Source organism: Lytechinus pictus, chromosome 9 (assembly GCF_037042905.1).
Source record: "Lytechinus pictus isolate F3 Inbred chromosome 9, Lp3.0, whole genome shotgun sequence".
Taxonomy (NCBI): Eukaryota; Metazoa; Echinodermata; class Echinoidea; order Temnopleuroida; family Toxopneustidae; genus Lytechinus; species Lytechinus pictus.
In genome coordinates this window covers 19,336,286-19,462,556 of record NC_087253.1, presented here as the reverse complement: position 1 = coordinate 19,462,556, position 126,271 = coordinate 19,336,286, and the positions used below count along the sequence as shown (strand labels likewise).

The window sequence follows — 126,271 nt, the reverse complement described above, 5'->3', positions numbered from 1 at the left end:
AAATTGCAAATATTATACTTCACAGGAATTTATATCAGCCTTTGAATTAAACGACAATAACGATGGCAATGTTGATGTTAATAATAACTTCAGTTTACTACATTTTAATTCCAGAAGTATCTGCAAAAACTTTGACTCTGTCGAAACTTTTTTAACTTCTCTAAACAATTATTCTTTTTCAGTCATTGGTATTTCGGAAACCTGGTTGAAGTCAAATTCTCCAAATATCTATAATTTACCAAGTTATCACATGATACACATTGATAGGAGGAAAAGAAGAGGAGGAGGGGTGGCAATGTATATTAATTCAAATATCAAATATAAACTTAGAACAGATATTCATTTTGAAGATATAGAAAGTTTATTCATTGAAATAGATAATAAAGTTGGAAAAAATGTAGTCATAGGAACATTATACAGACCCCCAGGTAGCAATATTAACAACTTTCTTGAAAACTTAGATAGTGAATTGGATAAAATTTCACGAGAAAAGAAACATATCTACATAATGGGCGATTTCAATATTGACTTGTCAAATCATATACAAAGCACGTCACATTTAATCGGAAATCATGATGCCAGTGAGAATATCATAAATACATTTTTGAATACACTATTTTCATATGACTTTTATCCATGTATAAATATACCTACTAGGATAACTCCAATGTCAGCGACAATAATTGATAACATATTTTCCAATTCTTTTAATGATAATAATCATAGTGGTGTTTTTACTTATGATATTACGGATCACTTACCAATATTTTTTATTTCTCCACTTCTGAAGCTTAATGATAATAAAAAGCCGAATAAAAGAAAATATAGAAAAGAAAATATGAATACTATTTCGGCCTTAATTGAAGACTTAGAAAGAGAAGACTGGCATGAAATTATGGTTCAGCATGGTGTTAATAGAGCTTACAAATACTTTATTGACAAACTAACTCATTATTATAATAAAAATATACCACTTGTTCAAAGAAAACAACCAAAAATGATAAAAGAAACCTATGGATCACTCGAGGAATTATACGTTCAATTAAAAAACGCAATAAACTTTATAAATCGTATATTTCTAAACCGTCTGAACAAAGTCTTAAGAAGTATAAAAAAATATCGCAATACTCTTAACAGTGTAATCCGCTCATCCAAAAAAGATTATTATTGTAAGGAATTAAAAGATGCAGAAGGAAATTTAAATGCCACGTGGAAAGTTATAAACAAATTGATTAACAAAAGCAAACCACATAGCAACAGGGACAGTCTTAAGATAGACAATGAAAAAATATCTCAACCGGCTGAAATCGCACAATCATTCAACCGTTTCTTTACAAACATCGGTCCCAATTTAGCTTCCAAGATAGTTAGTGACAATACGAATTTTAAAGAATATCTTTCCCAGCCAAATCAAAATACAATGTTTTTTACTCCCACAGACCGACATGAAATAATTAAAATAGTACAAGCTTTAACATCAATGAAGTCAACAGGCTATGATGGTATTAGTACAAAACTGTTAAAGCAAATTGTAACATGTATTGTTTCTCCATTGGAACATATTTTTAACTTAACACTCTCAACTGGATGCTTTCCTGAGCTATTGAAAATAGCCAAAGTAGTCCCGATTTATAAAAAAGATGATCCTACTCAAGTTACAAATTATCGGCCTATTTCTCTTTTACCATGCATATCAAAAATATTAGAAAGAATTGTTTACAAAAGATTGGATTCCTTTTTGTCATTTAATAAGATTATTACACCAGCCCAGTTTGGATTTAGAAAAAAATTCTCTACCGATTTCGCAATAACCAAATTGCTGGACAAAGTTGTAAACTCACTTTCAGAAAAAAATCACACAATTGCTTTATTTATGGACCTAAGTAAAGCTTTCGATACCATTGACCATGGTATTTTACTTCATAAGTTGTATAATTACGGGATAAGGGGCATTGCTTGGTCATGGATTAAGAGTTATCTTTCCAATAGGCAACAATACGTTTTTATCAATGATGTTAAGTCTCCTTTATCGTTTATCAATTGCGGCGTCCCGCAGGGTTCTATTCTGGGACCTTTGTTATTTTTAATATACATTAATGATATAGTAAATTCATCTTCCATTCTTTCTTTCATCTTATTCGCCGATGATACTAAAATTTTGTTATCTCACAAGAACTTACCAGAATTAATAAATATAATGAATTTAGAATTAAATAAAGTTTCATCATGGTTTAAATGTAATAAGTTATCTCTTAACATAAGTAAAACTCATATTATGCATTTTCAATCATCTCATAGAAATAAAAATTTTATACAAGATATAAAAATTGATAATGTGCCTTTAGATAAAAAAGAATACGTAAAATTTCTTGGTATAACAATAGACAATCATTTATCATGGACTCCGCACATAAGCAACGTGTCTTCCTCTGTAGCTAAAGGAATTGGAATACTATGTAGACTAAAACAAATCTTACCAGAGAAATCTCTTGTTATGATATATAATACATTGATTTTACCATATATTCACTACTGTAACCTCATTTGGGGGAATAGCTGCAAAACAAGGCTTAATCATATACTTTTATTGCAAAAGAAAGCGGTTAGAATGTGTTCCAAATCGGCATATCTTTCACATACAGACCCTCTTTTTTATCGTCTGAAAATATTTAAGATAAATGATATTAATACTTTACAAATAGCACTTTTTATGTATAGATATAATTACGACATGCTTCCTCCGGTATTCACGGATTTATTTTCATATAATAACAATTTACACTCATATCCAACAAGAACATGCAATAATATTCACTTAAACAATCCCAGGACACTATTTGCACATAAAACACTAAGACATCATGGACCTGATATTTGGAATGCATTGCCAGATTCACTCAAGCTGACAAGATCATTTTATTCCTTTAAACGAACTATAAAAGAAATGCAATTAAACCAATACCTAACACATTAAAAAAGAAAATCATTACAATTGTTATCATTATTTTAATTAGACATTGACTTTTATCTAGAACATGTATAAATTAAAATCAAACAACAAAACGTGTTATTTTCTAAAATTCCATGCTAAGGACCAAGCATCTCCCCCCCCCCCCAGTCCCTCATGCACCTGCACGTTTAAATGACAATAATAGATATTAATTATTTTGGCTATATTCCAGGGTTGTTACGTTTTCAAGCTTTGCTTTTGTGACGACCCTTGCAACCATCCTATTTTTTATTGTGAAACAGAAAATACCACTTAATGATTTTCATTTATGTAAGATATATTTGATGATTTATATACAAAACTATTGTTCATTATCTTGATGTCAAGTTTCAGATATGTATTTTCTTGTCCAGAATTTTGTTATGAAAAATGTTGCAAAAACCAATAAATGAAATGAATGAAAAAAAATGAAAATAAAAAAGCAGATATTGAACTTTTTAGGCATGTGATTTTCTTTTTGAAATTCAAATACCCCCGCCAAATGAGTTTTTGGTATTCTTTCTTCGAATTGTTTTTGCTCACTCATGCGTGAATGGGGAATAATCTAAGTAATATCAGATGAAAGAGGAGATTCTAAGCTTTACATTGGTAGGTCATTTGTCTATTGTATTTGTGATTAAGTTATGATAAATTATCGCTTAATCTCGGTTTCGTTTTTTTCTGGGACGCACTGTATAGAGGCCTTTATACATTCCTCTATTAAATTTGACTTCATTATGTATGCCGATGATAACACTTTTAATATACAACCAACATTATAATCTTAATTTACAAAATGATATCAATGTTGAATTATATAAAGTAACAAAATGGTTCAAATCAAATAGGTTGTTTATAAATTCTAGTAAAACTAATCATATTACTTTTTCCATAGGCAGTCTTGCATTTCTAATTCACTCAATGATTTATTGCTTGAAATAGACAAAGTTCCAACTAAAAAGGTGAATAGTGTTGATTTTCTAGGTGTTTATAATATGCAATGGGACACTCATGTTCAAAGAGTCACCCAAAAAGTATCTAAATGCATTGATATCCTGTATAGGTTAAAATACTCCCTTCCAACTTCTGCATTATTACTTTATACAATTCTTTCATGTAATCATGCCTATGATCTATGACCATCCCTTTTATTTGAGAGAATTATGCATACGTAAACGCCCCTGGTAACGATATATCAGCCCCTTCCCACAGGGGCAGTGAAAGCGGGGGGGGGGGGAGCAGGGAGGCAGGGGGCACTTGCACCCCCAAAAATCCCCGTAGGAACAAAATACTATTTTTCCTAAGTGGAACATTTCCTTGGGTTTTTTCCAAAATGAAATGTGCCTTTTTTTAATGAAATACCCTTTTAAAGTTTATATTTTAGATTAGAAAATCCCAAAATTTTGGGTTATTGTAACATTATTGTTTAGTAAGATGCTCACCGTTTCTGGTTGTAAAAGGCTTAGAATCTCCAGTTTTCAGGCCGGAATATCTCTTTAGCTCGCGCTTTGTACTCGCATAATTCGATGTATCTTATCCATGGGCCACTAAACGCAGTTCTTAACAGATTCCCTTTTTGGTCAGTATATTTCAACTCACACTTAGCACTCGTGTTAATTCTTCAGTTAGATACATGGGCGGAAATCCCAAGGGGGACAGGGGGACGTGTCCCCCCTACTCAAAATAGTAGGGGGGGGGGGACACAATATCAAATGTCCCCCCTACTATTCGTGGTCTTTTATGATGGTAAGAAATACATCATTCAAAATCGAAATAAAACATGTATTTTAGGACGAGATGACCTTACTTTTGGGATGATAAGCTTTTTTTTTTGCTTGTCAAACTTATTTTCGTCAAAATGACCTTAGATTTGGGGTGATAACTTTTTTTTCATTTTTTATTTTATTATTATCATTTTTTTGTTGCTTGTCAAAATGTCCTGCCCCTTGGCCCCCTTAACTTTTGGGAGAGATTTCCGCCCCTGGTTAGATACACATTACTATTGCAAAAACTGCTCTGAATGTTTTATTTTCATTTCTTATTGATATGTCCAAAACCTTGAGCTTACGATTTACGTTCGCAACACCTCCCAAGGATGCCCTTTTATCAGTAATTGACCCCAAAACGAGTTTTACAACATCAACTTTGAATTTTTTTTCTCGTTATACTCTCTGGCGAAAAATAAAGCCTTTAAATATATATTTTACCATAAACAGAAATCACTTCAAAATGGCTTTGCTCTACTTTTCTCTACCTTGCTCCGCCGCCCTTCTTTTATCCTCTCCATCTTCATAAAAATTGAACAGCAACGGTGATTCTCCCCCCCCCCCCCTCCACCACGTTTACCCAGCGGCGTAACAGGGGTCGGTGGCCAGGGGGGGGGGCAAGAGCCAAAAATTTCCCGATCATATCATGGTATGAACAGGCGTAATGGTGTAATGAGGCGACTATTTTGAGAGGGCCAGATATTGCGTATCGGGCAGAATTTATCTTTAAAAAAAAGTTGCGAGCAAACGAAGCGAGCGAGCAAAAATTTTGACCTTTTTAATACATAAAAATCCAATTTTTGTGATAGATTTTGAAATGATCGATATCCAGAAAATAATATATTTCACTTTTCTCTCTTCCATTCCTGTTTTGTGGTCTGAACGCCACTGTGAACAGGATTCTTTGCGGCTGTAGCGTGAAGAGTAAAAAAAACGAGGGGCGCAGTATGACACATGTGCTAAAAAGCTGCTTAATATAAGTCCCGAGCGAGCGAAGCGAGCGAGAAAAAAATACCTTTTTCATGAGAATCTACCTTTGAGATATTTTTGAAATTATATTCAGTAAATAAAATGATATCCTACACTTTTCCTTTGCTTTTCTTTCCTCCTTCTTTTTTGTTTCTTGTTTGTAGAACTGTTGGGGGCCAATGGCTTAACCCTTCCATACTCATATATGGCAGTGCTGTGCGGTTGGGGTCCGGGGCGCCGGGGCGGAGCCCCCCGGAACTTCTTGATATCAAAGCCACTTAAACCTCGCAGATTGCCGCTATTTTAATCAAATCGCGAGTATATACAGAATATAGTTTTTACACAACACATTTATTCAACCCAGTTGCGTAATGAACCAAATTCGAGGTGGTAAAACGTAGCATTGTGGGAAAATTTACATCCTACATCCACTGCATGTTGGTTCTACTCTTTCTATTTGTCATTATATTGATTTTTATGTATTGTTTTTTATTGTTCATATAATATTGTATATTGTACCTTTTTAATGGATGTGAGTAAAGTGAATTGAATTGAATTTGTTAAAAGTCGCCAGCATGCAAAGCGAGCTTGAAAATTACTTATTGAAATTGAATTCTAATTATGTGATAGATTTTTCCATTATATTCAGCAATGCTGACAGCAAATAACACATTTCATCGTTTCCATTCATTTTATTATACGTTGTCTCCTGTATAATTTATTTTATTTCCTCTTGGGTGTGGAACCAAGACCCCCCCCCCCCCCTCCCCGCGCCTGTACGCCAGTGATTGAACGTGATTGAACGGGGGCGTTATAGAGCCATTTGATGGTTATAGATGAAGAGCCCCTACTGCTTTGCATAAAATTTAGCAAGCTTATAGCACAATGTTGCGTGCAGTTCATTTTTCTTCCCGCTCTTAATTTTCAATCCTCGGCAGCCCGGTCGTGTTATTATTTTTTTTTCTTGTCCCTTTTGTTTGTTTTCTAATTTAGCTTTTGACTAATTCCATTTTACCTTCGTTTCCCGCTATTGTTTGTCATTCTGTCATAATTTAATTTATTTCCTATCAAGCTACTGCATTACATAAGCCTATTACGGAATGATTTGTTCTTTGTCTAATGTTCTTCTTTCGTACATTTTCCCGCTTTTTTTCCTTTTCCATTAAAAAAAAAAAAAAATCTTCGTTTTCTTTTTCCCTTTCCTCTTTTCCTTTTCTCCTTTCCTCCCCCTTTCCCTTTCTTTCTCCCTCCCTTTTTTTCTTTTTCCCTTTTTTTTATTTTCCCGGTGAAATCCGCCAGGGGGGCAGCTTGCCCCCCCCCCTGCCCCCCCCCCCCCGTCTGTTACGCCAATGCGTTTACCCTTCCGGATTTCCCGGCTTCGCCGGCGATTATTTCATTTTCGGATTAACGAACCTTCGGAATAAAGAACCTTATTTTGTTTTCGGATCAACGAACCTTATTTCGTTTTCGGATTATCGAACCTTCGGACCGAGGAACCTCATTACTTATTTGGATTATCGAACCTTTGGAACAACGAACCTTTTTTTCATTTTCGGACAGACGAACCTTCGGAATAACGCCACAAATGTTCGGATTAACGAACCCTTTTTCGTTTTCGGATTAACGAACATCGAGGTACAGGCAATTTACGTGTTTCGGAATTACGAACCTTCGGAATAACGAACCTTTGGAATAACGAATCACTTGCGTACCTACGGGGGGGGGGGGGGCAGGGGTGCAGTCTGCCCCCCTGACGAGCCACAACCCATGCAAAGGACGTATCCCTACCCCCCCTGACGAGCTTGAAAGACCTTTTTTGCCCCCCCCCCCCTGAAGAGCTTGAAGACCATCCTTTATTTGTGACTTTTTTTTTGTTGTTTTTTTGTTGCTTGTCCATTTGTGATTGAAGACCTTTTTTTTTTTTTGCTTGTCAATTTTTTTGGCGGACGGTTTTGCCCCCCCCCCCCCCCCTGTGGAAAATCCTAGGTACGCCACTGGTCCCGGTTACTCGTACTCTCGACCGGGACTAAACATAGACATTTCCGTGGCTTTTCCGGTGGCTTTTCCTGGGGATTCTTATAAGTATTTGGGAATTTTTTATCAGAAACAGACCCATTATAGGAGGATTCATGTCTAAGGATATTTTTCGCCAAAAACGACCCACTGGAGCGGGACATCCCCGTTTGCGATATACACGCGAGTACCCCCCCCCCCCCCCATGGCCCGGGTGCACGCGGGAACCCCCAATTTCCAACTCGACTAATACACAGAGATACGAACAGGTCTGGCGTTAGTGAGTGCGTTCTAATAGGGTCTTTTTTTGGGGGGGTGGGGGACAAAATTTTTCACAACTGTATAAATCATCGTGTTGTATTTCAACAAGATGCCGTTTTTCAACAAATCTCCGTCAGTGACTTTTTTAACGTTAAAACTAATTATCGAAGACAGTGTTGGCTCACTTGATTCGCACCCTTGCAATCAAAAGGAAGACAAAGTTTCATTTTTATAAGCCCATTTAACCACTTAACACATTTGGCCTGATTATTTAAGTGATTATGTCATTGCACGTTAAAATAAAAAACAAAAACATATTTTTCATCTGAGAAACGTTGGTATACAACTATTCATGATTTTGATGATGCAATATTATACACTCTAAAAAAAAATTATGGGTAAAAATGCTCTATGAGGGTAATTATGTGTCCAGCAACCAACATTGGACAATTCTTTTTGGGCATTTTTATTTATCCAGTGTGATGAAAATTTTGCCCATGATTCTAAAGTAATTGCTGATAATATGCTTCACTCCACATTGGGTAAAATACTGCCCAAAATAATGATTGGACAGTGGACACAGTCACAATAGCTGGTTGAAATTTTACCCAGTATTTTTTTTTACAGTGTATGTGCATGAGATTATTAAGGGAGCCTCTATTGATCCGTGCACACGCTTTACCCTATGGAATTGAGCATTTTTTTTTCTACTACGGTACCCCTATGAACAGAATGATTCTAATCACTGTCATGTCCTTTCCTTTACTTTGTGACTTTTCAATTGGTAATTAAACCCCCGTCCGTCGTGTCTGCATTTAACGTGGTCCTTCCATAATGTGTAATATTCAAAGCACCACTTAATGTAAACAATACAGAATTTATTAAAGGGCTGATCCCTTTAGTTTAGACAAAGTTTATCACCATGGGGGTATTTCGGGGGGGGGGGCAAATTCTGACTATAGGCGGGTACAATGTTGCCCGATAGTCTAAACCAAGGTCAAGGTAAATCCAATGCTAAAAAATAGTGATTTGCTAGTATTTGTAAGTTTAATGTCTTTATAAAGTCTATAGATGTTTTTTATTTTTGCACTCTAGATTTTTCTTAACCTGTCCACCGGTCTACAAGAAATCCCAATTAATAGGGCTGCTGTGTTAATGTAAAGTAGATAAAAGCCGAGTCTATAAGAATAAACTGTAGCCTGTGTCCACCCTTCATTGTTCTGGTTTGAATAGCTTAATCAAGATCATTATTGTCTGTCGTTATTCAGGACATGGTCAGTAAGCTATGGGCCTACCAGCATGACCAGTAACTCCAAATGGGAAACAACAAACATAGAGAATAATCTTACATGTATTTGGCCCATGCATGCTTTATACAGATAGAAATGCTGTCACTCAGCTATCAGTTTTATCAAAGTTCTCAGAGAGTTGGTCAGAATGCAGAGATAGAAATCCTAAACTTGGGCATTTGACAAATTTTTATTCTATATTGTATGCGTAATAAGGTGTAGCCTGCGCCGCTTATTTAAGCCTCCAATAAAATTGGTAAGTTAATTGTAACTATCATTCAATTTCAGTATTTTAAGCTATTATAAGTCAATATGAAATAACTATATATGATAGCATTGTGATGGATCGTTGCACCTCAAAATTATAAGAATTTCATTTTGTTATAGTGTTATAAAACTTCTTGGAAGGTATAATTGTGAAGTTGTTTCTCTATAGAGCTTTCTAGTGATTAGGACTACAAAATTTTATTGGTACTTTAATTGCCCGGTTATTTTGAAGTATTTCATCTCGATCTTGGTACGTCTGGGATGATGAAATAATAAAGCACCGGCCATTTGAAATAAACCAACGTTACTTTCGTGAATACATATATTGTTTGGGGTGTGTAAGTGTATACTGATCTTGAAAATCCAAGAATTCCAAGAAAAATCGTGTGATACCATGATTGAAGAGCGCCATCTACGGTACTTAAAACATTAACTTAGTAAAATTACATCAACAACAATTAGCAACAATGCAAGCTGAGCGCGAGCCAGCTGAGATTGAATGCGATATTGCATGATACGCTGCTTATTCCTTTGAAGTTAGAATTTGATGCAGCACCGAAGTAAACCAGCATCACTTGGAGTTGGAATATTGTTTTTACAAACGCTAGACGATGTTTGTTGCATGTGAGTATGTCATATTTGCGCTGAGTATACTGCCTGGGCCGTAATAGTTTACTGCCAGAAAACGCCCCCAATTTAGCAGCACACCGCGCCCGTTACCTTGCCCGAGCCGAGGGCGAGGCGAGGCCGAGGCCTAGGATGCGGGTGTTGCCCGCTTGCTTGTGCCTCAATCGCGGTGGCTAGCTTGTCATCCCATCTATCTTGTTAGCTAGGCTAGGTACTGGATCAAAATCTCAGACGTAGACTCTAATTTAATTAATTGATGATATGAACATAAGTCTAACATGGCTAAATCTGGAAAGCAGCTCTGTTTTGAAAAAGAATTGAGGGGCATTAACCATTTAATTTTCATTTTATATACTTTGCTGGCCTGGGTCGGGCCAGAGCAGAGCCATTTTCAGTTTTTGAGAGCCATTCTTTTTTTTTTTTCATGATTCAACGCATGGTTTAGCATCGCAGTTTGTCCTGGTTGTTTACAAATAATGTTTAACATTGTTTATTTATTTGACATTTATTTTTTCTTCATTGCTAATGCTATTAATTGTTACATGATCATTCGGTCTAATTTATAATATTATCAGTACTTAACAGACAGAGGCGCATGGCCAATATTGGAGACTGTCTCCAATGTGGGAGATTATCTCCAATATCAGACAATTCAGAGACTTTTGTAAAGAATTTGGGTATCCGATTTCAGAGACAGTCTCCAGTTTTGGAGACCAATTTCCTTTATTTACATTTGCTGCAAAAGGATTACCTTGGCGGCAAATAAAAATGTGATAAGCAGATTCCTCGTGCAAAATTACCCCTTTTCACCGTCTACATGTACTTTAAAAATTCACTGTCTACTTTTATTTTGATAAGGATTTTTGTTGTCAATCACTCAGTATATAATGCATGGTTGGTATGTACATCGGAGGGTACCCTCATTTTTACACTCAAATTTCCGTTCCAGGCAAGGCATAGCATTTTTATCTTATTGAGAAAAAGAACAAAGGAAGCCGCTCCAAAGCATAGCATTTTCTTCTTATTCAACAAAAAAGAAGAAAGAAATTTGCTCCAAAGCTTCGCATATTTTTCGTTACGTCGTTCCGCCTGCATTGATCCACTACAATTAGCTGCAATTTCGGTGATCATTTAATCAATCATGAACTTGTACAATTAGTTTTCACTTTTTTCATTTTGTGTAGGGTTTGTTTTGTTTTTTTCCTTTTTTGTTTCATCTTGATGTTGTTTGTTTCTTTGTTTTGTTTGTTATTTCTTGGCAAATAAGTTTCTAAATTCTTTACTCTGTCAATTGCATTTTTTGTCAAATTGCTTAATAGGCAAGATATCTTGACAAACTCAACTTTTGGGTTTTTATAATTTCCTCATTTCCTTTATTAAATACACAAAAAAGTTTGTATAATGTGTGGTTCACATTTGCTCAATTGTTTAAGTATTTTTTTAAAATGAATTATTGTATTGTCGTTATTATTAATTGGAAATAAATCACAAAAATGAATTGATAAAAAAGAAAACATCTCATAGTACTATTAAACCAGGCCCCAGTCTCGCAGTTATACAAATAAAAGTAATTTTCAACTTGCATGTGTGTAGGAGGGACCCTGAATTGTGATGAGTGCTGAGCTGAAGAAGGGCAAAAAAGAAAATGATAAGAAGAAGAAAAAGAAGAAAGGCAAGAAGAGGAACGATAGTAACATAGACGACCTTCAGCAAGATGTAGATCAGGTCGCGGAGATCATGGTGTCTAATATTGACAAGCTACTGGAGAGGGGTGATAAGCTAGACGATTTGATGGAGAATGCTGGTAATTTATGTCTTTTTTTTATCTGTAGACACACTTGCACCTATTTTCTGAATTTTTGGTTTAAAGGGGAATCCACCCTAGGTCATAAAATGCTGCAGAGAGAGTGAATAAGAAAAACTGAATGATGACAGTTTGAAAGAAAACTGACAAGGAATAATTTAAAGTTATGGCTGTTTAAAAAAAATGATATCACTTACCTATAAAGACTATTTCAAATTGTCAATTTGGTAAAAGTGGGGAAGGGATGACTTTTCTAGAGGCTGTAATTGATTATTTGGGATTTGCGGTTTTCTCATTTAAAGGAGAATGAAACTCTTGGGGCAAGTTAGCTTATTAAATTGTGAAAGCAGAAAAATCAAAGAATAAGATCAACAAAAGTTTGAGTAAAATAGGACTAGCAATAGAAGAGTTATGAGCATTTGAATGTCGAGATCACTAATGCTATGGAGATCCTCCCATTGGCAATGCGACCAAGATCTATGATGTCACAGATGAACAACTTTCCCCTTTTGGACACTGAAAATATACCCCAAAACATCTCTTTTTGCTCATTCTAATCATATGACAAACAATTCATCAATGATATAATGTTGTGAAACCTCTGTACTTGTCCTCTCATAAAGAGAACACCTCACCTTGTGATAGACTAAAAAAGTGAGAATATAAGTGAAATAAGTACTAAAGTAATGAGGGAGTTGTACGAGTGTGACATCACAGATCTTGGTCGCATTGCCAATGGGGGGAACTACATGGCATTAGTGATCTCAACATTCAAATGCTCATAACTTTCTTATTATTCATTCAATCTTCCTCAAACTTTCAACAATATGTTTCTTTGATTTTTCTCTTTGATATGGATTCAGCTGGTTTCAAGGGTTTCATTCTCCTTTAAGTAGTTTTGTTCATAGGGCAGTATCGTTTTATGTCCTTTTGATGGAGAAATAATTGAATAGAAAAAGAATTTTGAAAAAAAAAATTGTTTCAGCCATTTTGTATCATTCTGAGACAGTTGTGTAAATGATTCGAGTTTCATAAAGAGTTAATAAATTGAACATGTACTCATAGGGATTTGTGCCCCAATAAGCCAGTTCGTAGTTCCTTTCTGCGCATGATCAAAAAGTTCTACGCATGATCAGAGGAAGGTCATTTGTACCAAAGTGACATGGTGGTTTAAAATCTAATGAGATAAGCACCAACTTTGATGTCTTTATTATTCATATATTCTTTTGAAATGTGGTTTTCATTTACATCCACAAAAAAAAAACAATGCGTCCACGAAAGACTGGCATTTAACAGTTTGCCAAGTCCATTGTGCAACATGCTATGATATGCATTCAAAGTAGGAATGCAACAAATACCTTCATAAAGTGTCCATTGGTGTGCTATTCTTGTCACCTGGTCTATTCAATTTCTTCATCCTGATATGTAAGGCAAGCTTACGTAATATCTTGCTTTGAAATCTGCCTATCATAATGAAAGAAATGAAAGGTCATTTGACCAAAATTGTCCATGAAGTAACTACGAACTGGTCTATTGGCTCTCCATAGTTAAAGGACAAGTCCACCCCAACAAAAAGTTGATTTGAATAAAAATAAAAAATCCAACAAGTATAACACTGAAAATTTCATCAAAATCAGATGTAAAATATTAAAATAAGAAAGTTATGACATTTTAAAGTTTTGCTTAATTAAGTTAATTTCACAAAATAGTTATATGCACATCTGGGTCAGTATGCAAATGAGGGAACTGATGACATCACTCACTATTTCTTTTGTATTTTATTTTATGAAATATGAAATATTCTAATTTTCTCAATATTGTCCTGGGTTATTCCAAGAATTCGTGCGCGTTACGTATGGGACATTTCAGAGGCTTTAATGACCTGAATAGTAGTGTTAAATGACTTTGATTAGATTGAATACCCTCATGATGGTAGACATCTAGGAGAAGAATCCTCATGATGGTAGACATCTAGGAGAAGAATAATCATGCAAAAAATTGTGACATATGACCTTGACCTTGACCTTTTAGAGAGAAAAGATGTGCCGTTACGTATGGGACGCAGAAAAAATACAATTTTTAAAACATGTTTTTTAAGTTGAGAATTCTCTGAAAGTATTTCATTTGACAACTTGTAACTTAGTGTGATAGAAGTCACAATACTCTAGTATATCTAAGGTAAGTTTCATGTCATAAGCCAATCCCTCCAATTACAGACTCTAATTAAAGAAATTAATGACATGTTACAGACCTTCATTTTTTAGGAGCGCGATCGCGCCGGCGCTCCTACCGCGCTCCTTTAAAAAAATAAGGAGAGCAAAAAATCGCGCTCCTAAAAAAAAAAAAAAATGAAAAAAAAAAAAAAAAAATGAAAAAAAAAAATTGTTAAAATTTCACATTTCACATCTTTAAATCCTTGAAATGGTATTCTTTTTTCCATGATTCCTTGAAATTACTTTGATTTAGTTGAAAACTATCAGAAAAATTAAGAATATTCATCTCTTTCCCGACTCTGATTTTAATTTAAACTCGGTAAATATTTGCAGTCCCATGTAGTCCCATATGTAGATTTTCATGGCAGCACCATGGAAGTCTACATGTGGGACTACAATATTTACCGAGGTAAGTTCAAATCAGAGTCGGGAAAGAGGTGAATATTCTTCATTTTTCTGATAGTTTTCAACTAAATCAAAGTAATTTCAAGGTATTATGGAAAAAATAAGACCATTTCATGGATTTAAAGATGTTTTTTTTTAGCAGTAGTGCATACGACATCTTGTAAACGTATTGACGTGACCCAGGCCTAGTTTCACCACAGATTAATTAATAGCTAACACAGCTATTGCATATATATACAATGTTAAGAAAAATGTACAATTTATCATACATGTATTGTAATGAATTGATTTGAGCTCCTCACGGAGAGCGATTCTGAGGAGCTCAATTGAGCTCCTCAAAAAAATAAGGAGAGCGATTTATTGAGCTCCACGAAATTATAAACGTGAAGGTCTGATGTTACGTATGGGACAGTTACGTATGGGACATTTTGTCCCCATAGAAAACGTACACAATTTTCCCCATAATTAAAAAAATTGAAATAATTTAAAATATGGAAATAACAAAAGATTTTCTTTCTTTTAAAATGTTCTATTGAGACATATTTGATATGACTGAAAAGGAAATAAGCCATTTCAACATTTTTTTTCTTGTTTTTCATGGTTTCATGAATTTCTTATGTACCGGTATTTCTATTTTTTTTTTTTTTTTTCATATTTTTCAATTTTCACAAATTTTTTGCTTCGATTGTTTTCATTAATCAGTATTCATAACAAATCAGTCTTTAAAAACTAAAGAAAAGGTTAATAATAACTTTTTAGAGCACTCTAGAAATTTGTTTTTCTCCATTCACTTTGTACACAAATCTCCCCATTGAAATTGTGTGTAAATGTCCCATACGTAACATGTTGTCCCATACGTAACAATTTTTTAATTAACTTTTAATAAAAAACAAACTCTATTTTTGAAACTTTTTGTGGTATAACATTTTCATACTTAATAAATTAGAACTTCCCAGAGATGCAACAATACAAGTATTGTATTATGAGAAATAACTATAAAAAAAATCCTCAAAATGTTACGTATGGGACATTCCATCCTTGGACAAGACCTAATTTGCATAATTAGATAGATGACACCACTTTTTTCCCCCAAAAGTAATAAGATGTTAGGGGGTCAATGTCCCACCTATGACTAAATCTCAGAAATGTCATTATTATTTTTTATGAGTTTTTATAATTGTCCCATACGTAACGCCCATTTTACCAATTATGCAAATTAGGGGCCCAAAATTAGCATAACTATGCATATTATCAAATTTTTCCTAATGAAATTTTAGAATTCAACATTTGGGCTTTCTTACCCCACCAAAGATAACTTCTTAAATTAAAGATGAAATTTTGCCTTCTAGGGTGACCTTTTCTTGGACTTGCCCTCCTATGAAACAAATTTTTATTTCTCCCAAACATGTGGAAGTACAATTGTTTAACATTTTATGATTCAGTCAAGTTGGTCATTACTGTCAAATCTGTAAAAATTTTAATATTGTATAATTTAAACAATAAAAAACAAAAGAATTAGTGAGTGAGGGACATCATCGATTCTCTCATTTGCACGTGACTAAATTGTGCATATAATTATTTTGTGAAAAATAATCGAAACTTTAAGATGTCATAACTTTCTTATTTTACATCCGATTTTGATGAAATTTTCAGCATTATGCTTGTCTGATTTTTCTCCATTGATTACATTTTTCTGAGGTGGACTTGACCTTTAAACCATGGTTTTATTTAAAACAAAGTTCAGAATAAGGGCCATAATCTATACTACTGATATCAGAAATTGCATCTATAGGTTCAATTCTTGTTTTGCTCATACATGTAATTTTTTTATGAAATTAAATGAGGACCCTGTATTATAGAATTGGTATGATATCAATAGCCACTTTGGCCAACTTGAGCCATAGTTTCTGTCTCTTCTCTCTAAAAAAGGGTAGCCTGTTATTCCATTTACTGAGCAGACCTTTTTCTAATAGTTTAACTCATTCAGGATGTGGATTTTGTAGCTGATCAGCTGTTAATTTTCGAACAGAAGTGGCACAATTAATATTATTTTTATCCCAATTTTGAAATTCTATTCTTTTATTTGAATTTCAGAGGATCTAGAAGCTCAGGCGAAAGGCTTCCAAGTTGTCACAAAGAAAGTGAAAGAAAATGAGAAATGGAAATACAGAAAAGTGAGTAGTGAAATAATCTAAAACATCATTTTTTTGCATATAATATACATGCATGTATGTAAAACTTTTTTTTATATCATGTTTAAATATGCAATTAAAACTGAATTTTCATACAGGTTATTGTATTTGTACATGTACATGTACGTGCAGATCGTTGAAGGTGATTTCCTTTTTTTTCAGGAATTGCATAATATTTGGCATTGAAGTGGAATCACACATACAGGCTTATTGATTTTGTAATGATAGTTCACCTGTAGTCGGTACCATTCGCCACCTACATGTATACTGCAAAAGAAACTTGTCTCTGAATAGACTATTTGCCTCAGGATTGAAATGGAATTATTTAGTGAGTGTATTACCGACCGGCCTTGTATTATCGAACGAAATGAAATAATTTCATACGCTCAAAACCTTTCAACATCCTTCCAAAGGGATCTTGAATAGAAAGATGTTGAAAAATGGTCAAAAACACATTTTCAAAGTCTTAATATTCTAAAAATAATAAAATATGGTCAAAATAGCTCATCAGTGATTTTGTTGTATTCTCAATTTTTTCCACAGAAAACACACGTTTGGTAATACGATATCGGATACGTTTTCAAGTGACCAAAATATTTCACATGTGAAGAGGGGTCCGATTGGAAGCTAATATCATAAAAAAATTAAGGAAAACAAATTCGGCAAAAGTTTTACATATTTATATTTTGTAGGTAATTGTGTATTTATGGTGAAGTTTGGTGAATTTTATGAGAATAATGTGTTTGATATGATTAAATTCATGAAAAGTGTTTGGTAATACAATCCTGTCCACTATCATACTACAATTGAGCAATCTGGCTGTAAGATGATACAATCAAATTTTAAATACTAGCTGTGGGAGCAATCTAAAGCTGAGTTCAAACAGAATACAATAAAATGACAATCCAAGTGTTGGTGTGTTAAAAAAAAATGTGTCAAAATAAGCATGACACTCCAGCCAGGTGTCATCCGTTTCCAAGCAGTAATAGATATTGCACTGTCCCCGCATGTGCTTATCTGTGTTGGTGATCTTCAGTGTGATCAGTTTTCAGCTTAGATTTCATGATTTCAAATAGGGTTTGAACCAGGTCTATGTGCCGACAGTTGACCTTGATTTTTGTCTCGCCTGCATAGCAGAGCGTGACTATAGGCGCTGCTTTTCCGACGGCGGCGGCGGCGTCAACATAAAATCTTAACCTAAGGTTAAGTTTTTGAAATGACATCATAACTTAGAAAGTATATGGACCTAGTTCATGAAACTTGGGCATAAGGTTAATCAAGTATTAGTGAACATCCTGCTCGAGTTTCAGGTCACGTGACCAATGTCAAAGGTCATTTAGGGTCAATGAACTTTGGCCAAGTTGGGGGTATTTGTTGAATTACCATCATAACTTTGAAAATTTATGGATCTAGTTCATGAAACTTGGACATTAGGTTAATCAAGTACCACTGAATATCCTGTGCGAGTTTCAGGTCACATGACCATGGTCAATGGTCATTTAAGGTCAATGAACTTTGGCCGTGTTGGGGGTATTTGTTAAATTACCATCCTAACTCTGAAAGTTTATGGATCTAGTTCATAAAACTTGGACATAAGAGTAATCAAGTATCACTGAACATCCTGTACGAGTTTCAGGTCACATGACCATGGTCAAAGGTCATTAAAGGTCAATGAACTTTGGCCATGTTGGGGTATTTGTTGAATTACCATCCTAACTCTGAAAGTTTATAGATCTAGTTCATAAAACTTGGGATATAAGAGTAATCAAGTATCACTGAACATCCCCTGTGAGTTTCAGGTCACAAAACCAAGGTCAAAGGTCAGTTAAGGTCAATAAACTTAGGCCATGTTGGGGTAATTGTTGAATTGCCATCATAACTTTGAAAGTTTATGGATAGAGTGAATGAAATGTGGACATGGGTGTAGTTGACAAGTCTTAAGTCACCGTTCAAATGTCATTTATGGTCAATGAACGTGGTATTATGTCATTATATGAATGGTGTTTTTGTGAATGATTATTTTATTGTAGTTTTCAAAGTTAGCACTGCTGCTATATTAAATCGCGTAATGCAGGCGAGACTGCCAGAGGCGTTCCACTTGTTTAAAGAATTTCTCATGAAATTAGTGTTGGCTGCAACTCCAGGTATTCAACTTTAATCCTTGTATATATTTTCTATTTTACCTCCAGACAAAGATCTGCCTGGCGCTGATAATCATCTTCATTTTGATAGCCATTGTAGCGATCATCCTATGTAAGTGACCAATCGCATTCAGAGTGTGTGGAAAAGATTGTCCTGACATAGGAATTTGGGCAAAGTAGAGCAAAATAAAGAAATTAGAAAATAGAGTCAAGATCAGTACATCTTCATCTACTTTAGCACAAAATACACTAAAAAATATCAGTGTTATTGTCCTGTGCAGCTTTTAATCAATGAATTAATAAACTGGAAATGTAGAAAATAATCAATCGTTTTGGTGCACATGAAATTAAATTACCTTCTTCGTTTATACATGTACACAGACTTAAAAGGCCGAATCACCTGGCAAGCAGGGAATTATGAATAAAGCCTTCATGGTTGTGATATATACCTTATATGATTTCGTTTGTCAATTTTACTTCTACAGTAACTTCATTTAGGGTCTTTGAAATATATTGTGCATGTCTGCACTTTGCAGGTGCAAGTATGACTTTTGATCAGTTATGATATCTTTTGGAAAAACCTCTGCGATCATTTAATATGTTTCAACAAAGAAGAAGAAATGATACATGATGAGTGTCCCATTCATCAGGCTCTTGCATTTTAGAGCATCTTAATCATTTCACATGTATTTACAAATGATGTTTATAAATGTTGGATGATTGAACAAATTAATTGAATTTAATATTTTTCTAATGTTTCAAGATATTCATACCTTTTTTTTTTCTTTGTTTGATACAGTGGTAATAAAGCCATGGTAGTAATGCCAGAATACTCTCCAGTGTTTCTCAGCCAGCCAAAGGATCCATCCATGGAGCGCCCTCTTGTGTCATAGTATTGAAAGGAGCGCAAAACTGGGCCATGTGGCGTGCACCTGTAATCTGTAGCCTGCATGGTGAAAGTTACAAATTGATGCAGAGGTTCGGGCTTGTCACATCCTTAGGATGGTGACGTTAAAGATAAATGCCACTTGTGGCAACGATCTCAAAATGAGTTCAAACAGAATCCAATAAAATTTCAGACCACCCAAGTGGTTGTATGTATGAATAAAAAATATGTGCCAAATGGCTCTGGAATGAGCAAAATAAGCACAGAATTTCATCTGTCAGGTATTCTTCCAAATAATAGTAAGCTACCTTGTTCCAAAGGTTTCATTTTGTAATTCCATCTCAGAAATGAGCAAAATAAGCACAGAATTTCATATGCCAGGTATTCTTCCAAATAATAGTAATACTGTACACTGTCCCACATATGCCTTTTTTTGTTAGTGATCATCAGAATGATCGGTTTTCAGCTAAGATTTCATGATTTCACAAAGATGAGTTCATTTCAATGTACCAGAACTAGATCTATGATAATATGGTAGCATTTAACCTTGATTTTAAAGACTTTTTCATGAAATAATTATTTGCTGCAACTGCTATCTTTTAGTTTTAAAGGTCGTGCCCAGATGTGAATAATCATATCTGAGTGATACACATGTAAAACTCAACTAAATTCACTAATGCCATCTGAAAATAAGGAAGAAAAATCAGGGTTTTTTTTTTGCCAGTATGTGCTGCATTTTTCTAATTACACTTCTTCCAAAGAGATTAACTTCATAGCGGCGTATAGTGCCAAAATGTTGAAATGACAGCTGTATGAAGAATGGTGGAAAACTCAGGGTCTTTGATGATGCACTTATTGCACTATCTCTGGCTACAGTCACACCTATGAAACTGACTCAAGGCAAAGATTCTACAAGGTGAAGATCGGACACTTCGGCACTTTTTTGAAACGCTCCCAAACGCCCGATAAAATGCTCATGGGGAAGGACGCCCACTAGCGTTGAGTAAGTAAACCATCCCACATCGGCACGCAGTTGTGTATAAAACATATTTGGGAAATGAGAGAGGGGACTTTGGAGAGGGCTCAAGGGTGGTGCATGGGAGTAATTCCACCTTTTATTACCCAGAAACCTCTGAAATGTATTCATCTTTAATTTAAGAAAAAAAAATATATAAAAATCGTCTATTCCTTAAACCCTTCACCATTTCTCTCATATGTTTTGTACACAACCATCTCTCGATACGCAAAGGATAAAAAAGGTTGTTACATCAAAGCTGTGGGGCGCTCTTCCCCAGTGTTTCATTAGTCGGTCTATGTACTGTCCGATCTTCCCCTTGTAGTATCTTTGCTCCAGGCAAAACCGATGATATGTCATTGGTAAAAGCGTAAAAGCTTTTGTTGGCTTGGTATCAGTTTTGCTGGTGTGACTTCAGCGTTACACATTTACCAAAGAGGTTGTCTTCCTTAGAGAACTGCCAAGATTAGAGTATTCACAGCTCAGAAACCGGGGAGTTGGTCATCGATGCAAGTGCAACCATAACATAAATAAGCTCAGGTTTGTCCGGCTGTTTTCAAAGAACTCCTCACAATCGCACAAAATGCCGAAGAAGGAACAGTGAATACCTTGAACAGTGGAATGTCAAAGAATACATACAGTGCTCTTTCTTATTCGTGAAGTACTGAATTTGTTACTCTATTCCAACAGGCAGTTGGGTTGACATTAAGTACAGAAAGAATATCCCTTGCCTATGATAAACAAAGGTTGAAGTGTTGCTAAATGACGATGGCAAATCATATTTGTTGAATGTATGGGCAATTTGCCAGAAACACTAACCGGGAATCATTAGAAGTGTTAGTTCATATTTGCAATTCATTCCAGACCTTCATGTTATAGGGCCCTGGACCTTGTTAAAGGGGAACTTCACCCTGACAAAAAGTTTATTGTAAAAATAGCAGAAAAAAATTATTAAAAATATTACCGAAGGTTTGAGAAAAATCAGAGAATTAAAAAGTTATTAGAATTTTAATTATGTGATTTGGGACGTAATATGTGAACAGCATTTCTACATAGCCAATGGTAAAAAAAAATCAATGAAATGTCATTTTCTCAGAAAATTGAAAACGGTTGTTATTGTACCTCTTTTGTATTAATAGACAAATCATTTCACAGCCGATAATGAAGAGCAAACAGAAATAAGTCATCAGGAACCATTAAAAAAATTAAATTCATGCATTTTATATTACATAACATATGGGGCAGCTGCTTGTTTATGGTGTCACAAATCCAAAACTTATAATACTAATAACTTAGTCTTTGATGGATTTTCCTCAAACCTTCACCAATATTTTTTAAATATGTTTCTTCCTACTATTTGTAAAACAAACATTTCTTCAGGGTGAACTTCCCCTTTAATCTGTTTCACGAAGGTTTCATTATTGACAGATTGTCATTCATTAGCAATATCGGGGAAACCCTTGGATTTGATTCTTTAAGGAGCACTTTTGCTTTTGAAATTATTGGTGCTGACTACCTCATTACTTTCCTGTCTGCTCCCTCTTTACAATTCATTTAATAATGGCTTAAGAAGGTAATTGAAGTGTTCCCCAATGTTTGGTATTTTTATCCGTATTTGTGTGTAGTTTGGACAAATAGCAAAGGACCTAATACAGGAAGATTATCATGTGGGACACCATGACAATGTATGCAGATGTACTTTAAGAATATGTTTTGCGTAGTGTCTATTGGATTGCATTTAAAAAATGTGGTTTTGATAGGTCTCCAAAGGATTGTTTAGACTTGGTTCAAAGCTCAGTGATAAAAACTCAGCCAAATTTTGTGTACAAGGTAAATAAGATTGGTATGTTAGTAATTACAAGGATATATTACAGGCCAAAAAAAACAACTAACTATATAACTAACTTTATATCTAATTCTATGGTAATTGATACAATTCATCTGACCTAAAAAGCATAATGCAAGATATTAGAATAGTTTAAAGATCTCAGAGCGTCATGATCCCAGAGCTGGAGCATTGGTTTGTCCTATGACGGACACTTGAACTATTGGTAGCAGTAATGAATGCTAGTATGTTTTGCCAACAGCGCATGAGGAGGTGGAATAGAAAGAGAGAACAATGTGTATGTGTGTGTGTGGGGGGGGGGGGGTAGTATGATGGTATTGATATTTTTAATGACAAGGGATATTTTTATTTATCTGCAAAAAAAATATTTTATCAACTCAGTTTTGAATGCCAAAAAGTCATTGCCTACGTGTTTTTGACCAAGAGTGTGAAAAGTTAGAGAAAGAGAGGGGGGGGGGGGGTATGACTGGTGTAAAAAAAGAACTTGCACATGTAATACTATCAAAATGAAGTGTGTGTGAAATTTTGAAGCAGTGTTTTGATATAACATGTATGAAAATGCCTACATGAATTGTTTTTGATATATTGTATATTATGAATAAATAAGTGTCCTTTCTATAAAAGCAAACGATAGTTGCTTGAGGTATCATGTATTCTCTATAAAAATAGGTTTATTAGCAGACTTTAAGGGTATTTTGCCTATTCATTATTATACTGAGCAGTATATTATTTACCATTTTGTCTTGAATTTTATGTATAGGTAGTTTAATATTTTGAAGTGTGGTTGATTTGCTATGCTTTGCTCTTTGAATATCATTCTACAGCATTCTATGTCTAAACTCTACTATCTGGGCAATGTAACTCAAAGCTTAGCATTGTATGGCCATTGAATTTGTCTTTGGTTTGTTTTGTGAACATATAGTTTGGGACCTAGTATAAGGATCTTTAGCTTGACTTTATGAACAATTTGAATATGGCAAGCCAATTTGATTCTTGTTTATTTGGAATGCCTAAGTTTTGATTAAAATATGCAGATTTAAATAAAAGATTTTTACTAAACCTTCCATATTTGAAATATAAAAGCAGATTTAAGCAAAATTAAGATTTCAATCTCATTTAAACCAAACTTATAAAAACTAGAAATGAGATTACTGGATAAAAGTTGTTTACACATTGTTAAATTTCATGAGGAAAATTGTTAGAATTTATGAGGAAAAAATTGATGTACCCCATTGGCACTTCATATTCCAATTTCTATTTAAAAACATTTCTAAAGCTTTGGTTACACATTCAATAATGTGAATCATGATGTGTATTATCTCACATTCCAATATTACAAAAGTGTAGTAAGTGTCATATCTTTTTATTTGTTGATTCTTTGTAAAAATTTGAATTTCACATTTTTAGATTTTTTTCTTTACCTTCGTTTGACCCAAATTCTCTTTTGACGAAATCCAAAGTATGAAGTATAGACACAGTGGAAATTAGACCACTTATAAGTCGTTTACACTTTGTTAAATGTCATGAGGAAAATTCTTAAAATTTATGAGGAAAAAATTGATGCACCCAATTGGCACTTCATATTCCAATTTCTATTTAAAAACATTTCTAGAGCTTTGGTTACACATTCAATAATGTGAATCATGATGTGTATTATCTCACATTCCAATATTACAAAAGTGTAGTGACTCATATCTTTTTATTTGTTGATTCTTTGTAAAAATTTGAATTTCACATTTTTAGATTTTTTTCTTTACCTTCGTTTGACCCAAATTCTCTTTTGACGAACTCCAAAGTATGAAGTAGACACAGTGGAAATTAGACCACTTATAAGTCGTTTACACTTTGTTAAATGTCATGAGGAAAATTCTTAAAATTTATGAGGAAAAAATTGATGCACCCCATTGGCACTTCATATTCCAATTTTTATTTAAAAACATTTCTAAAGCTTTGTTTACACATTCAATAATGTGAATCATGCTTTGTATTATCTCACATTCCAATATTGCAAAAGTGTAGTGACTGTCATATCTTTTTATTTGTTGATTCTCTGTAAAAATTTGAATTTCACATTTTTAGATTTTTTTTTCTTTACCTTCGTTTGACCCAAATTCTCATTTGACAAAGCCAAAAGTATGAAGTAGACAAAGTGGAAAATAGACCACATTGGCATGTGACGAAAAGACACATAGGCCAACTGATGGTTAGACCAAATGGTAATGTATAGACGAAATTGATAGTAGACCTAGTGACTTAATTAACCATGATGGTGTGATACAATCTAAGAATTAGACCATATGGCTGTTGACCAAGCGAGTTAGCCATGATGATCTCAGATTTGAGAATAACACCATCTGCTAGCAGACTGAGTGGACTGAAAATCAAATTCTAGCTTATTTGACTCATGTTATGCATATATGGGAATGACGATTATCTGGACTCCGTAACACAGGCTAGCGATTGATCGCTAAATGAAATGACCTATCAAGATCACCGTTGCATGCGCATTTTGCTAAGGAGACTGACTAGGAACCAATCAGAATTGTTCTTTCAAATTAGTGATCAAACGCTTATCTTTGTGTTACGGGGCCCTGATTAGATGGGCGGGTAGGGGGAGGGGTCATTTGATGTCATTTGAAAAATTATAGATGTTGGGAGTGTAATATATTCTTGACCTGGGCCTGTTTCATCAAACTTGTTCTTGTAACATTAACTTTGCAATTAATTTGAAAGCTACTGAAATTCTTTAATCTGGTTGGTTGATATTACACTATATTTGTCGTAGAAATTGTGTATTTGACCTAGTACTTTTTATTGTAACAATTCTTAATTAACCTTACCCTGGGAATGGTTTAAGAATCAGTTTTAATTGTATACAGTGGTGAATCCATATATGCAGACAATAAATTTTCACATGGAAATCGCCTTGAAATGGAAGTGCCTTAATATATTTTAGATCCAGAATATGTATATATATATATATATATATATATATATATATATATATATATATATACATGAATATTTTTTTATACAAGTATAATATAATGAACATAAGTTTCCAATTGATATAGGATTTAAAAGGTTATGAAGTTTTGATGGATTTTATTTTTGTTTAAAGTGATTTATTCAGTCAGGGATTATTCTCATTTTGATGTTGATTTATCCCTAGCTTTTTTAATTTCTTATTAGATTTATATTTTTATTCTGTCAAAGATTTAATTCAGTTTAATTTTTAGCAGAGCTCATTGAAAATGAATAGAATCTATTCAATTCTTGAATCTGTAGAAACCAGCTGGCTCATTCGATTGTAAAAAATTGTACTTGTTTTTCAACTGTACTATTGTAGGCATATTGTAATCATGTATTGGTGCTATATATCTGATTCGATGTCAAATATATGAACCATCTTCCATACAGGTTCTCATTTGAAATAAAGTTTTAATGGTCAACACCAATTCTGTGCAAAGAGAATGTGTATTTCATTGACCTCAATTTATAGATAGCAAATTAGGGTCCAGTATCACAATAAGCTTAGCGGTTGATCATGGGGCTGATTTTTGTGATCGATTGCATTGATTATTGTGTATGATCAATTGTAAATATCAGGACTATGATCAATAACTAGTATATGTTACTGGGCCCTGGGCTCCGTAACAGGAATGTTTGCCATCAATCGCTAAATGCCAGTCAAGATTGGTGTTGCATGCACCTTTGATCAAAATACGTACCCCCAAGTGGTTCTTTCGCGATTCATTCAAAACATAACTTAGGATACATTTAAAGGCACAAATTTTTTGACAAGCAAAATAAAAAGTATATCAAACTCTGTTGATATGGGGGGGGGGGGGGGCAGGTATATATAGGAGTGTGAAAAAGTGTAATAGGAGGAATATTTAGGCAATGTAGTGAAATAAAGATTCAGGTTGATTGAAATTTGATGTCTGTACCTGCAGACCAAAACAAAAATGAAAATTTGAACGAAACCGAAAAATTATGTAGAATAAATAAAGAAAAAGAGGGGATTCTGGTGATGGAATTTAGTATTTTCCTAGAATGCATTCCATTCAATTTCATTTTAAAGTCAATTTTTAGATGACTCATTCACTGCCTGCAAATTTTGGTTTGAGGAGGGTGTCTTCTGAATTTCTTCTGTTTTTCTCTTTCAATTATCTCTGCCATATCTTAACTTATTCTTTTTGTCCTAGCTATTTTTTTATCAATCACATTTTCTTAATGTCAAGGAAATTATTTGGCAGGTATTCATTTTTGACGTTGTAGGCCCTATAAATAGTAGTTGAAATGTGATAATTAATATAATGTCCAATCAAATATTTTCAAGACGTCACATTTGTCTGTGTAAACAGAAAATATTTTCAATCAAAAAAAGAAAAATAAAAAAAGTAATCCTCCTTGGCGGGGAATCGAACCCCGGTCTTCCGCGTGACAGGCGGAGATACTCACCACTATACTACCAAGGAATTGGATGACGATAAGGACGCATGATATAATATAATTGTTTGTCTCAGGACCTTTCTCTATGGTTTTTGAGGGGTGGATTGCTATGCAAATCTATATGTTGTCAATTATATATTTTATTGTTTTAATCAGTGTATAACTTAGACTTTTATTTTAATGATCATATATATTTATTTATTTTCAGTAGGGTTTATAAATTCATGCTTAAAAGACTTTAAAAAAAATATTTGTATTCTGACATACGCCGATAGTCTTGGCTCCCCCCGTTTTAGGTGAAGAGGGAATATGAGCGAGCATGCGCAAACACGCTACCGACATTTCTTGCTCAGCGAGCTTCGTGAGCGAAACATTTGAGGTGAGAATTTAGTTGATTTTCCATTCGAATCACTATTAAATCCATATTGTGTTTTACAATTCAATTTTTATGACTTTTGAAGGACACATCTAATTAATTTGCTGAAGATTTTTTATTTTTTAACAAGGAATTTAAAGTGAAATGCATTGTAGGAAATGAATCCCATAATTCTTAAATTGCAAGGCTGTTAACCCGTTGCCCGTAACTGTGAATATATTCTAAATGTTCAGCGTTCGCCGTACGTGAAGAGAGAAAATCCTCGTTTAGGGGCAGACTTTTCAATGCTTTGCCCCGTTGCATCGTGGGCTTACCCAGAAAGCATAGCCAAATATCCCAACATTCCCTTTTATTTTCTGCTAAATAAGTACACATTTATAGTCTGCTTGTGAAACGAATGTATGAAGTTTTTTTACTCTAAATTCATATTTGAGTCATATGATTATCATTCAGAATCATAGAAGATCGGGACTGCGTTTTAAAATAAATGTTGCGCATCGGGGAAAGGGAGGGCCAGGGAAGCCTCTCGTGAGTGATTGTTGGACCGCATTTCGTTATCTCAATTCAGCTGCCGAGTGGGGCGGGATGTTGCGTGACAGTTCTGCCGCGTGCGTCGGCCTGGACCTTGGACTCGTAAGCGCTATGCGCCGCAGCTTCAACTTTCTGTAGGGGGTCGGGTGTCCGGACACTTTATCTTTTTGAAGCCCTCTTTTTTGTTTTTGGATTACACTAGAAATATGAATTCAATACTTGCAATCATCTTCTATTTTGTTCTTTATAATATTTCCTAACATTTTGTACTAAAATTAAATTGATGAAACTTCGCTTGTAAATTTTTCCAAATGATCTTTCTAAAATTGATCGTCCGGACACACAACCTGTCCGGACACACAACAACTGGGTATACTAGTCAAGTACGATGCAGCAAGCAAGACGTCTCACTCTCAGCTCAGCTGGGGCAGCGCTGGTCATCGCTTATGCTCCTTGGCTTGAGTCTTGACCTTAGCTTTACTTCGACCTATTTCTCTCTTTGTTTCTCACCGTAATTGGTTCAGCTGCAGCATGGTGAACACTAATTTTTGGTTGATATAATAATAATAATAATAATAGTTGGATTTATAAAGCGCTTTTTGCCAGAGGATACAAAGCGCTGCTATTATTACCCTGGCTTTAGCTCGAGCTACCATCACCGGCGCTCAGTGCATGCAAGGATTTACTCCTGCCGGGTACCCATTCACCTCACCTGGGTCGAGTGCAGCACAGTGTGGATAAATTTCTTGCTGAAGGAAAATACGCCATGGCTACGATTCGAACACACGACCCTCTGTTTCAAAGGCGAGAGTCAGAACCACTAGACCACGACGCACCCGTAATCACATTATATCTATCATGATATTAATACAATTGACTAATAGTAATAATTTATGTTTTTTTTTTCAAGAAACCATGACAAGGCATGTTTGGATATATAATTAAATTGGCAAACCAGGATGTAAAAGTTAAAACTTAATTATGGGTTAAAAATAAGGTCCACATACTTTTTTTTCTTTTGGGGGGGGGGGGGGGGCGGGGCATATTGTACTTTTGTAGTTTTTCTTTTTCCTATAACCTTAATTTAACAAGGTCAGGAGCTAGTTAGGGCAGCTGCTGTAATTTAGGGGGCTTGAAATAGAAACCCGCAAAAGAAAAATTAGATAATAATAATACATGAGATTTATATAGCGCACTTTAATTAAGCACCCCCCCCCCCCGTTTTAATGTGAATTTAATGCATCAAAATTATATTCTGTAGTGTAGATGCTATCTACAGGCTAATTCAGTAATTGAAAGGGCATTTATTAATTTAGACCTCCAAAAAACACAAAAAAGACCTGTAATCATGACTCCTGTCTTATCTATGTAAATTCAAATAGTGCCTAGCTATATCAACAACATGGCTATAGTATAGGCCTGCTATACTGACACGTATTGTGATAAATGGTCTACCATGTCTAACATTATAATGTCAAATTCAAATAAATGATATTAATAACTCAAAATAAGTAATGTAATCTGACAAGTTAGAAACAAATGAAATAAAAAGAGAGAAAAATAATTATACAGCGCTTAGTCTGCAGCACCTAACTACCAATGAAATATTAATAAATCTCCAATCATTTCTATGTTTATTGATAATCTCAGGTAAAATGGAAGCAGAACTCGACATTGACAAGGAGCAGATGGAGTCGGAGGTCACCCCCAACCAGGAAGTGATGGGGATGCTCCTGTCCCAGGCATCAGATGGAGAAGATGGTCAGCTTCAGATTCAACCTGATCCTATTGGTGAAACAGTAAGTCAGATCCGGAGGGGGGGGGGGGGGGGCGCACTTCCATTAACGAGTGGATACCATGCGCGACCATGGGGTCTCGAAAAGCACCCTAATTATTTTCCATATTCTGAAAATGCACCCCTTAACAAGTATTGGCATGTGAAACCCTACCCTTAACAAGTATTGGAAACAAAACGATACTCTTGGCAAGTATTCCCTGAAGTCTGTTTTTTGGTCGCGCATGGTATCCACTTGTCAATGTAAGTGCCCCCCCCCCCCCCATGAGTCAGAACTTTATCTCAACTTTATTTATTTTTTGTTAGCAAGTCATTAATTTTCAATAAAAAGAAAAATCATATGAATCTCAAATCTTAAAATAATAAATGAATCAGTATCAAACTGAAAAGAGAGGGTGAAAAGTAACCTAGGCCAGTATGATAGTATTACCAGTTACTTGTAGAATAAAATACATTTCAAGTGAAAGAAAGTACAACAATTTTATTTAAACTAGGAAAAGGCCAGTACTGGTGGTGGACAAGAAAACCAAGGATTATCGATCATACATTCTTGCAGGAGGACTATAAAGTATCAAATGGGATCAGAAAATATATAATATTTTACGTATGTAGTATATTTGGAATAATTCTGGAGAAAAATCAACCACAATCTTGTATCCTTTCTGAGATCAGAAATCTAGAGCATCTTGAATGTGGCAGTCACTTTGCATTACATAACGATAAGGTATTTTTTTATGAGCAAAACTACCGGTAAGTCAAAGTAATTCATACAATAATTTCATATACCGGTACAAATAGAACAGTGAGCCCATTCAAAGTTCAAATCCAGCAGGTTTTGGGGGAATTTTTTCACCCTCTTGAAGCAACAACATAACAAGCCTCATATTATTTTAACGAATTCCAGCCTCCGGATGAAGTAGGAGGTGTAGCTGTCGGAGAAGCTGGCGGAATGGATACTGTAGGAGTACATGCAGTGGGAGAAGCAGGTGAAGGAGACGCTGGAGCTCCTGGACAAGTAGGTGAAGTAGTTGTGGGAGTTGCAGGAGAAGTAGGCGGAGCTGGCGATGCAGGAGAAGATGATAATGAAGATGGATCCATCCTAGAGGGGACCAAGTTGAACCTGATGGATGACACCTCTAGTCTTCAGGCGGTACAACTTGCAGACGGCACCACGGCTATCATACAACAAAAAGGTAAAGTATGTGTAAGTTAACATGAAGGGGGGGACTGAAGTTTAAACATGAATTTTGTTAACATTCCACATAATATAGATTCATTCAATATTGCTTTGTAGTTTGTATATCCTACAGAGTAAGTGTGTCCCAAATCTCATCTAATTAAAGAGCAAAAAATATGTATTTTAAACATAAAGACCACATCTTGTTATGATGGAGTTATCGCACGTAAGGGATATTTTATTTTTATAAAACTTGTCTATTCTTCTAGCAAGTGGGCCTGAAAGAAATTTGTAAAATGGTAGAAAAAAAGTCAACTGCTTTTTTATGTGATGAGATGGATTGAACTTTGTCAGATATAACAAATCTGATGAATCCACCATCGATAGATGTTCTCAAACCAGATTTCTTCTTGTCTAAAAGGCTACGTATTTTGCATTCGTTTTACACATAGGAAGTGGGGGTATTTTAGAAGGCCAGGCTGTACAATTGGAAGATGGAAGTACAGCATTTCTTCATAATTTGAGTGAGAAGGGTGAGTATCAAAATATTTTCCTTCAAAGTTTGATTTGTTTTTGCCACCTTAGACAACTTACCGTTGTAAACTGGGCATATAATCATAAAGTTGTCATGGCCTAAAATCTTGAGTCTGGACTATGAACTACAAGATCTGGGTTTCTAAACCTATCACAGCACTTGCGTCCTTTGGTAAGGTGGTTGGTTATCAATAGCATGTCTCCTTGAAATGCAAAATCCATGAAGTAAAAATATCAACCATTTACCCTGGAAACTCATACTAATGTAATAATTTAAAATTATATAAAACCCACCAAAATGATATATTTATGAAACAATTTGGTCCTTTAACCGATATTTGTCTATTGAATAATTTTACAATATTATGAAGTACTAATGAACATCTTTTTGTGCCGATTTAGTATGATAACTTTATCTGATCAATTTGCTTAATTAAATATCAATTTTTCTCCGATCTCATTTTTTTATTTCTTGAGACAATCAAATGTCAATGTTAGCCTGTTTCAATCTATTCAGAATTCATTTTACAAATATAGGTAATGGGTTCTTTCACTTATCATACCATATTTTGTATATTCACCATATTTTTTAACCATAAAATGAATAAAATATATATGAAAGGATTTTTCTCAAAAAATGGATGGAATATTTTTTTTATCATTTTCAAAAGGATTTGGAGAAGGTCAAACAGTTCAACTTGAGGATGGATCAGCAGCATACATCATAAGAACAAATGCAAAAGGTACCAATTCATTTATTTCTTCCTCCACCCCCACCCCTCATGTTTTAAAGGGGAGTTCACCCTGACAGTAGTAAAGTTAGTATTAATTTAAGAGAAAATATTGATGAAAGCTTGATGAAAATCAATCAAAGAAAAGGAGAGTTATGAATTTTGAATAAGTTTTAATTTGTTACTTTAACCCTATATTAACTGGGATATTTCAGACCAGGATATACTGGGGGGTCAAATTGACCCCCTCCCCAGTTAGATAAGGGTTAAATGCGAGCTGCTTTCGCATATATTATGTCACATATATTTTTCGAAGTTCCATTTTTTTTAATGGAATGTGATGAATACAAGTATATTTCTTGTAGAAGGGGGTGTGAAATGATATGTTTGATATATCCCTTGCAATAAGAAAATCGTTTTCTATTTTTTTTAGAAAAGGGCAATTTGGGGAATCATATCACGTGACATATGGGTGATCTGCTCGTCTGTGACTTCCCAAAATGAAAACTTTTATTTGCAAAGGTGGTGAATTTACTCTGCAAGGGTTTTTTATGTTTACTCTAAATTAGTGAGTACATTCTAGACTAGAGTGAAATTGTGATATCTCAATATGATTTTTTGTTCATGTTCTCTTTTAAAGTTGACAATGATGGAATGCAGGCAGTGCAGCTGGAGGACGGCACCACAGCTCTGATACAGACGAATGTCACTGACTTTGATCAGTCACATAGTGAGTTGATGCATAGATAGTCGGATGGATGGATGGGTGATAGATAGATTGAAATATATGGATTGAAAAATAGATGTATGGATATATAAATAGATAAAAGGATGGATTGATAGATTAAATAGATAGACAGATAGATAGAAAGATGTATAGATAGATTGATGAATAGATGGAGGTATAGATAGATGGACATAGATATATATTTTTCTTCTTGGATAACATCCGGATTTGAAATCCTACAGCAGCTCCGGCAAGGTGTAGTAAATACGTAACTGGTAGGAAGGAATTCCTTGAATGCTTAAGCACGTTATTAAGAAAGCATTGTTTTTATTATGCTGGGTTGAAAGTATGCAGCACTTCTAAACATTGTGTAAAGTACAATATAAATGTTGCATATCATTATTATTATTTTTTCATTTTGATGTGATTTTTTGTTCAGGTGCCTTTTCCTCAGAGGATCCGATAGATGCCCATTCTTTAAATGTGCTAGATCAATATGCAGCTCAGGTAGAGTCTATGGCCCGTATTCTGAAGTCGGGTTTAATTTAAACTCTGATTTAAAGTTGTGGTTTAACTATGGATAGCCAATAGTGGCATAAGCATCTTACAGTAGAATTTCAAATGTATCAGCTCATTTCTCTCAAAAATCATTCTTAACTGTTTCGGAAGGATAAATAAGATAGCTTTCTTCACCATTCACAAATTAATAAAGAGCACAGTAAACATAACAAAATACATACAATGTAAATTAAATTTTAACATTTTTGGCTTTCCATAATTTTAGCACAGAGTTAGACCATGGTCTAAGTAAGACCCGAGTTCAGCATACGGGCCTATTAGTATATTATATACAATGATGATATGCAGTGGCAGACCGTGACCCGGAGGAGACAAAGCATTGGGGGGGGGGGGGCACAGCATTGTTCACAAACAATACAGTGCCCCTCCAATGCTTTGTCTCCTCCGGGTCACGGTCCGCTACTGGTGATATGGCTCCTAAGTAATAAATTGATTGTCTGAAATCTATCAAATTATTTATTTCAGCTAAAAGACAAGTTTTTTAATGACCAGTCATGGGCCCCGTTGCATAAAAGTTACTACTATGGTAACTTTGCCATTCAATGTTAACTACCATGGTAACGCTATCAGCAGCCAATCAAAATCAAGGATTCCATGCAAGTTACCTTTGCATGGCAAAGTTACCATAATGGTAACTTTTATGCAACAGGTGCAATGGTTTTTAGGCGAGGCTGGCTCATCAAATAACAAAAATCCCTTCAGTACTTTATAAAATATGTCATCCACATGATTTTTCTCAGGCCTTAGGAAAATTATCTACATTTGTTACTTTTGAAACAGTCCAAATCACTTCAATGGCTTCCTTTTAAAGAAAGGATTATGTTCAAATTACAATTGACCATATACAAAACACTGAATAAACAGGCTCCAGAGTATTTAAGTAATTGTTTGTTTCTGTATACACCAATTAAAGCACTTAGGTCGGCCGGTGACCCTCTTCATCTCCCATATTCATTAACTCTTACATTAGCAAGTGATCAAACTTTTACTGTGTCAGCTTGGAAATGCTGGAACAATTTGCTACTGATAAATAGATTAGTCTCCATCACTAACAATTTTCAAAAAGCATTAAAAAACCCACATCTTTTGTAATTTGTAGTTTTAAGATTATATGACTCCATTCATTGTAAGCATGTTGGTCCTAATGGCAAAAGCCCAGTATAAGTAATAATATTGATAATAATACCTTAGTATTCATACAACACTTTGCTGTAAATTATCATCTTAGCAACTCCCATTAGAGTCATGTTTTGCCATGTTTTTTTTATACTTATCTAGTAATGGTCACTGGAGCACTTCTTGTTAATTATTTTTTGTCCTTTTGTAGAGTTCTGGTGAACAAGCAGGTTCTTTGCAACTAACAACAGGAGGTCATGATTTTGCTTCGGTAAGGATCAAAACAACCCTTTTTTTATTCAATATAGAATATGTGATCAGCCATTCCAAAACCATCACTAAGGCGCCAAAAATGATATACTTGTATAACTTGTCAAAATTGATCAGCAATAACCCTCAAAAGTACTTGCTTGAATGCAGAAGAAATTGAGCATTAGCTTAAAAAACAACGAGAAAACAAGGTTTGAAGTTTTGCGTTCACTCACATATATAAGTGCACACTGTGCAATCTGCATGAAACTTCCAAGCAGTCCACAAAGAAATGTTTGAAAGAAAATCGTGTATCTTGTCTTTCATCCACTTTACAACTACAGATTATTCTTTCAAATAAGCTAATTTTCGAATTCTCGCTGTTTGAAGACTATTACCAAATTACTATTTTTGCAATTTACAGAGAACCTTCCCTGGAGACTTATTGTTGGTTTGGGTTGACTGATCACATATTGAAATAAAACTGGCTGATATTTTCACAGTGAGGTTTTGTTTTGATTCATGAAAAAAGTTAGAATTTTGCTATTGGTAAATCCACATTTAATATACTTTTCTATTGCATGTTGCAATTTATATTTTTTATTCAATTCATTAATTTTGTTTTTAGATATGGGTTGAATTAGTACCGGTTTATATTGGCTTTCATTTATGAAAAATGTTAGAATTTGACCAATTCTGAATTCACATTGTTTCCATTGTTTGTTGGAATTTGCTTCTTTAATTTTGTATGATATAATTCACATGAATTATTATAGTACCCTCTACTTAGATTGCATTACTTCCATTTGTTAAAGTTCCCAATAGATGAGAATGAGATTGACAAAATGTTAACCTTTATACATTTTCATGTAATAGTGTGGGTAATAATGTTTGCTTGAAATTGTTTCCATTAACAAAGTCATTTTTTTCTAATATACATGTAAGTTTATTTCTATTTGTCATCATAGTATAATATGTACCCAATCTTTTTTCTTCACAGTCAAATTGTATTTTTTTTTCCAGGGCATTAATGAAAACAGCTTTTGTTGATAATTTAGACCTGTATAAATATATTCTAATAAATAAAAAAAATATATTTATAAATAAATTCAAAAATTTCGAGTTTAAAGTTTCAAGTTTAAATTCATTCAACCTATCATAAAAAAAAAAAAGATGTGGGGTTCCACAAGGTTTTCTTTTGGGGCCTCTCCTGTCCTTGTTATATGTATAAATCTATTCAAATTTGTTTCCTTCTCAGCGTATGCAGGTAACGGTAGGTTCTGTGGGAACTACAATGCCAACCAAAGTTGAAGGGATGTCGAGCAAAACCTTTCAATGTCCGCACGAAGGTTGTGGGAGGATGTACACTGCCTCACATCATCTTAAGGTTCGTAATTAGACTGAAGTAAAAGTAGATTTGATGGGTGGTATTCTGATAGTCATGGTTTAGTTTACCTCAAGCGATGTTCGTGCAGGCTCCACTCCACTTCCGCTACATTATGCTCCACCTACCCAAACATCGAGCCCGTGAACTCGCTCTATTTTTAAAGATCGTGATGTTGCATGAATTTTATATTTTCCCCCTTTAAAATCCCACCTTTGTCACTCGGAATATCAGAGCGAGTTCACGGGCTCGATGTTCGGGTAGGTGGAGCGTAGTTTAGCGGTAGTGAAGTGGAGTGGAGCCTGCACGAACATCGTTTGAGGTAGGCTTAGTTAAACCTGGGTTAACTTAGACCACACTTTTATGGAGTGCCAGTTGTTAATCCATTCTACAATTTAAAAAATTATTCTCATCGTGCTGCAAAAAAATTGTCAAGAAATTAATTGACTTGTGATCGAGTGGGAAGAATATAAAAATACAAAAATTTTATGGATATTGTTGAATTAATTGATACATTGTAATTGCCACAAATTTCAAAGAAATATTATGTAGCCCAGCACTCCATAGAAGTTTGGTTTAAAATTCGAGTTTATACTAGGCTTAACCCTATCTAGGCCGGGGTATTTTGGGAGTTCATATGGCCGGGGGGGGGCGATCTCGGCCGTCGACCGCGCGATTGCTCCGAAAATTGGCACGTAGGTTGCCTGGGACATAATCTACACAATTGTACAGTAATTTTTTTCATGTGAATCGCTATTAAAGTTGAATTAAGAAGACGATTCCAAATATTGAGATATTTACATTAATAGCAACCTTACAACCCCCCAAACACTAATAGGTGATTCGACCCCCCATTTTCTTTTTTCAAAATAGTGAATTTGAACGATTTATCCCTACCCATTTTCCCTGAGTTCGCTCCTGCAATGCCTACCGAGACGGGTGTTCTTTGAGTGTGACGTCACCGGGGGGTATTCGGTCCCGGTGTAGTAAACAAGGCAGTGCCGTTTTGTGTACTATGCACGTACTCCTTCATATGGAATAACTGCAGTTGAAGTTGTATCTGCGAGCCATAGAACTTGCAAAGAGGAAATGATTAAAATATTTGTGGCCGTACTATTATTCCAAATATGTGAATTCCCTCAGAATGATACCATAGACCCTAAAGGAATAATTTCAAGGTGAATAATATGAAATTTGATCGAGATCTTCTCACCAGTCGATAACGTAGCAGACGTGTTATTATGACATATTTATCCGCGTGTGACGCGGCTCTTGCAAAAAAACACAGTTGGTTGCGGAATTGCTTTGTGCCGACCGGCCGCCCGCTCCGGCACAGCTAGCTGTCGAGCTACCGTACCGTTCTTGTTGTCTTCAATCATAGAGATGTATACTAATTACTATATATCTTTCTGTCTTCAACTCACTTCCGAATTGCGTTTGTATGTGTGACGGTGACCCCTAGCGTAATTAAATATAGAAAACAACTCAGAAGGCCGAGAAAGAATACTATACGTTTGGTTCAAGATTGTTCTGTGGAATGAGCTATGAGTGGAAATGATCCAGAGGATATAAAAGTGGAGTCAAAGACAAAAGAAAAGAAGAAAAAACGCCAGGGGATCGCTGCACGGCCATGAACTAAGTCGACATACCAGACCATAACAGTACACTCAATGCCTGGGTGTTGTGTGTACTAGTATTATGCGTTCAGCGCGCGCTGAGCTAGCCGCCGGAATTACTTTCCAGCTACTCACTTGATTGAACATCGTGATAAAATAAATGAGAAATAGTGAATATCATTCAATAACTCACTGTTTGCTATCTTACATCATGATTGAAGAGTTCATGGTGGTTATTCATACTGTTTTTTAGACAGGGAAAGTAAAGATTTGTACATATCAGTCATATTTGTTTGATTTGAGTTGCTTTGAAAAAAAATTGTAAAATATCTTTCTCTCTCTGCATAGCATTTCTGTATGACATTCAGGCACCTCTTATACTAAATTCCCCCCGGTGACGTCACACTCCGAGTGACTTTTCTGTACACTCGTCTCTCGGGCTCTGACAGGTGGCTAATTTCATAGACTTTCAAAGCAAAATATCGAGAAGGCAGAGGATTATTGTGACATGCTATGTGTTTGAACAACTTATATATACTATATATTGTATGTAGAACCTATATTTATGGAAACTCACCCCCTTCTTAATTCAACTTTAAGTAATAATGCTATTTTATGCGTAATTAGTATGCGAAATCATACTTTCTCCTCTAACTCCCTAAATAAAGCTCCAAATGTTCTAATTTTTGGTATAGAAACTCTGAGTGGTATTCTTAGCAAGTGTACTTGAACAAAATTGCGATATCAAATTATTTTCTTATGTATTATATTGTTTCTTGAAATTTCTTATGTATTTCTCTGTTTTTTTACCTTTTGTTTTTCATTGTTTTTTCAATGAAATTTGTTGGGGACTCTTCTGAGATCATAAAAAGCATAAAATAAATACATTTAGACCAGCAAAACTAAAAATAATCATACATTTATGATATTTGGTTGAAAACACAATTTGCATTGACTTTGTACACAAAATCACGTTTTTGAGCAATTTTTTGTCTGACATGCACTTACACAATGTTGCGTAATTTCGGAACCACATACTCGGGTGACGCAACATTGGTCTCAAAAGTTGCGCGAGACTTAAAAGTAAAAAGTCAGCGAGCGGCTTGGTAAATTTTTTTCGCACCGTGAAGATATTGCGCGAATCGTTGAGGGGGGCCTCCGAGGCCCCCCCCCCCCCCCCCCGCCTAGATAGGGTTAAACCTAGCTTGATTTAGTTATCAAATTACAACTGAGTACAAATGAGTTTTACCCATGTGGGATGGTGAAAACTATCTGAGTAGGTCTTACACCAAGCGTTTATTAAAGGTCAAGTCCATCCCAGCAAAATATTAATTTAAATAAGTAGAGAAAAATCAAACTAGCATAACACTGAAAATTTCATCAAAATCGTATGTAAAATAAGAAAGTTATGGCATTTTAAAGTTTCGCTTATTTTTCACAAAACAGTGATATGCACAACTCGGAGACATGCAAATGAGTCATTCGATGATGTCCATCACTCACTATTTCTTTTGTTTTTTTATTGTTTGAATTATACAATATTTCATTTTTTACAGATTTGACCAAAGGGACCGACTTGACTGAACCATTTAGTATTAAACAATGCTAATTCCACATGTTCAGGGAGGAATTAATCACTGTTTCACTTGACAATGAGGAGAAAATTCAAATATCTCATATAATAAAATACAAAAGAAATAGTGAGTGGATGACGTCATCAGTCTCCTCATTTGCATACCGACCAGGATGTGCATATAAATGTTTTGTGAAATTAAGCGAAACTGTAAAATGTCAACTCTCTTATTTTACATCCGATTTTGATGAAATTTTCAGTGTTATGCTTGTTTGATTTTTCTCCTTTTCTTCAAATCAATTTTTTGTCGGGGTGGACTTGTCCTTTAACCAAGAGAATTTAAACACTCTTGATGATATACCAATACCTAATGTCTCTTCCTATCTATGCTTTATACCATCTTCTAGGTTCATGAACGTACTCACAGCGGTGTGAAACCCTACCGTTGTGAACACCCCGGCTGTGAGAAGGCATTTGCAACAGGCTATGGCCTTAAGAGTCACACTCGCGTTCACACTGGTGAAAAACCGTACCAATGCGTCCAAGAAGGTTGCAACAAAGCATTCAAAACGTCGGGAGATCTGCAGAAACACACAAGAACGCATACAGGTGTGTTGTTCTTTTCACCCCTAGAGGAATACTGCTGTCATTAGGTCAAGATTGATTTTGGTTTGCTCCTGCTCCTCAAATTGGCAACAATCATTGATTTTCTATTCATTTTCGAAAAATATAATATGCATGTAACATGCTTTAAAATGAAATATGTTGGCACAATTGTAAGAAGAAGTTGCCAATTTGCATTCTTATGCATTGATTTTTATTTTTTTTAAATTTATTTACATGTTTATTCATATATTCATTCATTTATCTATTTATTTCCAGCTTTATTTCAACAGGCTAGCCTCTTCAGTTGCCAAACTGCTATCACTGAGGGCCCTGCACATTTTCTTTGTTTTCATTGCGTTGCCAATTTAGTCTGTGTACTGATTAGTAAATGCTTTTATTCAAGAGCCACACAAAATACTGCTCTGGAAATGGTCTAATCTTTAATTAGAATTCTCTTTCTTATCACATTCCATGTGCAATTGCCTGTACATAGGTTTTGAAATAGCTGTTATAAAAGTATTTACAACATCAATGTTTTTGGCGTAATACCTTTTACTTTCTATTCTCAGTTGATCCGCCTTTGAAATATCCCCTTGAAGGTTGCAAGAAATCTTTTTTCCTCCAACATCAAACAATGTTTTCTATTCTTTTCAGGTGAGCGGCCATTCAAATGTCCCTTTGAAGGCTGCGACAAAGCTTTTACCACGTCAAACATCCGCAAAGTTCACATCCGAACCCACACCGGGGAAAGACCGTACATCTGTCCGAACGAGGGATGCGGTAGAGCCTTTGCCAGCGCCACTAATTACAAGAACCATATGAGAATACATACAGGTAATATTCACAAGATCAAAGTTCAAGTCCGATTATGAACAAACGTTTTGATAATCATTTTACAAATAATAATCTGATCCACGACACAGTATTGATATCAACAACCAATTTTGCCAAATTACAAAAACCATATGAGAAAACATACAGGAAATATTCATAAATGACAAATATGAAGTTCAAGCTCATTCTTTAAACCAAGATTAATAAATTTTGTCAATATTTGACAGGTGTTGTAACACTTGAACAGCTGTGCTTCTTAACCAATCACGACATAGGAAAGTTGTCAGATATGAGAGCTTGTTAGCTAGCAACCTTGATCAAACGCTCCCCTTGATATATTAAGCTGTTTAAGTGTTTAAGACCTCTGTTACACTGGATTTCCTAAGAAGTATTCCCAATTGAAACATGTACTCTAGGGACCTGTCTACATAAAAGATTACCTGCTCATGAAGGTTGCTATTCTTGAAATCGACAGTGGTGAGCCTTGTGCTACTTATTTTCTCGTATCTTATTGACTTTCAATGTTTTGGGCCATTTTAAACCGTTATTTTGGTCAATTTTAATTCATTATTTTGGAGTTATTTGAACATTTTAGCGCACATAAACAATACACGCGCAATGAACTTGGAAACAACGCGAGTGATCAACGCGCGTGTGACATATCCCTGACGTGACGCGATGATGGTCTGTGCAATATAGATGACGTCACAATGGCCGCAGTTAATGTGAAAACTCTCCGACTTTAATAAAGAACTGAAAGCAGAATTGCAAAAACGCGGGCTGAATAAATCTGGTGTAAAAGATACGTTGGTTAAACGACTCCAGAGTGCTATTGATAAAGAAGTAAATGCGGGAGTAAATGACACTATCCTACAATCTCAGATCATTGAAATAAGGAATGAAAACAAAATAGATCAGGAAACTAACACCAAACAATCTGACATTTATGAGCTGTTCAATCTAGTTTTGTCTTCCGTGAATGAGTTGGCCGAAAGGATAACCATTCTTGAAGCTAAGTTCGAGAACGAAGGGCAAGTAGGAAAGGCGAAAAAAACTCTTCATGTAATCGCTGGAACTGTATCGAGAATCAATCTGGTGAGGATTTACAAGCCTTCCATCCCTACAAAGAATCGATTTGATGTCCTTGCGGAACATCATACTGACGCGGAAGCTTGTACTTCGTCATGTCCCTCGGTGAGTGACCAGATCAATGACTACCGAAATCGACATCGCCAACGCCACTTGTCTAAGTCCCCCGTTCTCGCCGAGAACACTGAGGCCAAATCCTTGACTTCGATGTCGACAAGCGACCAGATTAGAGATTACCGTGAAGGTCATCGTCGACGCTTCTTGTCAGAGCAGCTAAATGATGTAATCGAATGTGCTGATACCAAACCCTCGACTTCGAAGACGATGAGTGAAGAGATCACTGATTATCAACAAAGAGATCGCTTGTCTGAACTCCCCGATGTCGTCATAGAAGGTGACTCGATGATAAAACACATCGTGGGCCGACTCCTCAGCCGAAAGCGGAATGTTGTCTGCCATCCAAATCCAGGGGCAAAGGTGGCTAATATCTCCTCGAATGTAACTGAGGGTGTTAAGAGGAAGGGTGACGTCATTCTTCATATTGGGTCGAATGACTTATCGAAGGATAATGGAAGTCCACAGATCGCTGAAAACATTGTATCCTTAGCAGACGCTATCTCAGCGAATGGCTGTGAAGTTGGCTTGTCCAGTATAATTCACCGCAGGTGGGAATCAGCTCATCAGAGACGCCGGGTTGATGTGGTAAATGAGCGACTGAAGAGAGCTTCACGTGAAAGGGGATGGGGTTTCATCGACAACAACAACATCGGTGACAGGCACCTTGGTAAGGATGTAGTACATATAAATAAGGCAGGACAAGCTGTTCTAGCCTCAAATTTTCGACGCTTCATCGAGCGACTTCGAGGGCAAGCTCCACTTGATCAGAATATGACCTACGCTGAAGCTCTGATGGGATCTTCAACGCAGGATTTCGAGGTGATTCCACCCAGAGGGAGGCTGAAATCAACCCCGGTCCATCCTTGGCTTTCACAGACGAAAGATCAACAGGGGTGGCACGAGTATCTACGTTTCGTCAAAGCAACATGCAGCTAAACTCTGTCTCTAACTGTGGTGAATCTTGTGGAAGCCGTGACGAATCTTATTCAATATCACCATCATTTTCTCGTAACTCTTCACAAGTTGGTAATGAGACTTTTAATCACCTTGATACGTCCAGTAGGCCTACTGGTAGTTTTGAAAATGATTTTCAGGAACCATCACATGAACTGAGAAAGGGTAAAATTAATCAATTAGTAAATGGTTCAGTTCCTAGGTTTAGAAACAGAGGCTTAAAATTTGCTCATTTGAATATTCACAGTTTAATTGCTAAAATTGATGAACTTAGATTACTTCTGAGAAATTCATCATTTGATGTTGTCGGATTGAATGAGACACTTTGCGACTCAATGATTGATGATTCTGAATTGCGTATTGATGATTATGTCTTATTACGTAGAGATCGTACGAGACACGGTGGTGGTGTGGCTGTATACATATCGAAGAAGTTCAATTACAAAAAAAGGGATGATCTTATTTCACCAAATTTAGAATGTATTTGGTTTGAATTGCATTATCCAAACAAGTCTCCAATTCTGGTTGGGGAGTTTTATAGACCTCCAAATTCTCATGTTGATTTCTTTGAAGAATTAGACAGAAACTTGGATGCTGCTCTCTTGGAAGATATGAGCAGTATTATTTTGGGTGATTTCAACTGTGATTGTATGCCACAACAAAATGATGTGAATGGGGAAAAAATAATGTTTTATACAAATATGTACGGGCTGAGTCAGCTAATTGATACTGCTACAAGAGTTACAAATACCTCTGCCACTTTAATTGATTTGATATTTGTATCAGACAAAGAACTATACAGTGAATGGGGAATATTTGAAACTAGTATAAGTGATCATTATTTGGTGTATACAATTCGCGATTTCAGTGCTAAGATGTATAAAGATTCCGAATTTGCAGAATTTCGTTCATTTAAAAATCTTGATGAGGAAACATTTTATAGTGAATTGAGAAATATTCCTTGGCAGGTCGTAAAAGATATAGATGATGTTGATGTTGCTTGGGATGTATGGTTGACTTTTTTCAATGATGTAATCAACAGGCACATTCCCTTTTGTAAAAAGCGGATAAGAAAAAAAGCTTGTCCTTGGATATCTGACGAGGTCGTCAAGCTAATGAAGGAACGTGATAAGGTTCATGAGAAAAAGTAAAAAAAGAATATAATGCTAACCAGATTTCACAAAATCAAAACAATAGTAAGAAAATGTGGAGATGTTTGAGAGAACTTGTGCCCAAGTCATTACCTATTTCTCCCAACACCATAAACGTAGATGGAACAGATGTGTCGGGCAATGCAAATATTGCTGAAGCATTTAATGAATTTTTCATTTCAAATGCTACTAATATTACTAAGGACCTGCAAAGGGATACGTCTCAACAGAGAGTTCAAGTAGAAGATGATACAAATGTTGGTTCAATTCATTCTCAATTTGAGCTAGAGTTGATTACTAGAGATTTTGTTTTGAAACAGATTGATAATCTGAGTATAGATAAATCAACTGGGGAAGATCATGTCAGCTGCAAACTTTTAAAGATGACAAAAAATATTATCGCAGAGTCCCTTTGTGATATTATTAACAAATCCCTTACTACTGGAGTTGTTCCTCGTGAATGGAAAAAGGCTCGGGTAGTACCAATATTTAAATCTGGTGATATGTCTTCGTTGAATAATTACCGCCCAATTTCTATATTACCAATCGTTAGTAAAATTTTAGAAAGGGCTGTTCACCAACAGCTAAGTGAATTCTTGGACGTGAATGATTTATTACACCCAAATCAATCTGGTTTTCGGCCTATGCATTCAAAAACTACTGCCCTTGCAAAACTTGTAAATCAGTGGTCGTTAAACATTGATAACAATTTAATTTCTGGAGTTGGGTTCATAGATCTTCGGAAGGCCTTTGATACCGTGGACCATGAGCTGCTTTTAAAGAAATTAACTTGCATTGGTTGTAGTAAGAGGACTATCACTTGGTTCAAATCATATTTATTTGATCGACAACAAGTGACACAATTCAAAGGAGCCAAATCGCACCCTTCAATCGTCAAATTAGGCGTGCCACAAGGGTCAATTCTAGGTCCCCTTTTATTTTCAATATATGTTAATAGTTTACCTGAATGTATTCAGGAAGGTATTATAGATATGTACGCTGACGACACGACACTTACCGTCAGTGCGAATGATGCGACAGTTTTGGAAGAAAAATTAACTGTTGCATTAAACAAGGTCATGGCATGGATTAAAGATAATCAGCTCGTCCTCAACACTGAAAAAACTTGTGTCATGATAATAGGTTTCGTGCTAATCTCAGGAAAATAGATTCTTTCACGATTTCGTTAAACGGTGATTTGATAAATAGAGTTCAATTCACCAAATGCTTAGGAGTTTTGATAGATGAAGAACTGAAATGGTCAAAACAAATTGAAAATGTATGTAAACTTACTCAGAAAAGCATTGGCATAATAAAGAGAGCGAAAAGTTCTTTGCCTGTGCAGTCCTTAAAGTTGCTTTATAACAGTTTAGTGTTGCCAAGATTTGATTACTGTTCTGATGTATGGTCGAATAGATTTCAATCCCATACAATTAAGCTGCAAAAAATTCAGAAGAGGGCTGCAAGAATTATATTGAACAAGACATACGACACACCGTCGGCTGATTTGTTCACAAGTCTTAAATGGATGACACTAGACAAACGATTTGAGTTCAGTCGCGTTTTGATGATATTTAAATGTGTTCATAATTTAGCACCTTCTTACCTTCAGGTAAACTTAACCAATCCAAATGATGTACATGAACACCATACCAGACAGAGAGACAGTGGATATTTACGCGTGCCCAAGTTTCGCACTGATTGTTATAAGTGTAGTCCAATCGTATCTTCAATATTTAAATGGAATAAGCTTGATAATTCAATTAGAACAGCTCCTTCTGTCATTTCATTTAAGAGAATGTTTAAAAGAACTTGTAATTTATAAATAACTTGCGGAACATCCACTGTTGTGCTTATTTTGTGTTAGCATGACCTTGATGATTTGGGGTATATTATCAGTATTTTCAAGATGTCCTTCTTAATTAATTTGATTTATTGATATTTTATTATACGTCAAACGAGTGCCCGTCTGCGTTTTGTTTGCTGCAAAGTTTGTTAATGTTTCGTTTTACATTCAAATCCTAATGTGAATCTTAATGCTGTAACATTCTGTACATACGTTATGCATTTTGTAAATATGTTTATTGTTATTCAGGGCCCCATGGAAGACCACTACTTATTGGTGAATGGGCTACCCTGTCAAAATATCAGAAATAAATAAATAAATAAATCCCTTGGGCAGTCTGACGGTTTGACTGTCAAATTAGTTGCAGCTCAAGCTAGGGGTAACAAAATTTGTGCTTTGTATCCCCTGGAAAAGGTGCTGTATTAATCCAGCTATTATTTCTATTATAATTGTGGGAATAATCTTCTTTTATTGATACATTTGCAGGAGAAAAGCCTTACGTCTGCACTGTTGTCGGCTGCGGCAAGCGTTTCACAGAGTACTCTAGCCTCTACAAGCACCACGTGGTACACACGCACTCCAAGCCTTACATGTGTTCGTCATGCGGGAAGAACTATCGTCAGATCTCCACGCTTGCCATGCACAAGAGACAGGCCCATGGAGAGGACCCTCTGATTGAGGGACTGGAAATAGCCATCGCACAAGGTGAGTTTGCAATTGATCCGATCACTTGCAACTATGGAAAGCCAACAAGATCAACATTTAGAATGCATACATCCATTTAAATTGTTTTCTGAATGTGATGCATCATTGTTGATATTTCTCGGCCCTGTGTGACAAAGGGTTGCGATTGATCTCATCAATCACAAACTATGGAAAGCCAGCAACATTAACATCTAGATCATTATTTCAATTCATTTCTTAAATTTGTTTATCTATTTCTTTATTTTCAAATTCATTTCACAATGTACGGTATGAAAACATGAAAATGTGCATGAAAACAATACAGCGCATTGGACAGATAAAATGGAAAAGTAAGAAAGAATGTCTTGAATATAGTCGTGTATGTATGCATTTTTTGTTTTATGTAGGAGATCGTCCAGACATAGTATCGTTACTAGGAGCGCCTCCGGCCAAGAAGGCCAAATCAGAATACCACATCGGTACTATGAACTTCCAATCTCAGGATAACACCAATGAGAGCAACTCTCAGGATCTGTCAGACACTCTCAATGCAGCAGGAATGGTAAGAAACTTTATGATATGAGTGGTGATGATGATGGTGAGGGTGATTGTTGTGGTGGGCTTTTCAATTTTATGGTGATGGTATGATGGTGGTAATGTAATGATGATGATGATGATGTTGGTGTTGTTGATGATGGTAATGGTGGTGGTGGTGGTGATGGTGATGATGATGATGATGATGATGATAATGATGATGGTGGTAATGATGGTGATGATGATAATGATGATGATGATGATGATGGTGATGATGATAATGATGATGATGATGGTAATGATGATGATGATAATGATGATGATGATGATGATAATGATGATGATGATGGTGATGATGATGATGATGATGATGATGATGATGATGATGGTGATGATGATGGTAATGATGGTGGTGGTGGTGATGGTGATGATGATGATGATGATGATGATAATGATGATGGTGGTAATGATGGTGATGGTGATGATGATAATGATGATGATGATGGTAATGATGATGATGATAATGGTGATGATGATGATGATGATGGTGATGATGATGGTAATGATGGTGATGTTGGTTGTAATGATGTGATTATTACTAGGTTACGTGATGATGAGACAACAATGCCAACATTGAGTAAAATGACAGTGATACATACATTATTACTATGATAATGATTACTATAATGATCATGAGCACAATAACCATCGTAGTATAGAAGAAAAAAAAATCTCTTACCCCTCTTCCAACCTCAGAATCAATCAAAGACCATCATTCTACGCGATGCTAACGGACAGACACGTCAAGTGACTATGGTCTCTGCTCTCAACCGTGATGCTGCCGTCGCTGCTATGAAGGCTGCCGTTGGCAACCATGCCATGTTCCAGTTCGTCTCTGATGGTTCTCTGGCTAATCTCACAGATATGGTAAGCTCAGACATCAACATGGGCGGAAATCCCTGGGTAGTACCCAAAATAGTAGGGGGACACAATATCAAATGTCCCCCCTATTATTTTTGGTCTTTTATGATGGAAAGAAATACATCATTCAAAATCGAAATAAAACATGAACTTTGGACGAAATGACCTTACATTTTGGGTGATAATCTTTTTTATTTTTTTAGCTTGGCAAATTCATTTTGGTCGAAATGTCCTGACATTTGGGGTGATAAAATTTTTTCGTTTTTCTTTTTTTTTGCTTGTCAAATTTTCCAGCCCCTGGTCCCCCCTGATTTCTGCCCTTGGACATCAAAATTAATCCAGTTCCCCATTTATTTAGTTTGGCTTCACCTGTGCTTGGGTAGGGGGAAGCAAACTGAATCGATGGTACAATGTAACTGTTAGTAGTGTGCAGGTGGACCACTTCAATAGGCATTCCCACTTTTGTACGAATACTGCATTGTGTCCCTAACTCTCCTCTACATGAAGTCTCCATTTAACATCCTATCGCATAATGTCTCTTCACTGAAATTTTAGGGTAACAATATTTTGATGATGGTCCCATATTGTACTGCCCTACATGAAATACAATCTTGTTAAATTTTCCATTATTTCCTATAATAATTTATCCATCTTGGGAGTTCAAGCCCGACCGCGCCAGGCCTAAAGACATTAATAGGTGGGAGTTGCTGCTACCCTGTTTGATCAACGATTTAAGGGATAGAGCAATGTTGATGTGGCGCTGCTCGGTGGCTGCCGGGCCCACGATTAATTGCGCAAAATTAGTTTTCTGAGGATTTCTATAACAGATATCTATTTCGAACGATAAAATATTGATTTATCTTTTTCCCCCCTAATTTTTAATCTTACGCAGCAACTCCAAGAGGTGATGGCTGTCAGTGGAGCGCTAGGAGAAGACGATATGGAGGGAGGGAAGCAAGAGGAATGCACAGCAGCAACACAACTCTCTGCTGAAAACACCGAAGCAGACCTTGTTGGCCTTCATTCATGATAATCAGCAATACAGGGTCTGGGAGGGAGGGGGGATGGGAATATAATGTAATTGCTTCTCCTATAATACATGTTATACATGCATCTATGTGACATAACTTATGAAGAGGGGGTGGGGTCAAAGTTTTTGGTATGGGAGCTTTTGTTCTTGTTTCTGTTGTAAGAAATATTTATCCTGACCCCATTTTCTGGGGGAAATGTTTTTTTTTTTTTTTTTTCAATTTCATTTTATGGAGTTTCCTGTTTAGTTATGAAGAAAAAAAATAAAGGCGAAAATTTTGCATAAATGGGCATTGTATACTTGTTGCAGAGTTAAAGGTTTTCACAAAGCATCTCTTTAATTATTATATTTAGACACCCATGGCTTGTATTCTGAGGTTAGGTACCAAAATCCTTGCCTTTGATTGGCTCAGTGGATAGTTGTCAATGAAACTCACTTTTTGTTTTACAGAGCATCATATCGACTATTAATTATTTGTAAATAGTTGTATATAAAACTAAACTATTTTGCCTTGTATATGATGATTTTGAAAGGAGCTTAAATCCTATATGAATATAATTTGTAAATGATGGAAACAAAAATCATTAAAATATTGATATTCTTTCCTACATTGACGTTCGTTGTGAAGTTATTTTCTTAAGAAATTTGATTATATTAATTGAATTAGGTATTTGATTATATTAATTGAATTAGGTTGTTCATGAGGATGAACGAGACATCAATATGGATGGAGAGAAATTTAAGGCGAGGGGTAAAGATATGGAGATGAAAAAGGTGAAATGATGGGAAAGTTTTATAAGAATTATGAGTAAAGGATTGAGAAGGGGAAGAGTGGGATAGAGAAAGAGATTGATGGTGATAACGGGGGAGGGGAAGAGAGAAGGGGGGGGGGGGTAAAAATAATTAGACGTGGAGTGGGAGAGGGGAAAGGCAAAAGATCAGGGAACATATCATCAACTTTTTTGTCGAACAAGTTGTCAGATCTGACAACTTTCCTTGATTCTGATTGGCTGAGAGGCACTGTTACCATGGAAACTGTCAGATAAAACTGAACAACATGAAACACTCCCCAGGTCTCTCATCGCAAATACCCTACACGTCAACACCCAGTACACCGACCCCCTCAAAACCTCACATACACCCACACATAAACCCCACACCTCTGTCCTTGAAATTGCCCTCGAGGCCCCTTCAAAATGTTATATACACCCCCACTTACCCACAATAATAACCCACACATCCTTACAACCATCCCACACACCCTCAAACTTCACACCCATCCTTACAATCCCACACTTATTAACAACGATCCAACACACCCTCCTCAACTGCCTCTAACCTCACACACTTCTGCACCCCCTTGTACCCTAAACACTGTAATATACACCCCCACGGCCCACACACACCTTTACTATCCCACACATCCCAACAACCATCCAACACACCCTCGTAACACACACCCATCCTTACAATCCCACACTTATTAACAACGATCCAACACACCCTCCTCAACCTCACACACTTCTGCACCCCCTTGTACCCTAAACACTGTAATATACACCCCCACGGCCCACACACACCTTTACTATCCCACACATCCCAACAACTATCCAACACACCCTCGTAACACACACCCATCCTTACAATCCCACACTTCTTAACAACGATCCAACACACCCTCCTCAACCTCACACACTTCTGCACCCCCTTGTACCCTAAACACTGTAATATACACCCCCACGGCCCACACACACCCTTGCTATCCCACACATCCCAACAACCATCCCACACACCCTCAAACTTCACATCCACGTACAACGCACCCATCTTCACACTCTCGCACATTGAAAATGATCCCACACCCTCCTAAACTGCCTCAAACCTCACACATTTCCATCCCCTTATACCCTACACACCCACACATACACCCAACACACACCCATCATCCCTCACACCCTCGACCCCCTCAAACCTCCAACACACACACACTCACCATACATACATACACCCACACATTAACAGTTGCATTCAAAATGTGAGTACAAAGTTATTTCTCTTTTCATAGAATATTTTATTACAATTAGGAAAAGAATATATACAACTTTATCAGTGTTTTATACATTGAAAGCACAGGCATAATTATAGTCATCTGACTAATACATATACAACCATACATGTACATTCCTTTGAAAACTCAAGTTGCTGAAATCAAGAAAAGTATAGACAATATGATTCAATTTTGATAGTGAAAAGAACTTCACTTTTCCAAAGTGTATAAAGATCTGGACAGAACAGGAAAAAAATAGTTATTCAACATTGTTCCCAACAACAAAAAACAGACAAATACAATTAAAATACAAATTAAGCCTCCATTATTCTAATCTAAGAAATAAAAATATGGGTACAGTTAAAGTGAAAATTAAGCATCAATTATTCTAAACAAAAACGAGAGATATGTGTACAATTAAAGTGAAAATTAAGCCTCCATTATTTGAAACAAAAGAAATATTACAATAAAAGTGAGAATTATGCATAGATGATTCTAAAAGATTTTGAAAAAATCTTATTAAAATCAAAACAGAACAAAAAATCTTATCAATAAAAATCAGAATGATAATTAAGCCTGCTTTATATGAAACAAAAAGAAATATGATTAGAATTAAAATGAAAATTAGCCATAAATAATTCTAAAAGATTTCTAACTAAATTTGTAAACTTTTGTAAAAATCAAAACATTGTCACCAATAAGAATTTCTTTCATAGAATAGAAAAAAAATATAATGTACTACGATATTTCATGATTCTGTTCACCAAATAAATGTACACAAGACCTCATGTGAAACAAAAATAGAACGAATAAAAAAGATCAGGAGTGAATAGCAAATCGCTAATGACAGAGATCAAATAACTTCTTCAAGTCCACTATTCTCATTCTTAACAAAAAATCAATAAAAGAATCACTTATTATCAATAAATAATGAAAGGTCATGAACAAATAGATCATTTAGAAAATAACAAATTCATCATCAATGTAAGGATATGCAAACATGTACTGATATTTCCACCATCCAGCAAGAAAACTTATTTTTTAATATGTTAATCAGAATTCTTTGATATCTAAACAATTTAACAAATAACAAGAAAAAGAAATTACAATTTGCAACACTTCTATATGATTCATACAGTGATTCAAAGTGCTGCATACTTATCATCCTGGCTTTGGCAGGTGGGTGTTTCATAAAGCTGTTCGTAAGTTAAGAACGACTTTAAGAACGACCATTGATCCTTTCTTACATGCTAAATAAATACCAATGAACATTTAATGGTGAATGTCAATTACCACAAGAAAGGATCACCAGTCATTGTTAAAGTCACTCTTAACTTACGAGCAGTTTTATGAAACAGACTCTGGGTCTATCCTAATGTCTACATGTACTATATTTCAAAACTTGATATGTAGTATTCAAGTGTAGTCATATAATTGTGTATTTCCGATCAGAACCATGGAAATATATATTCAATTACACGTTTGGTAGTCACATTAATTTCCTTGAAATTTCAGCTTCACAATCATCCAAACACGGGGGTTCTCCCCAAATGACATCACACAATCAACACAAGTGAATCATGTGACCAACCACCTGACTTGACCATGAAATTTATGCTGATTGAACTTTTTTATCCACAGAAGGCCAATCATGTCTCATTCCTCAAAAGATCCAGCTGCATCTTGTGCCCCATTGGGTGATATCAAGTTCAGTGTTGACCTTTTGGTGTTGGTGTTAGGTCAATTTTTACATGAGTATAACACCAAACATAACATGGAGATGGTCCCGAAAAGTCACTTACTTGAGGCCTTGAGCTGTCAATGTTGTGATAATTTGTGTAAACTTAGAATAGATTTGGAGCTGCTAAAAGGAATCCAAATTGAGCTTCTAACACCAACACCAGATTTGAAATCACCCATTGTAAAGAAACCTGTAGGGAAATGCCACTTTGCAAACTGCATAAATAACATTAATGATTTACAACATGAAATTCAGTACATCTCCCTATTCCTTTACAGACACATACTTAAAACTAATACTACACAATAGTAAGCCAGTATATACAGTACTCTGTAGCATAAACACACACAGTATTACCCTTTTCTTTAGATATAATTCAGAGTACATTTAGACATCACAACAACTTATCATATTTTGTTAACCTTTACCTCATAAAGAAAAGACAAAACAAATGATTCTGTGCTATGTGAACTTTGTCAAGGCAGCCGGTTGATTCTGAGTTTGGCATTATTAAACAAGTGTTGGTATTGGGCCACATTTTGGACCAGCCCTATTACGAAAGTACATGTAAATATAAATAAATGATACAGATTAGATGTTCTTTGAATGTTTGAATGATGGATAAGAAAGTCATTCATATCATCTTGAACCATGATAAGTCATTCTGAATTAGCTTCTTTCTTCTTTCATGAGATAAGACAGACAAAAAAAGAATGTGAATTTTCCATTGATATATGTCATATAACTTTATATGAGAACTAAAATTCTAATGTTTTCTTTTTACTCTGATTTACATAAGAGTTTCATAATTACATGTAGATCTATCACCCACTATTTCACCATCTCTCAATGTTGCACATCATTAACACTACAACTAGTTTTGAAATTATTCGATTTGGTGGATTCATAATATGGTGCACCACCTATCGGTTGCAGCGGAGAGGCAAAAAATTCCCAGTGCCTCATGGGAAAAAAAGGACAAAATTAATCAAAATCAACCTCTGTGCTGTGGCGCACGATGCATGCATACGATTATGCTGTGCTGGCCGAAGCGACTTGAGCTGTTCCTTCAAGTTCTTCCGTCTTTTTTCCTTTGCTTAGGATGGTATGGCATGATTAGTTAAACACATTTTTAGTCTGTCAACCTGCATTCATAAAAAACAGCTTGGTCCGCCATCAAAGTCACATTAAAATACACTAGCACTGTGTGCTGCCTGCACGGGATGTCGACCCGAAGTTAGAATGTGGCCCGTCTGCTGCAACCGATAGGTGGCACACCGCATTGTGAATCCACTGAATTGAGTACTGCAGAATTCCAATTCACCGCAGTACTTAGTAAATTTACAGCCTTGTCAAGTTTGAAATAATTCAATACATACATGTACATGTACATTCGAGTACCCAACCACTACATGTGTATGTAAATGCTAAACTCTTATTGGTGACACGACGTTTGCTCCTGCGACGTTTGCTCTGGTCTTAAGATCTCAGTGGGCATAGGGTTAGAGTTAGGATTGTAATAGAACTTTTGGTTTAATTCAATATAAAGATAAGGATTAGGGTTTCTTCAGTTTTGGAGGTTATATTTTTTTTGTTTGGCTAAACGAGCAGACTTTCCATCGGAGCAATTCTCGCCGGAGCAAATGTCATGGAACTCTTTTTCTCCTATGACTAGTTTTGAACACTACTAACCCAAACTAATGGGAGTACTTTATTACCATTGCACCGTACACACACATACACACTATTTCATTGCTTAAATGTACATTGTCATACATCATCAAACGTACATCTAGATATTGCTGCATGAAATATACAAACACCAAATAACCAAAAGCTACAAACTTCTACTGATTCAATTATCCATAATCCAATACAAATTCATAAGAAAAGTGAAAAAATATGCATATGGTCAACATAGCGCTACCATCAAAGTGTAGGCCTAAAAGATCACAAACAAACTTGATAATCTCTTTTACAATTTCATCTGTCTTCATTTCTTTGTGTTTTTTTTAAAGTTCATTTTCTTTTGCCCAAAAGGAGCAAATCATTTAGCTTCAACACTACAGATATCCATTATATACCTTTTTAATTATAGAAATACTAACTAATGGAATAGTTATGTGCATGACAGTATCTTGTGTTAATTATGCATCTCCTAGTGTATCGCCGATACTGCAGCTCATTCACATTTTTTGAGTGAGAAAAAAAATTGGAATTTAACAGTGTATTCTAGCCTTGCTAAATCTATACAGAACCTAACCTTTTCAAGGAAAGGAAATGCATTTCCAATAGGAGTGAATAAAAGAAATATCAAAATCATATCAAGATTAGATTGGAATGGATAAAAATTTATCTAAATTAAGAATGGTTGGGATGTTGGCCTACTAATAGTTAATGATGATGTCACTACAGAAACATAGAACAGAATACAACATAGTGCCAAAGAATACATTGGGTCCTAATATTTAAGCTGCATTTTGCTGAACAAAAGATTAAACTGCAAAATCCATCTTTAACCTACCATCAATAAAGCAACCTCAGTCATAATAATGTAAGTGAGCATGCATTGAAACCATAATTTTTTTTTTTATTGCTATGCCTTCAGAATAAATATAGCTCTTTATCTAATCTAATTTTGAAATATCTACGATATCTGTTGTTAATAATAGATACGACAATGATGATGGGCGATAACGCAACTTATGAAGTGCTTTTATCCACTATGCCAAGTGCTCAAGGTACAAATTGTAATTATTACCCTAGCTGCAGCACAGCAAGTATCATAACCCATCAAGCTTTTCCAAGGCATGAATCTTCATGCCAGGTACCCATTTACAATTCATGGGTTCAGTGCAGCAAAGCATGGGTAGATTTCTTGTTGAAGGAAATAACCCTTAGTCGGGTATTTGAACCCATGACCCACTGTGTAAAAGCCGTGAGTAAACCGCGACACTCCCACATAACGTAGTTCAAATAATTTTAATTTTAGCTAATTAGAAAAATAAGCAGCATACATGTACATGTATGCTGCTTATTTTTATATGTAAACTTATCTCAGATACTTCATTTGTGGGGACCCTACATTTCGTTTTAGATGTGCAAGTTCACTGTATAAAAATATATAAAAAATACATAATATCAACACATTCTGCAACAGAATCATCAAAGCAATGTACAGCCAAAAATAACCAACACCTAATATCCACTAGTACATTTGAATCTCTGGCTTAATAACGGTAATGACAGGTAGATGCCACAAATAGCATCTGAACAATAATTTTTAAAAATTAGATTTCTATATTTCAATGCTTTTTTTCCTAGGCACTGCATGATATATGTAAGTTAGAATACACCGCTCAAAATTTGTAATAATCTTACATGTACATACTACCGGCCATAGTAAATGTTGAGCGTACATGTACACAGAATACAATGATATGTTTTGCCCAAAGACTGTACATAAAATAAATAAAGACTATTACATGCATTTGTATAACTATAAATGATGTCTTGCCAACTGAAAATAGTATGCCATTTGTGCATTGAACGAAAAGGAAATTGTGTAATTAAAAAAGAATATATCATGCTTTCCAGTGCGTGGATATGCACAAGTGGTAAATAGTACATGCATGTGTATGTCACTTCAAAAGTACATGTACATAAATAAAGCAGGAAATATGTTCCCTATTCCGATACACATAACCAATATTGGAACGGTGTCTCTATAAAAAGGACACACTTTTCCATCTGTAGATGAATGGTTTCTGTAAACTAAACTAAAAACAAAAATCAGAGAATTTCATTTTAGTAAGTTTGGAGTTCAATTCTTTACTTTTCATTTATTATCACAACATATTTGAGTATGCAATATCAGATGTGAGAACGATTAGCTGGCAACATTAACCATCTACCCGATTGATGACAACATATGACATGAATACGTACACATGGGACTACACTTTAAAACATTGACAAAGAAGGGTGCTGCTCCCGAGGGTGATGAGTAATTAGCCACAAGCACAAAATGGTGTTAGGTGGGAGGAGGGACTACAGATGGAATGTCTGTGATTTCAGAAGGGAGGAAAAAAGAAAATATAGATAAAAGATAGAGAAAGAGAAATTGCTAGTAGGTACATAGAACACAATCATACATACAGCTATGGCAGAAAACGTTAAAGGCACGACATATTCACCTCAATTATGTTCTGCAAATATCAAAATTAGTACTTACAACTGCTACTGATAATTTGCAGAGTACAATCATCGGAATGCTGATTCTCTTGCAAACTTAACATGGGACTAATTTTTAATTATGAAATCACATCTAAAATTATATCATTTTTCTTTCTCCTCATATATGGTTAAGCAGGTAATGTTCTCAAGCAATATAACTTAGATGTATGACAGCCTAATATAAGAAGGCATTTTATATACAAATTTTCAGCTAAATTATTTAATGCCAATCACCTCCCCACATTAATTTTTGGGGTGATTTCCATCATACATTCTTGCTTTTATTTCTTTACCAGTATGTAAAAACTTGCTTTCAAGGTGCACTTTTCAATATATATAAAGGAAAATAGTATACAAGTGCATAAATTAATTATAACAAATCTTTATAAGTTGTAGTTGATTTAAATCAATCTACAATACGAACAATCTGTGACACCATGATTTATGAATCATGACTGGTGGGCGTGCCATAAAGCTGTTCGGAAGTTATGAGCGACTTTAATAACGACTGGTGAACCTTTCTTACACGCAAAATAATACCCAATGAACATTTTGGTGTGTAACATTTACCACAAGAAAGGATCACCAGCCTTTCTTAAAGTCGCTCCTAACTTACAAACAGCTTTATGAAAAGTGATGACAGCACAAAAAAACTTGTTTTTGTATTTCAGCGTGATTTTTTTATACCACACCTCGGCAGGGCATGATGAAAAACACCCACTACCAACATTTGTTGGGAATCATTCCCTGGGGGCCTTAGATATGACCTCATGAATACATAATTAGCCCATTGAAGTTAATGTATTATTGGCCTGGTTCTAAAGTGTAGGAACCAGGCCAATAATACATTAACTTAAATAGGGCTAATTATGTATTCATGAAGTCATATCTAAAGCCCCCATGGACCAAATCCCACCAAATTGGGTTGTGGAGGTATTTCATCATGCTCTACCAAAATATGGCATAAAAAACCCTGGCATGTAAAAACAGAAAATTGATCACGTCACAATTCGGTACTCCATTAAGGTTTCCACAATGTGAAATTATCTTTAGAGTGTTGATCATACTGATAATGTGAATCATATCTCCACTTCCACTATGTGAATACCCTGTGTGACACTAAGTTCTGATACCATTCATTGAATCAATAACAAATCTTTAATCAATCTCAACTCTTTGTGAGACTGGGCCCTGTTCTACATTAGTAACAAGATATGGAAATAAAAAGTGTCTAAAGATTGATAGGCCTACTCTTAGACATGCTGTACCGTTTCAGCGACACCGCTCCCTCGCCAACGACGCCTTCCGAAACATCGCCTCTTCAGCGCTAAAAGCTGCAAGGGAAACAAAGGAAATATATGATACATTAGCATAACATGATGTAGTTTCAATTCTTACAAATTAATACTCCAAACAAAATTTTCACTAATGAGATGTCATATAGGTCATTTGAGACTATTCATTACAATTATAAAACCAGATTAAAGATATTCAAATTTTCAACATTAAAATTTCAAAACCTAATAAGAAATAATAACATGCAACATTCTCATATAGTGCTTTCTACAAATATTATCTTTAAGTGCCCCGGCTTAAGCATAGCTGCCAGTAAGGCGCTATCAAGGCATTACTCAACTGATTTGAAGCTGTAATATAAGTGATATAACATGAAATGTAATTACTGATGTGATATTTTCTCATTAAAATGACAAGCGTAAAATGGATAAAGAGAGAGAGAGAGACTGGGCTAAGTCTTACAAAGAGTTACGATTGATCCAATCATCTCAACTGCATCCATCCATACCATAATTTTTTTTCTACTTGAAAAAAAGAGAATTGCACTGAATCTTCAAGAGAATGATGAATGTATGGAAATACATCAAATCGTATTTGGAAATTATTTGAACATATTGGCATTTTAGATGTTGATGTTGCTGGCCATCCATAGATGTGGTTGATTGGATCAGTCTCGCAACTCTTTGTACCCTGGTGTACTTACATGACTTGAACAAAAAGACACAACACTAAATGTGATAAGAGCTGCCAAGGATAGATGAGTCCAGAATCGTAACCAGTCTCGATATCTCCTCCTGCAAATTAACACAACACACACACAAATGTTTATATTTCTCTAGGATCGATGATGAATGAGAATTGCTCTCATTCTAAAGGCTTTCTTTTCTACAGACATAAAGGATTAAAAAGGTAGATTCCAAGAATGCAACTCATCATATGAGCTAAATAAAAATTAAGCTTGATTTAGTTCTTAACACATACATGTACTTTATCACAAGATAAGGGGAAAAATACCAGTCATTCTGAGATTAAAGCCCTGTTTAAGCTAACTATGACTTACAAAGAAAAAAACAAGCAATACTAAAGATAAACCTCTCAATATTAAATGCCATGTTCTTAATGAAATCACTAAAAAGACCCTACATGGAGCTACAATACATGTATAACACTTGCTCCCTTATCTGCAAAGTTTATGAAAATATGTAAACAAATAGTAGAAAGTAAAAAAGGGGCCTAAGCTTTCGATCCTAGCAGAATCTTCGTCGGAGGCAAAATGACAAACATATAAAGTGGAACAACCATAATATAGACCACAAACAAGCTACAGCAACACTAGAAACAAGGAGACAAAAGGGGCATTAGTGAGTAGAGAAGACCAATCAGGTTAGTGAAGGGGATGAAAGAAAAGGAGTAGGCAGACACAAAGGGAAGTTAGTGTAAGTAAGGCCAAGAGGGATTAAGATAATGAGGCAGGCAACATCAAACAGGATCTGGAACAAAACAGTGATAGAGGGATGAATAACTAGAGAATTAGTGAGAGGTGGGTCAAACAGGTTACAAAGAAAGGCATAATAAACTGGTGTATAAGAGTGGGGGGGGGGGGGAAAGGAAAAGAATGGGGAACAACTGATAATGTGCAAAAGACATATAAGTATATATGATAAAGCATTAAACAAACTAAGAGAAGAAGGTAAGTGTAAATATGTATCTATAAGTGATATGTATATAAATATATCCAAAAAAGAAATGTATATGAAAAAATATAAATACACATATGGTGTAACTGATATTGTAATCCGCTAGGTGTGACGGGAAAAAAACATAGGACTATACAGTAGGAAAAAAAACAAATAGTAATCGGACCTGTTGAGCAATGCGAAATGCATTAATTTTTGATATTTTTCTCTGTTATTTTTATGTTGGGTAGTTAAGCTAACTAAGTTAGGTAGTTAGTAAGTCAGGTTAGTAACATTGATAAGTTACTTATGTTAGCTAAAATTAGGTAGTATAATGTAAAACTCTTTGGAGAAAACTTATTACAGCATATTGAGTTGTCACGAAGTCAAGCTATGCTTTTAGTGGCAACCTCTGCAACCTGGTTTAATCGATATGTCAAAGAAAATAAAGCTTTGTTCATTGTTTTGCTAGTCAAATATTTTGTTAAATACTCGGTTTATTGTATTTTTTCTTTGTTAATTTGTTTTTGAGAAAGTTGCAGCAAGAAAAGGAATAGAAATATATAACTACATGCATGCTGGATTGCTGATATAAAAAACTCACCAATCTCTGAGCTCGTCTATATGAAGAAACCTATTCCTATAATCACGTGGTAGTTCAAACTGAGACACGACTGGGAACAAAGACTCGTAGAAATCCTGGAGTACTGCTTTCACCATATACGCATCGGAACTCTTGTGGTCGATGTTGTCGTTAAGACAGACAAATTTCCTAAGATGGACAACATATATAAATACTTTTAAAAGCTCTATTTTCATTCATTCATTCACTTCCACAAGACATAATAATATCAGGGGGGTGTTTCACAAAGATTAAAGTATGAGTTAGAGTCGCACTTAAATGCAGACGCGCACACGATATGAAATACGCAATCTTATTAAAAAATACGCAGTAGTGCGCGTCCTCTTTGCATGATCTGACCAATGCCGCCATGCCTTTTATACCGCACGCAACCAGGAATTTAAGTGCGACCTAAGTCATACTTATATCTTTGTGAAACATCACCCTGGACGCAACTCAGACTTTCATCAAGTTGTAACATGTAAGAAACAGGACCGATCCACTTACTTGGGATGTTTGCGAATATCATCTAGTTGACCTATGACCTGCGAGACGTTTGTTTGGATCATCTTGAAGGCTATCTCCTCCTCTCCCATGATCTCGTACCTATCAACCAAAAATAATTCGCAAAATAAAAAGAAGAAATACAGAGGAAAATATATCTTGGGCTCCTCCAGACATGGGGAGTGTTTCATGCAGTGTCTTGTCAATGATTTTCACTGACTAATTTGCTCTGAGCCAATTAGATGCAAGGATTTCAGTAGCTTATAACAGTTGTTAATTAAAAAATCCCAGACTATTTGTTTCATGAAATGCTCCTCCAGGAGAGTGTTTCATGCAGCGTCTTGTCAATGATTTCACTGACTAATGTGCTCTGAGCCAATCAGATGCACGGATTTCAGTAGCTTGTAACAATTTTCATAGGGATGGTAATTCATTGAGGTCCAACTCACACTGAAACATGTTGGTTAAAGTCACACATACTACTACATACTGTACATGAAATTTACAAGTAAAAGTTGACTAAAGTAAGTTACATATTCAGTAATTTACAAACATGTACAGGTAGGTCAAAGCATTTTAATAAAAAGTTTGCTAAAGTAATATTTAATTGTACATGCATGTAGGTTAAAGTAGTTTAATATATTGGTTAATGCTACAAACTGTGAGTAATACTACAAGTAATACTTACTTATAGTTGTATACACATGTATATGAAGGTCAAAGTTTTTTTTAACAAATGATTGGCTGAAGTAATACTTACTTGCATATGTATGTAGGTCAAAAACATCATAATGCATTTTGTTTAATCAAAGAAAAACCTATATATATATACTGCACATGAAGGTCATTGGGTTGAAATAAAAGTTGGCTAGCCTAGAGTAATACTAAATGGTACTTGCACATGCATTTAAAATACCAACTTGTGCATCCTGCACATATAGGTCAACAGTCAAACATGTTGATTAAAGCGATACTAACTTGTAAATATAGGTTGATGAGCTTAAATACAGGTTGATTTAAGTGATACCGTACTTGCAAATTCACTATACATGTAGGATAAAGGGCTTATGTTAGTTAATTAAAGAGATACTCACTTGTACATAGTTTGACCTTTGACACTTCCTTGCATCTTTTCTATCAGAGGAGGGCAGTGCATCAATAAATCCTTGGTTACCTGAGGCTGTATGGATCAAGAACAAAAGATGAAGAATAAAGGGAAAGATTGCCACTTGGTCCACATCCACTTGGTCTACTCTTCATTAAGTCTTATCTAATAGGCCCGTATTCTGAAGTCAGGGTTAACTTAGACCATGGTCTAACTCTGTGCTAAAATTATGGGAAGCCAAAAGTGTCTAAATTTTCATTAAGTTGCATGTTTCTTATGTTTACTGTGCTCTTTCCTGATTCATCGATGGTGAAGACAATCATCTATTTATTCTTCCTAGACAATTATGAATGATTTGAGAGCCAAATGAGCTAAAATATATGCCTATTGTTAGTGATTTATGTAACAATTGGCTATCCGTACTTAAACCACAACTTTAAACGTGAGTTTACATGTAAGTTAAACCTGACTTCAGAATACGGGCCATAGAGTTTAATTTTACATGTAGGTCGTCTACAACCAAATCCTCTCCAAACCATTTGGTCTAAATATCAATATTGTCTAATTTCCAGAACGAGGCTATACCTATTTCATCGAACTTCTACTTGCCCTTACACCATTTGGTGTATAATACTTGAGGTTGTATTAATCAATCAAGTACTAAACATGAACACTAAAAGGCTACTTTCTGCTTGGTCTTAAGGTCTAATCCTAGTTCAGTTACAAACAGTTTGTCTCCTAACAATTTTAATATGTATGACAATATGATTTGTATAGCACACATATCCACTTTACTAGGTGCTCAAGGCATTCCTATATTATCTTGGTTAAGCTTTATGTACTCTATCGATCCGACCGTACTCAGCTACCGATCGTTTTGGTAAAAAACGATCGGTCGCTGAGTACGATGAAATGCTTTCACATCATGATTTATTCGGTCACTGGGTACCAGGGGTCACTGCGACCTTACCTTTATGTGAAAGCAACATTAGATTGATAAACTCACCATTTTTTCTTCATAATACTTTTCAATAGCCCCCTCTGCTGGTGCGATGAGTTTAGTCGACACATTGACTGCGCAATGGATAATCATTCCCTCCAGGGACGTCAATGTCTTCAGGTCAAGGGGAAGCTCATAAAGCCGTGTGGCCAATGTGCGGAGCTCTCGATCAGAAAGTACACTGTAATGATGAAAATTATCATGATCAAAATGACAATTACATGTAAGTAGAACTTCGTATAGTGCCAAGGCCTAGAAGAACCACCTAATACCTGCCAACCCTGAGAGCTAAGTAATAGGAACAGATTACTATATCCAGAGATTGGAACAGTCTTAAATTTCCAGTTCAATACTACAGAAAATTTTCCACAGAAATAAGAACACATAGATCTTCTCAAAAAAGCTGTTTTTCTTGAAAAAAAAACATTAAAATTTTTGCTATTATATGGATTGAGGGGAAAATTACAAATTGTTGCCAATTTGAAGATTTAGGGTAAAACTTACAGATTGTTGCCATTATGACAATCAGAGGAAAAAAAAACATACAAATTTTTGCCAATTAACAATTCAGAGGAAAGACATTGACTGAGAAACATACATTGCAAAATCCAGAATCAACAGGAAAAACATAAACTGTTGCCAATTTGAGGACTGAAACCTCACTAATTAGGCAAAATAATAGTAAACCAAGCTGTGACTGAGGCCTATAAAGTAATAATATCCACTCTGCAGATTAGTTAATACGCTGAATGCCATTATACAGCGAACTCACCCTGATCCATCCGTATCAAATTCATCGAAGACCTCAGTGACGTTGACGATCTTGGGCGTACCCATGAGGTAGTAGAAGTAGGAGAAGGCATGCTGCATGTCCCGGGAGTGACGCAGACGATGGGAAGATGTGATGTCATATTCTTCTTCAAACCTTTCAAAATCAAACCAAACCATCATATTAGGTGACCGCCAAACTCATAACCAACAATAAGTCTACAAAAATTACATGTATCTGTAAACACTATTTGGACTTGTTGATGTGATGTCATATTCTTCTTCAAACCTTTCAAAATCAAACCAAAACATCATATTAGGTGACCGCCAAACTCAAAACCAACAATAAGTCTACAAAAATTACATGTATCTGTAAACACTATTTGGACTTGTTGATGTGATGTCATATTCTTCTTCAAACCTTTCAAAATCAAACCAAACTATCATATTAGGTGACCGCCAAACTCATAACCAACAATAAGTCTACAAACATTACATGCATCTGTAAACACTATTTGGACTTGTTGATTTCTCTTCAATTTCAAAATTGTTTTGTCAAGCACAAAACTAACAATAAGTCCCCAAAAATCAATGGAACAATGATTTGATTTTGAAAAGTCTGAGCTGTAAGGTCTGAATTGTTACCTGCCTCGGGTTTTTTTGTTGTTGTAAAAATGAAGCCCTAAAAAGTTTGCACCTGAAAATCATTATACAGTGCGTCCCAGAAAAAACGAAACCGAGATTAAGCGATGATTTATCATAACTTAATCACAAATACAATAGACAAATGACCCACCAATGTAAAGCTTAGAATCTCCTCTTTCATCTGATAGTAATTAGATTATTCCTCATTCACGCATGAGTGAGCAAAAACAATTTGAAGAAAGGATACCAAAAACTAATTTGGCGGGGGGTATCTGAATTTCAAAAAGAAAATCACATGCCTAAAAAGTTCAATATCTGCTCTTTTATTTGATACCTTAATCACAAAAAAGTTATGATCCCTCGAAACAATGCTTGCATTTCCATAATTTCATAAAAAAACGTGTTTTCACCGGTTTCCCACAGAAGCTATCGCATGGTTAACAAAAGACTTAATGCATGGCTGATTGTCAACAAAACGGAGTGTCGAGTGAGTTTGAACGCTAGCCTGTAAAACCTCTTCATTTTATGAAATTATTGAAATTCAAGCCTTATTTCAAATAACCAGAACTTTGTTATTTCTTGACCATTTTCTGTAATTGAGGTATCAAATTAAAGAGCAGATATTGAACTTTCTAAAAGTGTGGTTTTCTTTTTGAAACCCAGATACAGCCCGCCAAATGACTTTTTGGTATCCCCTCTTCAAATTGTTTTTGCTCACTCATGCGTGAAGGAGAAATAATCTGAGTAATTTCAGATGAAAGAGGAGATTTTAAGCTTTACAATGGTAGGTCATTTGTCTATTGTATTTGTGATTAAGTTATGATAAATCATCGCTTAATCTCGGTTTCGTTTTTTCTGGGACGCACTGTATAGCGCTAAAAAGGTGAAAATGTACAAATGACCACAAACATTGTCCCAATTTTGACACACTGGGTACTATATTGTGCCACAAATGTCCCCTGCAGAGAAATTAAATGGTGATTTTTCAGTCACGGATATCTTGAAAGTGTCTGGAATACTTGTTTTATTTCTTCATGGGTGATATTTAATCCATACTGTATGATGGTCCCCTGGGTCCCATCTTACAAGAGGTTGTGATTGATCCGATCAACCACAACTATGGAAAGCTAGCAACGCTAACACCTAAAATGCATATTTGTTCAAAAAGAATTCTAGATATGATGTATATTCATACATTCATCATTATCTTGACCATTCAGTATGCTCATCTTTGTTTACAAAGGATGTTGTGCAAATATTTTGTCAGAAAAATTATGACGATGGATTTCCATTTAGTTGAGGTTGATCAGGGTCCCGTCTAACAAAGAGTTACATGTACAATTGTTCCGATCAACCTCAATTCTATGGAAATCCATAATTGTCAAAATATTTTCTACAGGAAATTTGAACAATGTCCTTTGCAAGTAAAGAGCAGCACACTGAATTTTCAAGAAAACAATAAATGTAGGAATAAACATCATACTGTAGTTAGAAAATGATCGGAACAAACATGTAAAATACATGTGGACGTTGCTGGCGTTCCATATTTGTGGTTGATTGGATCAATCGCAACTCTTTGTAAGACAGGATCCTGATAGATCATAAATCTTTGTACGATGGGTCCCTGGTCTTGACTTACTCAGCCTGTAGATCGTTCATGATGCCGACATCCACCATGTGAGGCATGTGGGCGGGCACCTTCCTGGCCTGGTAACCAAACTTCTTGTTGAAGAGCTTGTTGACATGCCTTAGAGAATCCCCAAAGGTGTCCAGAAGACGGCGTTGGGTACCACTCTGCGCTGAGTACTGCTCCATCCTGTCCTGCTGCTCAAGAAGCTAAGAAATAAAAGATAGACATTGCAGAAAAATCAGTTTAAAGTGTGTTGTCTCTCATAGACTGGTTTATAAAGAGCTTGTTTTGAAATAAAAATCAAGAATAAATTAGACAATGCAGCAAAATCGGTTTAAAGGAGGGGTGAACGGACCAACAATATCTGTGGTCTCTCCTTGATTACGTTTTATAAAGAGCTAGTCTTAACCATGAAATATAATATAATTTTGAGATAAAAATTAATACAAAAAATATATATATAATAAATAACAGAAAGTTGGCTTTCACTGTAACTAGTTTGCCAGACTCTAAATATGAATAGCAATGGAATATGTACATTATGGCACCCTCTGTGGTGTTGACTATTTGAATTCCATCCCTCCCTTCCCCTTAAGGATTTCATTATTTTTTCATACTTTATTATTCTGTTTTATCAAATCTATTTCATTCTTTTATTATATAATGCTTTATTTCCACCCTACTTCGAGTGCATCATGTTTGCATTTTTGAACTCGTATACCTTACCGTATACACCTATATGTTCAGACTGTCAGTGTGTCATCTCATTTCAAAAAGCTGATATAAGGATATTTTTTATCATTCCATGGCATGTTTCATGGTGTGGCCATGACAACAGATTTTTTTTTTTTTGAAACAGTAGGCCAAAACATACCTTGGTGAGATTATTGAAGCTGTCAGTCCGTTCCCACGGCAAGAAGCTGCTCTTCCGATCCTGATCTTTCTTCTGCCTCAAGGCGGCATCCTCAGCAAGGTCATTCTCCTCTTGGGGAAACACAGGATGTTCTGGCATACCGCCAATCCATTTCTGTAGCTCATGATCAGCAGTGACATCCTGCTTACTGGTGATATCTGCAGGGACTACTTTCTTCTGTAGCTCATGATCCAGGAAACCACTTGTGATTCTCATCACAACCTGCTTGGCCTTCGTGACCCAGGAAGATTTGATCTTGAGAACATCCCTAGGATCTTTAAAGTGAAGGACACCTGGGTCAGTAGCACTGTCTAGAGACACCTTCTCTTTGTCTGTGAGAGATAGAAGTTTCCTGAAGCCTCTGTCATTCCTTCTGACATCCCCTGCATCATCTGGAGGGTTCCGATCATCCTCAAAGTCAACTTCGGCAGCATCTGGAATCTGGAATGGAAAGTTGTTCTGTTCCTTCAATAGATTCCCAACGTTGTCGTTGTTGTCCATGAAGTCATTCTCATTTCCTGGCTTCAAGTCTAGGCCATCCTTGTTCTGCAACTGATCTGGTTCTTGCACTTGCCTGTCTTTGGTTTCCTCCCCATTGATGCCATTCTGGATTTCGATTATCGGTTGTGCATCATTGTCACGATGCAAGTCGACAGGTGGTTCCAAATCGTCCACTTTTCTGACCTGCTGGTTAGGATCGATACCTCTTCTAAATCCTCTGTTCATGTCATTCTGGTCTATGACAGGTTGATCCAAGTCAGCTGGCTTACCTAGTGGATTGTCTAAATCATCCATCGGTTCAAGATCTTGACCAACACCTGCCAGCGGTTTAGCATCAAATACTACCTTCTGTTTCTGCCCTCCAACTGGTTGCTTTGCATAATCTTCTTTTCCCATTGGTTGATTCAGATGGCCTTGCCCTGCTATCACATCAGGTATTCCCTGGTTAATCTGGTTTCCTTTTTGTTCCTCAAACTTGTCTGCAAAATGTTTGTACTTTTCTCTTGTCTCTTCCAGTTTGGGGTCTTGCTTTTTAATATTAATACCATGTTGAAGACCAAGCGGATTATCATCGCCAAGGTTCTTGAGACCACCATTGATCCCGCCCACCTTTCCAACATCTTGCTCCTCCAGTGGCCTTCCAGGTTGGTGACCTTGACCACCTTGATTCTGCTCAAAGGGCACTACTGGTTGCCCCAGATTAAGATCCTGTCTTAGTTGGTTATCATGCATTTCACCTTGATGAAGTCCTTGCCCCACTTTTTCACCAGTATTTGCATCAGCTCCTCTTAGTTCATGCCCTTGGCCACCAAGATCTGGACCTCCAACAGCTGGACCCTGTCCTAGACCATTCGCTACAGGAGCCTGTAGTCCTTGCAGAGGATTGCCGGGTTCTTGTTGCCTTTGTTGTCCAGGTTGAATACCCTGTCCAAAACCCCCATGAGCTTTGTATCCAGGTTGAGCAACCTGTCCCTGATTTACAGTTTTCCCTGATTTATATATGTTGGCTCCAAATAAATCATTATCAAAAGCATCAGCTTCCTTTCTCAAGGCTCCATCATCACCAACTGCCTTAGCAATATCTCCAAAGTTCTGACCACCTGCCGCATGATGTACATTCTGCAAACCAGGCTGCCCATTAGGGTTGAATCCTTGTTGAATCCCTGCAAAGGTGTTACCTTGAGGAACTTGTCCAGCAGCTTTTCCCAGTATCTGCTGCTGAGCATTATTAAGAACCGGGTTCTGTCCTCTGGGAAATCTATCTTGAAATATTCCTTGTTGAGGTTGGTTCCTAAAAACCTGATTGTCTTGTGGCTGTCCTGGCATTTGTCCTGGCAGCTGTCTGAGGACTCCATCATTTTGCTGCACTGGAGCTTGTCCAAGAGGCAGCTGCCCCAATCCCAACCCTCCATTTTGTGCTTCTCCTAGCTGTCCAACTGGTACCGGGCCATTTCCTGCTTGCAATCCCTGACCCATCTGCTGATCGATAAATTGTCCTTGTACTTGTCCAAAGCCTTGTCCTACAGCTCCTTGTTGTTGAATATGTTGACCCTGTCCAAGGTCTTGTTGCCTTGGTATTTGGCCAACATCTGTGTCTTTGAAGACTTGACCTTGTCCCAACTGCTTTCCTGCAAGTCCATTCCCCACCTGATCCCTGAAACCTTGCCCACCCTGTCCAAACTGTGGAATAACCTGCTGATTGAACACTCCTTGACCATGCTGTCCAGGTTGTCCACCAAATGCTCCCTGAGCCCGTTCTCCCCCAATAACTTGTCCCTGCACCTGTACCTGCCCTTGTCCTTGACCTCCACCTAGACCTAATCCTTGACCTTGTCCAGGTCGTTGAACAATGTCAGGGACCCTTCCCAGTCCGGCATCGGTATCAATGATGGGTTGTTTGCCACCTGCTTTGTGAAGGCCTTGGGCCACTTCTCTCCTGCGCTTGGTGTACTCCTGTGAAAGCAAGTACTGGGCAAGTATCTGGGATCTGATGCGGTCATGCCCCCTCTTGGTAATATCACCTGTATAAAATGAAAAAAAAAAAACACAAAAACACAAGATTCAGTTTAACAGTTTCCATAGATTCATTGATAGTCGACTTGCCTTCCTTCTCTCTTTTATTTGTTCCTACTTGTCTTTCTTTTTCTTTTTCTTTTTGAAGGTTCATCTTTGTTTTGCTTTGTTTTATTTTTAGGAGGTAAGTATAATGTCAAAGAAGGAATTCACTTATCAGACAGAGACTAGTATTCAATACAGTCAAAAATTTCTCAAGAAATGCTTGACTATATAAAGGGGAGTTTCACAAAGATTAGAGTACCAAAAAGTTGCATTTAAATTCCCAGTTGCATGTGGTATGAACCTCAGAGGACACATGCTTCGGCTTATCAATCAATGAGATATATTGTACCCATCGGTACTTAACTCTTTGTAAGACACACCCAGACCATCCCCCCCCCCTGTAAATCAAATCAAATCTGCAGTAGAGATAATCTAAGAAAACAGTTCTACAAATTGAGCAGTTTTGAAGAAATCACGTTTGATAGTATCATCTTACCATCCTCCAGCTGCTTGGATAATTCTTTCAGCTGACTTGCGATATCATCAGTGAGTTCTTCTTCCTTTGGCTCAAAAGATATAGAGATGTCTTTCTCTCTGGCTAAAGGTAACTTTGGGCCTCTAAAATATGAAATAAAGTAGATGAGTTGGTTAAATGTTGTATAGCTTAACCAGATTGCTGTTAAAGAGAGAATGAACATCCTCAACCTGAAAACCATAACCCAAAGTTAAAGATTGATCATTTATGTTCATGATTTTTCATACAATGTGGTTAATGGACTCACTCGACGGGTATTCCTTGCTTCTGTTGCTTGCCTCTCTTTGTTATTTTCTGTTATTTTTGTGTCCCGTTAGAAACGGTACTCATTTTTGTTGCAACTATAAAGGATATGCAATCGAGTCAAGTTATACTCCGAGTCTTGAGTGTTTTTCCTCTTCTAATACAACTTGAGGATCATCATCAAGCACAAAAATTCATGTCAAAAGGACGTCAAATGTTGTCAAGATGTCCTGTACAACACAAAATGGAATCCCCCTCTTTACAAAAAAATATGTTTTAAGATTTCTGCTATGCATTTTGTTTCAGCGCCTTATTCCTCATGATAATCTCACCTCCTTCCTTCAGAAATGTCCTCAAACTCAAAGACCGGTTCTTCCTCCTCCTTCCTCTTCTCCTCCTCATCGGTCTTGCCGTCTTCTTTTGCTCCCTCCGGTTGCTTCAACGCAAGCAGCTCTTGATCCAGGTTCTCATTCTCTTTGGTGTTCACCGTCACATTGAATGTTACCTGGGGAGCATTTCATGAAACAAAAAGTCACAGAATTTACAGTTATAAGCAACTGAAATCCTTGCATCTGATAGGCTCAGAGCAAATTAGTCAGTGGAAATTATTGACATGATGCTTTGTGAAACACTCACCTGGGGGAGCATTTCATGCAAGAGATAGTGATTTTCAAAGACAACTATTATAAGCTACTGTAATCCTTGCATCTGATTGGCTCAAAGCACATTAGTCAGTGAAAATTATTGACAAGATGCTTCATGAAACACTATCCTAGTGAGCATTTCATGAAACAAGTAGTCTGTGATTTTTTAATGACAACTGTTATAAGCCACTGAAATCCTTGCATGATAGGCTCAGAGCAAATCAGTCAGTGGAAATCATTTGACAAGATGTTATGTGAAACAGTCTCCTGTGGGACCATTTCATGCAAGAAATAGTCCGTGATTTTCAGTGAAAACTGTTATAAGCTACTGAAATCCTTGCATCTGATTGGCCAAGAACAAAGTAGTCAGTGAAAATCACTGACAAAATGGTATTTTATGGAAGTTATATCACATTATGCATGGGCGGGGGAACTGCTCGCAAAGTCAAAATTTACCATAAGAAATCATGGGAGTTGCATATGAACTATTTTATGAAGTCAGCATCACAAGTAATCTTTCATTCATAGAAACACTGTGATGGTAAACTCTATATTGAGTAGAAAATATGCAGAAGATTGTATATAAAAGAATTGGATTCATTATTATCATTTTTTGTATTTGCCATGAAATAGGTTATAATTTTTTTTCTCTGGAATAATAAGGAAAGAAAAAGAATTTTTTTTAATAACTTGTAGCCCCATTATTACATCTTTGGTGGATTTCTAGCATTTCTTCAACAATATGTTTCTTTTCTATTCTCTTTCTGAATTGAGCAAGACCAACTTTAAATCTGGGTGAAATTCCCGTTTAATTATCTACTGAATTACTTACATTGAGTGGGCTGTCATCTTTAGTCTTGCCGGAAAGGTGAAAGGTCAATACACTTTCTGACATGTTCTTGTAAAGAAGAAGGTGAATTGTTTTGAACTTCTGTGCGATGGTAGCAGTACGGACGATATCACGATTGTCGTATTTCCCCTCAGTGATCGTTGATCCCTCACCAAATATTGGGGTCGCGTTGAAGTACACCACCAATAGGCCTGATGGGGAATCATGGAGAAGATTTTGATAACAATAAATAATACAACAGACTTCTTATGACACATCTCATAATTAGATGCCCAAGTCGTTTCAGAGCAAATTAAAGCCCCCTCCCATACGGTCCCAAGACATTTGTCCTGGCGGCAATTGCTCCACTGTAAATTTGACACACTAATGGAATAACCAACTTCAACCCTAGATTTAACACTATACCCTATCCCAAACCTTACCCTACACCTCACCTAACATAAAACCCTATTGCAACCCTAACCCTATATCTTTGACGAAATAAAGCCCAAAGCAATTGTCGTGTCACCCCCAATATATTACATGTTCAAACTTTCACAACGAATGAATAAGTGGAGGACTGTCAAAACACAATCTTATACAGGTATGATTGAAGTTATCAATGAAAATTTGCTGTGCTAAAGTGAAGGCCCTATCCCCAATTATCGTGGTCTAGTGGTTACGACTCTCGTCTTTCAATCAGAGGGACGTGGGTTCGAATCCAAGCCATGGCATTTTACCTTCAGCAGAAATTTACCCACATTGTGCTGCACTCAACCCAGGTGAGGTGAATGGGTATCCGGTAGGTTTTATTCCTTGAATGTTTTAGCACCTATATGGCGGCTCAGCTACAGCTGCGGTAATATTATAATACCAAGTATCAAGCGCAGTTGAGTATATGCAATTGTAGTAGCTGCACTATATAAATGGACCATATTATTATTATTCAATGTTCAGTATTTAAATTAATGAATTTATGAACCGTTATTTAAATATGTGGTATCACTATAAACAGCTAAAAATTAAATGAAACATAATGTCATGTGGCAATGATGATAAAGATAAGGAAATTTTGTTTTTAACTGGTTAATTTTCAGTCTTTAGTGAATCTGATTGTTTTATGTATTTATTTCTCACTGGTCTGCCAGCATTTTCACTATATATGAAGTGAGCCAATTTATTTTATAAGGATTTACAGAAAGTAATAATAATAATAGGCATTTATATAGCACCATCTACATGTATCTAGAAATAATATATTCCGAGGCGCATTATTATTATTATCATTATTATCATTACCCTGTCTTTAGCTCGAGCTGCCTTTCAGCACTCAGTGCATTCAAGGAATTAATCCTGCCGGGTAGCCATTCACCTCACCTGGGTTGAGTGCAGCACAATGTGGGTAAATTTCTTGCTGAAAGAAAACATGCCATCTGGGATTTGAACCCACGTCCCTCTGATTGAAAGACGTGAGTCGTAACCACTAGACCACGGTGCCCCAAAAGAGGAAGCAGTATTAGAAGAGGAAGTACTTACCTCTTGGGAGAGTGATTTGCATTCCAGATCCTGTGATGAGTACGGAGTAGATGGAATGAAGGTTGGTCTTCCCACAATCACCGGCATCAAAACCACATTGGGGTACATTACACGCCTGATGGACAGGTTGAAAACAAAAGGATATAATTGAGTAACAACAATGATGATAAACAGTAATTAAGATAACAATAAAATAACAAGAGAGTGCCCTTACAGAAATTAGATACAGTGTGTAACCATATTAGAAATGAGGGTACATTACATGCCTGATGGAAGGGTTGGAGAGAAAGACAGTAACAATTTAACTGAAAATGATAATAAGAAGAGAAAGAGGAACAACAGGAAGAGGAGAAGGAGAAGAAGAAGAAGAGGAAGAAGAAGAAGAATGAGGATAGGGAGGAGGAGGAGAACCAGAACAAGAAGAAGAAACAAAAAGAGAAAAGAATGAATAAAAAAGAAGGATATAAGGATACTGACCTGATCACAGTATTTGTCAGCTATCCATCCATTTGCACAACCAGTATTACAGTACACTGCAAATTAAACATAACATTCAATAATATCAATATTTTTATACAGAGCCTGAATTAATATCATGCTTGCTACTAAGGTTACAGTTACAGTATAAATCAGTCCACTGATTTGAATTAATGAAGCCACTGTTTATAATAATCAATTTACATAAATAGTTGGCTCATTAATACACTATCCTTAAGTGACAGGCTTAAATTAATCAAACTGTGATAAAAGCACCCATTGAATATTGGAAGCTTCCTCAATATATGTGTTGATTTAAACATGATCAATGTATGGAATGTGCATAGATTTATTCATTGGGGCCTTTATGTCTTTGTGAATGTGCAATTTGAACACATTGAATCAAATCATATTTGGGTATCGCTAAAGTCCATCATTTAAAATGTTCTTTCTTGCTTCTGTAAAATGGTTGGTGTAGCATACTTTCTTAGTATGAATAAAGCATACTAATTCATATCCAATCAAAACAAATCAAATCAAAATCATATCATATCAAATCAAATTAAATCAATTCATATCCAATCAAATCAAATCATATCCAATCAAAACAAATCAAATCAAATCATATCCAATCAAATCAAATCAAATCAATTCATATCCAATCAAAACAAATCATATCAAATCATATTAAATCATGTCAAATTAATTTATATCCAATAAAATCTCATCAAATTAAGAAAAATCAAATCAAATCAAATCAGATCAGATCAGATCAGATAAAATATCCTATCAAATCAAAACAAATCAAAACAAATCAAACCAAACCAAACCAAACCAAATCATGAACATCTACCGTTACTCACTTTGTTCCATATTGGTACCGCCTCCCATGCCACCTCCGATAGCAGGTCCCTGGGCCGATACACCTGGGGACAGAAAGAGGCAGTATAATAATCATACAGCTTACATAGCCCTTCACACTTACTTCAGCAGAAGTCTCCATATGCTCCACAATGATGCATCGTAATAACCAAGACCTTAGCAAAGCAGCTCTGACATGCAATGCGTTTCAAGGAACAAATTTCTTCCAGGTCCCTATGTACCTCACCTGTTTGTTTTGTTTTTATCATTTTACAAATCTAATCAGTTGCAGTGACTCTATCGAAAAATAAGACTCAATGATAATTAGACTAAGGGGGTGTTGCAATGGAATATATGCAATCAATTGCAAATATTCTGTTGCAATCAATTGCAAATATTCTGTTGCAATTTTACTATTAAAAGATCAATTTCAGCTGTACCAAATCAAATTACAATCTTTGTTGCAAGAAGGAGATAGCAACCAATCACAAATTTACAATTAATTACAAGACATATGATTGATTTAGGCACCAAAAATAGGCTTGCAATTGATCACAAGTTTCTTGCAATGCCCCATAAGTGAGAATTAGACCAATTGCAGTGTAGACCAAATGGTAATTAGACCAAATGGGTTTAGTCCATGTAGTATCATAATATCTGAAAACTAGACCAACCGCTTGTGAACCAAGTAAATATAAACCTTTTGTACAGCCAGAGAGTAGAATGATGCAGGTGTAAATGAGATGTCAGGTGACCATTCTCAATGTCACATGACCAATATCCATGTCAGGTGACCATTTACTTACCTTTGCAGTCGCCTCCATCCCATTCACATTCTGAATTATTGCAAGCTTTGTCACAATAATTATCCTTGATCCATGATGATGGACACCCCTCAGCACAATTTGGAACAGGCCAAGTCAAATACACCTAGTAAAACAATTGATTCAAAGTCAAATTCATATTCAACAATTTCTAACAGAAGAGATTTTTTTTTAAATCATTTCATGAAGAAATTTGGCAATGATTTTTACTAATGTGTTATTAACTACTGAAAATCCTTTCATCCGGGTCAAATTTCATAAAATCAAATGCACAAATTCTATAACAAATTTACTTTCAGTCAATCAGATTGAAGGATGTCAGTAGCTTTTAGCCGTTATTGCAAATTTGTCATGATAACAAGTTTTATGAGATGGAGTCCTGATTTGCTCAGGAAATATTGTCAGTGAAATCCACTGGCAAAACTCACTACAACCCTCACCATCATCATCACCATCCCCACCATCACAATCATAATTACCACCACCACACTACCACTCCACCATCACTACCAACAACATCATTATCACCATAGCCAACACCACCACCATCATCACCACCACCACCACCATCACCAACATCATCACCACCATCACCAACATCATCACCACCATCATCTTCATCATCACCACCATAACCACCACCACTACCACCATCACCATAGCCAACACCACCACCATCACAACAGCCACCACCACCATCACCAACATCATCATCATCATCACCACCACCATCACCGCCACCAAAACCACCACCATCACTAAAACTATAACCCCCATTGCCCCCACCACTACCATCACAACTATGACTACAAACATCTCCACCACTATCACCACAGCCACTATCACCACCATCACAATCATAATTACCACCACCACACTACCACTCTACCACCACTACCATCACCATAGCCAACACCACCACCATCATCACAACAGCCACCACCACCACCGCCATTGCCCAACATCATCACCACCACCACCATCACTAAAACTATAACCCCCATTGCCCCCACCACTTCCATCACAACTATGACTACAAACATCTCCACCACTATCACCACACCCACCGCCACCATCACCACCATTACCATAACCACCACCAAAACCACCAACACCATCCACATTCCATCATTACCTTCTGCCCCGAAGCATGTGTATAGAAATCATCCGGCCAGATATCCTTTCCAAACATCGTGTCGTCATTGAGGTAAATGAATTTCTTGGAGAGTCCTGGTATTCGATGCAGATGGGATTCAATTGCGGGAGAGCTGAAGGTTGGTAGGTGGGACTTGTTTACGAATATCTCCTGTGCATGATAAAAAAATTATAGGGAAGGTACTTACATTGAATTTGTATTGAAAAATAGTGGATTTTCTTGATAATCTATAGGAAAATATGGAAAAACTTTGCGTGCTATAAATAACTGGAAATTAATCCACATACATAATACAAGATGCATTATTGATTTACAAAGCATGTACTGCCAGCATTAAAGAGAAAATGAATGGCTACGATTGCATACAATATAATACATACAATTGCACGAAAATGTGTCCTTGGCACACTAACGGTTAAAGGTAAATGCCAGTTGTGGTTGCGATCAGAAAATGAGTTCGAACAGAATCGAATAACATGAACCACAAATAGTTAATAATGTATAAATAAAAATTTGTGCCAAATAATTCTGGCAGAAAGTGTGAAATTGCTGAAAAATTGACAAAATGTTATTTCAGACAGATGTTGGGTCTTTTTCCAAGCAGTAATCATACACTGTTCCACAATTGCTTTATCTGTGTTGGTGATTTTCATCCTCTGCCCTACGGGTCATGCTAAAAGGCAAGTAAGCACCACCTAAAGTCCGCGCTGAGGCTAAGCCCACTTTCTTTTCTCACAACGTTTTTGCAAAGAAGGCTAACCCCACCTATAATATAAAAAGATAATGCCTTGCAAAATAGGAGGGTTAGTCAAGCAGTCGCGGTGCTAACAGTGATATTTTGGGTTACGAGTCGCTAGTGGGAAAGAAACCCGGCCAAGCCAAAGGACGATCCTCCATGCATGCCCGAGGGGCAATGGAGCCAGCTTACATGTATGGCACCAAGGAAATACCCAGGGGTGTGCTACACTCCCCATAACTCATTTGCACCTGTGCATTATTTGCACTATATTCCTATATCCAGCAAGTGCACTATGGTACTTACATCATGAGAAACAATAATCAATCTCGGATTGTCCAGGTTCAACCATGACGGTATCTGTCCGTTAGTGACAACATACACACGGCGTATCCAGGGGGCGTGTTTCTCCAACGAACGGAGCGAGTATCGCAATTCCTGTAATCAAAATAATAAAATAAAACATTTGTTTGAAACAGAATAAGAGCCCAAAACCTGATATTTAGCAGATTTCAGACATGGAATTTACACTACTTCTTCTTCCATATTCATGAATTGTGAATAGGTATCACATTTGCCGGTTTCAGAGAAATGATCATCAACGATGGAATTGTAATCATTAGAAAGTGTCTTGTATTAAACCCTTTTTAAAGATTTTGTTAAGATTCATCATATTGTACGTTTTTCTCATATTCAATTGTTAAGTGTAATGACCGTTTTTTTCCTTTTCAATGATTAATTCTTTGGAAAAATGTACATTTAATTGTCAAATCTGATTTCACCTCCTTTAGTATGTTTTTGTTGTTCTTAATGAAAGTTCATTAAATTTAGTTCCCATGTATTAGAAACCTAGTTCCAAGGATCTTTACAAAAATGTTGTCATCTTCATTACAAATATCAAATACTACTATAATGTACCCAATAATACAGTACACCATGAAAACCACATTTTTCCACTGAAATGGTTTGAATTTTAATTTAGCATGATTATATCATATGAAATATATAAAAAATTATCCTATATACATGTAAATGGGCTGGTGAAGTGCAAAGGCATAATGCTGTACATAATGAATGGACCTGCCCACTGCTTAACATACCTCATTATCTTCAAATCTATTTGGTGCAAAATCATCACCAGGTTTGGACTCCTCCTACAAAACAAAACAAAGAAAAAAATGAAATTGAAATAGAAATCCTGTTCGTTGCATATTTCTATGCATTTTGTATTATTATAATGAGCATCAAAATATAATGTGCATTTACTAAAATTTCAAATCACATTTATTGATAACTCAATTCCTAGAGAGATTTGTCAATAGATCAGGGGCTTGTTTCATAAAGGACTTGCAACTGTTGTAACTTTGCCATTATGGCAACTACCATGGATACCTTGATTATGATTGGCTGCTGAGCCCTGTTGCCATGGTAGTTGCTATAATGGCAAAGTTACAACAGTTGTATGTCCTTTATGAAATGGGCCCCAGATTCATTTAAAAAAAAATTATGATGTACAGAGAGACTTTGTCAAACAGCCAATGCCAAACTTGAAATAAACAAGATATATCAATGTATGTGAGGACTTCTGTGACATTTGAGCCATGTCCTACCTGTCAGATGTCAGATTGTCCAAATGCTACTTGCAAGCAAACATGCAATCATCTTTGCCCATGGGAATTACGGCTTTCATCCAGCATCATGAGCCTACTGCACATGGTTATTGCTTAAGTGAACACCGAGAAATGAAACTGATTTTTCAATTACGATTAAAAAAACGCTTTAATTTCTGTGTGTGAATGCGCACACAGAGAGGAACAAAACAAAATTAATAGAGAAATGAAATGGATTTTTCAATTACGATTAAAAAACGCTTTGATTTCTGTGTGAACGCGCGTGCAGAGAACAAAATAAAATAAAATAAAACTTACATGCTCCATATTCCAGGCAAGATAGGCCTTGTTGACTTTCAGACTACTGCTTGTATTTGTCTTTTCTGCCTGTGGGAGGGAAAGAGAAAAGTAATAAAGTAGTACTCTCGTCATCCACGCGACGTGGAAGGGGAATCCAAGATTTTGTGTAAAGAGGGGGGGGGGGGTAGGCAATACGCCATTTGGTCTACACCCGCTTCGTCTACTTTCCATGGGGTCTCATCCCGCTTGGTCTTATCCTAGTTTGTATACAACCAGCTTAACTACTAATCATTTAGTCTTTAAGGCCCGTATTCTGAAGTCAGGTTTAACTTAGACCATGGTCTAACTCTGTGCTAAAATTATGGGAAGCCAAACGTTTCAAACTTTTTATCAAGTATTGTAATGTTTCTTATGTTTACTGTGCTCTTTCCTGATTCTTCGATGGTGAAGACAATTATCTTATTCATACTTCCTAGACAATTGAGAATGATTTGAGAGTCAAATGAGCTGAAATATTATATCTCTACTGTTAGTGATTTATGTCTCAATTGGCTTTCCATACTTAAACCACAACTTTAAACCTGAGTTTAAATTAAACCCGACTTCAGAATACGGGCCATTGTCATTTAGCCAATTTTCCATTAGGTCTAATTTCCAGTTATGCTATACTGATTTTGTTTAACATCCACTTGGTTTAGCATATCTTACTCTATATATGGTTAGATGAATTCTTTATGAACCAAATTTTCATTTGAGAAAAAATATGGCAAGCATACAGAGTAGAAATGATCGTCTGGCTTTAGGCTAAATGAGAATTAGACCAAGTAGGGTTTAGATCAACTGTTGTGTAGACCAAATGAAAATTAGACAAAATTGATAGTAGACCATATTGGCTTATCCCAATGTAGTATCAGACTATCTGAGAAGTACGCCAATGCTTGTATACTAAGTGCATGAACCCTGCTGTGTACATGTATGTATGTACATGTACTCCATCAAGACTAGTTAAACTCATACTTTTGAGTACTGTAGAGTATGTTGGACAAGGCCAAATCATCCAGTTCTCGACTACATCCTACAGCAAATCGACAGATACGCTTCTTGGGCTACATTCTTTGCAAGAAATTCAAAGGAGGGAGGGCACATGGGGGCAAACGCTTGACATTCCTCTCTTGGCTCCGTGATGCTACTGGCATCCATCCCATTGACATCTTACGCTGATGTCAAGGAAGAGGAGAATATATTTTGATGGACAACGTCGGACTATTACAACAGGATGAATGATAACATTGGTTACTTACGTCTGATATGAGGTCATTTATAACATCAGGGTCAGTAATAAAGACGATGGCAAGACCAGCTACATTCTCAACCAGAACCTGTACCGGGAAGAAAAAATGATAAAAGGAATAAATAAGAATTATATTGTTCCTCTCATTCTCCTCCTTTGTTCTTTTGCATTTTCCTCTTCCTCTCAAACCATTTCTTTACCGAAATCCTTGTCATTCTTTGTTGTGGCTTATTGTTTTTCCAAAGGAAGCATAGTACACCAATAATTGACCTGCAATGCAACTCTGCGAAATTAGTGCTTTATTACCCTGTCTTGTTTTTTTTTTTTAAGTAGAAACTTTCTCTTGCATGTTTCTTCTCAGTTAATAAAGATATTATTGCATGTATTGGGTTGCAATGCAACTCAGCAGTATTAGTGCTGATTATACCTGTTTTGTTTTTTAGCAGAAAATTTCCCTTGTAAATTTGTTTTCTTTGTTGTCAAGCGCTTACAGTCTTTGTTTTTACATCAATGACATATTATTAATAATGACACCAAGTAGAAAATTTCCCTTGTGTACAGTATGCATGTTTCTTCTCAGTTAATAAAGATATCATTGCATGCATTGAGCTACAATGCAACTCTGCAACAACAGAGCTGATTATTCCTGTTTTGTTTTTTTAGTAGAAAATTTCCCTTGTATATTTGTTTTCTTTGTTGTAGAGTGCTTACATTTTGTGCTTTTACTCCAAGGATATTAAATAATATCAATCAAGAAATTAAGAAGACACTTCGCTTACCCCTCCAATTTTCTCCTGGTAGGTCTGGGCTATCCTATTTTTTACTTGTTCTTCTGTTGTATCTTTCTCCACACCAGTAACAAGTACCCTGTCTTTCAGGGCAACACTTCCGGAAACTGTCCAATCGGAAGTCTATGAAAAATGTGGAAAAGACATTTTTTTAAATATAATGCTGATGCCACTATTTTCATATCCAGCCAGACAAATCTGTTGGCCTTCAATAATGAAGGCAGAAATAACCTTTATGTAGGCGTAGCTTCCAGAAAATAAATAATATTATTTTTTATCAGACAAACGTTCTCAACTAGTCCTCCACAGTCCTACGAAAAAAATGTATACACAAAATATTTTTTGTGAAGCATTTTTTTTAAAGCTGCACAGCAAATTGAGATGAGTTAACAGGAAAATTATTCCCTGTGCTTCAAAAATTTTTCAATTAATTATTTTCTTGTTTAATTATAGTTTTATGATCCAGCTTTTGCCTCCAAAGTCTTTTGTTTTATTTCTTTTTGTTTTTCAGAGGCACTTTCTAACCTTTCCATGGCTGTTGGGGGCATTTTTATTTTTCTCCCTGCCTGCCCCCTACTTGGTGAGATCAATGCATTTTATAAAGAATTGTGTTTAAAACTGCCAAAGTTAATCTGAGTCTAAATATTATGATCAACCATATAGCTCTGTATCAATTTACTATTTACCCAGACATTTAACATACAACACCAGGGGCCCGTTTCATAAAGGACTTGCAACTGTTGTAACTTTGCCATAATGGCAACTGCCATGGTAACACGGCTCAGCAGCCAATCAAGGTTACCATGGTAGTTGCCATAATGGCAAAGTTACAACAGTTGCAAGTCCTTTATGAAACAGGCCCCAGCTCTCGTTTATTTTAATACTTACAATGTATCCTTTTGATAATGTGTAGTTCTTGTTATTCAGTGTAATAGATTGTATTGCTTTCATCACTACTTCCACTGGAACAAAAAAAAGCAGATTAAACATTCAAGACATGTGGGCAAACAACACACAGCAATGAGCATTTACAACATTTCAACAACAACTAAAAACTTTTGATCCTGTATCTAAAGAAACATAATGTTAACAATGGCTTCGGTGACCTTTGACTTTGTGCCATGAAAATCTGGGAAGTCATGATTTCACTGACAAATTTGCTCTTAGCCAATCAGATGCAAGGATTTCAATAGCTTGTAACATCAGTCAATGGAAATCACCAGCTATTTGTATTAAGAAATGCTCAAAAGAACTGATCTTGTGGAAATTATTTCAAGAATTTAATCACAGAAGATAAGAAACAAGAAAAAAAATTGCAGGATTAACAAATTATATTATCATGACCAGGGCTTTAATTAATCAAAGGTTATCTAGATCTTGTAAGGCCTGTTGATTAGCCTCAGAGCCCTTTTTGCCAGCCGTGGATATTTCTGTGCCCTGTTGGAAAAATTTTCCCATTTCTGCTGTATTATAAAAATGAGCCCTTTCGAAAAGTAGCCTTGCCCTAAACAAATCAAAATTTGAGGCCTGAATACGATGATGATGATAATGAAGATGATGATAAATTCACAACCTACCTTCTTCTCGTTTTGAAAACTGAAGCATTGTATTTGTTTTTCCGCCTTCTTTTGTGATATTTGAAATCTTGTTGACCTTACGTAATGACTGTTCTATAGAACTTAGTTGACTTAATGTAAGTGACTTATCCAAAAATGGGCTTGTCATTATGGCTGAACTGGCTATACAGTCTTTTAACCTGCACTGGAAAGAACTAAAGAAAAAAAAAAGAGAAATTGAACAAAAAAAATATAAAGTATGTCCTATTGAGAGGCCTATACATACACAATCATTTTGAAACTTTTAATATTTACAGGTTAAAGCCAATTTTCCAAATTTTGGTATATCTCCCCCCCCCCCAAAAAAAAAGTGCATACATGTCATTATTCAACTTCATTACTAGATCACATGTATATGCCGCAAAAAGGTAGCAGTGTATTACGATATGAACTGACATTGTGTTTTATTTGAAAAAATTACAAATTTTCAACAAAATTGAATTCGGTCGGATGCCCAGTCAAATAAAATATCTGCATATTTTTGGCTTGTTTACTAGTACATGTATATAGCGCTTAGAGAAATTTTGATAGGCGCTATATAAATATTGAATTATCATTAGTAGTATATAAAATAGGGATGCCAGTTAGAATTCATCAGAGGGCCTGAAAATCACCTAGACTACAATATTTTGTACACAAAAATGCTAAAACTATGGCCTGAAAATAAATTGCCAGAGCCTGAATTCAGGCTTTTGCCTGAAAACTGGCATCCCTGATAAAAGACCTTCTCAAGCATGGAACAAGCTGATAATTTCAGGATATGATCCTTGTCAACAGCTTTCTTAAATCCCATTACTAAATATGTAATAAAATGTATGTGGGTGCGTCATGGTCTAAAGGTTCTGACTCTCGCCTTTGAAACAGAGGGTCGTGGGTTCGAATCGTACCCATGGCATGTTTTCCTTCAGCAAGCCATTTATCCACACTGCGCTGCACTTGACCCAGGTGAGGTGGATGGGTACCCGGCAGGAGTAATTCCTTGCATGCACTGAGCGCCGGTGATGGTATACAAATAGCGAATAGGCATGAGTGCGATGGTGCGAGATTTCGCATGAGGTGAAAGAAAGATGCTCTATTCAACGAGGCGTGAGCCGAGTTGAATAGAGCGTTTCTTTCTTTCACCGAATGCGAAATCTCGCACCATTGCACGAATAAGAATATTCGCTATATGTGTTGTACAACGCCTCGAAATTTAGCGAAAATATGAAAAAACAAAGAGTTTATCCCTATAGTAATCTATGAAAAGGGAGCAAAAATACCGAAAGCAGAAAGCAAAATCCCACAAGCGCACATGACCTTGGGCAGCCTTGCGCATTTAGCCAGCTGGCTTATACGCGTATTGTTCATTTTTACCGAGCGCAATGAATTAAATCGTATTGTGACGTCACCTCCTAAAGTCGTGCAACGGTACACTTTGGACGGTACATTTTGGATGGTACGTCTTTTGTGCAACGGTACGAATGTTTGACATTCAGCCTCCCATTTGCTCGCGTACAACAAGCTAAGTAGGCGTTGTACAATAATAATTGTAGCGCTTTGTATCCTCTGGCAAAAAGCGCTTTATAAATCCAGCTATTATTATTATTATTATAAAAGTGCTCAAAATAAAAAATAAAAACATTACCGAGAGTGGACGCTGGATTTAAATTCAAGTCCTCGCAGCCAGAAAATGAAAATATTTAAATTCTACTTTGTAAAAAACGCATTCAATGACAATTACGCTTTCATATATTGTAATGATTGATGATACTTGAGTATAATTCACATTACTGACACATTACAAAAGCTTTAGGCAGGCTTTAAAAGTGAAAGAAAGAGGAAAATCTGAAAATCTTATATCACAAATCAAAAATCGTAATTTAAATGACTTTCTCAATCTTTGATGGATTTTCCTCAAACTTTCGTCTATTACTATTTTTTCTGGTATTTGTACAACAAACATTTTCACAATCATCATCATGATCGCTGTCATCATTACCATCATCATCATAAATACCATCATCATTGTTACCCTCATCATCTCCACCATCATCATCCTCACAATCATTAGGACCATCACCTTCATCATTATCATCATCACCATCATCATCACCATCACCGTCATCATCATCCTCATCATCAATTGACACACTCACCTTGTGCTATTTTTTATTTCTTCAGGGGTTGGGGCAGTACTCGATTCAATTTCTTTCTTTAGTAGCTCCAGGTCTTTTAAAAGCTTCGGATCCGAGCCATTCACCCACGTATACACTGCATCAATTGGTATCGGAAGACACATCCTATGCAATGAAAACAAATAAATGAGAATGGTGTATCATTATTTTCAGTGTTTTTTTTTTCAAATTCAAATTCAAATTCAAATTCAACTTTATTTCCACAGTAATTATTGATATTAAAAAAATATTACACATGTGGAGGGGTCAAAGAAAGCACGACTGCTTGTATAAATTAGCCCCACACTGATAACAATAAATCATCAATAATATGTGTAATATGAACGATAACAATATATGCAGTAAAGCCATCCTATGCAATGAAAACAAATAAATGAGAATTTTGTGTCATTATTTTCAGTGGTTTTTTTTTTAATTCTCGCTACCCCAAATAGCGATTTCGCCGAGATCCGGGAAAATCCCTGTAACGCGCATTGCATTATGGGATAGATTTTCGGTATTACAACTTCCTGTTCGGAAGTCCAATGCACTGTTTTGCCATTCAGATCAACAGTGCCGTCATGCACAACAACACAACGTCGCTTTCGCTCGGAAAGTTCGTGATCACAATACAGTTTAACAGCCTTTTCTGCTAAAGACACTAATTCTGCCCGACGCTTTCCATTGCACAGTTTTCCTCTGTCAGTTAAGATTTTTTATCCATTTTGTGGTCGGCGAAAAATCAAACGGAATGAATGCTGTATATATTTAGCGTCTAGTCGAATACGATTGTGTTGTCAGGCCGGTCGCTAAATGCAAAATTTTAAGATATTCATTTTTTGTTTAATTTTTTTATAACCAAATAAAAACATGAATAAAAATTATTTTCATGTGAAATATATTTTTTATTTTTATTTATACTTAAGTGGGCAATACCATTTAACGATTCTCTGTAGAAACACGCCGTTTGATTGCTCACGTCTTTCGAAATTCTACTAATATTTTGAATTAAACATTTCATGACAAATTTTTTTGAATTTTTCATGACCAGAATACATGGATAGCAAAATAGCTGTAATACCATTCAGGTAATAAAATTCAAATTTGTAATAATATACAAATACTCCAGGCTTTGAGTATATTGCGGGAATTATTTGTCCAAGGTTGGACTGGCATTACTATTTTTCACAACCGTGGATGAATAATTCCCTCTACATGTATATTTTGCAAATAAAGGCATGGTATATTTAATAGATTTACCACATTTGCTTATTTACATGTATACTTTGGTTTCTTCATAATACACCCCCTCTCTTCTATATTTGCTTTTACCTTTTTAGGCAATTTGCTTCCTCTTTTTCACATATACAGGTTTTTTTTTTTTTTTTTTTTCTCCCTACTATATAGTCTTATGTTTTTTCCCGTCACACCTAGCGGATTACAATATCAGTTACACCATATGTGTATTTATATTTTTTCATATACATTTCTTTTTTGGATATATTTATATACATATCACTTATAGATACATATTTACACTTACCTTCTTCTCTTAGTTTGTTTAATGCTTTATCATATATACTTATATGTCTTTTGCACATTATCAGTTGTTCCCCATTCTTTTCCTCTTTTTCCCCCACTCTTATGCATCAGTTTATTATGCCTTTCTTTGTAACCTGTTTGACCCACCTCTCACTAATTCTCTTGTTATTCTTCCCATTATCACTGTTTTGTTCCAGATCCTGTTTGATGTTGCCTGCCTCATTATCTTAATCCCTCTTGGCTTGAGGTCTTTTACTGGCCTTACTTACACTAACTTCCCTTTGTGTCTGCCTACTCCTTTTCTTTCATCCCCTTCACTAACCTGATTGGTCTTCTCTACTCACTAATGCCCCTTTTGTCTCCTTGTTTCTAGTGTTGCTGTAGCTTGTTTGTGGTCTATATTATGGTTGTTCCACTTTAAATGTTTGTCATTTTGCCTCCCACGAAGATTCTGCTAGGATCGAAAGCTTAGGCCCCTTTTTGACTTTCTAGTATATTTAATAAGTTAGAACAGATTTTGATAATATAGTTCTTGTACACGTAGTTCACACTTTTTTAATCTGAACCAAAATATAGATAATGCGCTGTGCTGAATTACCTACTTTTCCTGAAGCCACGCGCTCAGCGAAACGCGAATTTATACCTGGGCCGTCCCTTCACGGGACTTGCCCGGTAGAGTCAACTCGCTGAACGGTGCGCCTGAGAGATTGCATGATCTGCGACGTCAATGATTCCATCATTGTCGTCACGCAATAGTAAATTTTCTTCGGTGGGCCTTTAATTTTCAACATCATCGCAAAATAGTGAGAATATGTTTGGTCACATGATGCTCTTTAGATGAATCAGCATGCAAGATTTAGTCAGTAATGTACATGTAAATCACATTACTCATGACTAAATTTGTTGAATCTGTTCTGAATTTTTTTTTAAAGTATCTAACTCCAATTTCATGGTTTATGAGCAAGAGATTGAGTGCATTATAAAGCAAAAAAATGAATAAATAAAAAAATAATAATGTTCATGTACATGCAAATGCAATACCGAGGGGGTGGGGGGGGGGTAGCATGTCACAAACACGTACACAGAAATATTTTTTTCCTCTTACCTATTTTCAAATGCTGTGTTTGCAATGTTGTCATGGTAAATATTGAATAGCCTTGAGTATCTATCCTGACTCCATTCAATTGCCACCTATACACAAATAAAATAAAAGGATATATTACACAGTTACTCACATTCATGTTCTTATTGCACTTCTCTCTCTCTCTCTCTTTCTACAAATATCTATCTCTTTTACATTGTGTAGCTGGATCTCTGCCATTTACTGTTAAGTATCATCCAAATTTGATCAAACAAGGTACGCATGTCAAGAATGTATTGTTAGATCTTATTCAATTTCCAACTAATGTAGGCCTATAATTATTAATCAATTATGCATGAATACAATTTTTCCTTGAATTCTATCATTTCTCATTTTCTTGCTTACTTACATGTATGTAATATTAAATTCTTCTTTGTTTTATACCACGATTCATAAAGGTGAATAATCAAATAAGTCCTTTGGTGGGGAGGGCCTAAATCAACCCCCCCCCCCCCTGGGTCTTGACTCTTGAGCACTATTTGCACAAATCCAATTTCTTTGTACATGATATTGTAACTGAGGGAAAATTTGAATAATTGCACAGCTGGTAAAAAAAATCTGTAGAGTCAACAGAAATTGTGATCACGACACAGGCGCAATCTGTGCTATTTCTTTGCAAACATCTTTTCTTTCAATATTGCACAAATAGTAGACTAAGTACACATGCAATAGTCTCTAAAATGTCAAGTACAAGTACCTGAAATTAATTCATCCTGTAAATATATACATTTTTAACCAATAGAGCTACACAACTTTCATGAGTTTAAATTTAATCTGAATTTGAACATCAAATTGGCAATAATCATTCTGAAATATGATCTTTTAAGATCAATAATTGTTGTTACTAATAATCTAAATGCAAAGTTTATTCTTTACAACAAAATCTTTCGATGATCGAATGATGGCCATCATTAGATTCATTTTCAGCATACAGATTCATTATAATGTATGCAAGATGCGATTGATATTTAGTTATCGGAAAGTTCCTGATTCGCCATGTCCGAATGATTGCTTGGTTTTTCGTCAGACGCATAATAATCAATAGTAACAAAAATATTCTACTGTGACATACAAATCTATTTTGATCTCCGATGAGTTTAATTTTTCTGGTGAAATTATGATTAGTCATGTGCAGGGCTCTCGACCAATCAAATAGCAACAAATTTTCAGTAAGGGATATTAATAGGATTAATGTCTTTACACACAGCTGGAGGCCTGTTCTGATCACTAATCATATAACACTTTCTACAGTGCAGATCAAAAATAAGGTTTATAATAGATTTTTCAGGAGCGAACATTCAGAAATTAATGAATATTACCTATTGAATTTGCCAGAGTCTGAAAGAGCAACTCTTTGGCTTTTAATCAATATCTTACTTGTACCAAAGACAACATGCATGATTTTCTTTCAAACAATTATATTGTTTACAGGATGCTATGCCAGGAAAGCTTATCCAACATCATTATTTGAATGTGTCAGTGCTCATACTAATGAAGAATGGGAAATTTAATTCAAGAAACATTGTTTATGAGCTACTGTAAATTAGGCCAGAGTCATGTCAGAATTTTTCTGTTCCAGAATCTGCCGGTATCCAGATAAATAAATTCAGGAATGGGGAATTAAAAAAGAAGTCACAGATTATACAATATTGATTTAATTTTTAAACAAACATTCATTAAAAAAACAAGAAAAATATTATATATTATTGTTCTCTTTGTAACTAGCTAAGCTACGAGACACATATAGAGTCTGCCGCCCTCATAGCTTTTATCGGAATAATGGAACGGAAAAAACAAAACTGGAACCCGCACACATCTGACGGATTACGGTAATTAATCCGTCCGTTCCAGGTGCGGAAATCTCTCCCAAAAGGAAGGGGGGACATTACAGGGGCGGATCCAGCCTTCGCCAATAGGGGGGGGGCGAAAATTTGTTTCAGCCATATTTTCCCCGATCGGCAGCTCGAAGATGATTTTTGTTTGTTTCTTTGAAGGGGTAGTCCTCATTAGACACTTCTTAGCTTTATTCTTATGAATTAATATGTAATATCAGAATCCTTATTTATATGATGCGAGCGCGAAGCGCGACCAATTTTTTTGTGGAAATTTTATTATTTCCTAAAATTTGAACTGATTCTGGGCAATGTTTGTTATCCTGAAAAAGATGTGTAAATGCAACTTAATAATTACTACGAACGCAAAGCGCGAGCAGAAATGAACTGATGGAAAAGATACCTGTTAAAGTAGCATTTAACAATCAAATAATGCGAGCGCGAAGCGCGAGCTGAATTTTTTTTTGACATTTTCACCTAAAGAATGGAAATTCAAAACACTTTTTGTAACTCAAGCAGATATAGGTATAATAGGTATATGAGTAAACAATTAATGCGAGCGCGAAGCGCGAGCGGAAAATTTCGAGATTTAGTCCTATAATATTTACTAAACGAGACCCTCTATTCATGTTTCGTAAATCCTGAAAAGGAGTATTAATAATGCGAGCGCAAAGCGCGAGCAGAAAATTTTTATATACGTTTTGAACTGGTATCTGTTGAAAAAGTACCTTTAAAGGACTGCTTGCACTTTAATAGCCATGAAGGCGTTACATATTTCAACAATCAAAAAATGCAAGCGCGAAGCGCGAGCTGAAAATTTTTGAACTTTCTTATAAAGGAATGGAAAATTTTAATCAGTTTTTGTAATCGTGAACAGGATAGCTATATAATTTAACGATTGATGCGAGCGCGAAGCGCGAGCAGAACAAAAGTTCGAGATTTAGACCTAAAAATGGGCCACTCTGTTCATGTTTTGTAAATCATCAAAAGGATGGGTAATATGGGGTCTTCCTACATTAATAATGCGAGCACAAAGCGCGGGCAGAAAAATTTTGATATTGTGATAATTGGATTATGATTTAAATTAGAGAAAAAGTTGAGTATCTGAATAAACATGCGCGAGCGTGTTTCATATTTAGACCTAGAATTCAGGCATTCTAAATACAACTTTCATCTTGAAAATCATGAAACTTTGATATTCCGATCTGAAAAAAGAGTAAATTTCAGCTTTATATTTCAAGCACTTTGTAGAAAAATTGTAAGGTGGATATGGATCGCACTTAGAAAAGAGCTGATATTATTATTATTACTTTGAGTTTTGACATAGGACCGGGACATCCTTACGACATGTCATCATGAAAATGATGACTATCTTCCTATTCCTCTTGCTAAGAGCGAGATGAAACAAAAGGGACAATTTAATTATTAGATTAATATCATATTTATTAATGCCTAATGAGGGCGCGATATCTGATGATATCATGGCATAAAAACTGGACATTTCCCTTTTGTGATTATGAATAGGATGCATCAGTTAATAAATTTTTAACCATTAATGCGAGTGCAAATCGCGAGCTAAATTTTTTTGATAAACTGTCATGAAAAGGGGATTTTAAGTAATTTGTTGCATAATCAATATTGAAACATGTATATAACTCGCCAATCAAAATGCGAGCGTGCAGCGCGCTAGCTGATACGTCTTGACAATCAGTCCTGAAAAGGGATATTTTGAAAACTTTATGGAATACACGAAAATAATAGGTACCTGATAAATCAAAATTTGCGAGCGCGCAGCGCAAGCAGCAAATGTTAACATTCAGACCAGAAAAATGACATTTTTACAGAGCACTGTTGAAAAACCAATTTGTAAATTACACAAAATAATGAAAGTTCGACTTCCGAGGTGAAATATGTTTTGTATATTGACTTCCAAACTTGATGGAACTCCATATTGAACTTGCGTGAGCGAAAATTATATATAGTGGCACGAAAGATTCTTTTTATTTTCCAAGTCTTCCCCTCGTCTTATTTTATGCACTCGTCGTCCTTCTCCTCTCTTTTCCCTCCTTTTTCCCTTCTTTCTTTCCCCTTTTTTGCTCCGCCAAGGGGGGGGGGCGGGCCCCTCGGCCCCTGGATCCGCCTATGGGGACTAGGGAAGGGGCGAGAAAATTTGACGAGCAAAAAAAAAAAGGTTATCATCGCCAAAGTAAGGTCATCTCGTTCCAAAATACATGTTTTATTTCGATTTAGAATGATGTATTTCTTACCATCATTAAAGACCAAAAATAGTAGGGGGGACATTTGATATTGTGTCCCCCCTACTATTTTGAGTAGGGGGGACACGTCCCCCCTGTCCCCCCTGGGATTTCCGCCCATGGTCCGTTCCGACCCAGGCCTACTGTAAATCGACTTACTCATGTCAAATCAATTTTTAATTGAATTGAATCTGTAAAGTCGTGCAAAACTTACAAACGGCTATGAAACACCACCCAGTGACTATAATAAAACTGTACTGAGCATAGCTTACCTCTCCAAATTGAAATGCCGAGACAATAACAAGGACTATACCGCTAAAGATGAGGAGAACGCCGTAGCGATGAGAAAGGAATGTATACGTCTGCTTCTGTACTATTTTAAACATCTTGCTTCATAAGTTATTACTGTGCCTGACATGAGAGGAAATACAGTTAGATTATGAATTCTTAATATGATTTTTAATAATTATCATCATCATCACCATTATAATCATCATCATAAGGAGGAGGAGAAGAAGGAGAATAAGAGGAAGATGATGAGGATGAGGGAGAACAAGAAAAAAGAGGACAAAGAAGAAGAGGACAAAGAAGAGGAGAAAGGGGAAGAGAGGAAGAGAAAGAAGAGGAAGAGTAATAGGTAGTAGTGGTAGTAGTAGTAGTAGTGGTAGTAGTGGTAGTGGTAGTAGTAGTAGTAGTAGTAGTAGTAGTAGTAGTAGTGGTAGTAGTAGTAGTAGTAGTAGTAGTAGTAGTAGTAGTAGTAGTAGTAGTAGTAGTAGTAGTAGTAATAGTGGTAGCGGTAGTGGTAGTAGTAGTAGTAGTAGTAGTAATAGTGGTAGCGGTAGTGGTGGTAGCGGTAGTGGTGGTTGTGGTGGTGGTAGTAGTAGTAGTAGTAGTAGTAGTAATAGTAGTAGTAGTAGTAGTAGTAGTAGTAGTAGTAGTAGTAAAAATAGTATTGTGATAAAAATAAAAATAATGATACATGCATTTCTAAAGCACTTGGATATTTATACCTCCGCTCTACCATTAACATGCTACACACTCACACTAATGCAAGGTTCCTATACAGACAAACCTCGCACAGTGAATGTCCTGTGACTGTCGATTTTCAAAAATGTTTGCTGACTTTTTGAAAATCGACAGTCACAGGACATTGCTTAATCAGTTCAGTAGAAATGTTTGCTTGAAATCGGTCTAAGTAAGACCAAACAAACTATGAATTGACAGTATTAACAACTGGCAATTTTATTTCTGATTAAAAAATTGCTTTTGATGAGATTTGACTGTAGAGAATATGAGCTGTATGATGGCGCTAATCAAATTCACAATAAGCGCTATCCTTTTGTTATTTGATGAAATAGGAGAGCAAATAAAATCAATATCATCTGATCAGAAGAGTTGTTGCATTTGCTCTTCGTCATCAAAGATGGAACATCTTTGGAAAAGCATTTTTTAATAATTAAAAAAAAAGAGAGAAAAAAAAAAAGTACACACCTTGAGCATGACCAGCAGATCGTTCGTAAACAAACGGTAGATCTATACCTAAATGGACACATTTTCTGAATCAAAGACTCTAAAATAAAAAGATGGGACAAATGTTGTGTAACGCTTTACATCGATATGCGTGTGAGATAGATCAAGTGTCTAGTCTTTTCCTTGTATCATCTTAGCCTTAGGTTTCATGTGCCCTCTATTGACGAAAATGGCTGTCCCCTAAATGCTACAGGACCCTCTTCAACAAAAGAAAAAATAAAAATAGGTGAAAAAAGGGGCTTCATATCATGAAGTGTAATACACCCACGTGCCACCTTTGTAACAAGGAAGGTGAAGATGTAGATTATTTTGTTGGACCCTGTGCCTATTTCTTATCTCACAGAGAAGACCTTCTTACAAAACTGAAAAGAAGGCATATCGATGCAAGATGACATATTCTGCCTATATGACCCCATCAAGAACAACAATTATAGTAGAGTGGTACTCTTACCAAGCTCTCTTAATCTTCCTTCTTCAGTTTGCTGTCAGCTTGTAACAGATACTTTTATATAAAATTCACATGACATATAATTATAAAACGTATCTCTTTCCTGTCCTCGATGAATTATGTAATTTAACCTTCAAATGCAATGTACTGGATGGATGGATTACATCATACTGCATTTTGGTGCTGATCTCCGATAAAAGCGGAGGAAGAACAAGAACTTAAGAAGAAGGTGGTAAGTTTCATAGTATGTCATAGAATCCTTATAATTTTATTGATAAAATCCATTGCCATTGGCATTGATTTAGATCTAGATCTATCTCATGTTGAAATTGTTGTGTTGTGCCTGTAATTTTCATTTGAACGGCGCATGCTATGAACCCATGGGTGTCTACGTGGAGACTTTTTATGAAATTAAGACTCTTTTATTTCGTTTATTTTTTCAACATTGACATTGTTTAAATAATGACATGTTGTCACTGATTTATTAATTAAAAATCTAGACCAAAAGCTTCGGTCTCTGTTATGTTGGTTGTTCAGCTGAACTCCGTTGGCTTCACTCACCAAATACAGAGACCGAAGTTCTAGCGCGATCTGTACAGGGGACTCAATGGCCATATGTTTATGTACTTAAGATCGGATAAAACGGGGAAGTGAATTTGCGCGACACCCGAGGTAAGTCACTGTTTTTGTTCCTTTTAACTTGATTTTTCTCAGTTTTTTGGCAATTGATGCCAAGAGGGAATATTAATTTGCATTTTGGTCGCGTGAATTTTCAAAATTTTTACTCATTAAAGACAAAAATTGAAGAGCCCCGACGGGGGGATTTTGCATTGCAAGTCCCCTAATGGTGGCTGCACGCTAGCGAGCCGTCTGTGTATGAGGAGAAATTTAAAAAAAATAAAATGTTAAAAAACTCCTCGAAACAGACGGCTGCCAGCTGTCTATTAAAAATCATACTTTAAAAAGTCTTTATTTTTCAATCAATTTCTTTGAAAAATTTACCAAATATTAATACTGGATTTCGACAATAAAAACCAAGAAACTTTACTAAATATTCACTTGGTTCGGGGGATAGAAGGAATGAGGGCATCTGGGCAATAATCACTTTGCCTTGGCTTTGGCTGGCCAATTTTTTTTTCTGGCGAGATCAATTGTAGGCATTTTATGCATCAACAAAATACTACTACACGTGGGACTGTACAAAATACTTTTTGCGAAACAAGACCTCCCAAGCTTTTGACATACCATTGACATTACATAATAAATAATTATATTAACAATGTACGTCAAGATTCAATTAGTTGAAAATTAAAAAAAAACGCTTAGAATTAAACTCACCACACGGAATATGAGTTTTAATCAATTGTCTCCGGAATTTTGGCACGGACACCACACAGCAAATGATGGTAATGATGTGGAATACGTTGCCAATTTGCTAGCCTTGATCTGTAGTGCTATGCTACGAGCGAGAGCATCGAGATATCTCTATGGCCCGTATTCTGAAGTCTGGTTTAACTTAGACTCAGGTTTAAAGTTGTGGTTTAAGTATGGGAAGCCAAAAGTATCAAATTTTTCATTAAGTTGTACGTTTCTTATGTTTACTGTGCTCTTTCCTGATTCATCAATGGTGAAGACAATCATCTATATATACTTCCTAGACAATTATGAATGATTTGAGAGCCAAATGAGCTGAAATATGATATCTCTACCGTTAGTGATTTATGTAACAATTGGCTGTCCATACTTAAACCACAGCTTTAAACCTGAGTTTAAGTTAAACCCGACTTCAGAAACTAGCTATAGCTCTACGCTACGTGCCAGTACAGTGCGTAAAGTTAAAGAGGGGAAGTTCACCCAGACAAAAGTTTGTTATAAAAAATAGCAGAAAAAAATAAAAGAAAATATTGCCGAAGGTTTGAGAAAAAATACATCGAAGAATAAAACAAAGTTATTAGAATTTCAATTATTTGATTTGTGACCCCATATGCGTGCAGCTTTCCAACATATCTGGTAAAAAAATAAATGAAATGTAATTTTCTCCGAAAATTGAAAATGGTTTTTAGTTTTACTCATTACCCTCAGTATACCAATTATAGACAAATCATTTCACACAATTTTCTGAAGAGAAAACAAAAATAAGTCATTACGAACCATTAAGGCCCGAATTCACAAATGTGGTTTTTGCAGAAACCATGGTTTAATTCAACCGTGGGTTTTACTGATTTTGCGATTCACAAAGGTGGTTTCAAATGAAAGCATATGGTTTCAACCGAAACCACCTTTGCGAATTCGGGCCAAAAAGTTTTGAAATTTATGCATTTTATAGTAGCTAGCCCTATAGGCCTAATGGGAGCTGCTCGTCGTCGACGGCACAAATCCACATAACTTTCTTAATCTTGAATGGATTTCGTTCAAACTCATCACCAATATGTTTTGGGGGCCCGGTGGGCCATTCCATTGACGACTGGATACCATGCGCGACCATGGGGTCTCGAAAAGCACCCTAAACACGTATTTTCCATATTCTTAAAATGCACCATTTAACAAGTATTGGCGTGTGAAACTCTACCCTTACTACTCTAATTGGCAAGTATTCCCTGAAATGAACCCCTAAACAAGTACAGGAATATTTATTGTTATGTCACGGGTCCTTCGGTCGTCGTTGGTTTTACCTTTACACATCATTTGGTGAGTACGACCCGACCTTCCACACCGAGTCGTGCAAATCGGACTCTAAACACGTAGTGTGGGGGCAAAAAGGACATCCTTATTCCTTAATAAAACATTTCAATTTTGTTTTATCATCCCCGCAAATTTGACCCTAAAGACGTAACTTTCCCAGCGAAATAGATACCCCTTTTTCATTATTTTTGTGTTTTTGACACCCTTTCACCAGTTACGTACGTAACGTGCCCTATCTTGAAAAGACATCCTTTTTACGTGTTTTTTTGGTCGTGCATGGTATCCACTCGTCAATGTAAGTGACCCCTCCGGGTTTGGGGGTTTTCTGCTATTTTTACAACAAAGTTTTCTTCAGGGTGAATTTTAAAGGTCACGCCTGGGCCTACAAAAATACGTGGGGGACGTAAGCTAGGGCCTATATTGTGGGATAGACTTCCCAAAATGTACCCATTATATATCACTTCTTTGGACGTCATAGAGCCAATTAACCACTTATCTAAACCCTACCCCGGCCCCTACCCAGTCTAAAATAGCCTTCAAGGTCAAGTCCACCCCAGAATATTTTGATTTCAATCGATAGAGAAAAATCAAATAAACATAACGCTACAAATTTCATCGAAATCGGATGTAAAATAAGAAAGTTATGACATTTTAAAATTTCGCTTATTTTTCACAAAACAGTTGAATGCCCAACTCAGCGATATGCAAATGAAAGAGTCGATGATGTCCCTCACTCACTATTTCTTTTGTTTTTTATTGTTTGAATTATACAATATTTAAATTTTTACAGATTTGACCACCAACTTGACTCAACCATAAGTGTTAAAATAATGGTAGCGCCACATGTTTACTAGAATAACATTTTGTTTCACATGACAATGAGGAGAAAATTAGAATTTTTCATATTTCATATGATAAAATACAAAGGAAATAGTGAGTGGGTGACGTCATCAGTCTGCTAATTTGCATACCGACCAGGATGAGAATATAACTGTTTTGTGAAATTAAGCGAAACTTTAAAATGTCATAACTTTCTTATTTTACATCCGATTTTGATGACATTTTCAGTGTTTTGCTTGTTGGATTTTTCTCGTTTTATTCAAATTAACTTTTTGTTGGGGTGGACTTGTCCTTTGATAGACCCAACAAAGTATATCACCCTCATCAAATAGGATCCTATCAAATATAATTAATATTGTACAGGCCTATATCTTATTCAAAATATTTTATTTTTAAGGTAATTCCAATGATCAATAATGAATTTACGCTACTGATAATGTGCAAAATATGAATTGGAGCATCCATACGATCAGATATTTCTTTTATAGGCATTATAATAATAATACATGAAATATCTTGATATTTTTCCTAATTAGTTTGAGTCTGCCCACAAATTGAGGAATTGTCAATCGCCATTGCTATACCATTATTGTAATTCAGTTAAGAAATTCCGTATGCCCCACGTCTGCCCTGAGTAGAAATATTGACTAACAAAAAAATGAAATAGGCCAAATTATGAGTAGGAATATATAGCCCTGTACATAGGCCTATATTTACCCCTCTTTATTCAAATCAACTTTTTGTTGGGATGGACTTTTCATTAAGTTTTTTTAGGTAGGCCTATATGTGTTGATACTTTTTCATTTCTTAACACTCTTTTTCTTCATTATTTACAGATAATATTTTGACAAATTAAGAGTCAGTATGCATGTAGGCTATTCTTTTAAAGTATTTTTTCATTAATACAATTAAAGTTACTTGCTACCTATAATGATTTCTGGGGTTATTAACTGGGGGGGGGGGGTCAGTCGAAACAGTTGATTTGTCACGGGCAGTTATAATTGGATCACATCAGTTTGAATATAGGATATTCACTAATAAATACAGTCATAATAATGGATCTATAAAGAATTTTACATTTGGGAAACGCTGCATGCATGCAGGTGACGCCACGAATTCAAACCCTTATGAAATTCTGGTATTCTGTAAGAGATTAAATTGTCAAATCTTCAGAGTCCTATAATGTTTCTTCTATTTTTCCGCTTTCAATGAAACTAACTGCCAATTTTAGTAAGAAGATGGTTGCAATTTGTAAATTTCATTTTGTTTTAAAAAAATCATAAAACGGGATTCACGACCCCCAAAAATGTACAGGGACTCAGCGGCATATACAGTTTTAGGAAGTTTGTGACAAGCGCCATCTCAAGTCCAATACGAAGAACCGGATTAGCAAGAATAAAGTAGAATGACTGCAATTAATATCATTACAGAATCATTTAATATGAAATTCGAATACAGAAAAATCAGACAAGACCATATCATTTGGTATTTCATTCAGTAGAATGAAAGGGATCTTATTCAATGTCTTTTTATTTTGCTCTGTGAATTTTACTCTATTTATTTAGATTAGATATAAATACTTTCAGCCCGGAGCATCCATTTGACTACATGTATACACCATAATAGGTAAACTAACTTAGGAGGTCGCACGGGCCTAATCACAACTGGCAGGCCATAGATATTCATTCGAGCCTACCCATTGCTCAATTTTTAAATTTGATATTGCTGATTGACAAAAATGAATGAATATGACTGATAATCTAACACTGATTCTAGGGAGGGTACCTACTGAACTTACTTTTTTCCAAATTGGAAAGATATATCACCATTATGGAACTATATTTTTACTGGCGGAAGAATTAGGATCATTTTACTCTCTCAAGTGATGAATTTGGTCCCGGCAGGTGTAGTCTTCATAAATGCGGATTTATTTTTAAAATGAGCCGGTCGAGGTACCCTTTCTGGTCAGATATGGAATGTCAGACATTTATCCCATCCACTGGTAGTAAACATTCAACCCTCGAATTTCCTCCTTATTTTTTACGAATTATTTTTAAGTGCCACTTTAACACACGAGTCTATGGGAAATGAATTAGGCCTGTGAGCCCAGGTAAGATAAGAGGAAATAAAACAAAAGAAATAGGAGTGATAAGGAAAGAGATTTGCGCTTGAGTATTTTAAGTAATTATTTTTTTAGTTATTGTTTTTGCTGTCCACGATACCTCTGCCAACCATCGACTCCCTGCTAGTCTGCTGTTCAAACCCTTCACTCGAGTTAAGGGTCTGAATTTGCAGAGGTCTGAATGTGCAGCCTAATCATGCTTTATGTACTGAACGCCCTCTCGATCTGAATTGAAACAGCATGCAAGTTTTGTATGTGCTTTATAGTCTTTGCGTGGAGACACACTTGTTGATGAAAGTTTCAATCGGGGTCTGTGCCTGCAGACTAACCCACTGCCAACACAAGAACATATAGTCAGTGCATTTGTGTATTTTTGTCTGAAGAGAGCGGCAATGAACATCTCTACTTTGATCGATGAACAGGCTCAGTCCTACAACATCGTTGGCCAAAGTAAAGTAAAAAAATAAACTATTCTTTCCTGAAAAATATTATTCTTGTTCCTCTTTCAAGTAACCAGGGAGCCATTCATAAGGCTGTTCGTAAGTTAAGAGTGACTCAGACAATAGGTCCATGCTCAAACAACGACTGGTGACAGGGACCTGGGAAGCGGGGGTGCTGGGGGTGCTGTGTGTATTATTTCTCTCATAGGCAGCACCCCCACGAAATCAGGTTCCCCCTGTATTTTTTAAATATTTTATAATTTACATAAATATCACTTCCGACAATCGCAAATCATTTACATAGTCTTTCACATATTCAAATAACATCCCTCCTATAACGCGACTCAATCAATTAAGCTCCGGCGTCCCGATGCAGGATACAGACGTGGTCGCGCGCAGGGGCGGAAATCTCTCCCAAAAGGTAGGGGGGACACAGGGGCGGATCCAGCCTTCGCCAATAGGGGGGGGGGGTGGGGGCGGATATTTGTTTTAGCCATATTTTCCCCGATCGGCAGCTCAAAGATGATTTTTGTTTGTTTCTTTGAAGTGGTAGTCCTCATTAGTCACTTCTTAGCTTTATTCTTATAAATTAATCTATAATATCATAATCCTTATTTATATGATGCGAGCGCGAAGCGCAAGCTATTTTATGGAAAGTTTTATGTATTTTTTCCTAAAATTTGAACATTCTGGGCAATGTTTATTATCCTGAAAAAGATATTTTTATGCAACTTAATCATTACTACGAACGCAAAGCGCGAGCAGAATTGAACTGATGGAAAAGATACCTGTTAAAGCAGCATTTAACAATCAAATAATGCGAGCGTGAAGCGCGAGCTAATTTTTTTTGACATTTTCACTTAAAGAATGGAAATTCTAAGCACTTTCTGTAACTCAAGCAGAATAGGTATATAAGTAAACAATTGATGCGAGCGCGAAGCGCGAGCGGAAAATTTCGAGATTTAGTCCTATAATATTTACTGAACGAGACACTCTATTCATGTTTTGTAAATCATGAAAAGGGGGAGTATTAGTAATGCGAGCGCAAACCGCGAACAGAAAATTGTTATATACGTTTTGAACTGGTACCTGTTGAAAAGGTGACTGTTAAGAACTGCTTGCACTTAGCCATGAAGGCGTTACATATTTCAACAATCAAAAAATGCGAGCGCGAAGCGCGAGCTGAAAAATTTTGAACTTTCTAAAGAAAGAATGGACAATTTTATTCAGTTTTTGTAATCGTGAACAGGATAGCTATATAATTTATTAATTGATGCGAGCGCGAAGCGCGAGCAGAAAAAAAAATCGAGATTTAGACCTAAAAATGGGCCACTCTGTTCATGTTTTGTAAATCATGAAAAGGATGAGTAATATGGGGTCTTCCTACATAAAAAATGCGAGCACAAAGCGCGAGCAGAAACATTTTGATATTGTGATCTGTAACTGGATAATGATTTAAATAGAGAACAAGTTGAGTATCTGAATAAACATGCGCGCGTGTGTTTCAAATTTAGACCTAGAATCTAGACCTAGAACCTTTAATCATGAAAATCATGAAACTTTGATATTCCGATCTGAAAAAAAGAGTCAATTTCAGCTTTATATTTCAAGCACTTTGTAGAAAAATTGTAAGGTGGATATGGATCGCACTTAAAAAAGAGCTGATATTTTCTTTATTATTACTTTGAGTTTTGACATAGGACCGGGACATCCTTACGACATGTCATCATATGAAATTGATGACTATCTTCCTATTCCTCTTGCTAAGCGAGATGAAACAAAAGGGACAATTTGATTATTAAATTAATATCATACTTATTAATGCCTAATGAGGGCGCGAAATCTGATGATATTATGGCATAAAAACTGGACATTTCACTTTTGTAATTATGAATAGAATGCATCAGTTAATATACTTTAACCATTAATGCGAGCGCAAATCGCGAGCTTAAATTTTTGATAAACTGTCATGAAAAGGGGATTTTAAGTATAGTTTGTTGTAAAATCAAAATTGAAACATATATAACTCGCCTATCAAAATGCGAGCGTGCAGCGCACTAGCTGATACGTCTTAACAATCAGACCTGAAAAGGGACGAAAATAATAGGTACCTGATAAATCAAAATTTGCGAGCGCGCAGCGCAAGCAGCAAATGTTAATATTCAGACCATAAAACTGACATTTTTACAGAGCACTTTTTTTTAAATCAATTTGTAAATCACACAAAATAATGAAAGTTCGATTTCCGAGGTGAAATTAATATGTTTTGTATATTGACTTCCAAATTTGACATTCGAGCTCCATATTGAACAAGATATGTAAATCACCTAACAGGCAATGCGAGCGCGAAGCGCGAGCGAAAATTTTATATAGCGGCACGAAAGATTCTTTTTATTTTCCAAGTTTTCCCCTCATCTTATTTTATGCACTCGTCGTTCTTCTCTTCTTTTCTACTCTCTTTACCCTCCTTTATTCATTCTTTCTTTTCCTTTTTTTCTTTTTTTTGCTCCGCCAAGAGGGGGGGGGGGGGGCCTCGGCCCCCTGGTCCGCCTACGGGGACAAGGGGTGGGGAAATTTGACAAGCAAAAAAGAGGTTATCATCCTAAAAGTAAGGTCACCTCGTCCCCACTCGTCCCAAAATACATTAGAATGATGTATTTCTTACCATCATAAAAGACCAAAAATAGTAGGGGGGACATTTGATATTGTGTCCCCCCTACTATTTTGAGTAGGGGGGACACGTCCCCCCTGTCCCCCCTGGGATTTCCGCCCATGGTCGCGCGCGATACGTGATAACCAAAGTTTACACACTACTCGATAGCAGGGAGGGACATATGGAAAATGGGTGTGGTCGGAATTGAAACTTCCAGGTTTTATGTCGAATCAAGTGTGCGCCCCCTCCCCGACCGCCCGCGTTTTGAATAAACAATTACAAGTCAGACGATATAAATCAAATTTCACAGTCTTTTTCGCCCTGCCCCATGGCCCTGGGAAGCGGGAGTGCTGGGGGTGAAGCTGCATGCGTCATTTTTCATAGGCAGCACCTCCTGGAAAGCTAGTGGTAGGTATGATAAATGACAGAAATGTAATCAAAGTGAACGACGTTTTGTAGAACCCCCCCCCCCCTTCAGAATTTTCCGACACAGTACTTAAAATAGTGTTTAAATTCACCCTTTTCAGATCGAAATATCAAATATTTTCTGCTCGCGCTTCGCACTCGCATTATTGATTTTTATAATAAAAAAATGTATTTAGAATGCCCAGATACTAGGTCTAACTCTAAACACGCGCACGCATGTTTATCCATATACGCAATATGTTTTGGGGATACTCCGGGCTGAAAATATTTATATCAAATACATTTTCTCAAAATAAATAAATTTTATGAAAATCTGATAACAAATAGTTCAGTTATTTAATTCTAAAGTTTAGCAATATTTTATGGAAATGGGGATATGCATGTCGACATGAATATTTAATAGGTGGGTTGACATGGGCGGAAATCTGTCCCCAAAGGTAGGGGCGACCAGGGGCTGTAAAATTTGACAAGCAAAACAAAAAAAAGGATTTCACCCAAAATGTAAGGTCATTTAGTCCTAAATACATACATGTATTATTTCGATTGTGAAGTGATGTATTTTTATCCATCATGAGAGACCAAAAATAGTAGGGGGACATTTGATATTGTGTCCCCCTACTATTTTTGGTAGGGGGCACCCCTGTCTCCTCTGGGATTTCCGCCCATGTGGGTTGAAGATGTCAAATTCCCACTATCCTGTTTCTTGTGTTATTACATGGAATGGAATTTTTTTTCATACCAGTGTGAAATGATATGTCTCCCTTATAATGAAATAAGATGCAGCAAAGAATATCTAATGGACTAAATCAGTTGTCAATTCAACTGTTTTTGGTTCTTGAAGGGAAAATACTGAATAAACCTAATTCTATATGATAAAATACAAAAGAACAAGTGGGGATATGACATCATCAGTTTGCTCATTGAATATTAATGAAGATATGCTTAAAACTGTTTCACCGGAATAATACTAAACTTTAAAATGCAACAACTTTGATATTCCTTGTCGGATTTTGAACAAATCTTTATTCTTATGTTCGTCTGATTTTTCTTTTCTGTTCTAACCATATTACATTCAGTGCGGAGTTTCAGATCATAATATCAGAAAATTTCTGCTCGCGCTTCGCGCTCACATTATTAATGTCAGAATATATCCAATTACCCATCATTTTCTTGATTTACAAAACATGAATAGAATGTCCCGTTTATAGGTCTGAAATCTCAATTTTGTTACCGCTCGCGCTTTGCGCTCGCATCAATTGTATAGTTATATACATATCCTGTTCATGATTAAAAAAGTGCTAAGATGTCCCGTTTTTAGGTCTGAAATCTCATTTCTATTTCCGCTCGCGCTTCGCGCTCGCATCAATTGTATAGTTATATACCTATCCTCTTCATGATTAGAAAAGTGCTTAGAATGTCTTGTTTTTTGGTGTGAAATCTCAATTTTGTTTCCGCTCGCGCTTCGCGCTCGCATCAATTGCATATTTGTATACCTATCCTGTTCATGATTACAAAAAGTGCTTAGAATGTCCAGTATTTAGGTTGGAATGTCAAATTTTTCAGCTTGCGCTTCACGCTCGCATTATTTGATTGTTGATATATATATATCGTCTTAATAGATAACTGCAAGCAGTCCTTATAACACGTCCCTTTCGATCAGGCCAGAGCGTATATAAAAAATATCTGCTCGCGCTGATCACGTTCGCAGTTATTATTTGTTACATACGCATCTTGTTCAGGACCACAAATATTGCTCAAAATGTTCGATTTTTAGGACAAAATACATGAAATTCCCCCCCCCCCCAAAAAAAAAGCTCGCGCTTCGCGCTCGAATTATCTAATTATATATATATGTCCTTTTATAAGAAAGCTAAGATGTGAATGTCATATATATGTATATATACATATATATATAAATAAATATATATATATATATATATATGTTTACATGTGTGTGTGTGTGTGTGTGGTGCCCTTAGATGTGTGTTTGTGTAATTATGGAAAACTCAATTGTGTCCCCCCCCCCACCTTTGACATTTGAGGAAAGATTTCAGCACCCCCACTGAAAAAATCGTTCCCAGGTCCCTGACTGGTGATCCTAGTGGTAAATGATAATTCCTAAATTATGCAAATAACATGAAGTATAATTAGAATTCTATTAGTAATAATGTAGTACAAGTCGAAGAGGGTTAGCATATTTCCAGGTGCTAGGCAGTGAGACCACACAAAGAAATTCGAAGTAATTTAAAATTCAAATGAGGTAAGGGACCCTATAAATAGGAGTCGATGTCGCATGTAATCATCATTTCAAATTAAAGAGAGGCTCTAATAAATAACGCGCAACAAAAAAGAGTGAAATGTTGCCAAAAAAGGACACCTAAAAGAAATTCATCCAGATAATCACATCCAGACATCAAACAAACATATCACACCAACTGGTTCACAGAAGGTGATAAAAAAATACCAAGCATCAAAAGGTTGTTATCACAATGGACTCATACTCATCATTCACAAAACACATAATCATGATAATAGTACACTCCATGCAAGGCAAACATGGCAGATTCTGTGATTTGAACGATAAAAAACCAAAGAGGAAGGGAGGGGATCTTTAAAAAGATCCTTAGGGTGGGAACCTCTTCGACTTGTACTACATTATTACTAATAGAATTCTAATTATACTTCATGTTATTTGCATAATTTAGGAATTCTATTACGTAACATTTGTACAAGTCTTCAGAGGGTTAGCATGTTCAAAGCTAAAATCACAGAAAACTGAGATGAAACGGATATAGGATAAGGCATACATAAATGAATAACACAACACTGTTATCTGAGTTTATAATCATGTTTACTCATGTCAAGAACCTTGGTAACATACATAACAAGTTGTTCTTTTTTTTATATATACTTAATTCCTTTCGTATCATCCTGAATGTGTAACATTCTTTATTTCATTCTTCCTCATCTTCTTTTTTTAAATTCTTTTTCTTCTTTAATTTCTTATCCTTCATCTTCTTTATTTTGGTAGGATATTCATTTTCTCTATAAAGAAATAATTGTAATGTATTCAAACGCTAAGAGGAAAAAACACTCGGAGGAAGTTAACACCTTCTTACAAAAAAGAAAAACAACATTTCACACCCATGTAGAATTATCATGAGTGATCGGATAACGCACACAACTAAATGACTTCATCCTTCTTAAACTTACAAAATCTATTCAATTACAGCTTGAACTCTACGTCATAGTGATATGTCATGGGATAAAACCATTTATTTATGAAGTTTGTCCCAAAACAGAAGATGCAAAAGAATCTGTAACGACGATGGGTTTGTGGAAAAATTGTTTGAAAGTTTGGGCATTTGACCAGTCAGCTTTCTTCATTATTTCTTTCAATGTGACACCATGTGCGTATGCAGAAGAAATAGCCGCGCTTCTAAAACTATGAGCTGAAAACACTGAGGTATCAATGCCCGAAGCACACAAAGTGGTTTTCAGCCATCTTGCCAAAGTACTGGAACATACAGATTTGTGAGGTTTCTTAGAAGAAATAAAGAGTTTTGATTCACCATGACATTTACGAAGCGGTTTAGTACGATGTAGATATTCCTTGAGGGTTGATAAAACACACAATTTCTTATTCAAAGGAAAGGAAGGAAGTTCAACTAGTTGATTTGCAATACTCCGTTTTGGAGTTGTGGTTTTCAAGATTTCCATAACTTGAAAAACTGCACGTTTATCAGAAATGTGCAAGAAAGAAATTTCCAGATGGTTGAGTGTCTGTATACGTTGCGCTGTTACAAGCGCCACTAACGACACAAGTTTTTGACTTAGTTGAAATAAAGAAAGTTGGCTATTCTCTGCCAATGAACATAAATAATCCAACACTCGGGACACTTCCCAGGTATTTTGATACCTTGGTTGAGGAGGATTAGCATTGAATATCCATAATAACCTAACTACCATGGGATGTTTGCCATTAGCATAACCTGCAATTGAAGGAAGAACAGAAGAGAGCGCTGAGCGATATGAGTTAATAGTGGACAACGATTTTCCCTGACTTTGTTCAGAACTAAGAAAGTTAATCACATGAACTAAGCATGGTTTAAAGGGATCAATCGATTGTTCACCACACCAGCGAAGCCATTGCTTCCATGCCGACTCGTATAATTGTTGGTTGGTTCTATCTCACCATGGTAAAAGCTAGGAGGGGTATGTCGATCAGAAACTGAAGGATCATGGGAAACCATGGTTGGGCCCTCCAAAGAGGGGCGATTAACAACGCCTTGTCCACCTTGTCTTCTCCAAACTTCTGTAAGACCCTAGTAAGGAGACAAAATGGCGGAAATAAATATAAGATGAGCGAATGCCAAGAGATGGAAAAAGCATCCACCGCAAATGCCCCTGGGTCACTCTTCCATGAGACATAACATGGTATTAAATTGATTGTGGAAGCGAGAAGAAAATAAATCAATAACAGGGCAAACGTTGAAATTATGACAAATACAAAATAATAAAATAGGACAAAGGTGAAGTTCTTTGTTTAGATCTCTAAGAGAAAGTGTGTCTGCTTCAACATTTGCAATTCCAGCCAAGTGTGACGCAGAAAGCCAAATATTACTCTTAAACACCATGACCAGATATTTCGGGCAATTCTATCTAACGTGGGAACACGCCCACCAAATTTCTTAAATGAGACAGCGGTACTATTGTCTGACTTAAAGTGGATATGAGTATCCATGCATGTACTGCATAAATAAAACAAAGCGTGCTGAATTGCAAGCAACTCAAGAGCATTGATATGTAAATCGGCAGACCTTGACGACCAAACACCTTGAGAAAAAGAATTATCATTCTCGCAGAAAGCACCCCATCCTTTGTTACTCGCTTCTGTGCGAATTATAGTACTAATAGGTGGAGTTTTAGCTGCCGTAGAAAAGGCATCAGATGGAATAGAAAGCCACCATTTTATTTCTTGCAATGCGACAGTTTTAACAGACACCAAGGTGTCATAATTTCCACCTGAGGATTCAAGGTATTCGCATTTGATAGATTCCAAATTACGATAATGAATTCTTTCCTTTGGAAAGGCTTCAAAAGATGAGACAATTAGACCGATGAACTTGCAAGGTCACGTATAGTAACTCTTTGTGAAGATACGATCGATTTCCCTACCGTTCTCAATTTTTATACTTTCTCACGAGGTAAACTTATCGACATTTCATTCGAATTAATGCAAAAACCTAATAAAATGGCACTATTCTCTGGGGATAAACATGACCTCTTGAAATTGATCACAAATCCTAAAGATGATAATAAATGGCAAACATAATTCGTATGTTCGAGGCTTTCTTCCCTCGAACTAGCAAACATAATGATATCTAGATAAATCATAGAACGGATACCTCTGCTTCTTATAGCAGCCATTGGTTTCATAACTTTCGTAAATACTCTAGGGGCTGAGCTTAGCCCAAATGGTAGACATTGAAAACAATCATGATAGTAGACATTTTCCCATGAGAAACATAAATAACCATGATAATCTTCATGGATTGGAATTGAAAAATAAGCATCTTTCAGATCAATGGAAGTTATGAAATCATGTTTCAACAAAAGATCTTGGACATTCCTAAATGTTTCCATCTTGAAATGTTTATATTTGATAAACAAGTTCAGATATTTCAAGTTTATGATAGGTCTACGTTCTCCTGATTTCTTGGGAACTGTGAAAATAGAGGATAAGAAAACAATATCTTGTTCAGATGTTTGCTTAATTGCTTTTTTCTCTAAAAGAGAGTCAATCTCCTTGCTAATTGCCTCTTTCTCTACGAGAGAAGTAATAATATTGTTTGGTGGATAATTACGATTGAAAGGGAATGGAACAAAAATCAATTTTGTATCCATTGTGTCCAAAACCCAAGAATCAGACGTTAAACGAGACCATTTATCTTTGAAAAGCCTGAGCCTTCCTGAGCTAATAATACTAGTAGAAGGATCACTTACTAGTTTTTTTGCGAATTTGTTGTTCACACGTGCAGTGTTGAACTTGAAGTGAGGTGGCCTAGTTGCTGTTGAAGGGGTTCGAAACTCCTTATCTCTCTGATCTGAAGATGAACGCCCCTTACCAAAGCGATAATCCCGCTTATGATCACGCCGATAATACGGGGTAGAAGAATGTCGAAAGTTCGACTCTCGTTTTGTAGCTTTTCCATACTGATGAGGATCTACTTTTTGGCTCACCATAAATGTATCTCCAACTCCTTTGAGAGTATTCTGAAAATCACTCCCAAATAGGCCTTCCGATAGTGGGATTGAACCGCCACAGGTGCCCTTGTACTTGGGATTAAAAGAGGACTTCAAGTCTTCTCTACGTTTCATGCTTACCTCATAAGAGGCAAATCCATTCAGGGTAATGCCATCTAAGGCAAGACGTTTGATGCGGTCGATGTTTATCTGACGTTTGTCAGAATCTGCTTTTTGAAGTTCTGATAATATTCCAGCATAGTCCTTTAACGATATTAGACTGAAGCTTCTGCACACGACCATCTGCCGCACGAACCCTCGGCGGAATAAAGCCCCAAAGCTCTATGGTGGCCCTGAAGTGACATCGCAAATAGACCAAATCGCGAATATTCACGACGTCGCCAATTTCGTCGTCAATTTCGTCGCGAATTATTCACGACGAAATTCACGACGTCTTGAATTTCGTCGCCAATTTCGTCGTGAATTTGTTTTGCTTGCCTGGGCGGTACGCGGGTTGAAACCAATTCGTCTGCTGCTAATTCCTCCACTGCAGGGTCGATCTGCATTCATTTAGTCTAATGCAATTCTGTCCATTAACTTATCGCCTAACAACCATATGGTCCAATAACCATTTGGTCCAGTCATCACTTCGTCTATAATCACCAGTTCGTCTATGAACATTTCGTCTCATAACTAGTTGGTCTAAATACATTCGAAGTATGAATAAAAATGAAAATTTTAGGGCCTAGAATTTGCCAGATAATTGATATATATATATATTTTTTTTTTTGTAATACCTCGTTGTACTATGTTGTGCTTATGTTGTATTATTATTTTTTCTTATGTTTCTCTGTTTTTTTATGATGATCCTTCAATGTCAGGATTTTATATCAATAAACTTTTGAATTGAATTATATGGTAGGTTTTATGGCTAATCAACATTACAATGTAAGCAATAATCTGCGACTATTTCCACGCACACATGCCCTTTTCACGTTCTTATCAAATTTTACTCAAGCATTTGTTCGTAATAATCGTTCTTTAGATAGCTCTCTACATTATGATTAGGCCTAGCTATACTAATTATTTACTGGCATGATATATGTCTTCTTTTTTTACTTCCTGATATCGTATTGTTTATCATATTGTTCATGTTTTTTTTGTATTTTGATAAAATTTCCCCCCCCCCAAAAAAAAAAAAAAAAAAAAATCCTGCAAAATATTGCAATATTGTTATACCAATGTTTTATTACTTCTCTATAATAAAAAGAAATAAATGACGTCGTCTCCTTTGGTACACACACTGGTGTTAAAACATACATCAGTTGGTGTTGACAGAGCACCACACCCTGAGGTGTTAAAGTTAAGAGATTGAACACAACACCAAAGAGTGTAAATGTAACAACCAAACGTGTTGTAATAACACCTATAGGAGTTAAACTAACACTGTCAATTTAACACCGGTGTAAAATAACCGGTGTGGTCCTCTAAATACACTGCGGTTAACACCACAGTATTTGCTGTGCAGTAAAAAGTCAGGATGATTTAAACAACGATTTTAGGCTACTGTTTAAACGTCTTAAACGTGTCATAAAAAACACGAGTTTAGGCTTTAACATTTAAAAGTCAAGTCCACCCCAGGAAAATGCGAACTTGAATAAGTAGAGAAAAATCAAACTAGCATGCAGAGTGCTGAACATTTCGCGGATGTCAAATAAGAAAGGGATTACATTTTAAAGTTTCGCTTATTTTTCACCGTAACAGTGATATGCACAACGAGGCGAGTCAGTCGATGATGTCCATCACTCACTATTTCTTTTGTCTTTTATTGTTTGAATTACACAATATTTCATTTTGTTATAGATTTGACAATGAGGACCAACTTGACTGAACTATATTGTATTAAACAATGCTAATTCCACATGTTCGGGGAGGAATTAATCTTTGTATCACTTGACTATGAGGAGAAAATTTCATATAATAAAATACAAAAGAAATAGTGAGCGGGTGACGTCATAGTCTCCTCATTTGAGTACCAGACAGGATGTACATATAACTGTTTGTGAAATTAAGCGAAAGTTTAAAATGTCATGACTTTAATCTTATTTTACCATCCGATTTTGATGAAATTTTCAGCGTTATGCTTGTTGGAATCTTTTTTCTTTTTATTCAAATCAACTTTTTGTTGGGGTGGACTTGTCCTTTAATTCTCAATATATTAAGCATGGTTGTTTAAACATTTAAACAACTACTGGTGGGTTCATATATTAAGCAGCGTTGGATAAAATTATTCTAAACATTATTTTCACTCTGTAAAAAAAAAGGAAAAATTAGTGTTATATGTGATATCAATCAAAGCAAACGACTATTTTTTTTTGTTTTGACAGTTGAACTATATAGGCCTATGACTAATAAGATGAGTGATGAGAATATAATTTGAACTAGTGGCTGATCCACGGTATATAGGGACACATCCGCCCAGCCCCCCCCCCCCTCCCCTCTTGAGAGGCACCAACAATATTTTAAATGGGAATATGTAAACAAAAGGATCTCGATTTGGCTTGTCAAATCTTTCCTGTACAAAAAAAATCCCCCTAGCCTTGTAAAATCCTGGATCCACCCCTGATATGAATCAACATTCGGAAGAGCACACATAGACACGGAGTCGTATGCCCCCCTACTTAATTGAGCAATATTTGATATGTTACAGTATTGAATGCGATAACTTAATTCCAGAGGAATGAAAAAAAGTCCAAGGCTGCATTTTATTGATTAAGTGCATTTCAAGTTAGTAGCTTCCGAATAGTCAAACTTCCGGTAATGATGGAAGGGCGAAAAAAATGTTCTTATGATTCGAATCATTTGTGGTTTTAATTTGTGTGGCAACAATCGACAACATTTTTCTAATTTTTCTTTACTTTCTACAAAGTTTGTTTAGTTATATTCATTATGTACAGCTTTGTGTTCTTTGTTGTTGTTCCTTTTTGTCCGTTCTTGTATTTTTTCTTTAGCTTTGTCTTATTCCTTCTTGTCTTGTTGGTATATTGCCAATTCGTCCACTGCGAACTCGTCCACTCACCACATGGTCTACCTTCATTTAGTCAAATGCCATTCCGTCCATCAACATAACGTCTAACAACCATTTGTTCCAATAACCATTTGGTCCAATCATCACCTCGTCTAATCACCATTTCGTCTATTACCATTTCGTCTAATAACCAGTTGGTCTAATACCCATTTTCTTTTCATTCATTTTGCACAATAAACACTTAAGTTTGATTAGACCTAATAGTGTATGGACTAAATTAAATGGCTATTGGACCAACTGGTTATGAGACGGAATGGCATTAGACTGAAGGAAAATAGACCATGTGGTGAGTAAACGAACTGATGATAAATAAAATGGTAGTAGACGAGTTGGCAATTGGACGAATGGGCATTAGACGAATTGGAAATAAACCGTCTTGTTCTTGTATCATTTGTGCATGCCTTCATCTTGTGACGTTTTATTATTCCGTGTTCTTGTAACGTTTTGTTTCGTGAGCCCCTTTTCATTTTTCTTGTCATATCTTGTTATTATCCAGCCAGCCTTGTTTGTAAATTGTCTTTTATTTGGGAATTATGAAGAATAATGTAAAACGCTTGACCAATTTAAAGACTTTAATAATTGATTTAACATAAACAAACATAAGATGAATTGCATATTTAAAATTTTATGATGAATTAATATGTATCTTAAAGTTTACTGAAGGGAACCGTCATTAACAAGCTTTGCTTACATTTTCATATCATTATTTTATATCATAATTCGCTTTATACCGTGCAATTTCGTTGAAAATTAGAAGTGAAATTAATTTCTTATTAATCAACAATCGAATGGGATTTATTTTAAATAGGCGTGCTATTCGCCATGTTTGCAGGAAATCGATCGCGGTATATTTCTTAGATAAAAATCTCGAATCATATTTTTATCATTTATTTACAGTCCTATCGGCATGCGTTTAAATGTCAACGTGTTTTTATTTTCTTATAACACGATGACGAACTTTAAATTTCTCGTCCTTCTTTTTACCAATTTTTTGTCTACATTGGCTAAAATAAATGCTTAACATATCAAATGCAACTTTATAATTCATCACTCGGAAAAAACGAGTTCAGGGCATAGTTGTAAGTTAACGTCTTGATCAATAATTATTTCGAAGTTATTCAAAAGAAGTAATCGGTATTCTTTAATATAACCTTTATTTTCAAGGTTTTGTATGTTTTATATTCAGCAGAATAGTTACTTCGCATATGTGCTGTGTTCCCCCTCCCCCCCCCCCCCCCACAAAAGCAGTCTGAGAGAGAAAGAAGAACTATAACGGGTTAAGATCAAGTTCTTTAAGTTCGATCAGCATGGCAAAAAAATGTTCACAATTTAATTAAAGTTAAAATGTATAGGTTTGGGTTTTTTTTTCGAAGATAACGTATGATACAGAAATTGGGTCAATATTCCATTTTTACAATTTTCGCCAAAGAAACATCTCTTTTCTTGCCATCAGTATTGATTTTGAAGTTTGAGCATCCGTGTCATTGAAACATAACCTATTTTTTAATGCTTCAAAAATATATTTTCCTCTCTTTTTTTGGCTGATAACACAGAAATTCTATTTTTACCAGTCTCTCATATTCATTCTAATCAATATTATGACGGGAATATCGACCTTCTTGTCTGGCAAGGACTTAATATTACTCTTACAACATACCGGGGGAAAAATGTTACGCGCGTCTTAATTCAATGTCTTGGTATTTTTTATCATCAAAAATTATAAATCGCTATTGAATGATGATACCCAAGTTTTCTTTCAGGAAAGGAAGTTGCTATTTCTGTTTCACTGATTATGTGATTAGTTTAGTAGTTTGATTTCTTTTGCTTCCAGTCAGGGGCGAGCGAATCCAGGATTTTCTAAGGGGGGGGGGGGCACATTTTCCCGATTAAAATTTGACAAGCAACAAAAAAAGGGGGGGGGGCAACCTTTGGTAAAAATGGCACATTTACATTACAAATTTCGATGATGGCTGTCAAATGGGGGGGGGGGGCACAAGCCGGATGTGCCCCCGTTGAAGTACAGTAGGTCTACATTTGAACCGTCGAGTGTAGTTGGTGTTTCAACTTTCAACAATCACTTGTCATTCCATTTTAATTCATCTCCGGCATTTAATGGTATCTTGAAAATAATAAAAGCCATATTCCGGAGGAAAAAAAATTCAGTGAAAGGGAAATTTTTTTTCGTAAGAATTGAACAAACCTTTAATTGATTTTTTGTAAATTAAAGTTTGAGGCTATTCACTGCTTGAAGTCTTTATTCAGTCCTGGTTAATCTAATGTTCATTCATTTTTAAAGTTTGAATCTATACTCAGATGAAAGGAAAAGGTATGTTGTATAAGAAAAGCGATCTACCTTTTCTTTTATGTCAAATTTTAGATTAAAGGTGTACTCCGGGCTGGAAATAACTGCATCTGAATTAAAAGAGAGAAATTCACTGAGCAAAATGCTGAAAACTTCATCACAATCGGATAAAAAATTACGAAGTTATTGACCATCAACATTTAGCGATATTTTGCGAAAACAGTTATGTGCATGCCAGTGGCGTACCGTGGGTCATGGCATTGGGGGGGCACCAGCAAAAATGTTGAGTCACTTTATAGTGAGCGCACGAAGCGCGCTCATTTGCCAGGTATACTGACCTAATAGAGACATTTTAAGGACGGTGCCATTAAACGGATATGTATATCACTTATCAAATAATGCGAGCGCGAACCGCTAGCTGAAAATTTTTGATATTCAGACGTAAGAAAGGATATCATGATACGTACCTCTCTCAGAAAACAAACAATGCAAGCGCGAGCTGATTTTTTTTGTATATATTGACCCGAAAAAGGGACATTTTAAGGACTGTTTTAGGGAATTCATAAAGTGCATACATATCTAACCATAGTCATCTATTGCGAGCGCCATGCAAGCGCTTGCTGATTTTTTTAGAATTAGACCTAACCCATGAAACATCTTTTGTAGTTATTGCAATCATGAACATGATACATATCTGACTAATCAAATATTGCGAGCGCGAAGCGCGAGCTGAAAATTTTTGAAATTCAGACATGAAGAGGGGCATTCTAAGGCCTGTTTGTAGGAATTCACAAAGAACATACATATTTCACTAACCAAATGATGCGAGCGCGAAGCGCGAGCCGAAATTTTTTTATATGAAGAGCAGACACCTCGCCAGTCCACAAATGCTAACGCAATCACGGACAGGAAATGTTTGATATTCAGACCTTAAAATGGGGCAATCATGAAATAGTCATTAAAAAAGCATATGTCACTACATAAAACAATAAATACTCGAAGTACGAGGAAATATATTTGGTGTATATTGACTTGAAAATGGGATGTTTTAGTACAATAGGATTATATGTATATATATATATATACAGTATATATATATATATATATATATATATATTTATATATCTCATTACTCAGACAATGCAAGCACCAGAAATGATGAACACATTAGCCCTCTAAATACGCCCTAAGCCAATTATGTTTCATAAAGTTATGAAAAAAATATTTCTTATGTAATATGATGTAATACAATATAATATAATATAATATAATATATAAAATACAATAATTTCTTCTTGCCCACTACGTTTCTCTTTCTTTCTCCTTCTTTTTCTCCTTCCCCCCCGCCTTTTTTTTTTTTTTTTTGCCAGCCGATTGGGGGGGGGGGGGCACGTGCCCCCCCCCCATGCCCCCCCGTAGTTACGCCACTGGTGCATGCCGTGATCATGATGAATATTTATGGTGTGTTGACGCTGCCTTGTCCCCATTTTCGTCTTTCTTATTTCATTTCGGCAAGAAATTTATCCACATTGTGCTGCACTCAACCCAGGTGAGGTGAATGGGTACCTGGCAGGAATTTATTCCTTGAAATGCGTGTGCGCTGTGATCTTAGAAATTACGGCTGCCAAACTACAGCTGGGGTAATAATATCCAAGTCATTGGGAAGCGCATAGAGACATTATTCACAATTGTGATATGCGCTATGCAAGAACTGTTTATTATTATTATTATTATTATGATAAAAAAATGAAATCCTAATCATTTGATAATTCATACATATGAGTATAATATGTCTCCCCTGTAGTTAAGTAAGTTGCATCAATGAATATTTTATGCAGTAAATCAGTCGTCACTTTTTTTTTTAATTTCTTGGTGGAAAAAAATTGAATAAATATAATTTCAAACATAAAAAACAAAAAGCGAGGATATAATATAATATCGTCACTTTGCTCAATGCAAATTCATGAGGGCGTACATAACACCGTTTTAACGCACATATGCCAATAAATTACATAACTCTCTTATTCTTTGTCCGATTTTAGTGAATGTTTAGTGTTTTATTTGTCTAATTTTACTGTATCTGTTCAAATCATATTATTTTCAGCTTGGAGTATCCATTCAAGCTTTCTGAATTCAAAATATTTGGTCACCGGCATCCGTATTAAATTCAAATTCAAATTCAAATTCAAATTCAAATTCATTTATTTCACATCTGTAAAAAACATACAAGATACAATATATCGAGATCAATCAAAATGATTCCATAGTAAAGGAGTAAAGGAGTAATGAATATTGTAAAATGACAAATGAACAAAAATAACAAAATACATAGGGTAATGAATGCGATGTGGGGGAATAGCAAAAGCCAAATAGACATATCTAGGCTACTCCCTGATTAACATTCATTACCGAAAAAAGACCATCCTGCAATCAATTGATTAGATTGCAAGAAACACACATTTCAAAATAAACGAAATCAACAAACTAATGAAAAATTTGAAGAAAAAAAATAACAACTACATTACAAAAAAATATGTTTAAAAAACATACACATAAAAGCAAGCAAGCTTATTCACTGAGAACATGGTGAAGTATACATATTTAGAAGGTAAGACTTACATCTTACTTTAAATGAATTTAGCGAAGGACTTTCTTTTATTTCAGGGGGCAAACTGTTCCATATGAGTGGTCCACTATAACTTATGACTGTTCTTGAGAAAGAAAAGCGGTAAAAAGGAATGTATAAATTATCAGAATTTCTCGTATTATATTTGTTTACACTGCGATTTGTTTTAAAATAACTGTTAAATGTGTCAGGCAACTGATTCTTGTAGTATGAAAACATAAAAATTGCAGTGTGAAGGGTATGTATATCATAAATTTTTAGAATCTTTAATTTACGGAATAATTGATGAGAGTGAGCTAAATATGGGGAATTTGTTATTATTCTTATTGCCCGTTTTTGTAAGCGAAATAATTGTAGCTTTAAATAATTTGCACAGTCCCCCCATACGATATTGCAATAGCTGAGATGCGTGAGTATCATTGTATTGTATAATTGAACACGAATATGCAATGGTAAGTCACCTTTGATTCTATTAAGTACACCAATGGTTTGAGAAATCTTCATAGAAATATTATTTACATGTTGTTTCCAACTCATGCTATCGTCAATTGTGACACCTAGGAATTTCGTATATTGCACTTTCTGAATTTCAAAATCATTTATATATAATTTTATGGAGTTTTCTTCAATTTTCTTATTTTAGGCTTAAAAATCATAAAAGATGTCTTCTTAGTGTTAATTTGTAGTTTGTTGGCTTGGAACCACATGTGAACTTTTTCCATTTCAGAATTTAAAATATTATTTAATTGAATGGGATCCTTACCAGATAAAAATAAACTTGTATCGTCTGCAAATAAGGTAGTAGTTAAAATATTACTTACATGTTGCAGGTCATTGATGTACAATATAAAAAAAAGAGGGCCTAGGTTAGACCCCTGGGGTACCCCTACTCTAATGTCCTGAAAGTCTGAATGAATTTTGTTGATGCATACACATTGTTTTCGATTTCTTAAGTAACTGATTAACCACTTCAATACTGTCCCTCTAAACCCGTATGATGATAGCTTATCAATTAAAATATTATGGTCTATACAATCGAATGCTTTAGATAAGTCTAAAAATACACCAATCGTTATTGCTTTGTTTTCATATTCCTTAGCTATTTTTTCAGTTAAATCAATTAATGCATGAGCAGTGTTGTATCCCTTTCTGAAACCGAATTGCTTGTTATATAATATGTTGTGTTTTGAAATAAATGCTATCAATTTGTCATATACTATTTTTTCAAAAACCTTGCTGAAAACTGATAAAATTGATATGGGTCGGTAGTTAGTTACTAGTGTTTTATTACCATTCTTAAAGATAGGAGTTACTTTAGCAAGTTTTAAAGAGTTCGGAAACACACCATTTTCAAGAGACATATTAATGATTTTACATAAAGGGGAAACTATTGCATGAATTGAATATTTAACTACTAATATCATCGTAACCCGCGCTTTTATTCGCATCCAATTTCAAAATGACATCATATATATTTATTTCTGTTACTGGCGTAAAGTACATAGAATGACAAATATTGTGTTTCATAAACCTTTTAAAGTTATTTTCTTGAGATAGATTTCTAGTACTCTCATGTATTTTAGAACCAATACTACTAAAAAAAATCATTAAATACACTTACAATTTCTTGCTGATTATCGGTCACTTCTCCATTATTTTCAATACTATAATCAACATCTCTATTCTTATTTTTTGTTAAAATGTTATTTATTATTTTCCATGTCGCTCTAGAATTGTGTTTTACATTTTCAAATTTATGATGATAGAATTCACGCTTCTTTTTACGAATGAAGCTATGGACCATGTTTCTGTAACTTTTATATACATTCTCTCTATAGGAATTTGGGTTCTTTAAAAATTTCTTATATAAAAAGTATTTTCGTTTGCACATTTTCTTGATATCCGTATTAAACCATGACCTTTCTGTAGATGTCTTTTTTATTTTAACATTTGTTATTGGAAAACTTTCATTATATAGTTTTTTGTAAATGTCTAAAAATATATCATAAACTTCATCAACGTTTTCTGTATTGTTTAAACATGTCCAATCAACACACTGTAATTTTCTACAAAATGTAATCATATTTTTTTCACAGAAGTCTCTTATAGGGTAATGGGTCTTTGAATTATTAGAGATTAAAGGACCTTCAATTATGGCGAAAGGGGTTAGGTGATCACTGACATCTGTTGTAATGATATTAGCTTCTACGACACTTTCAGGTTGGTTATAAAATATATTATCTAATATTGTTGCCGAATTACTTGTTATCCTTGTGGGTTTATTAATTAATGGAAAATATGAAAAGGTAGAAAAAATATTAACAAAATCATGATTACATGACATTAAATCTAGGTCCATCAGATTAACATTAAAATCCCCCATGATAATACATTGTTTTTTCTCACTTGAGATTTTGCTTAAAGGTATTTGAACTGTTTCTAAAAAATCTTTTAATGATTGGCTAGGAGGTCTATAGATGACTGAAACTATGAAACATATTGATCTTATGTGGATTTCAATAAATAAACTCTCTATACAATTTTGGAAAATGTCTAAATCCGGTCTCCTTTTAAATTTAAGATTTTTATTTACATATATTCCAACTCCACCTCCACGCTTGTTATCACGGTTACTAGTAATAAAAGAAAAGTCTGGTATATTATAATATTGTTCCTCATTATCTCTAAGCCATGTTTCAGATATACCAAATACTGTAATATAATTCTTAAAGCAATTAATACATTCTGAGAACCTGCTAAAATTACGTCTCAAGCTTCGACAGTTAAAATAAAGCATTGTTAAAGTATCTTTAGTATTGTAATTATTCATTAAGTTCGAAAAATCGTTTGGGGTGTAATACTTATTATCGGCACGGATCATTCTATTATCCAAACCATCAATATTATCCATAGCACAAATCATAATAATTTTCTTGATGCCTTCTGATATTATACATATAACAAATTAAATCATATAATAAGCTTGCGTTGACAAGACGAGCAATTAAACTTGGAAAAATTAAACAAAATGCAACAATAAGGGGGAAATAAAAAAGTAAAAATACATAATTCATGTTAACAAATACTTTTGAAACAAGGCGGTATACACTTGAATCTCAGTGATATTCGTGAATAACATCAACTGACAAAATAGGAAAAAAAATATATACATGTTCATGGACACAGAATACTATAATTTTTGCATCTCTTCTTTTATAGCATCATTGAGTGATGACTGAAAAAAATCCTTGAACTCTTGACTATTGAAATAGTCTCTCACTTCTTCATTTATGTGATCAATGATTTCCGGATAATCACTTGAGTGACCTGCATTAACATCTCTCTTTCCTTTTGAGCGGGTCATGATGCTTGTAAACCCAGATAATAGTGGGTAGGTAAGTACAGCCAGCGAACAATGGATTATCTTCCAGTAAGTAGGTAAGATTAGGCATGAAGACAACAATATTGGTGGGGTATTATTGTTGGATATACAATGTATATCTCAGTCTCGAACAGTATATATGTACCCCAGTTGTAACCTCAGCTCAACTCTCCAGTATGCAGAAGCTAGATGATCAGATTATTCTCCCACCACGCAAGAAACAGTAAGTGGGACCAGAGCAGACCCTGGTATAGAAGGTAGTACATATATGTTCACTCAGTGACCTCCAGAAATATCAGTAATTGAATAGATTCAAGTGTACATACCAATATTTGCTTCTCTATGTAGTTAGTACAACATATTGACAAAGTCACAAATTCCTTATTTTCTCAGAAAGTCACATAAAATAACCAAAAGATGAGAATGAAATGAGAACACAATGTTTCTGTATAAACCAACTTCTTATTTTACAAAAATTCAGAATATAATCTTCGCTCATGGTTTTCTGACAAACATTTAAAATGAAAAAAAAAAAAAAATCTCGAAGTTTTTTAACATGGACCCCCCCCCCCCCATTAACCTTGAGAGAAAAAAAAAATACAGAAAAACACAAATTTTCTTAAAAGCGAGAATAAACGTCGTTAAAAATCGATAAGCGATCACCCGATAAAATCGATAAGCGATTATTTGAAGTAAAAACGTGAATAAGTATGCACTGTTCGCAGGCAAATAACAAAAATTTGAGGTAGGTCGCTTACTCACTTTGTAGAGGAGTCGTCTTGATTGAATTAGTTCAGACTGAGGGATATAAAAAAAAAAAGCATTTGAGAATGGATAATCCTTTCATAGTGTATATGGATTTGAGCCTGTCTCTCCACCTTGCTCACAGTGAGTAGGTTATGTGGGTAGGAGAGGGTGCGTGTGCGCGTATTGTGCGTGCGTAAGGCGGATTTTAAATATGTGGACTATTTAAACAAAGTTAAATTAAACTGTTCGTAAGTTACGAATGACTTTGTAGCAGCAATCCTTTCTGTTCTAAATGATTTACATCATTCATATCATGACGAGCAGCATAATTGGAATAGTTTATTGTTCCAGTCGTACGTAAAGTAATGCCTAACTTTGCGAATGGCTTTATGAAACCCCATCTTGGAACCTCCACTGTATATAAGATGATGTCGGGGTGCAGATGGCTTGCATAACTGCTTTCCACACTCAATAGGAAGACGGACCAGTACAGCAGTCGTTCTGGTGTAGTCTGTATCTCATTCCGTTTTAAAATCTTGAAGTTTTTCCATCAATATATCGGCCTACGCAGGTAAGTTGGCATCTTACTCTAATTACAATAAATATCTGAAATACGTTTTAAGCGTTAATAACATAGCAAACCTGTATAATCGATGCTAGGTTTTGATATAAGTCCTACTGAGCACTCTTTACTTTTAATCTCCATTTAAACGGACAGTGGTAACATTTTTCTTAAGTGGTGTCTTGACAATAACTTAGATTTTTATTGATCTTATTTGATTTGTTTGTTTTACTTTTTTTTTTTTTTTACAAACCATGCATAAAAAATTGAATGACATTAACATAGCAAATGATTCTGTGATTACCAAGAATTCTTGCGTGATTAATGCTGAAATATAGATTACATTCTGTTTGATACATCAAGGGATGCAACTATCACTCTAATATCAATTAAGTAAAATTACTTTAAAAATATAATCAGAAGGGTACCACTGGTAAGACAAGTGGCATTCTAGTCAGAATTGACCACGTAGTTCCAAAACAGTTCGTACAGTACTTCGGTTTGAACAAACAACTATTAAAGGTAAAATATCAAGCGCTTTACCATTAACTATTTGGGGTGATGGAATGGTGTTCATGCTGTTTGAAAATTTCATATTTTATTTCTCTGAAATACTCTCCATATTCTAGCTAGAGTAGACATACAAATCATGTGTAACGTATAATCAGCTCTCAGAAGAAATGATAATGATTTATTGCCTACCAGAGATATCTTTTCTTTATAGGGGGGGGGGGGTGGATGACAATAACTGTAATATCATAGACCCAGCTAAATCGCTTTACCAGCGAAAGAAATATGTTTCAAAACAGGCATATGTGTAAGGAGAGTGAAACGAATATGATGATACGGTGCATTAAAAAAATTCAATTTAATTATTTTAAATTGAATCCATTCATTCATAATTAAAAAAAAAAAAAAACCTTTCCAACCTGGCTAAGATGAGCATCCGAATGGAAGGAGAATTCTCCCCCCCCCCCTAAACTCAGTCGAAAACCATATTTTCCTGGCGGTCGCTTAATCGATAGGCCTAAAAACTGAGACAACTATATCAGTATTGTAGCAGTGGCTTTGAAATGCTGGGTTCAGACAATTATTATGAAGGGTGAGCTGTTGTATGATCGACCTACCGAACCGTTGTGTGAACACAACATTCTGATGCCACTGTAATACAGCGTAGGCCTACAAGTTTCAATGCCTTTTCGGATACGTTGAAGATGATATGAGACTCTATAACAGGCACATCGTTCTTTTTATGCTTGATCTAACAGTTGGTGCCGACATGGACACCTTCAACGCTTCAATCTGGACGACTGACACGACAGAGGTCACTGATCTCTTTTACGAAACAGGGACAACCCCCAAAGAAACCAACAGACCTGTTTTCAGCATCACCTTCTTAATCCTCGTGATATTGGCTGCATCAACCGTCCTGACCAATTCCTTGATACTGGCTGCATTTTACGTCGAAAAGAAACTGCGGACGTACACTAACTACTTTATCCTGAACATGACCATTGCGGACTTTGCGGTCGGATTCCTCTGCATGCCGATCCGGTCAATGGTTCATCTTTTTGACGGATGGCCCTTCGGCAAGGTGGCAAGTATTTTCTTCATGGGGTTTCAGAACTCTATTCTGGGTGTGTCCATTTGTGGCGTTGTGACGATCTGCATAGACAGGTACATTGCGACCTTCTATCCCATTCAGCACTACCAGAAAAAGAGTATCCGCAAGGCTACAGCGGTGAATGTCTTTACTTGGGTGTCATCCTTTGGCCTCTGGATGATGATGTCCACGGCGTGGGACTTCATCCAACCCAACAACCTTGTAACATCCTCCGGTTTCTCTAGACCTAACTATTCCCTCACCTACACGTCTACCTTGTTCATGTTTGCCCTCCGGTTCGGCTTGCCATTCGTCATCATGACCGGCCTGTACATAAGAATATACTTCCGGGTCAAGAACATAGGTAGTAAGCATCTCACGAAATATATGAAAAAGAAAAAGACCAATGAAAAGGAGAGTTCGGTTACTGGTTCCGTTTGTACGGACGAACAATCGAGCACTGCAACTGTAGCCAGTTTAGAAGAAGGGCCGACAGATATTGATCAGACATTTGCACTACCAGGAATGTCCAAAAATGTCGAGAAGTCCGAATCATCCAGAAATATAATAAAAAACGACAAACATGACAAAGTAACTGAAAGCCGCGCCTCTCTTGAAGATGGCAAACCTAAAAATGTCTCACTGGCAGTTGTGCCACATGGTGGCAAAAGGTTGGCGGCATTGGAGAACCAAATTACAAACAAACCTCAACGAGAATCAAGAGCCGAGGGACAGAAAGCGATGCGGACCCTGACATTCATTGTCTTTGTCTTCATCGTGACCTGGTTACCAACAGCCGTGACAGTCACCACGTACGCCCTCTTTCCAGATTTCTCCCACTACATCAACAAGAAAGTCAGGCTGTCAGAGATCAGCCGCTGGGTCGCCTTCAGTAACAGTCTCGTCAACCCCTTGGCGTACGCCATGGCTCAGCCCTTGTTTCGACACACCATTGTCAAGATCATCTGTCGTCAAAAGATTTGACCGTCGTAACCTCTTCTTTAACATGCAAAATTGTAAGGGCGTGCGTACCTGGAAAACTAGGGATTGTTCGCTAGGATTTAAGAATATAATGAGTATATTAAAATTGGGAGGTCTTTATCGAAAGTTGGTGAACCAGAGCAGCAGTTTCAGAGCTGACGAAAAATTGCAAATATCAAGGGCCGCGGAACGGTTTTGAAAGTTTTTTTTGGGGGGGTTCAAACCATGCAAACAATCACAATCGGATGGTCATTTTTTTTGTTTTTGTACACGTTATTTGAAGAAAAGTGGGGGAGGATGAAGCCCATCCAACACCCCACCCCCCGTTTCCGCGGCCCCTCAATATTTCGTTTGTCTAGATTCAATTAATAAATAGCTGTTTGATTCACCAATATTCGACAAAGACTTCTTTGTTCTTTGTCATGAAGGGCTTTTGACAATACGTATTTTTATGTTCTTGAATCTCCAGTACGTCGCCGTGCAAAAAAGCATACATAGCCTCCAGCCAATTCACGGTTGTATAATGGGCCCCGTCTTACAAAGAGTTACGATTGATCCAATCAACCTCAAGTATATGGAAATCCATCAATGTCATAATTTTTTCTTTAGGAAATTGGCACAATGTCCTTTGAAAACAAAAAGAAGCATACTGAACTGTCAAGAAAACAGTGAATGTATGAAGATACATCACATCTAGAACATATTTTGAACAAACATGTGTTTTAGACGTTGACGTTGCTGGCCGTCCATAGTTGTGGTTGATTGGATCAATCTGAACTCTTTGTAAGACGGGGTTCAGGATTCATTGAAGGGCATGATAATCACGCAACAGGTCGTAAAGATGTTCATAAAGATAGGTACGTCTTCGTCTCACAAAGATTGATCCTATTCAGGGGCCGCGGAACGGTTTTCATAGTGGGGGGGGCTGAGCCGAAAGTGGGGGGGGGGGCTGATCATCACAATCATATGGTCATTTTTACGTTTTTGTACACGGTTTTGGAAAAAAGTGGGGGGGCTGAAGCCCCCCAGCCCCCCCCCCCCCGCTTTCGCGGCCCCTGCTATTAATCGCAACTATGGAAAGACTACAACGCCAAAATTTATAATATATTTCAATTCAAAGAATTTCTAAATATTACTGTCTTGACCCATTTTTTGTTTTCGTTACTAAAGGGACGTTAAATACCATTTCG

The 126,271-nt window shown here is 35.9% G+C and overlaps 4 protein-coding genes across 8 annotated transcripts; 3 read left to right on the top strand and 1 right to left on the bottom strand.

Moving 5' to 3' along the window:
* Positions 1-9,316: 9,316 nt before the first annotated feature.
* Positions 9,317-22,760, top strand: LOC129268707 (vesicle-associated membrane protein 8-like). Of its 3 annotated transcripts, none has more exons than XM_064104880.1 (5): positions 9,317-9,543; positions 11,775-11,985; positions 16,698-16,777; positions 18,985-19,048; positions 19,736-22,730. In XM_064104880.1, exons 2-5 carry the CDS (start codon positions 11,793-11,795, stop codon positions 19,753-19,755), a joined length of 357 nt encoding a protein of 118 aa, XP_063960950.1. In that variant the 5' UTR covers positions 9,317-9,543; positions 11,775-11,792; the 3' UTR covers positions 19,756-22,730. The 3 variants fall into 3 exon arrangements, with proteins under 3 accessions (XP_063960950.1, XP_054762203.2, XP_063960951.1); XM_054906228.2 differs by lacking the exon at positions 9,317-9,543 and adding an exon at positions 9,974-10,178 and having other exon boundaries at positions 19,736-22,760; XM_064104881.1 differs by lacking the exon at positions 9,317-9,543 and adding an exon at positions 10,012-10,414 and having other exon boundaries at positions 10,963-11,985.
* Positions 22,761-27,437: 4,677 nt separating this feature from the next.
* LOC129268155 (zinc finger protein 143-like) lies at positions 27,438-49,900 on the top strand. Of its 2 annotated transcripts, none has more exons than XM_064104878.1 (15): positions 27,438-27,517; positions 29,696-29,844; positions 30,745-31,033; positions 31,470-31,550; positions 32,223-32,294; positions 32,923-33,012; positions 33,449-33,516; positions 34,916-34,975; positions 36,212-36,340; positions 39,934-40,135; positions 40,787-40,966; positions 46,610-46,828; positions 47,215-47,369; positions 48,098-48,268; positions 49,155-49,900. In XM_064104878.1, the coding sequence occupies exons 2-15, from the start codon at positions 29,701-29,703 to the stop codon at positions 49,290-49,292; spliced, it is 1,998 nt and encodes a 665-aa protein (XP_063960948.1). In that variant the 5' UTR covers positions 27,438-27,517; positions 29,696-29,700; the 3' UTR covers positions 49,293-49,900. The 2 variants fall into 2 exon arrangements, with proteins under 2 accessions (XP_063960948.1, XP_063960949.1); XM_064104879.1 differs by lacking the exon at positions 27,438-27,517 and adding an exon at positions 27,838-27,913.
* Positions 49,901-55,111: 5,211 nt separating this feature from the next.
* On the bottom strand, positions 55,112-95,868 carry LOC129268156 (N-acetylglucosamine-1-phosphotransferase subunits alpha/beta-like). Of its 2 annotated transcripts, XM_054905740.2 has the most exons (29): positions 95,720-95,868; positions 92,676-92,814; positions 88,281-88,366; positions 85,616-85,759; positions 83,442-83,635; positions 82,753-82,826; positions 81,856-81,987; positions 81,087-81,164; positions 79,804-79,872; positions 78,976-79,029; positions 78,182-78,313; positions 77,119-77,289; positions 75,966-76,089; positions 75,162-75,224; positions 74,299-74,354; positions 73,822-73,936; positions 72,289-72,497; positions 71,145-71,317; positions 70,531-70,652; positions 67,437-69,997; positions 66,572-66,768; positions 64,292-64,444; positions 63,526-63,700; positions 62,509-62,594; positions 61,418-61,516; positions 60,893-61,060; positions 59,316-59,406; positions 58,568-58,650; positions 55,112-57,145 (listed from the first exon to the last, which is right to left on the bottom strand). In XM_054905740.2, exons 2-28 carry the CDS (start codon positions 92,787-92,789, stop codon positions 58,570-58,572), a joined length of 5,721 nt encoding a protein of 1,906 aa, XP_054761715.2. In that variant the 5' UTR covers positions 92,790-92,814; positions 95,720-95,868; the 3' UTR covers positions 55,112-57,145; positions 58,568-58,569. The 2 variants fall into 2 exon arrangements, with proteins under 2 accessions (XP_054761715.2, XP_054761714.2); XM_054905739.2 differs by lacking the exon at positions 55,112-57,145 and having other exon boundaries at positions 58,485-58,650.
* Positions 95,869-123,776: 27,908 nt separating this feature from the next.
* LOC129267594 (muscarinic acetylcholine receptor gar-3-like) lies at positions 123,777-125,084 on the top strand. The gene has a single exon (XM_054905241.2). The coding sequence runs from the start codon at positions 123,777-123,779 to the stop codon at positions 125,082-125,084; it is 1,308 nt and encodes a 435-aa protein (XP_054761216.2).
* Positions 125,085-126,271: the final 1,187 nt, after the last annotated feature.

Excerpts from the sequence above, each read along its gene's own strand:
- LOC129267594 (XM_054905241.2), top strand. The coding sequence starts at position 123,777 with ATGGACACCTTCAACGCTTCAATCTGGACGACTGACACGACAGAGGTC.
- LOC129268707 (XM_054906228.2), top strand. The coding sequence starts at position 11,793 with ATGAGTGCTGAGCTGAAGAAGGGCAAAAAAGAAAATGATAAGAAGAAG. Across the intron at positions 11,986-16,697 it reads CGATTTGATGGAGAATGCTG|AGGATCTAGAAGCTCAGGCG; the intron begins GTAATTTATGTC and ends TTTGAATTTCAG. Across the intron at positions 19,049-19,735 it reads CATTGTAGCGATCATCCTAT|TGGTAATAAAGCCATGGTAG; the intron begins GTAAGTGACCAA and ends TGTTTGATACAG.
- LOC129268155 (XM_064104878.1), top strand. The coding sequence starts at position 29,701 with ATGGAAGCAGAACTCGACATTGACAAGGAGCAGATGGAGTCGGAGGTC. Across the intron at positions 33,013-33,448 it reads TGACTTTGATCAGTCACATA|GTGCCTTTTCCTCAGAGGAT; the intron begins GTGAGTTGATGC and ends TTTTTTGTTCAG. Across the intron at positions 47,370-48,097 it reads CTCTCAATGCAGCAGGAATG|AATCAATCAAAGACCATCAT; the intron begins GTAAGAAACTTT and ends TTCCAACCTCAG.
- LOC129268156 (XM_054905740.2), bottom strand. The coding sequence starts at position 92,789 with ATGTTTAAAATAGTACAGAAGCAGACGTATACATTCCTTTCTCATCGC. Across the intron at positions 81,165-81,855 it reads ACCAGGAGAAAATTGGAGGG|GTTCTGGTTGAGAATGTAGC; the intron begins GTAAGCGAAGTG and ends TTCCCGGTACAG. Across the intron at positions 62,595-63,525 it reads AGTATTATGAAGAAAAAATG|CCTCAGGTAACCAAGGATTT; the intron begins GTGAGTTTATCA and ends TGATCCATACAG.